This window comes from Ptychodera flava, chromosome 20 (assembly GCF_041260155.1).
Source record: "Ptychodera flava strain L36383 chromosome 20, AS_Pfla_20210202, whole genome shotgun sequence".
Taxonomy (NCBI): domain Eukaryota; kingdom Metazoa; phylum Hemichordata; class Enteropneusta; family Ptychoderidae; genus Ptychodera; species Ptychodera flava.
The window spans coordinates 16,980,282-17,124,460 of record NC_091947.1 but is presented as its reverse complement, the minus strand read 5'-3'; the positions used below and the strand labels follow the sequence as shown (position 1 = coordinate 17,124,460).

At 37.6% G+C, this 144,179-nt stretch overlaps 4 protein-coding genes and 3 long non-coding RNA genes across 10 annotated transcripts in view; 6 read left to right on the top strand and 1 right to left on the bottom strand.

The window, feature by feature from the left end:
• The window catches only part of LOC139120181 (cubilin-like), a 25,353-nt gene extending 6,334 nt beyond the window's left edge, over window positions 1-19,019 (top strand). The window contains exons 4-21 of the mRNA XM_070684341.1: window positions 274-446; window positions 783-1,007; window positions 1,206-1,349; window positions 2,275-2,485; window positions 3,051-3,232; window positions 3,857-4,033; window positions 4,856-5,002; window positions 5,437-5,611; window positions 6,213-6,379; window positions 7,156-7,395; window positions 9,194-9,313; window positions 10,170-10,383; window positions 11,218-11,390; window positions 11,836-12,069; window positions 12,591-12,734; window positions 13,305-13,518; window positions 14,068-14,237; window positions 17,402-19,019. Coding sequence (XP_070540442.1) covers window positions 274-446; window positions 783-1,007; window positions 1,206-1,349; window positions 2,275-2,485; window positions 3,051-3,232; window positions 3,857-4,033; window positions 4,856-5,002; window positions 5,437-5,611; window positions 6,213-6,379; window positions 7,156-7,395; window positions 9,194-9,313; window positions 10,170-10,383; window positions 11,218-11,390; window positions 11,836-12,069; window positions 12,591-12,734; window positions 13,305-13,518; window positions 14,068-14,237; window positions 17,402-18,180 — 3,889 coding nt within the window. The 3' untranslated portion in view covers window positions 18,181-19,019. The remainder of the gene's footprint in view (window positions 1-273; window positions 447-782; window positions 1,008-1,205; window positions 1,350-2,274; window positions 2,486-3,050; window positions 3,233-3,856; window positions 4,034-4,855; window positions 5,003-5,436; window positions 5,612-6,212; window positions 6,380-7,155; window positions 7,396-9,193; window positions 9,314-10,169; window positions 10,384-11,217; window positions 11,391-11,835; window positions 12,070-12,590; window positions 12,735-13,304; window positions 13,519-14,067; window positions 14,238-17,401) is intronic.
• Window positions 19,020-25,857: 6,838 nt separating this feature from the next.
• Window positions 25,858-41,721, top strand: LOC139120180 (tolloid-like protein 1). The gene is made up of 14 exons (XM_070684340.1): window positions 25,858-25,949; window positions 26,605-26,772; window positions 27,200-27,346; window positions 27,440-27,614; window positions 29,203-29,369; window positions 30,146-30,385; window positions 31,241-31,297; window positions 35,429-35,642; window positions 36,353-36,525; window positions 37,158-37,391; window positions 37,937-38,071; window positions 38,590-38,803; window positions 39,716-39,885; window positions 40,318-41,721. Exons 2-14 carry the CDS (start codon window positions 26,667-26,669, stop codon window positions 41,073-41,075), a joined length of 2,790 nt encoding a protein of 929 aa, XP_070540441.1. The 5' UTR covers window positions 25,858-25,949; window positions 26,605-26,666; the 3' UTR covers window positions 41,076-41,721.
• A 5,854-nt stretch (window positions 41,722-47,575) lies between these two features.
• On the top strand, window positions 47,576-104,421 carry LOC139120177 (cubilin-like). Of its 3 annotated transcripts, none has more exons than XM_070684338.1 (20): window positions 47,576-47,854; window positions 48,562-48,754; window positions 49,383-49,555; window positions 50,326-50,559; window positions 51,248-51,388; window positions 51,693-51,897; window positions 52,269-52,447; window positions 53,088-53,267; window positions 53,492-53,626; window positions 56,016-56,187; window positions 56,851-57,014; window positions 57,451-57,663; window positions 58,180-58,302; window positions 59,362-59,578; window positions 61,177-61,355; window positions 61,778-61,987; window positions 62,263-62,388; window positions 63,073-63,274; window positions 64,665-64,837; window positions 65,242-66,189. In XM_070684338.1, the coding sequence occupies exons 1-20, from the start codon at window positions 47,797-47,799 to the stop codon at window positions 66,045-66,047; spliced, it is 4,083 nt and encodes a 1,360-aa protein (XP_070540439.1). In that variant the 5' UTR covers window positions 47,576-47,796; the 3' UTR covers window positions 66,048-66,189. The 3 variants fall into 3 exon arrangements, with proteins under 3 accessions (XP_070540439.1, XP_070540438.1, XP_070540437.1); XM_070684337.1 differs by lacking the exons at window positions 64,665-64,837; window positions 65,242-66,189 and adding exons at window positions 102,498-102,670; window positions 103,074-104,421 and having other exon boundaries at window positions 47,583-47,854; window positions 59,359-59,578; XM_070684336.1 differs by having other exon boundaries at window positions 47,583-47,854; window positions 59,359-59,578.
• On the bottom strand, window positions 69,181-71,231 carry LOC139120179 (uncharacterized). The gene is made up of 2 exons (XR_011549057.1): window positions 71,191-71,231; window positions 69,181-69,600 (listed from the first exon to the last, which is right to left on the bottom strand). It is a non-coding gene; the product is annotated as an uncharacterized lncRNA (long non-coding RNA).
• Window positions 69,595-72,927, top strand: LOC139120178 (uncharacterized). 2 transcript variants are annotated; one of them, XR_011549055.1, is made up of 3 exons: window positions 69,595-69,887; window positions 70,312-72,088; window positions 72,617-72,899. It is a non-coding gene; the product is annotated as an uncharacterized lncRNA (long non-coding RNA). The 2 variants fall into 2 exon arrangements; XR_011549056.1 differs by lacking the exon at window positions 69,595-69,887 and having other exon boundaries at window positions 69,908-70,434; window positions 71,977-72,088; window positions 72,617-72,927.
• On the top strand, window positions 77,868-79,917 carry LOC139119631 (uncharacterized). Its single transcript, XR_011548960.1, has 3 exons — window positions 77,868-78,027; window positions 78,628-78,791; window positions 79,678-79,917. It is a non-coding gene; the product is annotated as an uncharacterized lncRNA (long non-coding RNA).
• Window positions 104,422-104,555: 134 nt separating the features above from the next.
• Window positions 104,556-133,889, top strand: LOC139120175 (cubilin-like). Its single transcript, XM_070684335.1, has 20 exons — window positions 104,556-105,602; window positions 107,465-107,684; window positions 108,423-108,595; window positions 108,876-109,085; window positions 109,557-109,706; window positions 110,521-110,731; window positions 111,227-111,408; window positions 112,062-112,238; window positions 119,105-119,251; window positions 119,498-119,672; window positions 120,345-120,511; window positions 121,490-121,735; window positions 122,639-122,758; window positions 123,582-123,795; window positions 124,532-124,704; window positions 125,519-125,752; window positions 126,434-126,571; window positions 128,279-128,492; window positions 128,996-129,165; window positions 129,472-133,889. The coding sequence occupies exons 1-20, from the start codon at window positions 105,548-105,550 to the stop codon at window positions 130,242-130,244; spliced, it is 4,149 nt and encodes a 1,382-aa protein (XP_070540436.1). The 5' UTR covers window positions 104,556-105,547; the 3' UTR covers window positions 130,245-133,889.
• The last annotated feature ends 10,290 nt before the right edge of the window (window positions 133,890-144,179 follow it).

The following is a 144,179-nucleotide window of genomic DNA, read 5'->3' as shown; positions in this document are numbered from 1 at the left end:
CCTCTTGTCGTCTCCAGTTATTTGACCACATAACTTTGTCTACCTTGGCAAAACAAAAGTAGAATTACTGTTGTCTATTTGTTTTTCTTTCGCCTGATTATAGAATAAAGATTTACGATATAGGATCACAGGTTGTTCATTTTAGGAAATGTCACACAATATAACAGAAAAGAAAATGTCCCATGGTGTGCATCATACACGTACATCTCATGCTGACAACGGCATACATCATTATGATCGCCATTCATCTCTTTTCTCCTCGAAACAATCTAGTGTCAGCTACCTTGAGATAAGACAGGGTAAACGGGAGACGTCCCCTCTCTATGGCCGATACTGTGGTACAGAAATTCCGAAAGTGATCACCAGATACGGACCATGGTTTCTTAGGCTCGTCATCGAAGACAGAAATGATGATTCTATATTCATGGCAAACTACAGAGTTGGAGGTAAGTTCTACACCAGCCTTGTTTTTAGTCAATTTTGTAATGTGTCACGTGACTCGGGGCATAATATGTAACGTCTTCTGATCATTGTAAACATATCGTATGAAATATTGTTGGATTAGTTTCCACTCATAAATGCTTTATAGGATGTTATAGGCAGGTCTCTCTACTTCGTTTAAATACTTTACAGCGATGTGAAAGCATATGTTAATGTGAAAAAATGATTCTCACACTAATTTTTAGGTTTAAATCGACTGCTATCAGATTTCGATAACATCTCGTCAGTACAAAATTGTTCAAGTGTTATATTAATTGTATGTTTCAAATTTTACATTCCAGACTGTTACTATTATTTGGAGGGTTTAGAGGGAAAGTTTGAGACTCTTGGATATCCCTCACCTTATCCTGGAGACAAGTATTGTGAATGGCGCATCGAGGTTCCGCCCGGGCATCGTGTTCGCTTAAAGTTTAACTTCATTGACGTCTATAGCCCAGGAGACTGTCACTTGAATTACTATGATGATGGATCCAATATGATAATTATACGTGACGGATTTTCTGATGGTTAGTATTGTTGAAAGAATCCCTCTCAAACTCCATTGTTATATTAAAACGTGTTAGGTTTTCAGGAAGAGCATCTGTGATCACTGCAACCATATCACTCTCTTGGAGTGTTCGAGCGTTTCAATATATGTGTCCCTTCATTTCTGTTACGATTAGTATGCAAACTGACTGAAGATATTGTGTTCTTCTTTGCTACAGATTCGCCTATTATCGCCCGTTACTGTGGAAGCTATGCACCTGATATCATATCTAAGGAAAGTCAACTAACAATTTCATTCAAAACAACAAATGCGAATGATGACGTCATGTCAAAGGGATTCAAAGCTTTCTACTTTGCCCTTGGTAAGCATTTACACAGTAAGCAACAGATTGTCTGCGAAACCAAAGTTTTCCCCGATTCCTTTCTTGACCTTCATATCACTGTTAGCGACTGAGCTGATAATTGAACTATGATTGGTGATCATGATCAGCTGTCAAAGAAGGAGAGTTTGATCATGTGCGCCCCTCTTACTTTTGTAGAGGGGTGGTGAGTAAGTGAGTGGTCGTGGAGCGGGGTTCAGAGATCGGAAGGGAGAGTAGGCGCTTGAGTGATACATTGGAAATGGGTATAGTTAGCACGGTGGATGGGATCGGAGTAATTAGATAATGAACGAGAGGAGAGAGAGTAGGTGAGTAAATAGAAAACACGATTTGAACTAATTTGGGATAATTGGATCTTCATATTTTTCCAAATTTCTCAAAAGTGTTAGGCGCCCTTTAACTGAATATTGCAATATTATAAATTACTCATAAAAACTTTTAAAAGAAAGGCAGATGAGCTTATATTTGTAGATTAAACTGACATTACTTCCCCATCGAATTATCCCAAAACTAGTTCCAATCGTGATAGATATAGGTAGGCGCCGAGTAGTCAAGCAGACATGAAGGAACTCAGGGAAGTAGACAAAGTGAGATAGATGAATCTGTGAGTGGGTAGGCGGATATTACAGTGAGACTATGAAAGATTGATCGGACGGGGTAGTTACATGTAGATGGGCTAGTGAGTGCTGGGTAATTTTTGAGCAACTGGCTGGCAGAGAATGTAAATATGACCCAGTGAGCATATTCACAGATGGACGGATTAGTAAATGAGTGAGGTATTCAAAAGCCTGAAGTTTTCAATTGCACTTCCCACGATATATGGTCAACTTATACCAATAAGTATGCATACTTGGATATATGGAGGTTAATTTTACCATTTAGTTAAAATGATTTCATTGTTTTCCAGATGCCTCTTCCTGCGACTTCACAATTTTTATCGGCATGCCACCAGCATTGTATAATTCATGGGACAAACACGACACAGGTAACGTGTCCAGCGTTGGATTTCCAGCTGCATATCAGAGCGAGAGGCAGTGCACGTGGACAATAAATTCGAGGTCAAATAGAATATTTTTGACCTTTCCAGAATTTGACATTGCCGAGTCTGCAGAGTGCAGGTAAACTTTAACACTACTTTGGAGCGCATGTAGTGAAAAATATTCCATTACATAATGCTGAGGCCGGAAGAATGTCATCTTTTTGAGGAATATTCCATAGTTTTTGCCTTCTAAAATTTAGAATATTGTATTTGATGTACGCAAGATTACGTATTTTTCCAGCATTGCATATTTTCTGGAATAGCAGCATTGAAATAATCTGATCTTAACTTTATTTATTGCACATTTTTTACTATCCCATCAAAGTGTCGTTGACTAGCCATTACCCTATTTCGTCTTGCTATTTTGTAAGCCCCCAGAAAACCCTTATTCATCATGATGTATTATTGGTCGGCAGTTACAATTACTGACAATTATCACACATACATAAACTATTGAAGAATGTCACTGAGAGACACAGAAGCAAAGTTTTACACAAAAGAGAAGTTTCTCCAAAAAGTTGAGTATGTACCCGGTCAGAAACACCGTGCCGCATACATATACATCGAATCAAAGATATATACGACCGACCACTCTTTGTCTTTTACTTTAAGTGTATGTACATATTGTTCGTTTTCTTTTACAGGGAAGATTACGTTGAAGTGTTTGATGGTGACAATGATGAGGCAGGAACCCCTAGTTTTGGACGTTACTGTGGTTCCATGTCTCCTCCTGGCATAGTATCTAACGGAAAGCATCTGTTCATAAAATTCAAAAGTGGTGAAAACCTTGGAGGACACAAGGGTTTTATCGCTACCTACAATGAAGGTGAGATATGATGTGTACAGAACCCGCCCGTAATCAAATTAATCAAATTGGTTCCTTTTCTGAGCTTGATTAAGCATTCATCCATAAATCATTCATTCATAAATCTCGAATTTGAAATGTTTTGTACACTGAACAAGAAGGCACGTACACATTTCTGCTACTGATACCAGTGATGAGACTTTGTAGGTCAGGAAAGTTAAGTATTATTTGGTCATGGTTTTGAGCTTCCCGACGGGAAGAGGAATAAGGCACAGTACTGTATAGGGACTTTTGTAGTGCGGATAGGGTGGTGGACTTTGCATGATGGGGAGGAGTAATAAGGGACATATAAATTATGGCTGGAAAAATTAAAAACAACAACTCATATCGACACGGCGGTTAAGAACAGGTATTATAGCCCTCTTTAATTTAATTTGTTGAAAATTTGCAGGGAGAGAATATTTTAGTACATATATCAAGTTACCGGAAGAGTTGATATTACAGCTGCTCCTGAAAGTGGCAACATAATTAGCTTGGTCCTCTCGCATAATCTTGCTCTTGTCGTTTTTTTCTTTGGCATGTTGTTACTTTAGAACTTACAAGTTTTATTAACCCCATATGCCATATTTTTGCTCCCGATGGCAGGACCTCACACTTACCTCAACGCTACAACTGGTGATATTATTGAATCGAAGCCAAACAAAGCCACGTATTTCATCCAAGCTCCCGAGAACCATCGCATTTACATGGAGTTTCCGGTTCTCAGTCTGACGGTTACTGACATCTATGGCAAAGTGATCATTTATGAAGGATTTACTGGAGGTACTCTAATATCATATTATTTTAATGTACATTAGTGTTTTTACTAAAATTACTTTTCAATCCGTGGCAGACTTTAATGTGTTCTCAGATCATCCACTTTCAGATAATTGGGAAGTTTGCTTACATGGTGGAACATTTCAAAGGGAAGAAAAGAGTTGTTTTCTGGAGCAATTTTCTCCTTCTATAAAGGTAGTATGCGCCTTGCAAGTGAAAGACTAAAAACTTTTGCTCGTACTTTCCTAAAAGAAATATTCACCCATTCTCTTACCAAATCAAAAATAAAAAATCGGAACCAGCGAAGCAAATTACCCAACATTTTGCGATATTTGAAAATCAAAATGGCCGCCATCCCTCTGTTAACTCTAATAGGGAAAAGTTTGGATTTTCGAAAAAGTAAAAGCATTTCTTTCTCCGGGAACTTTAAAATAAGCCACCACAAGTAGTAGATCAGAAAACAATTGTAGATATTTCAGAGTCCGAATATCTGTCCCCGAGGCGCGTTCTACCTCAAGGAGATTGTTTTTAATCTGTTTTAATATTTTGTGTGAACAAAATGTTGGGGTGCATGATCGGGGTAAATGTTGGGGTACATGATTATGTTTGATATGAAAGGATGATTGTCTTTGTTACTTGATAATGAAAACTAGTCACATCAAAGCGATAACGTCTAAGGAACACGGTTACACGAAAACAGGTTTGGTCTGTCTTGACGTTTCACTCAAATGTCCGTGCAATGTGTTTGCTTACATTTTTTTCACCACGCCTTTCCGTGACTGCCATGATTTACAAAGCTTTTTCCGTCCTACTTCCTTTGATTTGCAGTCGATACCATTGCTTATTTCTCGGACAAGGATGCTCACCCGATTCTGTCAAAGACAAATGCCGTCAGGCTGTACTTTGAGTTGAACTTAGAATATGAAGTGTACCCCGAGAAGTTTAAAGGCCTCCATGCCACGTATTCAATAGTGGGTGAGTGAAAAAAAAAATTGTGCTATCTACGGATAACTAACTGTATCTTTGTACTTCATACACGTAGTAATATATATATATATATATATATATATATATATATATATATATATATATATATATATATATATATATATATATATATATATATAAGATATTATATATATATATATATATATATATATATATATATATATATATATATATTGCATAATGAATATCATAAACAGTCAAACCGTTACTTCCTTGATAAAAAGTCCAGTGTCATGAATGAGAGAGAGAGAGAGAGAGAGAGAGAGAGAGAGAGAGAGAGAGAGAGAGAGAGAGAGAGAGAGAGAGAGAGAGAGAGTATGGGAGAATATGGGAGTGCCACGACAGGATGAAATTATTGAATAAGTACACGTCAACTTGAAAATGTGATTTGTTCTATTCAGAAACCGGGTTCAAGGAAATTTTAGAAGGTGACAGCTGGACAGTAAAACAAATCAACTCAGCAGAACTTGAAGAACATGATGTGTATGAGTGGATTATTTATCCACGTGAGAAAGTGCAAATCAATGCGGTGCTGGAATTCAGGCAATTTAATCTCTTCGACAGTGTTGACTGCAGGTAATATGCACCATAAGAAGGATTCGTACGAAGCGTAGAAGCAAATGCATGTTTCTGAAAAGCAAAAGTACATATAAGTATATAGGTGCACGCTAAATTGATCAAAATAAAATTTAATTCAAAAATGCACTTTTGAAACGGTTAGAACTTTAGTCTAAGTTCCTTTTTCCAGCATGGGCCTGTATGGTATGCAATTCCCTTTGCTATGAGGCTTATTTAGACCTGGTAAATTATTTATTACCCTTAAATGATACTGAATATCGGCCCTGTTATGTGAACGTTAATTACATTACAAAGTGACGACAAAGAAACTGTAAGACAGCTTTCAAAGATTGCAGTCGAGTCTCGTGTTAGTAACATTTTGACCATTTTAAACATCATGTTTATCAGAAAATAAACAATGTCGGTAGCATCAAGGTTTCATGATTCCCGATTGTTAATGTTTCCCAAACGTACAAACTCAAGCTTAGTTCCTAATACCGCAGAATTCCATCGCTTTTATGCTTACATCTTTCCAATTGCCCCATCATGTGCATGTATAGCCATCCTTATCTAGGAGACTTTTTTCGCACCTTACCGTTTCATGCATTTCGAATTTTAGGGAGGAATATATCGAAATCAGGAACGGCGCAGATAAAGATTCTCCACTGGTAACTCGTTTGTGCGGCAATCGTATACCCGGGGTGTTTACCCATGAGATTATTTACATCAAGTTTAAGACGAGAGACGATGGAGAAAGGGGCAGTTTCTTTGCAGAATATCGTGCAGGTTTGTTAGGTTTTACTCGTCTTGTGCTACACTGGTGGTGAATAATTTTCATTTTACCATGAAATCATAAGTCCATTATATAGAGAAGATTTCTGTACCGTTTTTGGAAGGGGAGACAACGTTTTATGGATAATATGTGATGACATAGAATGTGTAGATAAAATATATCGTCTTTGAAAATAGGGTTAGTGCGCCATGGTTTTCTTTGAGTAAACAACGACCTTGAATGTTTTTAAATATTGACAATTAGATGAACGATCTTTTTAACTCTTAATGTAAAACTGTATGTAGTATTTACCGGTGGTCTTCTTAAAAATTATCACACAAAAGGCTCTTCCAACCGGTCCTGAATTTATGGGTCGCAATGAAATTTTCTATACTGTGCCGTTAATGATTACGTAACTTAGGACGATATGACAGGGGCGGACATTTAATTCCAACTATAATACAAAGCTTGTGATTCAAAACTGATGGAATTGGTATAATATTACGTGAAAGAAAGACCAACAACAGCGTGGATAAAAAAATGAAGTTTTGAAATCATAAGATTTTATGGTTTTAATATAATTATGTTAAATCATTAGACTTTTCATGCATTTTGCATGGTGTTGGTTCATAACTTGAAAAGGAATGTCATATTTTGACATATCTATAATTTGCATGCGGTATAAAGCAGATAGACTTTGCTCAAAGGTTACGAAGAGGGGATCGTGCAAGACGTCATAGTTATGAACAAACTTTATTCATGTATCAAAACCGTTTTATTTTCTTTACAGCTTGCGAGTACAACATATTCTTGTCACTTCATGGCGTTATCAAAACGAACCCACGACACAAGACTCTCAGCTTTCGAGGTCCAACCTTTAGAAACGAGGATGGACTTCGTTACACGGGATGTTTGTACAACGTCACCGTTCCCGCGGGATACAGAGCCGTGCTTCGATTTGACAACATCACCAAGGCAGAAAGCTGGCAAAATAGAGGATATATGCAAGTGATAGATTTACTGACAGGAGGTAAATCAGTATTTTGATATAGTAATAAGGACATTTAACAATAAAACGAGTAACAATGTGAACGACGAAGTGAAACGACACGTTACGTACATAGTGCGACTCAGGAGACGTGGTGGCACACAGAAGGCATATCATAAAAGAATGAAAATATCACGCATCAAGAAGCACGCCCATTTTTAGGACCGTGACTGTGCACAATGTAGAGTTTAATTTGAAAGTGTGAAGGCTGCTTTTCGAAAACATCGTGCAAAACATATCTCAGAGTTTAATGTAAAATTGTGAAATCAAACGTTTGAATAAAATTGACACAAGTGTAAAACACTACATTGATCAGAAGGTGATCATAATCGGCTTACTCTGTAGGCTTCCTAGCTACACGCTAAAGGCGGGAGTCTACTCAGATTTAAAAGTATTATCGTCTGCAACATCAACAAAAACAGAATAGGTGGCTTCCGTTCTAATATAATACTTTTTAGGTAAGCTTCGATTCATAGTACCTCACTTCATGTTTCAACTACAAACGGGTCTTCATTCTTTATTGTCATTTTTTGCGATTATTTCAGCAAAGAGCAAGCCTCAAACTGTCAGGGCATATCGTCATATTTCTAATTTTGGATATTTGTTCTCTGATGATTAATGCCGACCAAAAAAGAGAAAAGGCGTTCCAACCCTACTTTTTGAGTAAGGCGGTCCTACAGTATCTCTACTCCACGACTTTTAAACTGCGGACCAGCCTTTTTTGTTACTGTTAATGATTCCAGCAAAGAGCATGGCTAAATTCTGTCAGGGAACATAGTCATTTTTCTGATTTTTGCATATGTTGTGCATCGATTCATCCTAACGATAAAATCACTAGACAGGGTGGATCCTATCGTACTTTTTGTATTAGAGGGTCCTGAAGTACTTCTACCCCACGCTTTGTTTTCTATAAATAGGCTCCTTTTGTCATTTTTGATAGTTCACGAAGACAGAATGACAGAATATTTAGCTTTTTCTGATTTTTGCATATATTGTGCTCCGATCATTTTAACAAAAATAAATAGAAAAGGGGAGTTCCTGAAGTTTCCCACCCCGTGCTTTTTCAACTGCAGACGAGCTTACTTTTCGCAAGACTGAGTGTCTTTATTAAAATTCGGCAAAACACACGGCTAAACGTTGTCAATAATGTCAACTTTCTGATTTTTGTATTATGCTATTAGTGTGCAGCTAACAGACAAGGAAAATGGTTTAAAAGAGTGGATATCAATCATGCTTTTTGAAATTCATTTGGTAGAAGTTTGCCATACCTTTTGACTAATGCAGTTTGACAGCTTTAGGACAAATTTTAGCCGTTAAACATGTAGGGAGCTGATAAAGACAAACCTTTACAAATAAGTGTAGATTGTAGGAGGTAAAATGAGTGTTGCTAATCAGTTGATGAATTTAATATTATACGGTAAAATTGCTGAGTCGGCATCTTTTGCTGCTCCTTTTGTATAGAAGGGAATATGTTTTGCATCTTATCTTACAATATGTCGAGATGACACCATTGTTTGGATATAATTTTCAAAATGACTTTTAATTCCCATTTTTTGTAAAAGTTTCAAGAAAATGTCAATATTGCAAATATGCTGTGCTCATTTCCACATGAACTAGGTATAAAGAAAAATAGGAATTATACTATACAGTGTTTAAGCGATTGAAATTAATGATGTAAATGAAGGAAGGATACATTAGAAACGGAAGTCTTAGAGGATAATACTTTAGACCGATACAAGACAGTTCAATAATGTCAAGAATGTTGTAATTTCCTTTTCAGAGCGTATTGGTCACTACGAAAGGGATATACCCACCGCTGTTAGAGCATCAGATAACCAAATACAACTTCGTGTTATCTTGTCGTCATTTCCGCTGTTGGTTCAGATACGATACATCGGAGGTAAAAAGATAAGTAATACAGAAGTGCTCTGATTTAGTTAATATCACACCAAAGTCGCCATCACTTGCCAATAATTGGCATATATTTCAGTGGTTCTGTGGTAGCAATCTTATTACTTGAATTAATGTATCTTGGGAACTATACGCGGCGATGTTAGTGTCTTGCCATGGCTCACAAGACACAAAGATGGGCTTTGATTCTAGCAATGCGCATTGTATTATAAAGTCTGTGGTTAGATTACTGAGACGTAATTTTGTTGCAACATTTGAGATTTGTAATTAATATTCAGGAAGTATCTCTCATTATTGACAGACAGCTGGTCAGATAGTGTAAGTAACAACAAATGCATCATAACGTTTGATAAAACTACACAGATGCTACAATGATTGGCATATTGTCGCGTTCTAGTTACAAACCGACTCGAAAATGGGATGTGAGAGCCCAGCCTGATCTTGTTTACGATATACGGCTAGTTTTCAATCGGGTTCGAATCCACAACATACGGCATCAGTCGCCTAGCGGAGAGGCCACAGAGAGAACCGCTTGGCTAAATCTCCACTCCTAAAAAGAGTGGTTCAATAGCCGGCTAAGTTGTTACATTTTTGTGACTGAGACCGCTCCACACGTTGTAGAGTTAATGGAGCACTCAACGTACGCATGCTAACGTTCTAAAAACGAGGTAACGAAACACTCAAGTGTCAAATGTCAAATATATGTCTGTCAGGATTTCAACTTATATTAGGAAAATTCGTAACTCAAATCATAAATCTGACCAGCTCAAATGCGTCCTGCAAATCTTACACAAAGGAGCTGATATATTCACAATTATCACAATTCCTTTATGTTTTGAATTCAGAACCAAAGGATGAACTCTTCGCCTGTGAAGTTCCCACTCGCGTCACCTTCAAAGAAAACAAAGGCAATATGACATCTCCTAATTATCCCGCTCTGTATCCCAGCAATCAGGATTGCGTGTGGTATATCATCACAGACAACCCGGACGCAAATATCGTTTTGACCTTCCAGGACTTTCAGTTAGAAAGGCGGCAATCCGATCAAGAACAATGCAGGTAGGAACATCGCCGTACTCAAGACAACTATTAGCTCGAGTGTATAAAAAATTTAACCTGGCTTTGTTAGACACCTTCAGTTTGTCGGGCTCTTTATGTAGTCATATCCGCTATACTTAAAGACACAATCGAGTTACAAAAAAATCAAATACAATAATTATGTTTTGGAGTTCGTGTCTGTCTGTTTGCATAATCACGAAACACTTAATAACCACGGATGTTTCACGTCATATTTTAAACATATATTTGAAAAGGGTTGCTGGTGGAGGGTGAAAAATGTGTACACTCGATATGAAACCACTCTAACAGTCTACGTGGTCCAAAGACCTTTGATGTAAACAGTGTAACTGAGCGATTTGGCCATTGTTACTTCTAACTTATATTTCATAAGGACTTCGTTAGATATAACAGGACACCTGTTATATCTCACTCTGTCCTCCTTCATATAAGTCTGATTTTATATCAGGCATTTCATGACCTTATGAAATCTTCAAACTTATTATTGAATGCCGCTGAAGTCATATTTCTCTTTCTACCTTGGTGTTTTGCGACAATAGAGTTTTTTCATTAGCCCTGATAGACCTCACATCCTGGCATGCATTGCATGGTGTGCCAAAAGAAACGTTATTTTTATTTGTTCACGCTAGAGTGTAACTTTCATTCTAGTACTTAATTTAATGAGCATAAAATGAGAGTGTGATGTGAATGAATTAAATCGAACTGGTTAACGCATACAAACTGTATTACCAGAATATAGGTATGAAAGGGGTCATGAAGATCGTCTGATGATTAAATTGTCTTCTCTATGTACCATTTCTTTTCTATTTATCTCAGTAAGGATTACCTTGAAGTGCGAGAAGGGCCATCAGTTGAGGATCCTCTGATAGGTATATTCTGTGGTAGAGATGTCCCAAGCATAATTGTCACACCAAGCAACGCTTTGTCTATTCGCTTTCGAACAGATGAAAGCGTGCAGGACAAAGGATTTTTGATGCAGTATAACGCTAGTAAGTGCGATATAAAACAATGTCACTACACTGAAAAAAACTTATAAAACGATTTTGCCGAAGATTACACCGTATTATCTGAAATGAATCATGTATATATTTACCTTCTCATATTACGCAGGAATTCATGTATCGATACATACAGTATGCTTTATCTATGTATCTATGTATGTACCAATGTATGTATCTATATATGTATCTATGTACCCATTTACGTACATACATAGGTTCACAGGGAAAGGAACCACACAAATGACAATTACACGTGCAAGCTACGTCCTTCTACTATCGTTACTCTTTAGCAATTACACGTACAATGTTATAGTTTTGGGGATCTTTGGAAAGCTTATAGAAATGCCATTGCATAGTCATTCGTTAAGTTTTCCATTTTGTGAATTTTTGACTGTTTTCATTTATACAGTAATTTGCAAATTTTATTTATTAGAATGCCACAAAGTGTACGAAGGTCCTGAAGGAATAGTTGAAGTCAAGAAGCGAACCCCAAGATCAATTATTTTGACTGGAGATTGTACTTTTGAAGTCAGGGGCTCCAAGGATTCAGCACTGATGCTAAATTTCACCGTTCTAGGCCTAGACTTTTTTGTGAATCTCAAGTATTCTTATTACAGCAGAGACGAGCCAGCCACGTATGTAGATATTCTTGCAGGAGAAGCCAAGGGTAAGAAAAAGTTGTGTCTGATAGGTTCACCAATGATTCTTTGTTCACAATTTACAGATGTCAACAAGGAAAGCCATGCAGATCCTTTAAATTTGAGCTCGTTCTTTCTACCTTCGAAGGGATCTTGGTCCACCACACTTCGTCACTGTACACTGTCAATATACGACACACTTGGCAAAGGCACCGGATCTGAGGTCTTCCGCCAAATAGAAGGCAGTTATTCATTGATTAACTGAAAATACCAGTAGGTTTTTGTCAGAAGAAACGACACTGAAAGCGTGTTTCTGTCTTTATAATTATTATGAAATACATTTGAGATATTTATTCTAAGAAGCATGCAGATCTTTGCACACAAAGATGCTTCTCCACACTTCTGTAAGTGTACCTAAACATAAATTATCGCCTGAACCAAACAACCACTGAACGTAACGCTCAGTAAGCCTCTGCCTAATTTTTCAATTCCTCCAAAGAAATGCACTTTTTAACAAGCCTGTATTATTGTAAATTTTTAAATATTCCAGAACATGTAGTTCGTTATTACGGAAAAGCACTGAGTCCAAATCTGATCGTGCCTTCGGACAAAGTCTATGTGATTTACCATATACCTCAATGGTCACAATACTACAGCTACCCTCGATTCTTCAACATTACTTACCAGGAGCAAGGTAAAGTAACTGTTACTGTTGGTTTTAGGCACGGACTGTGCGTTTCTCAGATGGAAATCTAAATTCACATTTTTCATGTGATTCCTGTGAGTTTTGTTCACCGAAAATGACAATTGTATTGTTTCCAGGTATGAATATTTTCAAGCGCTGGACATGTACGTGTTTGTACGTATTATATGAATGTACATTCCGGTTGAAAGCCACCTGTCAAGAATGACTTTGTTTTATTATAACAATCGATGCCGAATATTTTTAATTGGTATACTAATATTTGGAAATAACTATTGCAATATACACCAGCGAATGACATGCACGCGTTTTAGCCGCAAGTGATTTCATCCAACAATTTTATTATTGAAAAATAATTACCGTAAGCTTCAGCCAGAAACCTTTATGTACAAATTGTAGGAGCGATGCAATATTGTTTGATCGAACGATAATCGGCTCTCATGACTGAACTGTTGCTTTTTGTAGTCAAAGTCTCTTAGAAATTAATGGTTGGAAATGTGCATGTCAAATTATATAATTTCTTTATCAAAATACTGACATTTACATTCAATCATTTCACAGAAATTGAATGCCAATGGCCGTCCGGAGATCTGTATATCGAAGAATTTGGAAATCTTGTAAACCCATGGGGAAACAATGAATATCCAGGAGGCCAGACGTGTGAATGGCGGATTAAAAGTTTGGCTCGTTTACCCGTACGGGTGACTTTGCTGAACGTCACTCTTCATCCGAAGAATAGCGTCAAACCCTCTCTGGACGAAAACATGAGATGTGTGTAAGTAATATGTGTAATTACAGTCTGTTAATTACTCTTATTTTCCACAATGCCATACATTTGAAGTAAAATAAGAATAATTTGCCACTTTCTTAATTTTTACATTTTCTACCGTCTGGCTTTAAAACAAAGTATTTTGTCTGCTGCCTTGTTTTGTTCCCTAAGTGATATTAAAATCCGCAATGTTCATCCTTCCAATACAGTCTGTATTGTGTAATATCGAATGGCATTCAAAACTGGCTGTTTGTCAGTTGTTGGCGATATTATTGAATACCGTACCATATCAGACACGAGTGCTTTGGCATGGCTAATACTTTGTATCTCACCCTGCACTCTTGGAAGATAAGGTGGGAATCTTCTCGTTTTTCTGAAACAATTGATAATAAATATAAAGAGTTACACCCTTTGTCCGTTTAATGTAAACACGCCGGAGCCCAACACCTGTAAAGGGTCATAGTATAAAATCAACAGATAGTTAGACAAATATGCAGACAGGCTGACAAACAAGACTGTTTGCGTATCATAAATCTTCTTTATCGTTTCTTTCAGGGACTTTTTACAAATGTCAAGTGGAGACGATGATTTAGAATTGGGAGGACGAGTGTGTCAGGTGACCACACCAATGACCTTTATATCTCATAGTGATACTGTATCCTTGACGTTGAAAACTGAAAGTGGTGACGGTGGTAATGGTGGATTTCAAATTCGTTATGACCAAGGTTTGTAATAATGCCGTCAAATAAGTAGGGCTGTATGAAACAATTTGCACGGCCAAGTTAATGAAACTGTGCTATATATTTCTCTTTGAACAAAAATATGTAGCATTACGTTCCATGCTCTGTACGTATGTATGTAGATAAGTATGTAAGGATGTATGTCCGTCCACATCAAAATTTCAAAAACTGCAGCACCCATCATCTCAGTATTTGAAGTACAGGGGCACCGAGGGGCTCAGGTGTGAATTTGTTCAAATTAATATGTCAGTGTCAAAAATATGCAAATGAGGTAAAAAAGGAAAAGTCCTGCAAATTGCTTAACTCTGAACCACAGGCCGGATTTGGTTGAAACTTGGTAAGTAGGTTTTTAGCTCCCATGGCCATATGTATATATGGTAATGAAAGCTATTCTTATAGGCTAGGGAACTGTCTGTATGTATGTATGTCTGTATGTCTGTATGTCTGTATGTCTGTATGTCTGTCCGTCAACATAAAAAACTCCAAAACCGCTGCACATTTCATCTTGATATTTGGTGTGTACATGGATGATGGGCTGTAGATGAGATTTTGTTCAAATGAAGTTGTTATTGCCAAAAATATGCAAATTAAATGAAAAAATGTAAAACAGTCAAAATTGAAAAACTCAATAACCACTGAGCACATTACATGAAAAATTAGCATTTAAGTACTTTGGGCTGACTTGAATTGATTGTGCACATCTTGGGTCATTATCTTGGACTTGCTAATTTTAATGAATTTTTTTATAATTTTTCTCCCATTTTGGTCAAAAAATCTTCTTCTCTGAAACCACAAGTCCGATTGATTTGAAACTTGGTATGGAAGTGCATAGGAGTGACCTTTCCCAAATTTGGGCAAATCATGGTGAAATTTGCATATTTTTAGTTTACACGTCCATAGACTCCCATGTATAAGGCAGATCTCCATAGACTCCCATGTATAAGGCCATGAAAAATAAAAATTTAGTTTCTCATCGTATTCATATTGCAAGAAGGATGCAGTGACACAATTTTTAGTCCCCATGGATGAAGTCCAGTGGGCTTATAGATTGGGTCATGTCCGTCTGTTCGTCCATCCGTGAGTCCATCCGTTCACGCAGATATTTCGGATATTTTGACAAAATGTCATGTGACCTCGATGACCTTTGACCTCAAATATACATATTTGTCCATAACTCAGTAACCACAAGTGCTACCACCCTTCATATATGGTATGATGGGACACCTTATGACGCCACATATTGTACCTCATTAATTTTGCACATATCTAATTTTGAGCGAGCCAATAGAGCTAGAGGTCTGATTTTTGGTATATAGGGATAACTTAGCAATACAATTTTTTTGACAAAATGTCACGGGATCTCGATGACCTTTGACCTCAATATACATATTTGTCCATAACTTTGTAACCACCAAGTGCTACGCCCTTCATGTATTGTATGATGGGACACCTTATTATGCCACATATGCGCGCTGCCCATTCCGGACACCTGGTGCCACCACTACTTTGTGGTTCGGGATGACCCCATTGCCTTTGTCATTTTCAATGTGTTCCTTGGACCTGGTGACTTTCTTAGTTGCCTTGAATGATGGCGATTATTGGACCTGATTTGATGTCTATTGTACCTAATTAATTATGCACATATCTAATTTCGGGCGAGCCAATAGAGCTGGATGTCTGATTTTTGGTATATAGGGATAACTATAGGAGAGTAATTGTTTGGCCAATGTTATGTGACCTCGATGACCTTTTACCTACAATATATGTTTATGTCATAAAGAAGTAACCACAAGTGCTATGTCCTTTGTATTAGTAGGATAGGAGACCTTATGACAACACACGCTTAACCTCATTAATTATGCACACATCTAATTCAGGGCAAGCGAATAGAGCTAGAGGTCTGATTTTTTGGCATATAGGGATTAATTAGCAATATAATTTTTTTTTCAAAATGTCATGTGACCTCAATGACCTTTGACCTTGATTATACATACATATGCATATCTCAGTAACCACAAGTTCTATACCCTCCAATTTTGATAGGGTATTAGATCTTAAGATGTCACATCTTGTACCTCATTTATTATGCGCATATGTATTTCTTGGCTGGCCAATACTGATAGAGGTCTAATCTTTTTTCCCGATATAGAACCATAACTTAGATATGCCTCATGTGTTTCAAATTTGGAACAATGACATTGACCTATGTGCCCATAGATCTCAACATATACACTCCAGTGATACTTCTTAATGACCACATTTCCCTGCCCCATCAAGACTAATACTCCTATTGCATGTGGGGACTATGTCATTGTCAATGACTTGTTGAGTTAATGGTTGTATCACAGTATTCGATATTTCTAATTCGGTGTTTTTTTCCATTTTATATTCTGAATAAATACATTAAACATATTTCACTGTCTCCAGTACATTACATTTTAAGTATTTTCACTTCATGCACTTTATCCCTTTCACACATGTTCAAATATCTGACCAGAGAATAAACACTAAATAGTCCAGGATGGGAGCTACATTTTGGGGGCAATTTTTCCCGTTTTGGTCTAAAAATTTTCTTCTCTGAAAGCGCTCATCCCATTGCCTTGAAAGTTGATATGCAAGGTCCTAGTGTTGGCCTCTGTCAGATTTGTTCAAATTGTGTTAAGATTTTCATATTTGTTTTTTTGGGGCAATTTTTGTCATTTTTGATCAAAACATTTTCTCCCAAAGTTATTGTTGGATTGCTTTATAACTTCATAATCTTGATTCCAGGGTTGTCTTCTATTTGATTTCTAAAAATTGTGGTGAAATTTCCATATTTGTATTTTTGGGGAATTTTTCTGAATTTTTTGTCAAAAATTATTTTTTTTGAAATCGCTTGTCCAATTGCTTTAAAACTTGGTATGCATGTTCCAAGGGATATTTAGTGAACGCACTCTGGCCTGCCATATCGAACCAAATGTGAGCCAATTGTCATTGACGCTACGTTTAATCTTATACCATCATCAAAGAGGTTTGGGTTTTTGTTTAAAAAACAGGTGCTACTTGCATCGACGTCGACTTACAGTATTGTAATGTAGTTCTTGTAATATTGTTTTAACAAATAAGCTCAATTCTACGTTACAAATGATATAACTTTGTCGATCCTGCAGGTTGTGGCATTGTTGATCTTGACGATGAGCTTCCGCCAAGTAAGACTACTAATTTTGACATTTCACCCGGCGCGGCACCATGGATGGCCATGATATACTCTGGCAACGACACCGCAGACTTCTGTAGCGGCGCCCTTCTCAATGACCTCTGGGTCATCACGACAATTCCTTGCATTGCAAACAAATGGTACAAGCAGATGTATGTTAAACTAGGGAAAACGTTCAGTAATTTCACTGAAGATCACGAAGTTTCCTTCGCAGTCGTCCGTCACGAATGCTTTGGCTTCGATTACAATATTTGCATATTGAAATTAGATAGGAGGGTTTATTTTAGCTCCTACATTCGTCCAATATGCCTTCCCACTTTTGAGGCCATCAAACGAATTCGGGCAAGGGCGGGAACGATCGGTTATACGTTTGGTTGGGGCAATAACTATATAACCGGGACAAACAGAAGCGCCTTGCAGCGGATTCCGCTTGAAATCGTACATTGGGACGAGTGTACTTGTAACACACTCGACAACTTGCGTGTTGAAAGAAACTATCACTGTGCTCGTTACACCGATGGAAAACACCCAGGGGCCCGGGATCGTTGTTATGGACAAAACGGAGGCCCTTTCGCAAAGTACAGCGAAGGAAAATGGTATATGGTGGGTTTGGTTGCCAGCAACAAATTATGGACCGGCGGCGAAGACTGTCCTAGACGTGGTTTATATGGTTGGTTTTGGAGAACTGTTAAAATTGATGACTCCATCAAGAGCCTAATCGACGAAAGCTAAGGCACAATAGTGGAGTTCGCTGATTTTTGGTACAATTAGTTATATGTTTTGGCGCATTCATTATTCATTATTGCTATTGTTGTCAACGAGGCTTAGACGAAAGCTTAATTATAACTACAGAGTCATTTTCATCAACACATTATAATATTCATCATGATCGAGATTGTGCGTGTTTTCGTAGGTTTTTCATTTGGGCAAAATTATTTCATGTCGGTATGTACTCGCATTACTACTGTAGCAAACGTTTTGTTCTCTCGATCACATAGAATGAAAATTCACTTCGATAAGCATCCTCTTAAGTCATGCATTACTAACCATCGTAAAGGCGTGAATCAATGAAGTGATATCTGAAATGAAAAAAAAAAACAATGGCAATGTAAATATTATTTTATGCAGGACTCTATAATTACCAATTGTAGCAATATTGAATCGCTTTAGTCTTCACTATAGGGTCAATTTTATTGCTAAAATAGTCACGCACGACTTTTATTTTTCTTTGGAAATTTGTAGCTTGCCTTACTCTTATTCACTTCCTTAAAGCAATCCCAGACAAAAAAGTGCTGCTGTGTTTTCCCTCTCATAGTTATTCATATCGAATTCTGTAAATGCTTTCGTAGATGTATCGACATATATCACTGGTAAACTGATATGATAAACTGTTGTAAGTGAAAGTAAGGGAACAGATACTGTAAATCTCTATCTAAAAAAATAAATATCATTGTCATAAAAAGAAAACATGTCATTAAACAGTTAAGATACGTAATCTTATCAAATATTTGGACAGACGGTTGACTGTCTTCTCAGGATTAGGGATTAAAGAGAAAGTATTCTTTAAGATACCATTTGGTCTTATTGTTTAGTGTGGAAATTAATTTTCTACTGACTAAATGTGGTTAGTTATCATTCACTCAGGTTACTTTACTGAGAGACTGTCTTCGTTTGACGTACGGATTACGAAGATCGCCCAGGAGCGACTCATCTTTCATGTTTTTCAAGTGAGTTCGTGCAGTGGTATCTCTGGTCACAGACAAATAGAAAGACAGACTAGCAACGCAGCATTCCTTTTGTTTCATGGTCGTCTGGGAAGACTATGGCCTCTTCATACTAAAATGAGCTTCACAGGTGTTAGACTTTTTAGAGACTTTGTTCGTGGTTGATAATTGCACTAGATTATACAAAAAGTACGACGAGATGGCATTGTGCTGCCAGTCGCGTAGCAACCATGCTTACTTTATGAGCTCTCAGGACAGAAACACTGCTTCAAGCGAATCAAAAGATAACACGCCATCAGTTTCATAAACACGTCCTTCCATGACCAACTTGTAAAAGACGATATGACTGACCATAAACCATTGAGTAAAACCAGACAGTTTTGATAAAAGACTTTCAAATTTGGTTCAAAAACACACATTAGGCCTATATGTTCATAAAAATGTGAGAGGAATTTTTATAAATGGTAAATTTCACTTTCCCGCAGATCAAAACTGTCCCGTTTTCGCCATTAAGCCAATTCCGCTCAGCGCCATACGACAACAACAACAAAGTTTACTGAACATACTTTTGCTTAAAAATTGGCGAAAATCCGAAAACTACCGAAGGGTGCATGGTGGGCACTCTTCGAAAAAGAGAAGCGGGAGCTACCTTAGGCGAAGCGTACATGGAGGGCTTACGTAACCGCTTCACACCTTGAACAATACCCGTTGCCAGTCTGTTTCTCTATTTGTCTGGGCTCTTGTGAACATTACCACGTCCTACAACTATATCTATATAAGAGCTTGAAGATAAAGACCTGGCGTCAGATCTGTGAGAAGGGATGGTCGGAGCGATATAATGACTGTTGAAATAACGAATAACGTGAAATAGGTTCTCTATTTAAAATAACCAACTTGTTATGGTTATTTACATTGTGAAGTGTTACTTTAAATTAGCTAGGAAGAAACATTATCGGTCACACGATAACAAACATCTCTTGCCGACATGTTACCTTTGAAAAAGCACGAAGTCGACAACTATTGACGTTAGGGCGCCGCCTGTGTTCAAAAGATGTCAACTGAGTGTTGCTGCAGTAACTGTTTCTGGGGTATGACGCCATCCGTTGAATATATCCGTTGTAAACTTAGATCTACAGAGAGCTAATCCGTAATATCTCAATAACATCAGTGGCTTCTTTCAGCACTGCCGACGAAAAATCTGCAAAAAGAGAAATGTGCTGCTGGGGTACACATACATTTTCTTTCTTCGCTCCGTGACCAACACGACAGTGTATCAGCAAGTACTGAACGGCTAGGTTCAATAACGAGAGTGTCGATCAAAATAACACAGAGTTGAAAAGTTCATACCATTGACCATGGTAACACTGACCTGAGTGAGGAAAGTAAGTAATATGTTGATATCTGTGATATAATTTACCTGGTCTTCCGAGCCCCAATGATTTAGTTTTAATCCACAAGGTCTATCGTTCGCCCAGTTTAAAGTTCTCGATAAAGTTTATGTATGAGATGTATGATAGTAAGCGTGTGTGCGTGAGTGCTTCACGAACTCTACAACGTGTGGAGCGGTCTCAGTCAGAAAGATGTAACAACTTTATTGAACTACTCTGTTTTTGAGAGTGGAGATTTAGCCGAGCGGTTCTCTCTGTTGCCTCTCCTCTAGGCGACTGATGCCGTATGTGGTGGGTTCGAACCAGTTTGAAAACTAGCCGTATTTTCAATATTCCTGTGTGAAAGGCTACTTGATTCAGCTCGTTATTTAGGTCACAGAACAATGAAGACCCCGATACTGAGGTCGATAGGCTATACGGTGAGAACGACTTTTGCCGAAGTAAAGCATACAAACATTATTCGATAGGGACTGGAAATGCGCCAGCGAGAGCTTATCAGTGGTGTCGATTCGAGTAGCTTGTTTACATCTTGACTGACCTTTTAGCAAACATTCATCATTATACTTCACATCCGATTACTGAATGCACTGTCGCACAGTTGCAACCAATCTAATAAGGTCACCTAGCGATGTACCAGTCGCCGATTGCATGCATATGTTTGTTCTTCCTGCTCTCCGTTACAGGTAAGTGAACAAATCAAACCAAAAGTATTGAATCTCAAACCCCAACTACGGTATTATATCTGATAATTTGAGTCTGGCAACGATGTATGATTTGTGTATCGGAGATAAGCTAAAGGCAACCCAAGGTTCTTTACCAGTTCTTGACTGTGTGAAGGCCGTAGATTTTGTATTCGAGGGAACATGCAGCAGTGGTTAATCGGTGCTTCTAAAGAACATCAGTACCTCTTGATCTCGATTGTAAAGTCACGGAGTCCATCATCGATCTTTACAATTCGACAATATCGAACTGTAAACAATAGGAGGGCGTACTTTACAGCGATACAATGGATTTCTTATCGAAAGATTTTGATTTAATACAGTTTATCATTAATGAAACGTCAGTATTTCAGTTCTTAAACAATCAAAACTATTTTCAAACAGCTCTCCCACAATAGCCCTCTTGACAGAAATTATTGTACTGTTGTTAAGGAAAAGCAACTCATATTTTTGGTATTACTTTGATTAAATTTTCTATATATGTCATTATCCATCAAGCAGCTTTTCGCCCGATATCCATGTTCCTAGATATAGCTTTTAGCGTCGATGCTCACAAATTGGATTCGCTATTTTGTTGTACAATCGGTCTTCTGTCTGTCTGTGTTTTTTTTTTAAATCCAAAGACGGCTGTTTGGATTTCCTCAGATTTTCTTCAACAAAGCGACGCAGGCAGTGGCGAATTTTACGAATCAAAAGATGGAGCATTCTTAGACTAGTCATTGGAGAGAAACAAAATTAAGTTAACTGAGTTATTAATCAATCATTAACTTTGTTATAAAACAAGAACACAGTCGCTACTGTAGTGTCTGTTTCAATGGGGTTATTAGCCGCACATTCTGTTATTTTTTCAGCATATTTGTTCTGATTTCATGGTTTACATTTTCAACTCATTCAGTTTCATGGTTTGAATCCAACTCTATTAGTTTCCAATGCAGAGTTGGACCTGCACAGAGAGAAATGGTGCGAACGATTGCGCGTACACCGCACATGACTTTGAATTTTGACAACAAATGACGTCATGTCAGAAGCTTGCGACAGTGAAATTTATCACTATCTGCTGTGACAGAAACGTGATAATGAACTTTTCCAGGTATACAGTCAATAATTTCATGGGGACCATGTCTGAACGCCAATGAATGGCGAAGATTGTCGGGAACTCTAGCTATCTCGTCAAATGAGTCCCCTTTGGCCGAGTATACTGGAGATCAAACCTCGCAGAGGAGACGCAGCTACCATCGTCGTTGACCGGTTTAATCTAACGTCAGACGCAGAGTGCAGGTTTAAGATTAATTTTTAGATATCGCATGTGAGACAGATATGTATTGATAATTCGTACAGAACAAGAACTTGACTATTATGTGTATCACTCTCCTTAGTTGTATTTTTCCCGAAACTGGAGCAAAGTCCAAACAACTTAACTATAGCTAAGGCCTTATTAACACACATCTGTTGCTTATCTCACTCGATAATTCATGCCCAACCATGGTGTATCATACTCACTGTTGTTGAACCGCACAACTTTTTCAACCTTATTAAAGTAAAGTTAAATCACTGCTGTCTATTTGTTTTTCTTGCGCGTAAGAGAGTAATGGTTTCCGACATAGGACAATAGGAAATTTCAAACAATATAAAAGTAAAAAGCGACCCATGGTGTGTATCATACATGCACATCCTGACTACAGCATACACTAAGATCATGACAATCGCCATTCATCTCTTTCCTCCTAAAAAAAATCTAGTGTGAGCTACCTTGAGATAAGAAAGGGTAAACGAGAGACGTCCCCTCTCTATGGCCGATACTGTGGTACAGAAATTCCGAAAGTGATCACCAGATACGGACCGTGGTTTCTTAGGCTCGTCATCGAAGACAGAAACAGTGATTCTATATTCACGGCAAACTACAGAGTTGGAGGTGGGTTCTACATCAGCCATGATTTAAGTCAATTTTGATAATTGGTCACTAAGTGTCGGGTATGAGCCCCCAGTAGTAATAATATGTAACGTCCTCTGATATTGTAAACATAATTATCATGGAACATGCTTACCAGATGTGTCGGGCGGTTCTTGCCACTTCGTTTTAATACTTATTTCAAATCGATAGTTAAGTAAAGAAAAGCATATGTTGGTGTAAAATGATTAATACACTATTTTTCCTTAAAGTTTGCAAACGACTCCGGTAATCGTCCGGTTTGAATCGATTACGATCAGAGTTCGATCAATTCTCGTAAGTACAAATTGTTCATAATGTGGCATTATTGTATGTTTCAATTTCATATCCAGATTGTTACCATTATTTGGAGGGTTTAGAGGGAAAGATTGAGACTCTTGGATATCCCTCACCTTATCCTGGCGACACGTACTGTGAATGGCGCATCGAAGTTCCGTCCGGACATCGCATTCGCTTAAAGTTCAACTTCATGGACGTCTACAGCACAAGGAACTGTCACTTTGATTACGATGACGACGGATCTGATATGATAATTATACGTGACGGATTTTCTAATGGTTAGTACAGTTAGAAGAACCCCTCTTAAAGGTTTTTTGGGAACATCTTTTGTGATGAGTACAATTCCCTTGTGGTGTTCGAGCTATTCACCATATGTGTCCCTTCATTACTGTAACGCTCAATATGTTAATTGTGTTCTTCTTTGCTACAGAGTCCTCTATTATCGCCCGTTACTGTGGCAACTATGCACCTAATATCATCTCTAAGGAGTCTCGACTTACAATTTCATTCAAAACAACAAATACTAATGATGACGTCATGTCCAAAGGATTTCAAGCTTTCTACTTTGCCCTGGGTAAGCATCTTCACATTAAGCCCAATAATCTCGATATGGTTACAGGTTATTTTTAGAACTACCGTTTTTCCCATTTCTTTGCCCGACTTTCATTTTGCTTTCGGGCAGGTGTGCTGATAGCGACTGAGCTGATAACTAAACAATGAACTCGAGGGATTATGATTTAGGATCATCTGTCAAAAAAGAAGTTTGATCGATTGCGCCCTTTTATTTTTCTAGAAGGGTGGGTTGATGAGTAAGTGAGTGATAATTGGTCGAAATGAAGGTAAGGTCGTGGGAGGACTTGGCTATTTAGTGAGATATTGTTATTTGGTAGTTAGGTTTGTGGATGGGAGTAATAGATAATGAACAAGAAGAGAGATAGAGTAAGTGAGTAAGTGGATTTATGTGACACGACGAAAAGGTGATCGGACGGACAGCTAGGTGGGTTAGTGAGTGAAGGGTTATTTTAGAAGTGAGTGACTGGCTGAGAATGTAAATGAACATTTTCAGAGATGGATGGATGAATGATTGAATGAGTAATGTATTCCAAAAATCATTCAACCAGTCAGTATCTGTGTCCACGGCAGAGTGATCGACCGGCTGAATAGGTGCGTGAGTATCTTGGCAAATGAGGGTCAAATGGATAAAGTAGTATCTTTACAAGAGAGAATATTAAATAATGGTCTTAGAAAGAAGATAGATGGTTTAGATCGTGAATGAGCATTAAATATTCACATCGACATTTGGCAATTTTATCTTTGACCTTCTTACTCGTTTCATTTTATACACAGAAAGTATAATCTGAAATTTTAAATTGTAGTTCCTACCACATAAGTCAACAAATACAAATAAGTATGCACAATATCACAACGAAGGTGAATATCAGCGTTTAAGCACTGAGTTGAATTTATAATGGTTAAACTTTCCAGGTGCCAGCTCTTGTGACTTCACAATTTTTATCGGCATGCCACCAGCATTGTTTAATTCATGGGACAAACACGCCACAGGTAACGTGTCCAGCGTTGGATTTCCAGATGCGTATCAGAGTGAGAGGCAGTGCACGTGGACAATCAATTCAAGGTCACATAAAATACTTTTGATCTTTCAAGAATTTGACATTGCCGAATCTGCAGAGTGCAGGTAAACTTCAACACTACTTTGGTGCACATGTTTTGAAAAATATTCCATCACGTATAAAGGCGGAAGAATTGTACCTTTTTGAGGAATATACAATATGTTTTGCCTTCCAAAATTTAGAATATTGTATTTGAGGTACATTATGTGGTTTTCAAATTTTTCAACATTCCACATTTTCTGCAATAGGAGCATTAAAAGAATCTGGTTTTAACTTTATCTATTGCACATGATTGGTATCCCGTCAAATTTTGTTGTCTATCTGTTCTCTTGTTTCGTCTTGATAATTTGTAAGACCTAGAAATCCCTAAATCATCATGATCGATTATTGGGCGGCGGTTACACTCACTGACAACTACCACATATGCATAAACAAACTATTAAAGAAGGTCACTGAGAGACACAGAAACAAGTTTTACGCAAACGAGAAGTTTCTCCAAAAAAGTTGCATATATACTTGGTTAGAAACTCTAATACATGCATATACATCCACTCAATGAAATGCAAGACCGACCACCTTTATTTTTTTATTTTTCGTGCATCTACATATTTTTCATTTTCTCTTAAAGGGAACATTTTATTGAAGTGTTTGATGGTGACAATGATGAGGCAGGAACCCCTAGTTTTGGACGTTACTGTGGTTCCATGTCTCCTCCTGGCATATAGTATCAAGCGGAAAGCATCTGTTCATAAAATTCAAAAGTGGTGAAAACCTTGGAGGACACAAGGGTTTTATAGCTACCTACAACGAAGGTGAGATATGGCGTGCATAGAACTCGCCCTTCATCAATTAATCAATTTTGAGCTTGGCTGTGCATTCTTTCTCTGTACATCTCTAATTTGTAATATTTTGAAAACGTCAATGGAAAAGAAGGCACGTGCACATTTCTGATAATGATCCTACTGATGAAACCTTATATGCCGACGAGTAAAGTATTAGTTGGTCATGTTTTTGAGTTTGCCGGCGGAAAGAGGAAAGCAGATATTAGCAACATATAATAACACTGTAGGGACCTTTGCATAGGGGATAGGGTTGTAGTGAGATTTTCTGTTTGGAGAAGGGATATGGGGAGCTCTCCTGAAGGGAATTAGTAACCGATGAGTGACAGATAAATTATGGAAGGAGAAATTAAAAAAAAAACTATATCAACAAGGTAATAAAGAATAGGTATAATTCACTTCTGAACTTAATTTGTTCAAAATATCCTTCGAAAGAATGATTTACAACATATGTCATATCCGGTTACAATGTCGAAAAGTTGATATTTGTCCACCGCTGAAAGTGGCAGCATAATAAGCTTGGTCCTCTCGCATAATTTTGCGCTTGTCGTTTTTTCTTTGGCATGTTGTTGCTTTAGAAATTAAATCTCTTATTAACCCCATATGCCATATTTATGCTCCCGATCAGGACCCTACACTTACATCAATGCTACAACTGGTGATATTATTGAATCGAAGTCAAACAAAGCCATGTATTTCATTCAAGCACCCGAGAATCATCGCATTTACATGGAGTTTCCAGTTCTCAGTCTGACGGTTACTGGCATAGTGATAATTTTTGAAGGATTTACTGGAGGTATTGAATATCTTATTATTTTAATGCATAATAGTACCATTACTGAAATTTCTTTTCAATTCATGGCAGACTTTAAAATTGTTATCAGACTATCCTCTATCAGTAAATTTTGAAGCTAGCTTATATTCTAGAACTTTTCAAAAGAATAAGACAAGTTGTTTTTTGGGGCTGTTTTCTTCTATTATGGATATTGCACAATCTGTTTTAGTATTTTGTGTGACCAAGGTGCATATGGAAGGATGAGTGCCTTTGTGACTTGATATTCAAACCTAGTCACACGGTGGTGTCTTCTTCTGACTAACACGGCTACAATAAAACAGGTTTCATTCAATTTTCTGTTCAATGTTTGCTAACATTGTTTTCACAAAGCCTTACCCTGACTATCATGATTGAACAGTTTTTCCGTCATACGCCTTCTGGTTTTCAGACGACATCAATGCTTATTTCTCGGACAAGGACGCCCACCCGATTCTGTCAAAGACGAATGCGGTCAGGCTGTACTTTCAGTTGAACTTAGAATATGAACGGTATCCAGACAAGTTTAAAGGCCTCCATGCCACATATTCAGTAGTGGGTGAGTGGAAAAATATATAAAGGATGGATCACGGAGTGCCACGAGAGAATGATTTTTTTAAGTACACTTGAAAATGTGATTTGTACTATTCAGAAACCGGGTTCAAGGAAATTTTAGAAGGTGACAGCCGGACGGTAAAACATATCAACTCAGCAGAACTTGAGGAACAAGCCGTGTTTGTGTGGATTATTTATCCGCGCAAGAAAGTGCAAATCAATGTTGTGCTGGAATTCAGGCAATTTAATCTCTTCGACAGTGTTGACTGCAGGTAATATGCACGAGAAGAATGTTTTCATTTGTTCAATGCGATGCATACAGCAAGGGCAAATGCTCATCTCTCAAATACAAAACTCTATATAACGATCCCAGCTGAATTGATCAAAATGAAATTTAGTTCAAATATGCACTTTTGAAATGGCTAGATTTTCAGTTTTGAGGTTCTTTCCCAGCACGGGTCTGTATGCTGAGATATTCCCTTTACAACGAGACTTAGTTAGACCCGAGAAATAATGTATTGAGCTGAAATGATATTGAAAATTAACCCTGTTTTGAGGTCATCACAGAAAAGTAGAGGACAGACTAGCAACACAGCATGCCTTTTTTCATGGTCGTCTCGGTAGACTATGGCCTTTTCATATTGAAATGAGCTTCAGAGGTGTTAGACTTTTTGGAGACTTTGTTTGTGGTTAATACAGTGCGTTTCACCTAGGTTCCGCAACTCAGCGTTTGAGACGGACACATTTCACGTACAAAAAAACAATAAGCTTGGGTATCACGACACATTTCAAAGCCACCGACTTATTGATTAATTACACTAAACAAGCATGGGACTGCCGCTCTGTTTGGACTGAGAGATGCACTTGATCTACAATGTAACTTTCTTACTGTTTCGGCTTCAAGCTAAAAAGAATTTATTACCGCATATATATATATATATATATATATATATATATATATATATATATAATATATATATATATATATATATATATATATATACCACGTAGAACATTACGGAATATGGATTCTGTTTTGCTTACGCTAGTCCGTAATTCACATTTTATTTTTAGCTTTCATCCTCGTCCGCAGTGATATTTGAAGTAGACTTCGTGTCTTGCGTTGACAACAGACATTTGAGGTTCATGTTAGATCTCGAAGTAGACATATTCAGGCCCTGTGTATTTCATTCCTTTCCAGGTTAAAGTTTCATATTAACTTTTCATTTCACAGAGTTGAGAGCAGAAGCAAACGTAGCCCGTTGAATTATGATCACTTCATTTATGTTCAAAAATAAATTTTTAAGTATGTTACGGTGTGTGTGTTTTGTGTATTTCTGTAATGTTGAGGTGCATTGCAGCAAAATGTGTGGCTTTTTATATAGCTTCTTTTGAGAAAACCTTCAGCTCTTTATCTCTTACCTGAAATTATAAAAACAGTTACATTGTAGATCAGGTGTATCTCTCAGTCTAGACAGAGCGGCTTCCCATGCGGGTTGACTGTAATTAATCAATAAATCGGTGGCGTTGGAATGTGTCGTGATATTCAAGCTAATCGTTTGTTTTGTTCGTGAAATGTGTCCGTCTCATACGCTCAGTTTCGGTAACTAGGTGAAAGGCACTGGAATTACAAGAGATTATGCGTAAAGTACGACGAGATGGCATCGTGTCGCCAGTCGCGTAGCAACCATACTTACTTTAATTAGCTCTCAGAGTAGAAACACTGCTTCATGCGAATCAAAACATAACACGCCAGCAGTTTCATAAACACGTAACCCTAGCGTGTGCATGTTGGGTCATCCTTCTCTAGCAGACTAATATTTGTTTGCACGTTACCGCTTCATGCATTCCGATTTTAAGGGAGGAATATATCGAAATCAGGAGCGGCGCTGATGAAAATTCTCCGCTGGTGACTCGTTCATGCGGTAATCGTATACCCAGGGTATTTACCCATGAGATCATTTACATCAAGTTTAAGACGAAGGATGATGGAGAAAGGGGTAGTTTCTTTGCAGAATATCTTGCAGGTTTGATAGTTTTGACACTCTTTGTCCTATAGTGGTGGTGAGTATTTTTTTTACTTTACAATGAGATCATCATAGATCCGTCATATAGAAAAGATTTCTGTACCGCTTTCGGAAGGGCGAGACAAACGTATTATGTATAATAATTTTATATGAGAACATATAGATGATTTCGTCTTGAAAACAGGTTCAGTGTGCCATGGTTTCTCTGTTTTGAAAATAATTGTCTCGAATGTTTTGAATTTTGGCTAATGTAGCATCTTGACAATAAGATTAAGGAATATTGTAATTCTTAATGTAAAAAATGTAGTTTTTATCGGTTTTCTTCGCGACACTATTATCACAAAGAAAGGCTGTTTCAACGGGTCCTGTATTTATGACGCGAAATGAAAATTCTGTGTACTGTTGATGATTAAGTAACTTAGGACGACATGACAGAGGCTGACAATTTACTCCAACTATAATACAAAGCTTGTAGTTAAATCATTACTGTTTTATGTAGAAAAAAGAAAGACCAACACAGGCATGGACTATAGACTAAAGTTTTAAAATCATAAGATTTTATGATTTCCAATTTAATGATAGTAGATTATTAGACTTTTTGTGCATTTTTTCATGGTTCAAATACTTGAGGAGGAAAACATATCTTGATGTAGCTATAATTTGCGTGCAGTACAAAGCAGATAGAATTTCCACAAAGATTACGAAGAGGAAGTATAGATGTCATCGTTATGAACAAAATTTCTCTATGTATTAAAACCGTTTTGTATTCTGTACAGCTTGCGAGTTCAACATATTCTGGTCACTTCATGGCGTTATCAAAACGGACCCACGACACAAGACTCTCACCTATCGAGGTCCAACCTTTAGAAACGAGGGCGGACTTCGGTACACGGGATGTTTGTACAACGTCACCGTTCCCGCGGGATATATAGCCGTACTGCGATTTGACAATATCACCAGGGAAGAGAGTTGGCAAAATAGTGGATATATGCAAGTGATAGATTTACTGACAGGAGGTAAGTCAGTATTTTGATAGCATAGTGACTTTGATAGGTAACAATAAAAACGAGTAACACTATCAATGACGAAGTGAAACGATACGTTACGTACTGAGTCGTGCCACACCGATGTTTATCAAAAAGTATAATTAATAACGCATCAGAAGGAAGCGCGCCGGCTTACAGGAACAGTTTGTATTAATGAGAGTTTAAAATAAAATTGAAAAGCATCATGCGTAACGTATGACAGGGTTAAATGTTAGGGAAACAGTCCGATTTGTCGTCGGAACTGCGCCTGTGCGTGTTCCTTGTTCACAAAAAATGTGTTTATTGTACGATATTTAGAGGTACCTCATTATCATAGCTGCAACATTTAAATTATACGACGTAGATTATGACAGACATCTTTTAACTTTCATCAATCACCATCGTACCTTGGATAAAGTGTTTCCATTGGTCGTATGATGGGTTCCATACGACCTTTGAGCGCAGTTCCGACGACTGTGTCCCTTTAAAGTGTGACATCAAATGTTTCAAATAACTACTATGACACAAGAACGCTAGTACATCGACACATATCAGATGGTCATCACGATTCGGCTTACGCCATAGGCTTTCGGGCGATAAGCTTGAGGTGGGGGTCTACTCAAAATTAGAGTACTGTCGCTTTTTTTCTGATTTTTGCCGTCCTGCATTTCCCTGTGAGCCGTGTAAGAAGCGAAAGAGGAGTTATACAGTCTCAGAGCAATTATTCTTAATGAAGTATATTAAGAAAAGATATGTTAGAGAAGCAATGGGGTGTTAGTCAAATGTAATACATTTCAGATCGATACAAGACAGTTCAATACATGAATGTTGTTAATCTCTCTTCAGAACGTATTGGTCTCTACGAAAGGAATATACCAGTACCCTCCGCTGTAAGAGCATCAGGTAACCAAATACAACTTCGTGTTACCTTGTCGTTGTTTCCGCTGTTGGTTCAGATACGATACATCGGAGGTAAAAAGATAAGTAATACAGGAGTATTTTGATTTAACAAATGTTCACTCCAACCGTCTATCACTCGCCGAAGGTGGGCACACCTTTCACTTGTTCTGTTGAAACAATGTGCTTGAATTAATGTGTCTTGTGAACTGTTACCATACAGTGATGTCAGTGTCTCGCTCTGGTTCACACTAAAAATAGACGGACGCTAGACGCGTCTTTACGCGTTCAAAATGTACGTGTCGGTGTTCAAATTTGAACGGCTAGTGTTCATATTGTTAACACTAGTGTTCATATTATTAACAATGGTGTTCTTAACCTGAACACGTAGTGTTAACAACCATCTCCTTCAAGTGTTCAAAAACTCAGCATCACAGAAATTTTACAATACTGTGAAACAATTAACAATCTTTTGTTTTTTTTACTTTACAATGGCTATATTAAATTTACTACTGCCTCGCTGTCCGGCAAACGTACACGGATTTTGGTGTAACGAATTTCACACTAAGTGAAAAATATTTCCGGTCTACAATTGCTGAAAGCATGATTTTTCTAAAAAAGAAAGTATACAAAATAATTTTATACATTTATTACGTGTTGAAATTTTGAAAATTTGAAAAGAAAATCAGAAAACCATCATGAACGTTTTAATTTTAACATCGGCGTGCAAGAGGCGTTCTATTTCTACACACTTGGTGTTCAGTAAGTTTGGTGCTTTTTCCTATCCCATGATGCATCAAAACGGAAGTTGCGACATTTTTCTTGTAAGCGCACCCTGAAGTCGTGATCGTGCGGAAGCAAGACCAGAAAGGGTAAGTTTTCTCTCCAAAATAGTAAAAGGTATTAGATTTTGAAGCATCTGTATTAATATCCTTCGAAATTAATCGTATTGTACTTTGAAATAGCTTAACTACGTGAAGAAACCTTTTTTCTTTTAGTGGCTGGTATACCAACAACAAGCTGTGAATACGCAGTGGTACTTTGGCCATGGCCTATCGATCGATCTCACTCGGGTCAAGGGTCATTGCAACACAACTGTAGCGATAACCCTTGACCTGAGCGCGATCGATACGCCTTGCATAGTACCGCTGCGTAATCACAGCTAACACATGTCTTTTAGTAGAGACAATCGCATGTAAAAAATCAATTAAACATTGTAGAGTATACAATGTATTGTTTCAGCATAGGAGAGTTTGGCTTTTTTATTTTAATCAGTTGATGACAAGAAGAAGCCAATATTTTGTAACAGTATTGAAAAGAGGCACTGTATATGAAAGTCTCCCCTTTTCCTTAACCTAATCAGCTCCTTGTCTTTCATTTAAAGTCTCATCTCGCCATATTACCTATTGTTGCATTATTTTCAGGATGTAAAAAGTTGGATATAACTGAAAATCGAAGAGTTGTTACAGAAGCTGGTGGTACAGATAATGAAGAAGATGAGTGTACAGGTAGCTGTCTGGAAACAAGCTTGAGAACCTCAGTTCATCTCTAATTTAGATTTAAACTTCCGAGGGTCAGTAACTGAATTTTGATAAGTTTCTGTATTTTTTTCTGAATTAATCTAAGCTTTGGTAGCATGCTATGATCAACTAAATGTTGCCGGAGAATAAGCTTTCACAGACGTGTAGTCTCCTTTATCAGATGCAAGGGTGGAATGAAAAAAAAGAGCTGAAAGCGACGGAAAATTCAGAGTAAAATGTCCACTCTGAATTACTGAATTTTCTGAAATTTTCACTCTGAGTTTCTGTCACTTTCTGCTTCAATTTTTCATTCCCCCTTGCATCTGATAAAGGAGACTTCACGTCTTTGGAAGCTTATGCCCTTCTAACATTTAGTTGATCATAGCATGCTACCAAAACTAAGAGAAATTTATATTGTAGCTCAACACATCTCTTGTTCTTAGCAACTGGTTTTTAGCTTTGCCGTCAGCTAAATAGGTGGATGTGTAGCATTGCCCTCAAAATTGTACATCCCAGGTTTTTCTTCAAAACAGCCTGTACGAATCCTTTAATATTTGGATTACAGGTCCCCAGGGATTACTCTAATCACATATGTTCAAATTATGATGAACTATGCAAATTTACATTTTTGAGGCTAATTTTGCTAGTTTTTGCAAAAATCTTCTTCTCTTTTACTGACGTCTTCGATATTTGGTAAACATGTCCCAAGGAATGACCGTAGTCAAAATGTGCTAGTTGTGATGAAATATTCAAATGTTTATATTTCATGGCAATTTTCGTCATTTTTGGTCAACAAATCTTTATAAATCTTCTTCAAAATTGCTAATTGAACAGCTTTGATATTCAGGACATAGATCTCTACTGATAGCCTTTTTCAGATTGTTCAAATTATGCAGAAATTTGGAACTTTGTATTTTAAGAAATTAAAGACATTTCAGACATTTTTAAGATATGAGGGATTACCAGAATGTTATATATATACGTTATGATGAACTCCACATTTTTTATTTTAAGGATGATTTTACCATTTTTGGTACAAACATTTGTATAAAAATTAATAGCAAGGTACACCAGAATTTGAAAGGTCTTTATGAATATGTTTTTAATTTCTGAGTAGGTTTTGAAATGTCACCAATTATTTCATTGTTTATTTAAAGATATTACAAACAAACAAACTTTTTGTTTATGAAGGACTTTGTTGGACAAGGAAATAGGTTTTACCCTGCCAAGCACCAATTTTCCCCACTTTCTGCATGTTGTGCCTTACTGTGACACTTTGACAACTTGACATGTTGTGTTTACTTTAATGTGGACAACTATATACCATGTGCACTAGAGAAGCCTTGACTAACTTTTTTTTCTTCAAAATTTACAATTGTCTATACAAGAGGAAATGTCTTTAAGAAACCATCTTACAACAATGAAGTATGCATTATTCCATACATATATGTATTTTCAACATAATAAGTAAGCCAAATTTTGAGCTTTTTCAGATGATTTTTTGTACATTTTAAACAAGTTGAACCTTAAAACGTAATCCACAATATTTAAGTAAAACCTGTTTTGTCATTACTTTGTTCATATTTTTTAAAACGATCTACAGTGTTCATGGGGATTTTTATTGCTTATGTTATCATAGGGGGGTGTTATCACCGTTGGTATGTTCCTCTGAGAAACTTTACATACAAATTGGTAATGTTTATTTGCCCATTTTACAGTAAATTATTGTATTTTACTCTAGAAATGCTTTGTGTATTTTTAGAATAAAATAATTTTACTGAATATCAGTGGTCTGTAATTTTATTTCAAGGCTTGAACATCCCCTGAACGCCCAAATTAAAGGTGTTCAACAAGCGCGCATCATGTGTTCTAGCCTTTAACACACTTATCGTTGAACGGCGTCCATGCGTTCAAAAAGTGTTACAGCCCTTTGAACGCGTAAATGCGTTCAATTTTTTGAACACATTTCATGTGCAACGTGTGTTCAGATATGGAACACCATGGTGTTCAATATAATGTCTGATGAACACGTAGCGTTCAAAATCTGCACACGTGTGTTCAAAAATTGAACGTTGGTTGAACACGTAAGTGTTAAATTTCTGAACGTCTAGACGCGTTCAAAAAGTGTTACAAAAAGGCGTTTAATTGGTGTTCTATCTTTGAACACTTAACTTTACAGTGTTCACACTACAAAAAGACAGGTTCTTAACTTAGCAAAGCACAGTGTATGGAGGAAGTCTGCTGTCATATTACAAAGAAATCGTAACATTTGTTGCAACATCACATATTATCGGAGATCTGTAGTTAATATTTAGGATATTGTTTCTTAATACTTGAAAGATGCAGCTCAAATATCATGAGGAACAATGAATATATCATAACGTTTGCTCAAACTCAACAGACGCTACAATGATAGACGCATTTTTTGAGCTAGTTACAAACCAATTCATACACCGTATGCCAGAGCCACGTATATTGTACTACCCGCTCAATGCTTTCAACATATATGAGGAAAAACTCATAACTAGAATCATAAATCTAATCAAAATGATATCGTTCAAGGATAACTCGCAAATCTTACAAAAAACGGAATGATGTACACATATTGCCTTTTCAGAACTAAAGGATGAACTCTTCAACTGTGAAGTTCCCACCCTTGTCACCTTCAAAGAAAACCGAGGCAAAATGGCATCTCCTAATTATCCCGCTCTGTATCCCAACAATCAGGATTGCGTGTGGCATATCATCACAAACAACCCAGACGCAAATATCGTTTTGAGCTTCCAGGACTTTCAGTTGGAAAGACAACAACACAATCAAGAACAATGCAGGTAGGGAACTTGAAGTTACCGTGCTTTTACGTTAAACTTACTGCTGCAACTTGGCACTGTGTGCCACCTCCAGTTTATCCCACTCTTTCAGGGGTCGTCAGGTCTGCTTTGTGTTTGTAATAGAGACACAATTCAAATAAAAAATATCAATCACAATCATTCTGCTGTAGAGGTCTTATGTGGCTCTTTGTATAATCGTGAAACACCTAATAACTACAGATGTTTCACCTCGTGCTTAAAAATTTGAATTCTTGCGCTGCTTGTATGGAGTTAAAAATGCATTTATTGGACCTACTGTAACTTACTGTAACCGTCTCTGTGATGCAAAGACTGTAGCTTAAACTGTAATGGCGCTATTTAGTCAATATTGCTTCAAACATTCATCATTGAATATCGCTGAAGTAATATTTCAGCTTTTGTGATGGTGTTTTGCTACAAAAGAAATTTTTCATGACCCCTTGTTGATCTCACATCCTTGCATACTTTGTATGTTTTGCAAACGAAACGTAATTTTACAAACATTTCTTTACTCTCGAGTGCCATTTTCACTCTAGTACTAAATTCAATCAACGTAAGGAGAATCTGAAAGTTTGTTTTCCATCGAAGTGGTGAACGCATAGATACTGAATTGCCAGAATGAAGGCATGAAGGCTTCAGGACATGCCTATTGATTCAAGAGCTATGTATATCTTCTTTTCTACTTATCTCAGCAAGGATTACCTTGAAGTACGAGAAGGGTCATCATTCGAGGATCCCCTCATCGGTATTTTCTGCGGCAGAGATGTTCCGAGTATTATCATAACACCAAGGAATGCTTTGTCCATTCGCTTTCGAACAGATGAAAGTGTGCAGGACAAAGGATTTTTGATGCAGTATAACGCAAGTAAGACCGATATAAAACAGTTTCACTATACTAAATTACAAAAGAACGAGTTTGCCGAAGATTATTCCGTGTTATCTGAAAAGAATCGTTATTTATTTACCTGTATTGTGTTCATTGTATTCATGCATGCAGTTATACATTCATTTACGGATAAATACAATTATGCACCTGTGCAGATATGCATGCATGCATGCATACTTACATGCATGAATTTATGCTAGTAGTTATGCTTGTAGTTATGTTTGTAGGTATGTAGTTATGAAGTTATGAAGTTATGTAGTTATGTATGTATGTATGTATGTATGTATGTATGTATGTATGTATGTATGTATGTATGTATGTATGATGTATGTATGTACGAATCCACTCTATATAACTATGTATTATCTATGTATCTATGTGCTTATGTACGTACGTACATACGTTAAGCCATCGCACCAATAACATTTTAACATGAAAACCGTATAACATCCTACCATCGTTACTTGTTAGCAATTAAACGTACAATATAATATTTTTAAGGTCTTTGGACAGCTCATGAAAATTTCCTTGCATAGTCATTCATTATGGTTTCCATGCTGTGAATTTTTGCCTGTTTTTACTTACAGTAATTTGCAAATTTGATTTATTAGAATGCCACAAAGTGTACGATGGTCCAGGAGGAATAGTTGAAGTCAGGAAACGGACCCCAAGATCAAATATTTTGACTGGAGATTGTACTTTTGAAGTCAGGGGTTCCAAGGATTCAGCACTGATGCTAAATTTCACCGTCCTAGGCATAGACTTTATTGTGAATCTCAAGAATTCCTATTTTAGCAGAGAGGAGCCAATCACGTATGTTGATGTTCTTGCAGGAGAAGACAAAAGTAAGAACACGTTATGTCTGAAAGGTTCATCGATGATTCTTTCTTGACAAATCATAGATGTAAACGCCAAAAGACGTGCAACCCCTTTAAAACTGTGCTCGTTCTTTGTATCTTCGAAGGAATCTCTGCTCCACCATAATGCGCCACTGCACACAATAATATATGACTCAAGGCAGGCACAGGATCTGACGTTTTTAGCCAAATAGAAAGAAGGCAGTTAATCATCGGTCTCTATTAACCGGTAATACCAGGAGGTGTGTGTCAGAAGAGTCCTCCGGTTACCCCGTTCGACGAAACTGACGACGTGTTTCTGTCTTATAAATAAAAGCACTTAGACACTCATTCGATAAAATATACGGAGCTTTGCACACGAAAGATGCTTCTCCACACTACTCTATACGTGTACCTAATCATAAGTTGTCGACTGAACCAAACAACAACTGAATGTAACGTTTAGTAAGCCTCTTTCTAGGCGTTTCTAATTCCTCCAAAGAAATGCACTCTTTAACAAGCCCTAATATTGTACCTTTATAAAAATATTCCAGAACACGTGGTTCGTTATTACGGAAAAACATTGAGTCCAAATCTGATTGTGCCTTCGGACATGGTCTATGTGATTTACCATATACCTCAACATTTCTACCGCTACACTCGCTTCAACATTTCTTACCAGGAGAAAGGTAAAGTACGTGTAAAGTTATTCATTTTTTTTTATTGTGATGTCTTTGAGTAGCGAAAGTAACAAATGTATAATTGTTCAAAGCCCTGAGCAATTTTCAAGCGCAGAACATGTACTTGTTTGCGCCACATAAACTTACTTCCCGGTTGAATGTCTCGTGACAAGAATGACAGTGTATAATTATGTACATCAATTCCTAATACTTTTTAATTAGTGTAATTACTACCATTTGAAAATAACGATTGCAACATACAACACCAAAATGGCATACAAGCGTTTGAGCCCCAAGCGATTTAATTCATCAATTTTATGATTGAAATATGTAATTACCGTTCGCTTAAGCCAGAAAGCCTAATGTGCAAATGGTAGAAGTGAACGATAACTGTATCTTATGACTGTTTTTGTTGTGTGGGTGGTCACGCGTTAAACTCAGTGAGAATTTGTCGGAAATGTGTGTCACAAATAAAATAATTTCTCTGTCAAATTACGGAAAACTTTCTCCGTCCAATCATTTCACAGAAATTGAATGCCAATGGCCGTCCGGAGATCTGTATATCGAAGAATTTGGATATCTTGTAAACCCTTGGGGAAACAATGGATATCCTGGAGGCCAGACGTGTGAATGGCGGATTAAAAGTTTGGCTCGTTTACCTGTACGGGTGACTTTGCTCAACGTGTCTCTTCATCCGACGAATAGCGTCACACCCTCTCTGGACGAAAACTTGAGATGTGTGTAAGTTATATTTGTCATTATTGTCTGTGAATATTTATCCTTAAAATCCATGAATTACACTTCTGCAATGCCACAAATTTGATGAAAAATAAAAATAATTGGAGACTATCTTAATTTCTCCACTTTCTACCTTCCGGCTGTAAAATAAAGTATTTTCAAGTTATGTTGCTCCCTAAGTGACGTAAGAATCCAGAATGTTAGTCCTGTCAGCACAACCTGTATCGTGTATTTTATCATTGTAGTATATTGATGGCGTAAATTCAGCGACCTGACGTGAAAGGAACCGCGGTATGTTCGTGATATACTACGTTTGGAAGACGCGCGAGCTCTCGGCTTGAGCAGCAGTCCTTTTTTTGACGTCCAATGCCTGAATTCCAATATACCGTTATGATATAAATAGCAATAAATCACACCCAGCGAGGGAATACCACTCGGTTTTGACCAGTTCATATATGCACTCGCTATCGCTCGTGCATATATGAACTTGTCTAAATCTCGTGGTATACCATCGCTTGGACTGCTTTATCATTGCTTAAAAATCAAATGGCATTTACACTTGAATGTTTGTCAGTTGTCGGCGATTTTATTGAATACTGAATCAAAATACCAGAAACAAGACCGTCCATGATTGCATACACGGCTTTGGCATGGCTATTACTCTGTATCTCACCACTCTTGGGAGAAAAGGCGGGAATCTTCTCGTTTTCTAAAACAAATCGATGAAAATATCAAGAGCTATAACCATTGTCAGTTTAATGTAAACGCGCCTGCGCCCTACCCTGTATGTGTCATAGTATATGTATGTGTAAGTACGGGTAAAATTCACCAGACACTGTCAGGTAGACAAATATGCAGACAGGCTGACGGACAAGACTGTTTGTGTATTATCAATCTTCTTATCTATTCATTCAGAGACTTTTTACAAATGTCAAGTGGAGAAGATGGCTCAGAATTGGGAGGACGAGTGTGTCAGGTGACCACGCCAATGACCTATATATCTCATAGTGATACAGTATCCTTAACGTTGAAAACTGAAAATGGTGACGGTGGGAATGGTGGATATCAAATTCGTTTTGACCAAGGTTTGTCACAATGTACATGTCTTCAATCTAGTAGAGCTGTATGAAACAAAGAGTACGGCCAGGTTCATGAAAATGTGCAGTGTATTTTGTCTTAGAATAAAATAATGTTGCGTTACGTTCGTTACTCACGGTTACATCCGTTTCATAATCGCCTGCCATGTTAGCTTTATGTTGGCAGATATCCAACCAACGCGATAAATTACCGTGCGATCGTACGTAGAGCAAATTCTGTTAGTATGAACTAGACTTTGGTAAAGTGAATTTTTTTTATTATACCATCATCTAAAACGTTTAGGCTTTTGTCAACAAAACCAAAGCCTACTTGCATCAACATCGATTCAAAGTAATGTAAGTCTTGTAACATCATTTTAACAAATAAGCACAATTCCACGTAGATGACTGACAAATGATATAACTTTGTCGATTGTGCAGGTTGTGGCATTGTTGATTTTGAGGATGAGCTTCCGAACAGTAACACAACTAATTTTGACATTTCACCCGGTGTGGCACCATGGATGGCCATGATATACTCTGGCACCGACACCGCCGATTTCTCGAGCGGTGCCCTTCTCAATGACTTCTGGGTCATCACGACAATGAACAAATGGTACACCAAGCAGATGCATGTTAAACTTGGAAAAACATTTAGTAATTTTACTGAAGAACATGAAGTTTCTTATGTAGTCGTCCTTCAAGAGTGTTTTGGCTTCGATTACAATATTTGCATATTGAAATTAGATAGGAGAGTCCATTTTAACTCTTATGTTCGTCCAATATGCCTTCCCACTTTTGAGGCCATCAAACGAATCCGGGAAAAGGCGGGAACGATCGGTTACACGTTTGGTTGGGGCAAGAACTATAAAAACGGCACAGACAGCAGCGTCTTGCAGCGGATTCCGCTTGAAATCGTACATTGGGACGAGTGTACTCAAAGCACACTCGACAACTGGTTTGTTGAAAGAAACTATCACTGTGCTCGTTACACGGATGGAAATAACGGAGGGGATCGTTGTTATGGACATAACGGAGGCCCTTTCGCAAAGTACCACCAAGGAAAATGGTATATGGTTGGCTTGGTTGCCAGCGATAACTTATGGACCGGTGGCGAAGACTGTCCTAGACGTGGGTTGTATGGATGGTTTTGGAAAACTATTAAAATTGATTACGATATCAAGCGCAGACTCGGCTAAAACTAAGACAAGAGTTGTGGAGTTCGCTGATTTATAGAGCAATTAGTAAAATCTTTCGACGCATTTATTATCCAGTATTGCAAAGAAGAGTACGACGAAAGCAAACTTATGCGAACAGCGTCATTGTCATCGATTCATTTTAATATTCACCATGATCAAGATTATGCGTGTTTCCTTAGGCTTTTCAATGAGGTAAAACTATTTCGATGAATTAGCATTACTAAACGCCCTGTCTTGTCGATGACATAGAGTTCAAGTTTATCCTGATATTAAAGCATCCTCTCTTCAAGCATATATTACCTACCACCATGATATTAATAGGTCAAAGAAGTGCTATCTGGAATGAAAGGCAACCAAATCGCAATAATAGTTTCCTCTGATGTAGGACTTCAGATTTAAAAACTGTCGCAATAGGGAACCGTTTTAGCTTGCCTGACTTTTCTTCACTTCCTTCAAATAATCTTTTACCAAAAATATGCTTCCACTTTGTATTTCCGTCTCATTGTTATATTTTTCGATTTTTCAGATCGAATCTGTAAATGCCTTAGTCGATTTATCGACCTACATCCATTGGTAAACTGATACGATGAACTCCAGTTTTAAGTGAAATAAAGGAACAGCACTAAATATCCCCACCTAGAATAAACAAATGTCATTGATAAATAGAAAACATTAAATATGTACTTTTACAACATCTCCGTATCGTGGTGGTCAGACGTGTTCTACTGCTGCTCCTCGTTTAGTTTCGTCTAACGTCCTTTTTTGGCCGATTTTCGCCGTGTTTTCCCTACTAGGAGCTACTAACTGCTTCAAGCAACCGTCCTATTTATCTGTGGATGATTTAGCATCTCCTGAACGACTTCTGAGAACATTTTATCTTCACCTACTCGCAACGGAGAAGTTAACGCGGAACAACACGTGTTTCTGTGTCTGCCATTGTATTCACACTGCCACGCATTCAAACGGACCTTGAGCGAACTTGGTTGAAAATTAGTCTTCAGCGAATGGTCTGCTATACATACAAGGTACTCTCATATACTTTCATAGATAATGTCTACTGAGGAACTATTCTGTGACAATTGCCTGAAAAACATTTTGACGGATTCAACCATATTTCAGTGCACCGAGTGCATTGAATTTTACCTGTGCGAAAACTGTTTCTACTCTACAAATACAGTGCCAAGCAGCAGTCCGACTCAAGGCGGCTACGGAGGCAAGTTAGTTTCAACAACAAAAAGTGGTCATACTGGTCCAGAACATTACTTCAAAATAATTACAGTTTTAATCTATTCACCATCCAGCAAATTGCCTAAAAGGTTCCATTAACTTTCTTGTGACTTCGCATTCCTGCCGACGTTATTTCTCTACTGTTTCACGTTTGTTACGTCAAACTAATTTTTCATTCAACTAACGTCAAAATGGCTATACTCGGAGCAACGCTTACATTGTTGGCATTTTCTATCCTGAATATCGTGGTTGGCCAACATAGTCTATTTTCTCGTACTGATAGCGCAGGGCGGAAGAGCTACTAGCACCTGTTGATGTCTCGATGGTCGCACTATGCAAATCCATTGACATCAAATACCTATACCTGAACCACATGCATGTTTTCGTCATCTTAGCGAGCCTGCCAATTGTCAGAAAAATACTATTGCTTGCGGCCGCATAACTTCGTATCTTTATTGCTGTCAATCGTCATGAGTGGAGATGTACAACTTAACCCGGGCCCAATAAAATGTCCGTGTGGAGTGTGCGGGAAACCTGTCAAGTGTAACCAGCGTGGCATACAATGTGATGGTTGCGACATCTGGTATCACACTAAATGCATTGATATGCCTTTGTGTGAATACGACGATTTGTCAGTTTCATCTCAACAATGGTTCTGCCAATCATGTCAACTTCCACAGTTCAGTGATTCATACTTCAACGTCTCTACAGATAGCCGTGACACGGACAACAGTTCCATCTCCGATGACGGTGACTACCAATCATCTGCAAGTCATGTTAGTAATGTCAATAAACTGACTTTTCTTTACCTCAATGCCAGGAGTGTCAAAACTGTCCGTAGGAAAGACAGATTACATAAACTCAAAGACCTCGATGCCATACTAATCGGTGATCGGCACGATTGTATCTGTGTCACAGAAACATGGTTAAATGAATCAGTTAAGGATTCAGAGTTACAGGGGTCCGGTTATAATTTATTCCGTAAGGATAGAAAGCATGTTCACAAGGAAAAGGGGGGAGGCATTATGTGTTTGGTAAAATCATGTATTACTTCATTGCGTAGAACAGACCTTGAACCTGCCAGTGAAATTATGGTAATCGAAATTTCGCCAGCTAAAAGCCATAAATGGCAATTGTTTTGTGTTACCGTTCCCCTCAGAGTAATGCGGAGATTTTTGTTTCCGAGCTCAATGATACACTGCAGAAAGTTGTCAATTTTATAATCATTTTCAAGTTATTGGTGACTTCAATTTCCCTAACATCAAAGGTTGTCAGGAACCAGTACTGCACGGTGTTTCGAAACATGAACAAGCTTTCTGCAATGTTATTCAAAATTTTTCTTGGTGCAAATGAATAATATTCCATCACGCGAAAATTGCTTAAACATTCTTGATCTCATTTTCACTTCGATGCCCGACAAATTCGGAGATGCGGTAACCGTCTCTCCTGATTTTTTTCACACTGATCACAGACTATTGGAATTCCACGTACTTACCAAGTTTGATTATGTCAAACGCAAACCCTGTTTTATGTACAATTACAAAAAGGCGAATTTCGATCTTATTAGATCTACTTTGTCGAATACAAATTTTGATGATATTTTATCTTCAAATGATGTCAATTCAGCCTGGTCATTGTTAAAGAAACATATTTCTAAAGTTATGGATGCACATATTCCGAAAGTAAAGATCAAGGATATGTCTGCACCTGCTTGGATTGATGCTGATGTTAGGCATATGCAAAACAAAAAAACATCTGCCTGGAGACAAGCTAAGAAATCAAACTCTTCGAGTCACTGGGCAAAATTTCGCAAACTCCGTAATAAACTTAAAAACATGCTTACCTTGAAATTTCGCCTGTACATTGATGGACTTGGTAATACTATCAAGAAAATCCGAAGCGTTTTTGGTCCATTATTAGGCAAAAGACACGTTCTAAATCATTACCCAAGGTGCTTTTCGGTCAGAAGGGTTCAGTTACTACCGCTAAAGATAAGGCTACTCTTTCAATAATTACTTTTATTCTGTTTTCACAAAGCCCAATTCCAATGTCATTTTGCCTGACATCTCCACCTTCAAGCATGGCTCTTTAGGTATATTTCGGTCACTCAGGAGGAAATTTTGAATATTCTCATTGATCTCGACACTTCTAAAGCAATTGGCCCGGATGGTATTTCCCCACATTTTCTTAAACAATGTGCCAGGCAACTAGTTGAACCATTGTGTCATATCTTTAACTTATCACTTTCAACAGGTATATTGCCCGATGATTGGCTGACGGCAAATATAGTTCCGATACACAAGAAATCGGATAAACAACAAGTTGAAAACTACAGACCGGTTTCTCTGTTATGTGTTTGTAGTAAAGTATTAGAGAGGTCTATATTTAATGTTATCTTTCAGAATATAATAGACCGCATCCATCAATTGCAACACGGCTTTGTTAAAGGGCGTTCGTCGTTGACTCAACTTTTGCAAATTTTCCATGACGTTGGTTCCATTTTGGACAAAGCTGGTCAGGTTGATATGGTGTATTTGGATTTTTCCAAAGCTTTCGACAGTGTTCCCCATAATTTGTTAATTCATAAACTAAAATCCTTTGGCATCCATTCTCAGTTATTAACTTGGTTAGAGGCTTACCTGACTAGGAGAATGCAAAGAGTTGTTGTCGAAGGACTACACTCTGAGTGGCTCCCGGTAATTTCGGGGTTCCACAAGGTTCCATATTAGGACCGCTGCTATTTCTCTTGTACATCAATGACATGCCCAGCGTTGTCCAACACTCAACTGTTGCTTTATTTGCTGACGACTCAAAGTGTTACAAAATTATCAATAATATTGATGACTGTGAGTGTCTTCAGAATGATATCAATTCTTTGCTAAGGTGGAGTGAAGCATGGTATCTCCGTTTTCATCCAATTAAATGTCAAATTATTACAATTTCTCGCAGTAAACATCCACTTATCTATAATTACAACATGTCAAGCACGATCCTTGGTCGGGTTAATTCAATTACAGACCTAGGAGTGGATATTTCTTCCACTTTGGTTTGGAACAATCATATACAAAGACTTATAAAGAAGTCAAATATTAAACTTGGTTTGATTAAGCGGATTTTAGGTTTCGATGCTCCACAAAATGTAAGTAAGACCTTGTACACTGTCTTGGTTAGGAGTGGCTTGGAATATTGTTGTAGTTTGTGGGCGGGTACTACCAAACAAAACATTAAGGCTTTGGAAGGGGTGCAAAGAAGGGCCACACAGTTTATACTTCATTATCCCGATTCTGATTACAAAGAAAGGCTTACAGATCTTAATATTATGCCTCTCACATACAGAAGAGAAATGTCAGATTTGATATTTTTCATTAAGTGTATTCATGGATATTATGATGTAAATTTAAATGACTTTGTTCACTTTTACTCAGCCAATTCGAGTTATCCCAATACGAGATCAATTGATGACTATTTAAAACTTAAACCACAGTCTTGCCACACAGAATCATTTACACGTTTTTACTTTAATAGAATTGTACCACTATGGAATCATTTACACTCAGATATTAGAATGTCGGGGAGCGTCTCTCTTTTTAAATCAAGAGTAACTTCATTTTATCAGCAGAAATTTGTAAATATTTTCAATTGTACTGATACTTGTACATGGGTTTCAGCATGTCGCTGTCATAATTGTCGTCCAATTTAATTATTTCCGGTCTTTTCACTGTTCCACAGCTGCCGACTTTGTTTTTTACTGTATGTTAAATTGTTTTTTATTGTGCATTTTGTTATGTGCCTTGTTGTTTTTTTTTTCAATTTTTAATGTGTGGTGGGGCAGTTATAGAGGTGCTCGTCACCTGTTTGTCTCAACCTTTCACTGGTGAGCTAGTTGTTTGTCATTGTGTCTTCTTGTCTTGTATGCCAGTGATGAAGTTTGATAAATAGAAAACATTAAATATGTGTCATCTTATCAAATATTTGGACAGACGGTTGACTGTCTTTTCAAGATTAAGTATTAAAGGGAATGTAGTCTTTACTTTCTTAGTCTTTGGTTATTATTTTTTATGTTGAAAGTACTATTCTGCCAACTACAGATGGAATTATCATTCACCCAAGCCACTTTATTAGGAGATTGCACTCTCTTCGTTTAACGTGGGGATTTTGAAGATCGGCCGCGAGCGACGGACTGATCCTTCGGGTTGAACATGAGTAATCGTGTAATTTCTGATGAATGTGATAGCATATCCTAAAGCTATATCTATTTAAGAGCTTTGCGATAGAGAGTGACCTGCGATTGCGATCAGGGATGATGGGAATTATAAAATGACTGCTGGCTTATAAGATACCTGACATATCAAAATTAAAATATGGGTGCTTTCTTGAAAATAACCAACTTGCCATATGAATTGGCATTGTAAAGTGTAGTTTTGAATAAGTAAGGATCATGGCGCATTACATTTTAGATATAACTACTGGTATGTAGGTCATTGACGGTAACAAATAATACTCGATCTCACGCTACCAGACATCTCTTGCCGACATGTGATCCTCGACAAAGCAAGAAATCGACGACTATTGACGTGAGAGCGCCGCCTGTGTTCAAAATATGTTATCTGAAAAATCACCAATTGTTTCATATGTATGACACCGTCTGCACAAAAGAAGATAAGGGCTATGGAGAGCTTATCGGTAAAATTTCGACAGCAACCTACCAATGTCGGTCGTTCATATGCAGTTGCCATCAACTCCTCTTTACAAATGAAATATTGTGTTGTCACCTCTGAACGACCTTCTACATTTCTTATGGCCTTCACCAAAGACCTAAAACAGTATTGTTAACAGTAATCACGAATATGTCCGCCCTTTAAATATGTTATTCGAACTATGCTGAGCCAAGGTTCTGTCTGTCTGTCTGTTTGTCTGTCTTTGTTTCTCTGTCTATCTCTGTTATGTATAGTCTTTCTGTCTCTCTCTCTCTCTCTCTCTCTCTCTCTCCCCCTCTCTCTCTCTCTCTCTCTCTCTCAATAAAACTCTTTCAATTTGAACTAAGATGTCACTTTGGTCATCATAAATTGCATTTTTAAAGTTTACTTTCCCGCAAACTTCAAAGTAAAAGTATAGTTTTCTCGGTTAGGTAAGTCATAAAACCAAGTAAGACTTGTCAACAAAATATAAGCTTATCTGTCTTTATATCAATTCTAAATCTGGCAAGGTCATCAGATAGGATTATCATGAACAAATAAGACTAAAAGGTGAAAAGGGTAAGCATAGGGCAAGCATACCGATGTACAGCAAGGTGGACCTGCTGTCTCATTTCTGACACTCAAGGTGAATTTTTATCTATAGCCCTGCACGAACCACGGCGACCATACACCTAACGGACACCCCGTGTGACTTTATCGGCGTCGCTCTTGCCAAAGAAGGCGTTGGACTCGAGCTCAGCAAATGCAATAGTGCTCCGGTACCATCATACGACACCTGATGACTCTGTGAGCTCACAATGCACGTGAAGAGATACTTCATCCTTGTGGTATTTATCGCATGTTTCGGAGAGATCAGTAAGTTGGCTTGTCGGTGTCAGGATAGCCTGAGATCAGAATTGTTGTCAATGTATGAATGAGACCATCATATACAGTGGCATGTCAGTGAGTAAAGACTTGTAGCTATTGACGGTCAATGCAAAGAACGCCCGATAGCGGTATGAATACATCACCATCAGTCTTCGTTCACACAGTAAGACGCACTGACGGCAACATGTACAGCACTTTGTACCTTAAGCTTCGTTTGGACCTCGACCGAGTTATTAAACGTTCTGGAATGAGAGAGAGAGAGAGAGAGAGAGAGAGAGAGAGAGAGAGAGAGAGAGAGAGAGAGAGACAGACAGACAGACAGACAGAGAGTTTATAGACAGAGACAGGCAGACAGAGAGGGGATGGGCTTAGCGGTACGCCGTGACCGGGAGTGATTACTCACGCCTCTATAAAAGTCAAGTCATTTCTCGCTTGCACCTTACCTCTCTACAATACTGGTAACGCAGATGAACTTGCAACACTTCTATAAGAAACAGTGGACAATGACAATTTAAGAATCGCTTTAGAGTTATATACTGCACTTGCTCTTCAGTATTCGTAAGAGAATGGATTTACAGTTCCAATATCCACAGAGAAATTAAATAACGCTGTTTGTGTAGAAAGCTATTCGCAAAAACAGAACTACTCGTGGGGAGGCGGAGGAAATCTGCAAATGTTTTTTTTGTATTCTTCAGGTCCACGGGTGTTTTATTGTGGTGGAAGATATAGCCCCTCTCTAAATATGCTTTCTTTCGAAACTCCTTCCATCGGAAGTAGAGGATTATATCCACCGAGTGTCGTTTGTAAGTGGGTTTTCAAGCCGCCCTTGGGAGACAAAGGAAGCATAATCTTCGAATACTTCGACCTAGAACGGACTGAAAACTGCAAGTAATTATTCTAAGACTTTTTGATTCTTTTGATTCTCATTTTCTTCGTCTTCGTCGTCTAATTGTCATTACAGCTTCGGAATAACATGCGGAATAAGGAAATATGTTAAACTTACTGTTTTCACATGGTCATGAAACATGAGGTAACTCTTCAATCATTTGAACGACATCACAGTTACTTTACGAATATGTTATTCAAAATCACCTGTGGCGCAGTGCTATAATTGACGTTTTCTGAGTGGATGTGGGTATCCGTGCAAGAAGACTCAGCATAAGTCACCACCATCTATGTTTGGTAATTGCTATCGTCACTATTATTAGTCGTCTGATTTCTCAGAAGCAAAAAACAATGCGGTCTGAGAGAGAATCATCGGGTGTCCCAATAAGAGAGAGAGAGAGAGAGAGAGAGAGAGAGAGAGAGAGAGAGAGAGAGAGAGAGAGAGAGAGAGAGAGGAGAGAGAGAGAGGAGAGAGAGAGAGAGAGAGAGAGAGAGAGAGAGAGAGAGAGAGAGAGACAGAGACAGACAGACAGACAGACAGACAGACAGACAGACAAAGAGTAACATTCCGACTCTATGCATAATAATTATGTCTTAGCAACGACTCTATGCATTAATAATTATGTCTTAGCAACGATTATTTGGAAATCCGGAAAGGTCGGAGGGACGTGTCACCACTTTACGGCAAGTACTGCGGTACAGATATACCCGGAATGATAACCATTGATGGCGATATATACGTGAAGTTCAGTTCCAATGACGTGGATCAGAGGACTGGCTTCAGAGCACACTATAGGGTAGGAGGTAAGTTGAAGCAGTTGAAGAAATCCATGAAGGCGATACCTTTTTCTGACATTTTCATCTGGCAAGGGTGAATTCAAGTTTTGTCTCTGAGACACCCCACCCCGTGTATGTTCTTTCTCATTATTTAGTAAATGTTTCAAAAATTATCCGCAACAATATTCTCAATGCAAATTTCCACATGCTTAACCTGAGAACATGTTTCTGTTGTTTGAATTCAATATAAGAAAACATTACGATAGCTTTGTCCTACCTAATCATGATGTACAAATGCAACCACTGGAGGCATACATTGTTGTACAGTTATCGGGCAAATATACTAGTTATGTGGTCAGCAGAGAACGAATAATTGCTCACCAGCCATTATTTCCATACCAAGATTAACAAAATCCGTGAAAGAATATTTTTCTTGCAGAAAGATAATGTGATAGGCCAGAAAGAATAATTAAACTTTTGCTGGAGTCTTCTCTTCTACGTGAGCACAATTAAATTGATTTTTTTCTGCAGTGGTGGCAAATAATGTTTCCTCTTGATTAAGTTACCTTTAGGGCATTTTTGTTGTGCATATTTTCTTACTGTATCCGAAACAATGCAATACGTTCTCATGATACGCTAAGTCAAGACAAATTTGGAGGGAGACTTTTCTCCAAAAATGCATCCGAAGATAAGGCTGGTAAGCTCAATAGCGTGACTAAAATTAACTGTACCACTGGCACGGCAAGAAATGGCGCTGTTTGTCTGGTCAATAACGTATGAAAATGCCCCGTCTTCAGAGTGTTACCGCGATTTCAGCGCTCTGGAGGGTAGATTCGCCACACCTAACTTTCCGAACAAATACGTCGAAGCATTGTGTGAATGGAAGATCAGAGTGCCAAGTGGATTCAGAATACGACTTGAATTCAAAGAATTTCACATCGACGGTGACAACAGGTCATTATGCTGGTCAAGAGGTTACTACAGTCCAAACACTGGTATGGTGATCGTCCGGGAGGGGCTGACACGTGACGGTTTGTTACCATTAAGTCATTCAACCATCAACAAATTAAAGCTTCATTAAGTAATTGTGACTATTATACATTATTTTGTACTTTTTGTAGAATACATTTTCCTGTCTTACTTTCAGCGAAATCGTGCCGATATGTAGTGTTAAACTTGGCAACACAGCCTGTATATGTTTAGTGTCATGTACTGAATTTTAGTCAGAATTCTTGTTCCTTTGTCAACATTTTATTACATATTTATAAAATGCATATTGAAAGGGGCAATACCGCATATTTTAATACGCTTTTGGGTGATGAATAAATGTGAAAAAAATGAAAATATTATCAAAACTGACATTCATTGTCCCTTTAAGATATTAGAAGATTATGCACCACACTTAGTCTTCACATAAGTAATATCACACTAAATATCTGCAACCTCTTGTAAACTCTCTGTAATTTAAGAAAATTTTGAATGTTTAACTTATCATATGAAGTGCATCCTCTCCAATGAGCAGTATAGTATTTAATAATTATGGCAATTTTCCGAAGTGTGACGGTTCAAAGACTGCTTGCTACTCTCCTTTATTCTGTAGTTGCAATGAGAATGTCAAACTGTCATTAATGTACTTGCTATAGTTGCACAAAGGGTATATTTCAAAAGATATTGCGAAGCCATCCCCTTCGCAACTCCTTTCTTTCACTTTCACCTCAGACTCCCGAACACTCGCCCGTTATTGTGGGATGTATGCACCGCCAGTTCTGTCATCCGGCAATGAATTACTGGTGACTTTTGATGCACACGAGACGGCATGGGGAGGAGGTACTGGTTTCGAGGCCTTCTATTACGCCGAACGTAAGTCAGAGCTCGGAGGTACCGAATGTAAAGGTCGTTTATGGTTACTTCCTTGTTTTATTAGAACTGTCGTCTCCTTTAACAAACTGCATTGCTACTTATACTAAATGCAAGGGCGTCTCTCGATTCGGACTGAATACTTGTGTTGCCTTCATAGAATAGACATAGCTCAGTTTCTGCAGTAGATTGTTTACTCAGCCTGTCGGCACGGGCATCTTTAATGCGCATATTGATCAACTAGCTTTTTCGAAACTTTGTAGTGAAGTATGTTAATTGATTCAAACATTTGTTTTTCACTAAATAGGGCCTACATGTGAAGAAAGAATTAATATCGGGCAGCCTGCTCCAAGCCATAGTACCTTGTATCCAAAAATTGGTAACCTTACAACGCACAATTACCCTCATTCATACCCGGCAAACCAGGACTGTATCTGGGTGATAAACTCAAGAGAACGTCCACTATTGCTTAACTTCACGGACTTCGATATTGGCGGTGATGCGGCTTGCGAGTAAGTTGTCAGCGTGTGTAATGTATTTGTTTAATTCATGGTCACTTATCTGAAAATGTTTCATTTTTATTGCGTGTTGAGCATTTGTTTACCCGTAGACGAACCTACCATATTTTAATATGCATGTTGTTTCATGTGTTTTTTCTGTCAATAACATCGACTTACCTAGTGTACGTGAACCTCTGTATGAATACTTTAAAAATATGATAACTATAAACCAGAAATTTATTCGGCGAGTGCTTTTTAAATATTTGATATATAAAGCCACAGAATCAACAATCATCAAAATTTTACCATCCATGTACGTTCGATTTGTCGGGCAAATTTATGGCATTGGCACTTCCTTAGATAGCCTCATCACAATGTTTCAGGGATGAGTACGTTGAAGTCAGAGATGGAGATACCGAAAGAGCACCCGAATTCGGTCGTTATTGTGGCAGCAAGCATCCAGACCAACTGATGTTGAGCAGTGGGAGGCATTTATACATTCGGTTTAAAAGTGGCGGCGACGTTCAAGGTCATAGGGGATTCCAGGTGGAATATGAAGAAGGTATGTTCGATCCAATTAATAAGCTGTGGCCAATCAATGATAATTCAATGTTTCATTCATTTGTTCGTTCATCGTGCATTTGTTCGATGTTTCGCTGGTTCGATCGATCGTTCGTTCAGACAATTTTGAATCACACGGAAATTTTTCGTGACAGTGTTTCAAATTTACTTTCAGTCAACTCATGCAATAAAGATGTTAATCAAATGTGGTACCAATTTTGAATATCAATCAGTCTTAATTGTGTATGTGTACTACTAATGCTCACTGATTTTATTTATGTCCCCCGTGTGTGCCATGTGTAAAATGGTATGGCAAGTTTGATATAACCTGATTGTTTGCGACAAATTTGAGGTTGTTCAGATAAGGATTGTAATACTTGTAACCTCTACACATCTTACTAACACTGCAAGCACACATGAAAGTAATGACCTACTTCGAAATCATGTCATTGCCACACACTTACAAAGTTTGTAGGGAATGTCGACCAAGTCTTGAGTGCTCACTCAACTTTTTAATTTTGAATAGAATGTTGAAATTCCGAGCATCACATTAACCTTTTGTACTGAGGTTGTTTTTAAATACATTGAAAATAGACATTCGTCATCAAGTTTAAGTTTAAGCCATCTGATTTAAATCGTAGGGAGTTTTAAATACCTCAACGGTTCAAGGGGAACTATCAGTGAAATGAGAGAAGAGATTAAATGGAAAGGCTATATCCAAGTGCCATCTGGATACCAGGTGTATCTGAAATTTCCTTTCTTCGACATGGCGTATTACACAGTCGATGATCATTTCTATATTTACGATGGACCCTCCACGAGTAAGTTATCAAATAGTAATCTTTCTGAATAATCATAAATGTGAAACCATGTTTGAATGACCTGAAAATGTTTCATACAGACTGTGACTTTTTAAAAGTCCTGTTGTACGAAAGTCTCTAATCATTAATATAATTTCTTTTCATATCTATATATTTCTTCGATTAACAAGTTACGACTTTCAGAAGAGAAAGAACTTTTTTGTAAGTGACTGTTTCTTTTTTAGAATTTCCACTTATTGCGAATTATGAATCAACATATGCACCCCCTGTCTTAGCAAGCGGAAATAGTGTTACAATCCTGTATAGAAAGTATCGGACTGGTGAAGGAACCGGAGTTATTATTAAATACGAAGCTGTCGGTAAGTAATGAATATTAATGTCACCAAGATTTTTTTTATTCCGTTCGAGTACTCATGTCCATTTAATTGGATTCACATTATCCTCATGGATGTCAATGAATGGTGTGACACAATTACATAACTATACACATTGTCTTCTCTGAAAAGCGTTTGTCCAATTGGTTTCAAGTTTGATACACGGGTAGTTAGGGGTGATTTTAGACTTGCTTAAAATGTAGTGATATTTGCATATGTATATTATTTGATCAATTAATTTTTCCTGCTTTGGGTCAAAAAATCTTCTCTAAAGTAGCATTTCCGATTGATTTGAAACTTGGTACTTAAGTTCCTTGGACTGCCTAATTGTAATCATGCTGGAATTTGCATTATTTGTATCAACGGGAAATATTTTATTTCCTTCTTTTGTAAAAACAGTCTTTTTCTCTGAAAATGCTCTTTAGATTGTTTTGAAATTTGATATAAAGGTCTGTGAGGATGAGCTATATCAGTTTTTACAAAGCTTTAAATATTCTGCAAAAACTGTATTATTCAGGCATTTTCTGCTGTTTTTAGCTTAAAAGTTTCAAAATCTTCTAGAATATTTTTGTTTGATGGATTTTTATGCAGGTTTGTAGCAGTGAAATTATGATAAAACTTGCCTACTTCTATTTAAGGGGAACTGTTGCCGGTTTGGTGTTAGTGCCCAGGCAAAGTTCCCTTGCAGTCACAGCAAGCATCGATATACAGTGTATGCTAATGATCACAGGTGGAACTTTCGCATACAAAAAAAAATCTACCGCACATTCAGAAATTTGCTTCAGATATTCAAATATGTCACATGTTTATCAGTATTACCTTAATTGACAAACCAACCTCACTTATTATCTTAATCATCTTAAATATCACAGTGGAGTTATATCGGCAGCTAGGTCGCATGTATTAACACTGTGTGCATCAGACAATATTTTTATACGAGTTAGAAGATCCACCAGCTGTAATATTTGGTATACGTTCCTGTATTTTTGTTCCCTTTATAAGATGCAGTTTCGCGTTCTACACCGAAAAAAGATTGATATATACTGAGTGCTCAAACAGTCTGTATATGCGTAATATCGAATGTTATTGTAACACGATTGGAACTAATTTGGGATAATTGGATGGTGAAGTAATGTCGATTTAATGTACAAATGTTATCTCATCTGCTTTTCTTTTTATATGTGTTTTTATTAGTAATTTGCGATATTGCAACATTCAGCTATATGGCACCTAACACTTTTGAGAAATTTGCAAAATATCAAAACCCAATAAACTCCAATCATTGCCAATCGTGTTTTGTTTGTTATCGAATATTATATCATACCAGTATATTGATGGCGCTAATGCAGCGATTCGATTGGTCGACACGTGAAAGGAGCTACGGTATATTCGTGATATACCACGGCTAACACACGCGCGAGCTGTCGGCAAGAACAAAACTCCTTTTCTTACGTTCCAATACTGTTATGATAATAATAGCAATGACTCACACCAAGCGACTGTATGCCACTCGATTTTGACCAGGTCACTTCGTTTATGCACTCGCTATCGCTTGTGCATATATGTCGTGAACTGGTCAAAATCTCGAGGTATACCGTCGCTGGGTGTGCTTTATTGCCTGAATAGTATGGACTGCAAGTCATTAATCAACAATGACATTGCATATCTACAGACGGTGTTGTGTTGGCAAAGTCACAACTTTTTCACTTAATATATTCTAAGAACAAGCAGGAGTTTTAACGTATTCGTTATCTAAAACAAAATTGAAAGTATGATCAAAATAAGAACACGATTGGAACTAATTTGAGATAATTGGATCCTCATAATTTTCAAATTTCGCAAAAGTGTTAGGCGCCCTATAACCGTATGTTGCAATATTACTCATAAAAACAAGCGTGTATTTTGGTTATATTTGCAGATTAAATCGGCATTACTTCCCCATCCAATTATCCCAAATTAGTTCCAATCGTGTTTATATTTCCCCCAGAAACATAAATGAAACTTGAACATATTTACATCACAAAAAGAATACAATATATTCATATCAGTTACATTAACGTAGTTGATAAGGTATGATAACAGTCTGGTACGGACCGTTAAATAAGGGTAACGATAAAGTAATAACTGAAAAGTTCAACAGGACTATTCAAGTTCATGGTTTAGGATTACTTGTAACACTGCAATTTATATTCGAATATAATGAAAGATGGATGACAGTATACACTCCGTTCAAATATCATGAACAACTTCTTAGTTGTGACTTACAGCTGTCCTTGTTGTCATGATACTTGCTTAATGTCTAGGTACAGTTGTAGGCAAGAAAATTCCAATGCTTCAGCTTGTACATCTGTTTTCCGTTTTATGTACTGCATAGAACCAAGGTGCTTGGAAGTGCTAAGAGCTGAGTCGGGTAACATTACAAGTATTGATCCTGGTAGTGATAATGGAGATATCGACATGTGTGAGTGGAGGATATACTCGTACACAGCCCCTATGGTGGTTATTGAAGTCGTAGTACTTGATTTAATGGAGAGTGAAAACTGCAAGTAAGATAATCTAACATTCCCTGAGTTCATTTTGAGCAGATCTTCGCTCAGAAGTAAAATTGTACTAATAGGAAGCTCTTAGCGTCAATCTGGCCCATTGCTGTCACTCTGTCAGTATATTGCAATACTTAGCACTTAGCACGTTAACAGTTCAAAGTTCATGTAATTGCATCGCTGGTTTGTGCCTGTTCTGTGGCGCATAGAGCGCTGACTGTTAAACTAGTATGCTTAATGAGTTTATTTAAACATGTACACGACAAGCAAGTTTTATCCCCCAAAAATCACTCCGGAGTGATTTTTGGGGGATAAAACCTAACCATAATCATCATACCAATATTTCTTTCTAAGTGTAACTTCAAAGATGACATGTTGTCAAGTTGCTATGAAGAATCATCAGTAGAAGGAACTAAGTAAACACACACACAAAGAAACAAACAAACAAACAATAAACAAACAAACGTACACACAATCACAGTATAATTGAGTGGTATCAAATTAGTTCAAGTGACCACGGGTAATAATTGTAAAGCGCCTTGATCACAATTTGAGGATATGAGCGCTATCTAAGAACTCACCATTATTATATAATCTAAATTTTAAAAGCCCCTGTGGAAACATCTGAAGACGATATTCAATCCCCTGGAACCATTTCTCTTTTGTCAGCGACGAATACCTGGAAATCACTGGATCACGTTTGAATTCCTCGGTCGTCGATCGATTTTGCGGTACTGTGGCCCCTGCAGTCATGACGTTGGAAAATGTATTTCTGAAATTTCTACCCCGCTCTCAAGGACCAAGTGGCAGTTTCCGACTGACGTACAGACCAGGTAAGATGAAACGACGTGTAAAGCAGTACAGTAGAATAAGATTAAACTATGTGCACTTGAAAAGTCAGAAAAGTATGGAAAGATGAGTCTCTAGACTGAAATGTATTCAAATAATTTTACGAAAAATTGATGGCCGGTATCAAATTTCAATAATGGTAATACCAAAGTAACTCATACAGCCCGCATTATGAGTTACAACTACAGTTTTCACGTCTGTTGTGTCGTTTTATAAAGCGAACAGTCATTGCCAAAGATCTTTCATACCATTTGTTTTAAGGATGCTTAAATTATGTCATGAGATTTGTAACAGCTTTAGCAAAGCATTTGGTATCCTGTCCTGATAAAGATGGCTACACAGTGATAGCTTACGGATATTGTCATCACGTTGTGACGATACCTTGTCATGCGATATAATCTCTTTAATGTCCTACCATAGGTTGTGAATATATCTATGAGGGCAGCGACGAAGGCACTATTAGAATACCGACCCCTGAAATGCTGAGACATTTCTACCGACCCTGTCTGTTTAACATCACTGTAAGCGAGGGAAATCGCATATCTATGTATTTCACCAAGTTTGACATTGATATGCGCGAGTACGGTTTTCGGACCTGGAAAGTGGTGGAAATTTTCGACCGGCAGAGCATGGGTGAGTGTAACTAATTAAGTAACCAATATGCATGCATAATAGCAAAATAATAGACCATATCTGAAAACACTGCCGTTTCCTTGAGCGTCACACCCTTGAAGCAGAAACACAAGGAAGCACGGGTTATGCAATTTTAAATTGATAAAAATACACATACAACCGAGAGGGCAGTGACACTGACTTGTCGCTGATCATCCATCGAACTCCCTAAAAGTTTTCTTCATTTGTACATGTATATCTATGCAAATTTCCGCCTGTGACATATCTTTCACATTCTGCAGCGAGTAGAAGATCACAAAAGAATAAATATGTGTAGAGCAGACAACAATGGTCATAATTGTAGAAGAGAAATTTGTCATAACCTGCTAATTTTTGAACAATCAATAATGAAAGATTCCATTCATGGTATATTTAAATTTCGGATTACAGAGCGCTCACAATGTGGAAAATAATTGGAATACAATTAACGGTCACAACCATTTTAACTTGCTACGTAAATTTTCTTAAAACTTGCAGAACCGATAGCTGGTTTTTCTGCACGCGTACAGCCTAACACAATGGTTTCCACCGGCCCTATGGTGACAATAACTATAAATCTTCTGAACAACGACGCAGATATGGAACTTACTTATGAAGCAGGTAAGACGACGAATTTTTCAAGAGATGGGAATGGCTTTGTCGATTCCAGTATGACCGCCAAACTCCAAAACCTATTTGAACGCTTTTTGCAAACTTGCAAGTACTTTTACTTATACTTAGGATGGTATATAAAAATTTTCACCTCAAATCATTTTTGGCTCTGGAAAAGAAGGCTTTGTAAATTTCTTTCATGGTTATTGTCGGTTTTCTGCAAAAACCAATATGGCCGCCAAACCACGTGACCAATTGAAATGGCTTTCATAAACTTGCCAGCATTTGCACTAATGGTGGTATCGGAAATATTACGACTCAACTATCATAATTGCTGTGGAGAAGAATATTTTTCTAGAATTAAGATTTTTTTTTACAATTCCAATATGATGGCCGCAATATATATATTATCAAATTGTAGTGGTCTATATTCAAGCATAAATAATTGGAACTAATTCGGGATAATTGGATGGTGAAGATGTCGGTTTCATCTGCTTTTCTTTCTTAAAGGGACAAAGTCGGCCATTTTTCATGAATTTTGCTTGATACGAGATACTACTTATATTATTTGACATGTCGAAAGATACTGAGTGAATGTGTTACCATGCATATATTTGACCCCAGCTTAAGACACGATACGTCAAACCATGGCGAAAATTAATTAATGGTCATGACCATTAATTCATTTTCGCGATGCTTTCGTTTATCGCACAACTGCATGTCTAATCTTCAGCTGCGATGAGCAGTGCAAATGTTTGGAAACGTTTGGTTGCGATTTTAGCTCACTAATACAACGCCCAACGTACAGCGTCTCAAAGATGCATACACGGAAACATCAAAAGGTATTGGATTACACAGTTCGTAAGTGGAAAACTGCTGAGTCAATGTTTGGCTAACACCCTGTTTTTTGAAAAAAAAATTCCTAACGCTAAATTTCTCAGACATTGGCTTATCCGTCTGGTATTCACAAATTGTCGGTTTAATGCTCAAATCAGCGACGCCCTTATCTTTGACAAGATGGAAATTAAGTACAATTCAATTCGTCCCTTATTTTTGTCGCCCAAGCAGAGCCAAATTCGATACCCCCGAGGTGTTTGGTAGCGGACATGACCATCACTGATGACATTGAAGGGTACCTCACCAGTCCAAGGTACCCAGATCCATATCCCAGAAATCAGGATTGCGTTTGGACAGTCAAAGTAGCGGATACTCTTTCGCACCTATCGCAAGTTTTGAGATTTCAAGACTTTGATGTAGGGGAGAGAGATGAGGACAACGAATGTGGGTGAGTGACGGTGTAATTCTAAAACAATATAAGAACACACATTTGATTGAATTTTATCGACCTTCTAGACTCTGCCATTAGCAGTTTTGCGTTGCAATCCAATTGAACCAGGTATTATATAAGTGCTTTATGTATAACACTCCACATGCTCGTCCTTTTCCGTGTTTGTTATACTATCTAACGTGGGCGTTGCAAAAATAAACTTGAATTTTACCAGGCTAGTTCTCAAAACAGTTATAGTGCATGGTGCCAGTGTCTGCACAAAAAGGAGCGAAACTGCGATTAGCAAACCCAATGACACTCTCATTGAATATTTGTTGTGACTGAGCTCTTCGAGTTCCGTCGCTGTTAAGAGTGTGAAAATTCACCGTTTTCGTTAGAGACTTGTCGCTCATCACGTTCTGACCACCAACCATTATAAAAAGCTGTATGTATGCATTCTATGCATGATCCTGTGACGGGCTCTTTTCCCCTAAACTCTTTCCCTGGAGCAATTGACTTTGAAAAAATAACCTACAATGTCGCTTTTGATCGAGCCTTGGCCAATCGGCACTGTAAATACTTCCTTAGTATTTTGCCACGTGACTTGTTCGAGCGAACCATTGAATACAAGGAGCGTGTAGCATGTACTATTTTCACATCTACCGCCGCAATAGAGAACTCGTTCGAAGAACTTGGCTGGGGCCCCTTAAGTTATTGCTCGAAGTCTACTTCCCCTTCTTCTTTCTCCTCTTCTTCTCCTGCAGATTCTTTGTCGACATAAAACTCAAAAAATCGTTTCATGTAAACTTATACAACTTGCAGGATTTATAGGATCATATGAGTACCCATGCACCTTAACCTTGAAATTTCAACAAATATTCGGTAGCTCGGTAGTAACTTTGTGCCGCACGTTGCGGCGTTCGAATCCGATGGACAATGTACCCTATTTCATGCAAACTTTGGTAAATCAGATAATAAAGCATTTCTAATAATAAAATAAAGAATATAATTAACGGGAACTTTAGCCTTCTTGCCAAGGTTGCAAACCTGGTGGTGACAGTCAAATTCTGTAATATCAAATTCTGCCATCCTACACAAGAAGAATTTGATATACATCGGTTCCCTCCTTAATAGCTGCTTAATATGAGGAACTTTCTTGTCTGGCCTTAAAAAAGCAAATAGTTTCTTATCACAAAATGTCACCTGAAAAGTTCATTTTACAAAGCGGAATAATATGAAAACAAAGTTTCGGCCTTTTCGTAAGTGTATTCAAGTTTCGATTGTGCTAAAGAGAGTTCAATATAAACTTATAGGAAAAAAATCAAGAATTTACAGTTTTTTAGAAATGGATGTAGACCTACACCTGAAGAATTTGACATACATCAGTCATAACAATAAATAGCTTTTCATTTGGTCATTCCAATAAGTTGGTAAAGCATTTACCTTCCCCAAATTGTCCCGCCAAAACTCCTCATAATATCTGAAAGCTCTCTCAGTGTATAATTGGAAGTCACGTCATTGGATAGGAAATGTGGGCACAAGCTCAAAGTTTTGGCCACTAAACTCCCCAGAGTTGTACCTGGCACAGAATTATGGGTATACTGATCTATCTGCAGGGATGACTTTGTCGAGGTGTACGATGGACTTACGACTTCGTCTAGGCTTCTTGGGAGATTTTGTGGCTCAGCTGAAGATCTTCCAGAACTCTTAGTCTCTAGAGAGTCTGCTCTAACCATTCGGTTCCATTCTGGTGACACAGGTGGGGGAAGAGGATTCGAGATCAAACACAGCAGTGGTAAGTTTTTGATTTTTCTGAAGTTATAAAGTCATTTTCACTACCGCCCTATGTCACCGGCGTTGTTTTTGTGATTATAGGACTTGCTTTCCTCCTAGTCCGCTGCCCGACACCGACAAGTTACATCTGATAGCAGCCTAGCCGGACCAAAAACGCCACGTAAACAGAGCTACTAAGGTTGACTCGTAGAATGTGTAATATTTTTACACAATTTCATCCTAATTTTCAATTAACCATAACTATACACAGCGCTACAGGCACGTTCATGTAAACTCGGGTCAAAGAATACATTTTTACACTTCGACGCATGTGCACGACTGCAAGCGCAAGCACATATGAGGCTAGAAAATGTAATTCAATGCAATACGGATTGAGTAAAATATACACTTAAAATGTTCCATGTTTTTCTCTGTTTCCCCTAGATTGCCACAAGGTCTTCGAAGAATCAAAATCGGTAATACAAATAGATGCTTCGGGGAAATGGAGGGCTGATCTATGCACTTATGAAATAAATCTTGGCAAGCACAACGGCGTTGTCCTGGATTTCACAAATCTAAACATTGGCCGCGTTTCACATTACCCACTGAAGCGACAGCCTTTCTATTTAGCAGTGAAAGTTGGCAAGTCAAAAGGTTTGTCAATATATGTGATTGTGAACTAAGAACATTTTCCAATGGTATTGTTGACATCGCCGAATTGCATTTGAGACCATCGCCTCGTTCTTTTTACTGATAAATATTTCTAAAGGAGCTGAAAAGAACAATTTTTCGAGAGAGATAACTGTGTGACTCACTACGCCTACAATTTTAAGTGGAGAAAATTCAGGCAAAAACATGTTATTTTCATTCACACAATCTCGATAAACTTTTCTACTAGGTATACGGTTAGACTGTTTCTTTCTTCACAGATCTCGTCGCTACACTGTTTTATCACTATGCTCCCATTATGATGGTTCCAAATGACGTCATATATTTAGAACATCGCAGCTCCAGGCATCACAGAAGCTCCTTCAACGTCACCTATTACCGAACAAGTATGTTACTGAGCAAATATTAACTTTGTAGCTAAACGATGTGTACATTACGGAGCACTTTATGGTGAGATGACTTCTGAGTGAAAGTCGAAAATTTGCAGTTCTGGTAATACATGGGCAATAATATTACTTAGAGTAGATTACTTTTGAATTCATTTTTCCTTGCTATTTCCAAATATCTAACTATTGCGGGGTATACTTTTTACTATACGATATTTTTGGCAATGAGTGAAGGATCATTTGCCGGTTCAAGATGTCTGGGGAAATCTACTTGTCAAATAGATTGGCATAATTCTTATACCTGATTTTAAGTGACTAGGCAATATGACAACGAAGCTGACAATAGTGTTCTCATGCTGGAAATAACGGCCAGCAAAGATGAGCTTTTCTTAATGTATCACCAAAAGTGTTAGCGATTTAGTGCAATGTTCGTATCGTACGCTCAAATTCGCAACAAATGATTGTCCTACGTATTGTAAATACAGTTTCATAAGCCCAATGTAAACGCTGAAATTGACACAATGTTGTTCATGAAAGATTTTCCCTGAAAAATCGAAGTGTCAGAGATACAGTTTCATCTATTTCACATTCATCACATATGCAAATTAATACGTTTGAAGTGATATGATAATCAACTGAGTTTTTTTTGGCCGTCTTTCTCTTTCTAAACTTGACTACAAGCAGAAGTGAATTGCTCTAAGGCGATTGGAAATATTGAACTGAAGCGCGACCGAAACACGATACATGGTCGCGTTGTCAAAAGAATCGCTGTACCTGAACGATGTGAATGGGCAGTTGTGAACAAGTGTGGAGGACGAGTGCGACTGCTCGCCAAACATCATTACAGTCAATTTTTCAAACGTCGATTTCCGGAGGACGGCTGCAGGTAAAGCGTTTCCATGTCACAGTTTCGCGCTCTGCAAATATTTGCATATATCTTTGATTGATTACCATTATTTTGTTATGACTAATGTAGGACGACAAATAAAAACTATAATTATGACCAAAATACAAAACAAGTAGCCTTTAGCCCGTAAGTGCGCTTGTTCCGCTTTCCAAATAGCGCATGACTTTAGTGAGTGTTGTCTGGTGTACGGTTGAAATGAAAAAGTCCAAGGCGCCCGGATAAACTGGTTTTACCATTGAATTTTGTTGTGTCTGTTAGCCATTAATTGGTGAGTTAATTATTGATTCGTTTAGTTTGTCAATTTGACAACAAAGAGGTATTATAACATAAGAAAAATGAGACGACTAAAAAAAAGTAAACTGGAGACAAGTCTCAATTGTGTACTCTGATTACAAAATCTTAAGCCATGTGTTGACTAATAGAATTCAAAGGTAATCGCAAACATTGTGTATTAATTTGTGGGTGAAACTGTACGAGTAATTGAAGACACGTTTTACTTAGCTGACAAATACGATATCCCAGGTGATATTTTGTCCGTATATTTTGAATTAGCGTTAAATTGTATTATTATGGATTTCACACATCACTCATTTGAAAGATTTGGCCAAGAGTTTTAAAGTTGGTAAAAGTAATTTATTGTGATGTACAAAGTTGTACTGCTAATAATGGTTGGTTGCCGGTTTTGTTTTAATAACCAAAGGGGTACGCCGAGATTACCCATTAATGTGTTATTTTTTGTGAGGTTCGTGGACGCATTGGCATGTAAAACTCGTTCATTGCTACTTTAACCGCGTCATTGCGAAGACGTATGGGGAATGATAAAAAATGTAATACAGCGAATGTATGGTCCACACTTAACTTTAGATTGGCAAAATATAATCGAGATTGATGAAAAGTCGCCTGGTGACATGTTTCTCATTATCTTAATTGTTAAAAAGTCTGTACACAAATATACGGCTAGTTTTCAATCGGGTTCGAACCCGCAGCATACGGCATCAGTCGCCTAGCGGAGAGGCCACAGAGAGAACCGCTCGGCTAAATCTCCACTCCCAAAAAAGAATGGTTCAATAGCCAGCTAAGTTGTTACATTTTTCTGACTGAGACCGCTCCACACGTTGTAGAGTTCGTGAAGCACTCAACGCACGCATGCTCACTATCACACATCGCACATACAAACTTTATCGAAGCGAAGAACGATAACAAAATGAAATAGAATTAATTTCCATTTCATTTTATTTTTAAGTTACCTGTACGTGTTGAGGCAACAACTCATAGAGAGGGAAAATCATGGTATATTTTCGGATGAGAGTCATCTATAAAAGAGTTGTTTAAAAAATCAAGTATTTTTCCTTTTTATATCACTCTGCAGCGACTTCATTGAATCCCCTGATGGAATAGGTCAATACGGTGCTACTGGAAATAAACTCTGTCGGAGCCTTCAATCGAACATGGCAAGTATATCGACAAGTGATGTGTTGGCGGTGAAGTATGTGGCTGGAGCAAATCGGACTTTCACGTACTTTGATACTGAATATGCCATCTGTAAGTGGTGATGAACTTAGAAAGAAGTTCAAATTTTATTCTTGATTTTAAATTCAGCTTCTTTCTCTTAGGTCAAATCGGGGGAAATGTCGCCTTAGACAGCAGAGATGTTGAACGTTTCTAGCAAATACTCTGAATATCCCGAATTTTTAATCAATACGAGTATGTCATTATTTAGGATCTAAAGGAAAGCAAAATTATTGTCATGTACATCTGCAACGTTGTCAGGTGACAATGTCGCTCTTTAAAGTCTTGCTGGATGTTCTCAATGACAGGGAGCTAAGATTCAGTGGATATATATACCATATTACCCGATATGAGTTCGCAAATCGTGATACATAGAATTCACAGCGTCATTTCAAAGTTAAAGTTATCGAGCCATATATTCCATCTGTTTTCATCAGATTGTGGTGTTTCTCATCGTGGATACACCGAATTAACCGAAGTTTTAAATGAGTCATGGGACACCTATGGTATAACGTCAGATACGGCCTCATGGATGGCGGTACTATGGGACAACATTGAAAGGGAGCCGTTCTGCAGTGGAATACTCGTCAGCAAAAGATACATTATGACTTCGGCCACTTGTATCACTGAAGCAGGGCGAAGATCCGCTTCGGGCAATTTAACGCAGGTTATGGTCAAACTCGGCAAAACGAACCTAGAAACGGACGAGGAGCATGAACAAGTCTTCTTTATGAATAGCTCATCGTGTTTACCATCACTGAATGGCAAGGTCTGTCTGCTGAGACTCAGTAATGACGCTCACTTCAGCTATCATGTCAGCCCCGTGTGTCTTCCCCCGGATAAAGCCTTGAAACAGGTCAGGGCATCGGAAGGAACGTACGGATTTACGATGGGATGGCCTCGGCTGTACCGAAACAGCTCTTATCAAGCCACTCTTCAGCGTATTCCACTGCTCATCAAGAGTTGGGATGAATGCAAGGACAACGTACGAGACGAATGGGAATACAAAAAAGATTACTTCTGCGCAGGTCACGTGGATGGCGACAATGGTGAACCTCGTTGTTATGGTCACGACGGCGGTCCCTTTCTGAAGCTGTGGAGGGGACGCTGGTACCTATACGGGATTGTTGCAAACGAATGGGACACATGGGGTGAGGAAGGGTGCCCTAGGCGAGGCACATATGGTTGGTTCTGGAGATTTGTCAAAGCATTACAGGATGTAGAGTACATACTCTGCTCATGAAAATTACAGTTGATGTAAAGTCGATAAAGATTAAACCAGTGAAAAAATGGGTATTTTTGCTTCTTATTTTGATGTTCTGACAAGATGAATTTGGGGCAGATAGACAAAACATTAGCTTTATAAGTGAAGCTATGAGAGAGTTATTGCTTTGATCTGGTTGTAATTACATGCCGGAAAATGCCGAGAGAGTTTGACCGGTTAAGAAGGGCTTGACTACGCAGTTTCTGCGTAGTGAAGCTTCATTACGTATTCATGGTGACCCTGGCCAGCTGTCAATAACTTTGGGGGCTTTTGTCTTTTGGCCTGCTTTGCATATGCGTCGTTGGACACGACCTGCCAATCACCCAGGTAGTCAATTAAACTATTAATTGACTGTTTACCGACCCAATTAACACTATCCAGCAGTATCAGTCATATTTTAATCGCGTGGCCGGGTGGGCACAACGTAGGAACGCGTGTATTTCTGTGTGTACGTTTCACTTGTGGTGTTGTTTGTACCATCGTGTGTCCTTGTTTCACCTACAGCATTACCTTCAAGGTGACAGGCTTACTATTAATGTTCAGTATCATTGCACCGAGTTCTGCCCACGGTGAAAACCACCTGTTTTGCCTACTAATTACTGCCCGTCGCTGCCCGTCCTGAATGTAGCCTATCTATAGCTACAGTAATCACATAAATCATTTATCAGTTTTGATATATACTCCTAAATTGTAAGTTTGATCAAAATCGAGACCACATTCAAGGGCTATGCAGACTGTCCATGTAAGCACACACAGTGACAAGAAGGCGGCAAACACCTACTCACCAAGCACATCGAATCGGCGAAAAGAAGCATAAAAAGCTAGGCTTATCGCCAAAACAAACGCGCCAAGCGCTAACAAAAACCCATACCAAGCGGCCCTTTTCAGGGCCACCAAATACTCCAAAAAGGGAACTACCAAAAAATACGATAAGATGACATAGAACACACAAACACTTAAAAGAAATAACAAAAATCGTACACATAACAAACAACTGAAACACAACATTAAATACAAAATAAACAATCACAGTAACGTAACAGAAAACATGGCCGTGGAAATAAATCAGCTATTTCCAAAGAAAAGCTGACAACAACATGAAATTCAACAACAACCTATCATCGCTCAAACTATGAAACTCCGAAAAATAGTACTAGGCAAAAGCCTTAAAATTCATTCGGACACCAACAAAACCAAACAGAATAAAACCACCTCAGGATTTCAACAAATAAAGTCGTATAATGTGACTACGCTACATCGTGAGACACAAACAATCGCAACAACACCAATTCAAAGAAAAGTCAAATTGGACTCCACGAACAACAAAAAAACAAAAACTTGAAAGCTATCTGAAGCTGCTAAACTCGCACTTCTAGAGATACCCTTTCAAACAAGGTAACAAACATGTCGCGTGCCAAAAGAATCGCGATAAACCAGCTTGCAAACATTGGACAAATTTTGGGAAAATAACCCTTCGACAAGGGTCGGTTTTTCGTTATTGTCAACACAAAGATTACGTACTCGAATGCGAAAGGCAATTACGTAACACTCAGTATTATACACAACAAGCCAGAACAAACAGTAAACAAAGTAAATGAACTATTAATTAAAATGTACGAGAATAAGCACATCAACCAGGATACTTGTAAGTATCTTGATCCAATAAACATAAAATCCGTATCCGCAGTGGTACTTATTGCCTAAAAATTCACAAACCTCCGCAAAAATCTAAAAGACACACCAGTCAAAACAAAATTACCGAAGTAAAGAAATATAGAACAAACAAACCGAACCACCAAACGGACTCACAACGTGACCAAAATTAATATACTTGCCTCGCTAATCGGAAAGCAAGACCACTAAAATGCATTAAAATAAATTTTCACAAACACAAACTAAGGAAAGAATCTACACTGCGACTGATGAGAAACCACACTCGGGTTTCGAAACGCAAGCGTCAAAGAGCGACTCTATCAACTTTTGTAACAACATAGGTCCGGCTGCGTCTCGCCATAAGCTTTCCCCACACAAACAAAACATTACCGTACACACAGTCCTTTTGTGGAGGGACCGTGCCGTACACACTAATCCAACTTCTCTACAAATATCCAAAGCGAAACAAACATTTCATTAACACAAACAATCGGATAAGAATGTAGGAACACATTTTCGAAACGAATCAAACACAAACTCGACACAAAAACATTTAGGATAGTTAGGTGGGGAGCCTGTTTCACATTTTTTACATCTCGCTATACTGTCTATGATTCTAAAAATAAAGTCATCTGCCACTTTTTCTGTATACGCGGTTTGGCAAACTCATCTCTTCAATCGAAAGTCGGGCGATTTCATGGTTCTTTGGGGCACTTAAGTGTACGTCGAGCTTAAGGAATGTAGTTACATTCGCGATGTTTTATTCGAAAATTATTTATTCCTTCAAGGGCAAATGCACATAATTTATGCTGTTGGAAATACTGGCCGCTCATAAACAAGACAATAAACTCAATATATGTGCATTTTTACTTATATTGTCAAAGTACCACCGACACCCACAAAAACCAAATGGTTCAGTCCAGGTATTTGCAACTCTGCCATCCGACTGGTCAACAGGAAATCAACCATAGGTGTCTTTTGGCACGCGTATACGCCAGTCACCTAGGCGACGGTAATCTGCACCACTTATCACCATCGGGAAGGTACTCCTCCCCATATACCACTGGTGATCCCACCCTCAAGCACTGCGTCATTCGACCAAGCATTGTTATTGTAATTTCCTGCATAAAATTAACAGCGAGGTCAACCGGTCAAACTCTCTCGGCATTTTCTCTCATGTATACTTTTGATCCGATCCAGTTGGTTTCTCTACCAGGACAAAACAAAAGAAGATGATGGTGAGAGTATAACTGTTACATGAAAAATATCTCTCAGGAATAAAAGATTGACACAATAGCACGTGACTATGAGTGCAGTTCGGGATTCAGAAATAGAAAATTACGATCAGTTTCAATAAAAACACTTTTTGAAAAATGTGAACGCTAGTTCACAAAGCAGGTTATAGTAACCAATTGATTCCTGTAAAGCACCAACACTAGTTCTCTTTAGCGCTCATCAATAGAATATAACATGGAGGTTTATTTTCAACCTATTTAGTAAAATCAGTAACGTTGGTGACCATCACACATTTCTCATTTATTACCAAGAAGGATGCATCGTAAAATTAGTTTAATAACTCGATACACAAAGAACTTGTGCACCTCAAGTGTCTTTCGACAGGCATTTTTATCAAATTCTAGCAATCTGTCATTAAACTTACGCCCCTTCCCTTCCCAAAGAGAGAGTGTGGATGGTGAATCTTCTATGTAATTTCCCCGCGATTGTTTGACTACGGTGAACGAGGGCATTTTTGTCACACTTTCTGCATTGACATCTTACACACCGCCAATACAGTAAACATGAGTTTCTTCTCTCGAACATATTCTTGTCCTTGAGTGACAGCAAGCTGCAGCTGGTACAGATGTCAGTATGAACTTGCCTGTAAAGGAAGGCACACTTTTGAAATCAGTAAACTTGCTCTAGCAAACCTGTGTACTCAATGAAACCATCGGCAGGTTTTTGCTATTTTGCCAAAAATATTATGAATTATCTGGCCAAATTGGAAAAGCTTTATCGCATATGACAACCTGCAAACATGAAAAATAACTGCTTGAATACTTTTCTTCTTCCCCTGAGATTTACGTGACAGTGTATCTGCAAGTACGTCACCGACACTGTCGGATAATACATGGAAGAGCGTCAATCAAAATCTCAAAGAGTTGAAAGGTTCGTGCCATTAACTTCGATGACATTGACCTGTTGCCGGGAGCAAACTAAGTAATATCTTGATATCTTTGATAAATAAGGTCGTATGAAACCTACTGAGTTGATTTTAGTCCAATTGTGTCCAACCTCTTTTTCAGAGTTGTGTTTAGAGTATAAAAATAGACTAAGTTAAGAATGGTCCGCAGATTGATTATCTACGGATCGTGAAAATGTCGGCGCGTTTTCTGACAGAGTTGTCAAAGTAAAACAAACAAACGTCATTCGACACGGACTGGAAATGCGCCAGCGAGAGGTTATATGTGGACTCGGTTAGAGCGGTTTGTTTACACCATGATTGACCTTTTAGAGCAAACATATTCTTATCATCAGTGGCAGTATTTCCTACACATTTGGCCTAGCACGGAGGCCATTTATATCTTTACAGTGAATGAACACGCAGATGCAACCCTTGTTGGAGAGCGTAAAGTTTCAGCCCATCCAGGGGACCTAGTCATGTACGCACCACCGACTCCTATCATATGTTTGCTTTTCCGGCTCTTTCTTACAGGTGAGTGCACAAATCAAATGTAAGTCCTCGATCTCTAATTCATACCACAATAAACCATCTGACAAGTTGAGTTTGACAATATTGGAAGATTTGTGTATCAGATAAGGAAAGGCGACCCGAGGTCGTTTGGCAAAACTAGAATGTGTGAAGGCCGTAGTTTTTAGCTTATTCAAGATAGGGGAGCATAGAGCAGGGGTTCAATGTTGTTTTACATAACAATGGTAATAAGTATACAATGTTCCATCAGGTAGTTTTAAGTTCCTGTGTTTCTATACATATTTCATCAGCCGCTTTTCGTTCCAATGTTAACACAAAGGGGCTAATATTTTGTTGGACAATTGGCTGTCTTTATTTTTTTTTCAATTATTTATTATTTTCCGGGTTTTATGGTTTACTTTGCTAACCTTTCTATTACCATTACATAGTTAAAATATTCTTTTGTTAAATGTGATCAAGCCAGTGTTTTCAATGGTAGACATTTACAAGTGTCCCAGTTACTGAAAGCCTTGGCCCTAATGTTCAAGCTGTCACATGTTATTTTACAATGTATCCGCTTTTAATAGTTAATAACTCGATTACATAACGTCCGACAACTCTTTCAAATGTCGCAGAGACTTTATACAAGAAAGAAATATCGCGAAAAGCTGTTAAAATGGGACACCTTCTTCCAAGGCTAAAAAGCTTCCACTATAAAGGTATCGGACATATCAAGTAAATTCGAGCACACGGATTCGAACACAAAATAATTGTACTTACCCGCCTAACGGAGACATCGCGATCAAAAGATTCTGCAAAAACAAAAACGTGTCGCATTCTGCTTGCTTGACTTTGCGTAGTATGCATTATGGTGCTTGGACAACTCATTATTGGCGTGATTTTATTTGTGCGCTGAGCTCACTTCGGTGTATTACATCCTTTCCGCACACTCCAGTCTCCCTTTCCAGACCTTGTTCGCTTCGCTGACGGAATTTAAACCAATAAAGTGTGCTGCTGGCGGAAGCGACATGCTTCGCGACTCGACGCCAAGTCACACTCCCCAACGCTTGTGGCGCACTTTTCTATAATTTTTATGCAAGAGCGGAGTGAACAAAGTCTAGAAGTTGAGACTACGTACACTCCATCATGCACGTACATCGCACGCGACTTTGAATTTTGAAAGCAAATCACGACAATCGTGCACGTGTCAGTGGCAATGAACTCAGGTATACACTCAACAATTACATGGGGACTATGTCTGAATGCAGGTGAAAGGCGAAAACTGTCAAGTGATCTGGTTATTTCGTCAAATAAATCACCTTTGGCTGAGAACACTAAAGATCAGAACAGTAGTCTCAAATGTTCCTGGTTTCTTCGACCTTGGAGACGCAGCTACCATCGTTGTCGACAAGTTTAATCCAACATCTGATACCAGGTGCAGGTTTGCAGTTGATTTTAGATTATGAGAACTGTTGATGTTGATATTCAAAGCTTATGTGATTCGTAAAGTACTTGAACTTGCCTAACGTGTATTCAGTCACCTAAAATATTTGTCTTTATTTTCAGAAATGAGTGGCAAAGCTTTGTTAACATCCTGCAGATTTCTATGCGTGAAGTTTTGGCAATATTTGACATAGCTGATATTCACAAGACTACAAAACGCAATCTTCGGCAAAGGGTATGACTATGATGAGAAAAGTTTGGATTAGATGACAGTAGAGACTATCCTGTCTGAAAAAATAATATTGCATTCTGCAGAGGTTCTGACCTTTAGAACACAGGCTTTGATGTCTGCTCTCGCTTAGGGAAAAACCATTTGACTTAACTATACCAAAGTCCTTGCCACCTCACCTATTGGGTCCTCTACTTGAGAACACTTACCAGTCCAACAATTTTTGTATCACGCTGTCTACTCAGGATGGCCGAGATGTGTTTTTATGCAACGGCCTCTATACACCTACTTTATGTTTGGTTTACAAATCTTTTGCAAATTTTCGCAAATTGCCGGGTTATTTGTTTTTCTTATGTGTTACGGAGCAAAGATTTAAAATTATACAGGGTCACATGGTTGTATAGCCGAAATATTAGATAATGACTAACAGACAAAAAAGCGTTTCATCGTTTGCATCATACATGTACATCTCATTCTGACTACAGTACACAAATTGTGGTAGCTATTCTCCTCTTTCCTCCTCCAAAACTCCAGTGTCAGCTATCTTGAGATAAGACAGGGTAAACGGGAGACGTCACCTCTCTATGGCCGATACTGTGGTACAGAAATTCCGAAAGTGATCACCAGATACGGACCATGGTTTCTTAGGCTCGTCATCGAAGACATAAACAGTGATTCTATACTCATGGCAAACTACAGAGTTGGAGGTAAGTTCAACAATAGCCACGGTTTAAATTTATCTTTGTAATTAGTCACGTGTCACTGACTAGGGTATGAGCCAACAATACTGATGATATGTGAAGTCTTCTGATATTGCAAGCACATGTCAAGCAACATTGTCTGATTAAAGCCCATAAATATTTGCTAAGCTTAAAAAAGGTCTTGTTCTATTTTTTCCTTTGCAAATGACACTAAAAATATTCTATAGCCGAGAGTTTTGTCAAAACTCTTTAGTGCAAATGGCTCAAAAGTGGCGTTATTGTATGTTTCCATCTTACATTCCAGATTGTTACCATTATTTGGAGGGTTTGGAGGGAAAGTTTGAGACTCTTGGATATCCCTCACCTTATCCTGGAGACACGTATTGTGAATGGCGCATCGAGGTTCCGTCTGGACATCGCATTCGCTTAAAGTTCAACTTCATGGACGTCCACAACTCGGGATATTATGGCTATGGATCTGATATGATAATTATACGCGACGGATTTTAGGCTAATGGTTGGTTTTGTTAGAAGAATGCCTATCAAAATAATAACAATCATATCCGTTATCCATAACACTAGGTCAAAATTCATAATACAACAGATTCTAACTAGTATAGTTATAAACATATACACAAAACAGCACAGAAAAGACAGTAAAGCACCGGTACACACAACAAAGTCAAATTCATGAAAGAAAGATATATGGACCTCTTGCCAAAATGCCATGAAGAGATGTTAGGTGTTTCGAAAATAGTAAGCGCATCCTGTCCCACGTGTGGCACCCGCCATATATCAATCTCTAAGTCAAATAGGTAGTGGTCACCAACTAAGATTAAACTCCATGGTTATATTACAACACGAGAAAGGTTTTCTGGAAACTGATGTGTGACGCATGCTACCATTACATTCTCTTATGTGTTAATGCTTTTCAACATGTTTATCCCGTTATCTCAGCATGTAAGGTGACTAAAAAACACAGATTCTACAGATCTAGAATCGCCTATTATCGCCCGTTACCATGGAAACTATGCATCTGATATCATCTCTAAGGGGAACCGACTTAAAATTTCATTTAAAACAACAAATGCGAATGATGACGTCATGTCAAAGGGATTCCAAGCTTTCTACTTTGCCATCGGTAAGAATTTTCACATTGAGTCTGATATGACATTCGGGTCGATGTGACTGTAGCGATCGAGCTGATAATTGTATTATAAGCAAAAGGGCTAATGCTTGGTGATCATATTCATCTATCAAACAGAAAAGTGTCACTCTTTGAGTGATATCCTCAGTGATAGATTGTGCCCATCTTAAAATAGTAGAGAGATGGGTTGATGAGTGAATTAGGGATTGTCTGAGTGAGTGAGTTAATGAGTTAGTGAATGAGTAACCGAGTGAGAGAGTGAATAGTACTTGATCATGAGGTAAGGTATGTGGTAGGGTATTCTAGAGATCGAGAGGGAGAGCATGCGGATGAGTGAGACATTGTCGTCGGGTACAACTGTAATTTGTTTTGTGGATGGGCGTATTTAGTCAACGAAGGAGCGGAAAGCGAGTATTGAGGTGAATTAACACACATAAATAGATAGGGGCCAGACAAGTGAGCAGATGTACACAGACCTAAGGGAAGTAGGTTGGTGAAGGTAGATGGATGGTGAATGAATGAATAGGTGGTTATCTCAGAGAGAGAGAGAGAGAGAGAGAGAGAGAGAGAGAGAGAGAGAGAGAGAGAGAGAGGAGAGAGAGAGAGAGAGAGAGAGAGAGAGAGATGAGTGAGTTTAGGGTAGGTTTAAGGTTGACTGACTGGAAATGTTAGCCAGTGATCGTATGCATGCATTGTAGGTGGATGGATGGATGGATGGATGGATGCATGAGTAACGTGCAGTTTTGGATTCAGTTCCTGCTATGTTTGGACGAAAATTACCAATACGTATGCATACTTGGATATATATGAAGGTGAAGTTGACCGTGATGTAGTTAAAATTTACTTTATTGATTTTGAGATGCGTCTTCGTGCGACTTCACAATCGTCATCGGCATGCAAAGAGCATATTATAATTCATGGAACGAACGCTACACGGGCAACGTGTCCAGTATTGGATTTCCAGATCCCTATCAGGGAGAGAGGCAGTGTACGTGGACAATCAATGCGAGGGCGAACAAGATACTTTTGACTTTTCCAGAATTTGACATTGCCAAGTCAGAAGAGTGCAGGTACACATTCATACAACTTATTTATTCCCATATGGTGTGCAATACTTCATAACATAATGTGAAGGAACTGTCACAAAGAATTATGTCTTCTTAAGGATATTACAATAATTTTGTTTTTACTGTCCCGTCATAGTATAATTGTCCATCTCTTCTCTTGTGTTGCCAAAAAACAAAATACAACAACAATAACAACAACAAAATTACCAGAGTACATCAATTTCCTATTAGAGTTCGTTACGGTGTTAATCTGGATTAATATGCAAAATAGAGGGCGGCAGTAACATTTACAGACAATTGGCACACAAATAAACAAAAATACAACAATCACACAAACGAACGAACGCAAAGGAGAAGTTCCCCAAAAAACCCATGAAATATGTACTTGCCCAGGGAGAGGCAACCATACATACAAACTGAAATTAATATACGAACGGTTTCCTTTACTCATTTACTTTACGTATGTCTGCATATTTTTATTTCGCTCTAAGGGAAGATTACATTGAAGTGTTTTATGGTGACGCTGATGAGACAGGAACCCCAAGTTTTGGCCGTTACTGTAGTTCCATGTCTCCTCCTGGCATAGTATCAAGCGGAAAACATCTGTTCATAAAATTCAATAGTGGTGAAAACTATTGAGGGCACAAAGGTTTTATCGCTACCTACAACGAAGATGAGATATGACGTGTACAGAACTAATCAAAGTGCTTAGGATTCTTTTTGAGCTTGCTTGTGCATTTTTCCTATGTGCATCTAATGAAAATGGAAGCACGTGCACATTGATGCCATAATGCCAGTGATGGGATTTCAAATTGCGGGGACTAAAGTATTATTCAGTCACGTTTTCTGACTTTGCAGACAGGAAGAGGAAAGCAATGCAACATATACCAGTGCTATAGGGATGTTTGTAGTGGGAAGAGTTCCATATTGGAATTTTTCTGTCGGAAGAAGGGAAACCGGGAGCTTTCCTAAGGGGGATTAGGGATAAGGGAAGGCTACTTGGTGGCAGAAGAGATATTTTCTAGTTCATATTTGTACGGCAGTTGAGAACATGAATTATATCTCCTCTTCTTCTGTTCAGAATACGCTGGAATAGCATGTTTTAAAAACATAAATTCATAAATCACATTTGGTTCGAAGAGTGTATTTGTCTACTGCAGCCCCTGAAACGGCGGCAGCATTATGAGTTCACACTTGGTTCTCTTGTATTATCTTACTCTAGTTTTCATTTCTAAGGCTTGGTATTGTTTTTCAAATTTTCAATCTCTTGAAATACAATGAACATCTTATTCCATATTTTGCTCATGATCAGGACCCCACACTTACCTCAATGCTACAACTGGTGACATCGTTGAATAGAAGCCAAACAAAGCCACGTATTTCATCCAAGCTCCCGAGAACCATCACATTTACATGGAGTTTCCTGCCCTAAGTCTGACGGTTACTGACATCTATGGCAAAGTGATCGTTATGAAGGATTTACTGGAGGTACTCGAAAACATAAATTGTTTTGCATCTTTATCAATTTATATCTAGTGCTATTGCTGAATTGGCGCTTTTTTCAATCCACACTTAATCTTCATAGGCATGTATTAGATCATTCAGTATTGGAAAGCTCGCTGATATTGTGGACCCTTTCGGAAAAGAAGGAATGCAGAGAGTAATCTAAATTTCTCGAATGATGTAAATGTAAAGATCAACTAGATGATATGTCAAGCGTTTATATACACGGACATACATCCGCCGACGTGAAACAGTTCAAAAATACATGCAGAGACAATCTCTGAAATTTTCAGATAATATAAGCCTTATTTTTGAAGCAGTTTTCTTATTATGTTTTGAAAACTATTTAACCTATTTTAGTATGTGACAAGGGTAAACATTAGGGTAGATGATTACTGTAAAACATGTCTTTGTAGCTAGAACCTGTTTTAGCAAATTTAGCTAAGTCTAAATTCGCTAATTTAAAATGCCGATAATTTAAACTTTTCCTAATAGTTACCATGGCTTGGATGTCTTTTTAACTAATTTAAAATCTTTCTTTTTGCAACGGAAATCCAAGAACGCTTATAAAACATGCAGTAGCTCAAAACTGGGTTGGAAGCAGTGGCCGACTGGTTTTGTGTGAGGCCTAGCAGCAAGGCAATGTTGCCATGAGTGTGTGGGGGTTCAAATCCCGTGTGGGTTATAGTAAAATTTATATTTCTACATTATGTCAAATGTAAACACTGCATGAAAAGCCAATAATACTTACTGTATTTGCATGGATTATTGCCTGTATTTTAGCTGAAGAGTGCATATACAGGTGAATACAGTTATTAATCCATTGCTTGTATTCAGCAAGCCTGTATTCACGTGGATTCATGTGAATTCACGTGTATTATTCAATAATACAGTCAACTCATTAATGTGAATTTATCTGTATTATTGCGTTTTCATGCAGTGAAAACAAGTACCTCAGTGACTTGATAAAACATACACGTTTATCAAATAGATACGATTATTACGATATCTGCTGACGAATATGGCTAAACTAACACGGGTTCTCATTCTACCCCTTCTGGTTTACAGACGATATTATAGCTTACTTCTTGCACACCTATGCTCACCCGATTCTGTCAAAGACAAACGCCGTCAGGCTGTACTTTGAGTTGTAGTTAGATTTTGAACTGTACCCAGAGAAGTTTAAAGGGCTCCATGCTAGTTATAAAATAGAAGGTGAGTTAAGAATATCTTAAATTTATCACTACATCTTAATCAACCATCGATTAATGAACCATCGCAGAATGAAATTAGTGAGAAAAACGTACAAGTACTTCAGTCTTTTAATTTTTTTTATGAAAAATCGATTTCAGAAACCGGTTCAAGGAAATTTTAGAAGGTGACAGCTGGACGGAAAACAAATCAACTCAGCAGAACTTCAAGAACATGCCGTGTATGAGTGGATTATTTATACACGCAAGAAAGTGCAAATCAATGTGGTGCTGGAATTCAGGCAATTTTATATCTCTTCGACAGTGTTGACTGCAGGTAATGCGCACCAAAACGTTGCATATCTCTGAAATGCAAAAAAAATTCTGAATCCGACGGAACTGAAATTTAGTTGAAATATGGACAATTGCAAAGGCCAGAACTTCAGTTTCTGTGAAACGAATATGTGATACATCTTTCCGGATGTGCTGATGCATCCTCTGCCATTTTCTCTGCAGTGAGGGTTTATTTTGACCTGCTAAAGAACTTGTTTACGTTGAATGATACTGTGTATTGGACCTATCTTCGTGTCTTACAGTGAACGTAACTATACTACCAACCGACGACAGGTTTCTGAGGGTGAAACGTTGAGACGCCTTCCAAAAACTGCAGCTGCACTCACATTTGAAAACTTTTTAACCGACTGAGACAGAACGTTTACGAAAAAATACACGATGTCGGAAGCAGTGCCGTTTCACGATGTACGGACTTGATAAATGGTTAAATGCTTGCCACACTACAAAGTTACGCAAAATTTCCCACTACCACAGATCTCCACACTTCTTTGATTTACACATCTTCTCGTAACAATACCGTAAGGTTTGTGGTCAGCCTCATAGGTGCCTTTTTATCTGCTGTTTCATACTTTTCGATTTTAAGGGAGGAATATATCGAAATCCGGAGCGGCGCAGATGAAGATTCTCCGTTGGTGACTCGTTTGTGCGGCAATCGTATACCCTGGGTGTTTCCCGTGAGATAATTTACATCAAGTGTTAGACGAGACGATGGAGAAAGGGGCAGCTTCATGTCAGAATATCGTTCAGGTTTGCCCGTTTCTACCAATCTCGCAAGATATTTATTGCAAATAATCTTTTACCGATTATTTAGGACATGTTCAGGTGATAGAATGATCAAACATGTCAGTCCCTCTACAGAGAAGATTTTATACGATTGTGCGTAACAGAAAACGTACTGTAATGATATTCAACATAGCTAGACTCTAAAAAAATGACATAGTTTTTATAAAAGAAGGTCACTGTGTCATGAAGTTTCTATTTTTTTTGGAAAAAAAATATGCATCGAATATATTTTTCATAGACATTGATAGACTATTGTGTGATGTAGCCATCCCGACAGTTAGATAAACTGACTTTCTCACTCTCTATGTAAACTATTTAATCACGTAAAGATGTTCTTGTGAACAATATATTCACAAACAACGATTATTCTAATCACTCTTGTATTTGTCGGCCGCAATTTCTTTATTTATGCCGTTGAGCAAATGATGATTATGTATCTTGTCAAATTTAGCATGACATGGCAGCGAACTACATTTTACTCCAGCTATACAAAAAGTTCATAATTCAAGACAATTGACTTTTGAACATGGAACGAGGAGCAAAGCGTTCGAAAACGAAGTTGACAGATTGTAGTTTTGATTAGATTTTAGTAAATTTAACATGAATTTGCTTCAAATGCTTGGGAAGGAGAGTCCTATTTTGATGTTATTATAATTAGAGTGTTATACAATGCAGACATAATTTGCTAAAATATTACGGAGATGTAATCTTGTCACACTATATATATATATATATATATATATATATATATATATATATATTTGCATATGTAAATTAAAGTCGTTAACGTCCAGTGATAAGCGACCGACATGTGAAGTTATTGTCTTTTTCTCTTTTTGTTTCTGCACAGCCTGCGAATACAACATTTTCTGGTCACTCAATGGTGTTATTAAAACGGATCCAAGACATAAGACCCTCCGATATACATTTCTAAGTCCATCTTTCAGAAACGAGGGCGGGCTTCGTTACAGGGGATGTTTGTACAACGTCACCGTTCCCGAGGGATATAGAGCCGTGCTTCGATTTGACAACATCACTAAGGAAGAAAGCTGGCAAAATAGAGGGTATATTCAAGTGATAGATTTGCTGACGGGAGGTAAGTCGGTTTTTAATGGTATAGTAATTGTAACAGGGTAACAATAAAACAAGTAACACTATGAACGATGAAGTTGAACGACACGTTACGTACATAATGCCACTCAATAGACGTCATGGCATACAGAGGGATAATCATCAAACAATTGCACCCGTTTTGATGACAGTGTATAAAGCTCTGTAAAGGGTTAAAGTTAAACACTGAAAAACCTAGGGTTGGGTATCATCATGAAAGTATTGCAGGGTTAAATATGGAATTTTAACATCAAACGTTTAAATTAATAGAGGTACTTAGGTGTGATATAACGTCTGGAATTATAAGATGATGATGATGATGATGATGATGATGATGATGATGATGATTTGGAGTAGGTCGGAGGCTTCCTGACGGATGAACAGGATGAACATGATAGTGATTTAAAGAATTCTGTTTTACGAAAGAAGTAAGTATTAATCAATCCAAAACAACCTCTGCGTGACACTTCTTGTATCAGGTCGTGATCTCAAGATGGACGTAGCTGGGAGACTTTTACATATAACGGAGTAAATTCAACACTCCGAGAGTCGATCGTATTTTCGTCTTTCGTGAACGAAAGTAATAAAAATTCAGAACAAGGGATATAACGTTTAGAATAGGAGTATAAAATATAGGGCCGTTTTGTGTATCTAGGGTGAACCAGGCGATGAATAGCTCGCTACTCTTGTTTACTGTCGTTATACACTTTGGCACTGTTATGTAAGCTTGATAGGAAGCAAAAGAGGAAATAGAAATATACATCGTTTTCTTTATAGCAAACCAACTTTAAGATATTTAAGGGCGTTACTTTAGGGTATTTCGTAAAGGCAATACATTTTAGACAGATACAAGAAAATATAAAACATCTAATGAATGACATTATTTTCTTTTCAGAGCGTATTGGCCACTACGATAGGGATATACACACCACTGTTAGAGCATCGGATAACCAAATACAACTTCGTTTTATCTTGTCGTCAATCCCACTATTGGTTCAGATACGATACATTGGAGGTAAGAAGAATTATAGGAAATAATACATTAGCGGATTTCTTTAATCAATATTACTCCACATCATTGATCACTCACAAAAAGATGGTTCAGTGTCAAACATTGCTTGAAATAATACATCGTTTGGCCCGTCACAATATGGCAATTTCAGTGTCTCGATTGGCTCACTTCACACAAAGCTAGATTCTAAACAATGCAGCCTGGCAGGGTAATTATGTACAAAGTCTGCTGTCTTTTCGGCAATCGTTAATTTCACTACCCATTTTAAGATTAGTAAATAGCCTTCCGTGGATAATTTTATGAACCGTTTAGGAAACCGATTCTTTCTAAAGGACAAACAGCGAATCAGATAGTGTTGAGAACAACGCATAAGTAATTAAGTTTGCTAAAATTACAGGGCAGGGATACAACAATTATTTACACTTTTTGTGAGTTTGTTGCAAACCGTGTGGTGCATTAAATGCCAGAATTTTGCATGATCTTGTGATGCACAGAATGTTATATCAATGAGTAACGAAAGACATTATGTCATAAAAACTTTGTAACATTAGCATTTTACTGCCCGCTCAATAATTACAACTGATTTTATATTGACAAAAGCTCATATATACTAAATTGTAGACCTACATATATGTATGCTTTGAGCCCCCATCTTCCGAATTCAAATACTACATGCAGTGTAAGTTGTAGATGTACTTTTTACAAGTCAGAACCAAAGGATAAACTCTTTCTCGTAAAGTTCCCACTATCGTCACTTTCCAAAGAAAACAAAATTAACGCAACATCACTGGCTGTTCCTCTGCTGTTTAAATCTCAGAACCAAAGGACAAATTCCCTGCCTGTGCAGTTCCCACTCACGTTACTTTCTAAGAATGGCATCTCCCCATTATCCGGCTATGTACCCCTACAATCAGGATTGCGTGTGGCATATCATCACAGAAAACCCGGATGCAAACATCATTTTAACCCTCCACGACTTTCAGTGGAAAGACGGCAGCCGAATCAAGAACAATGCATGTAGAAAAGTTGTCGTGCTTCGGACAACCCATTAGTTTGTGTGACTCGAAATTTTCGGGACACAATCGAATAAAAATATCGATTACAATCCTTTAAGGTTTTGAGATCATACCTGAGTATTTACATAACACAAAAAAGTAATCACTAAAGATGTTTCATTCTTACACAAAAATTGGTCTCGTGCCCCTTTCTTCTTTCAGGTCGTATTTTTTACTTTGAATTTCAGCATTGACTGGGGTAGAGTAAACAAATATATACACTCGATATGAAATCTGCTCTAGCGGTCAAAACTCTGGCTAATGTTGCTCTATACATTTAATATTGAATGCTGCTGACTTAAGTTTTCTTCTTCTTTCTGGGTGCTTGCTACAGTAAACATTTCCATGACTTTCAATTTCAATTTGATAAAATAATGATAAAAAAAATTGATAAAAAAATTGGAATTGAAAATTGATTTTTCAATGACCCCTGCTTGACCACAGCTCCTGGCATGTTTGTGGTATATGTTGTGCAAACTACACATTATGTTACGCACATATCTTCACCTTCAGTGTGTATTTCATATTAATTCTTAATGTACTAAACATAGTGAGAGCTTGAATGGGTTTTAAATAGGACTGGTGCACGCATACCGACCAAAATACCAGAATGAAGGTATGAAGGAGTCGTGAACATTGCCCATTGATTCGATGACTTTTCTTTATGTATAACATCTTTTTCTATTTATCTCAGCAAGGATTACCTTGAAGTGCGAGAAGGGGCATCATTGGAGGATCCCTTAATAGGTACATTTTGTGGCAGAGATGTCGAATATTATAGTGGCATCTGCTAATGCTTTGTACATTCGCTTTCGAACGATGAAAGTGGTCAGGACAAAGGTTTTATGCCGCAGTATGATGCTAGTAAGTGCGGCGATATAAACCATTTTACAGCTCTACAGTATGTACATGGGAAGATTGCGTACTCGTAAGTCAGTGAGTAAATAGTAAAGCTGTTCCAGTGACATTAAATGCAAGTATTGATGATGCGCTACAAGTGTCTATGCGTCATTAAATGTTGTGAAGCGCCAAAATAACCACAGATAGTAGAACGGAAGCATATCTATAATTGTACTATATTCATGATTATTTGTTTATATTTGTATGTATCTGCATTTTGTATGTATGTATGTATGTATGTATGTATGTATGTATGTATGTATGTATGTATGTATGTATGTATGTATGTATGTATGTATGTATGTATGTATGTATGTATGTATGTATGTATGTATGTATGTATGTATGTATTTTTGTATGTATGTATGTATGTATGTATGTATGTATGTATGTATGTATGTATGTATGTTTGTATGTATGTATGTATGTATGTATGTATGTATTTTTGTATGTATGTATGTATGTATGTATGTATGTATGTATGTATGTATGTATGTATCTATCTATCTATCTATTTATCTATCTATCTATCTATCTCTCTATCCCTCTATCTATCGTATTTATATGCCTCACGTCATGTACCTGATTTGTACCTGTCAGTGAGATTCACAGGTCATGATAATGTCTGGTGGCACCGGTCCTGTGCGGGTTTCAGATACAATGTAAGATCTAAAGGGAAAGTCAAACTTTCACGCAGGGATGAGGTTATGTAGTGAAACACGAAAACACACCAATTTTACACACTCCAGCCACCGTCATTTTAAACCAAAAAAATAAATCTTCTTCATTGTGAAAACCTGTGTTATGATATGGGTGCTCTCTTGAAAACAACCAACTTGCCACATGAATTGGCATTGTAAAGTGTCGTTTTAAATAAGTTAGATTCATGGGGGATTACATTAAGATATACTTACAGGTATTTCGGTCATTGACATACTCGATCTCACGCTACCAGATATCTCTTGCCGACACGTGATCCTCGACAAAGCAAGAAATCGACGACTATTGTCGTGAGAGCGCCGCCTGTGTTCAAAATATGCTATCTGAATGTCACTTATTGTTTGTTATATATGACGCTGTCGTCATAAAAGAAGATAAGAGCTACGGAGAGCTTATCGGTAAAATTTCGACAACAACCTCTAAATGTCGGTCGTTAGATGCAGTTGCCCTCAACCTTCTTTACAAGAGAAATATGGTGTTCCAACCTCTGAACGATCTTCTACATATCTCATGGGCTGCACTAAGACCTAACACAGTATTGTTAACAGTGATCACGAATATGTCCGCACTTTAAATATGTTATTCGAATTATGCCGAGCCAAGGGTCTGTCTGTCTGTCTGTTTGTCTGTCTTTGTTTGTCTGTCTATCTCTGTTATGTATAAGTCTGTCTGTCTCTGTCTGTCTGTCTGTCCCAGTCTCTCTCTCTCTCTCTCTCTCTCTCTCTCAATCAATCAAACTCTTTCAATTCGAACTAATTTATCGGTTTGGTCAAACTTCAAAGTAACAGTATAGTTTTCTCGGTTAGGTAAGTTCTAAAAGCAAGTAAGGCTTGTCAACAAAATATAGGCTTATCTGTCTTTATAACAATTCTAAATCTGGCAAGGTCATCAGATAGGATTATCATGAACAAATAAGACTAGTGGTCCTAATCTCGAATGGAAAACAGGCTTAAAAGGTGAAAAGGATAAGCATACCGATGTACAGCAAGGTGGACCTGCTGTCTTACTTCTGACACTCAAGGTGAATTTTTATCTATAACCCTGCACGAACCACGGCGACCATACACCTACCCCGTGCGACTTTATCGCCGTCACTCTTGCCAAAGAAGGCGTTGGACTCGAGCTCGCCAAATACAATAGTACGCCGGCACCATCATACGACATCTGATCACTCTGTGAGCTCACAATGCACGTGAAGAGATACGTCATCCTTTTGGTATTTGTTGCATGTTTGGGAGAGAACAGTAAGTTGACTTGTCAGTGTCAGGATAGCCTGAGATCAGAATTATTTTTTGTCGATGTACGAATGAAAGCATCATATACAGTAGCTTATCAGTCAGTAAAGACATGCGTGGCTAGTGACGGTCAATGCAAAGAACGCCCCGTAGCGGGACGAATACATTTAATTACCCTCAGTCTTCGTTCACACACTAAGACGCACTGACGGCAACATGTACAGCATTTTGTACCGTGTTTGCCCTCGGGCGATTTATTAAGCGTCTGAAATAAGAGACAGAAATAGACAGAGACATGGAGACAGACAGGCAGACAGAGACAGTCAGACAGCCAGCCAGACAGACAGAGAGGGGGTTGGTTAACGGTAGGCCATGTCCGGGAGTAATTACTCATGCCTCGTTACTGTAGCTATGACATTTCTCGCTCGCGCCTTACCTCTCTACGATTCTGATAACGCAGATGAACTTGAAACACTTCTATAAGAAACAGTGGACAATGACAACTTAAGAATCGCTTTAGAATTATAAACAGCATTTGCTCTTCAGTATTCGTAAGAGAATGGATTTACAGTTCCATTCCAATATCTACAGAATAAAGTAAACAAAGCTGTTTGTGTAGAAAGCTATTCGCAAAAACAGAACTACTCGTGGGAAGGCGGGGGAAACTGTGCAAATGTTTGTATTCTTCAGGTCCACTGGTGTTTTACTGTGGTGGAAGATATCGCCGCTCTCTAAGTATGCTTTCTTTCGAAACTCCTACCATCGGAAGCAGAGGATTATATCCACCGAGTATCGTTTGTGAGTGGGTTTTTAAGCCGCCCTTGGGAGGCAAAGGAAGCATAATCTTCGAATACTTCGACCTAGAACAGACTGAAAACTGCAAGTAATTATTCTAAGACTTGTTGATTCATTTGATTCTCATTTTCTTCTCCGTCGTCGTCAATGTGTCATTACAGCTTCGGAATAACATGCGGAATAAGGAAATATGTTACTGTTTTCACATGGTCGCGCAACATGAGGTAGGTCTTCAATCATTTGAGCGACATCACAGTTACCTTACGAATATGTTATTCAAAATCACCTGTGGCGCAGTGCTATCATTGACATTTTCTGAGTGGATGAAGGTATCCGTGCAAGAAGACTCAGCATAAGTCACCATCATCTACGTTTGGGTAATTTCTATCGTCACTTTTATTTGTCGTCTGATCTCTCAGAAGCAAAAAATAATGCAGTCAGAGAGAGAATCATTGGTTGTCTCAATGAGAGAGAGAGAGAGAGAGAGAGAGAGAGAGAGAGAGAGAGAGAGAGAGAGAGAGAGAGAGAGAGAGAGAGAGAGAGAGAGAGAGAGACAGACAGACAGACAGACAGACAGACAGACAGACAGAAACAGAGAGAGAGAGAGAGAGAGAGTAAAATTCCGACTCTATGCATTAATAATTCTGTCTTAGCAACGATTATTTGGAAATCCGGAAAGGTCGGAGGGACGTGTCACCACTTTACGGCAAGTATTGCGGTACAGCTATACCTGGAATGATAACCATCGATGGCGATATATACATTAAGTTCAGTTCCAACGAAGTGGATCAGAGGACTGGCTTCAGAGCACACTATAGGGCAGGAGGTAAGTTGCCGTAAGTTGCAATGCCAGGGTGAATTTGAGTTTTGTCCCTTGGACTCCCCGACGTGTATTTTCTTACTGAACTTTAAATTGTTGAAGAAATGTTTCGAAATCATCCGCAAATATTTTCTCAATAAAAATATCCCTATGCTTCACCAGAGACCATTGTTCCTGTTGTTTGAATTATTTAATTATAAGAAAACAATAGGTTTGTTTACACCTGATCATGATGTACAAGTGCAGCCAGCGGATACATACATTGTTATACGGTTATCGTGAAAACATACCAGTTATAGTGATAAGTGAAATATTTTAAGGTATTTCTTACCAGCCATTATTTTCTTGCAAAGAAAATGCGTTATCACCATGATGGCTTTATGGCAACCTCTGAACTTCGGCACAGAGCGTACGTATATACACACACACACACACACACATATATATATATATATATATATATATATATATATATATATATATATATATATATATATATATATATATATATATATATATATATACCTCGATGGTTGTACACAGTTTGTTAAATGACAGTTTATAAATAACACTGCCTATATATATATATATATATATATATATATATATATATATATATATATATATATATAATGCCTCGATGGTTGTACACAGTTTGATAAATGACAGTATATAAAATGAAGTCATCAGTAACAATGGCCCGAGTTAAAGATTTCCCTGGTTCTTAAAAAATTTGCTACTCTCCCTCTGTGCCTTTGCCAAACAAATCCGAGGAACGACACTTTTCCCCTTCTGGCCACAATTAAATCCGAACCGATGTAATACATACTCATGATACGCTCAGTCAAGATAAATTTGGATGGAGACTTTCCGCCAAAAATTCAACCGAAGATAAAGCTGGTAAGCTCAATCGCGTGACCAGAATTACGTGTACCACTGGCACGACAAGGAATGGTGCTATTTGTCTGGTCAATAACGTATGAAAATGCCTCGTCTTCAGATTGCTACGGCGATTTCAGCGCTCTGGAGGGTAGATTCGCCACACCTAACTTCCCGAACAAATATGTCGAAGCAATGTGTGAATGGAAGATCAGAGTGCCAAGTGGATTCAGAATACGACTTGAATTCAAAGAATTTCACATCGACGGTGACGACAGGTCATTTTGCTGGTCAAGAGGTTACTACAGTTCAAACACTGGTATGGTGATCGTCCGGGAGGGGCTGATACGTGACGGTTTGTTACCATTAAGTCATTCAGTCATTAACAAATGAAAGCTTCATTAATTAATTGTGACAATTACATATTATACAATTACATATTATTTTGTAGGGTACATTTTCCTATCTTACTTTCAGCGAAATCGTGCCGATATGTAGTGTTAAACTCGGCAACACAGCCTGTATATGTTTAGTGTCATACACTGAATTTAAGTCAGAATTCTTGTTCATTTGTCAACATTTACATTACATATCTATACAATGCATATTGAAAGGGGTTATACCGTATATTTTAATACGCTTTTGGGTGATGAATAAATGTGAAAAAAGTGAAAATATTATCAAAAGTGACAGTCATTGTCCCTTTAAGATATTAGAAGATTATGCACCACACTTCGGCTTCACATAAAGGCTTAACATAAGAAATATTATACTAAATATCTACAACCTCTTGTAAACTCTTTGTAATTGTAAGAAGATAATTATGAATGTTTAAATTATCATATAAAGTGCATCTTCTCCAATCAACAGTATAGTATTCGGTAATTATGGCAATTTCCGAAGTGTGACGATTGTAATATGCACATGATCATAAAATGGACCGGTTCAAAGACTGCTTGCTACTCTCCTCTATTCTGTAGTTGCAATGAGAATGTCAAACTGTCATTAATTTACTTGCTATTGTTGCACAAATGGTATTTCAAAAGATATTGCGAAGCTATTTCCTTCGCACCTGCTTTCTTTCACTTTCACCTCAGACTCCCGAACACTCGCCCGTTATTGTGGGATGTATGCACCGCCAGTTCTGTCCTCCGGCAATGAATTACTGGTGACTTTTGATGCACACGAGACGGCATGGAGAGCAGGTACTGGTTTCGAAGCCTTCTATTACGCCGAACGTAAGTCAGGGTTCGGAGGTACCGACTCTAAATGTCGTTCATGGTTACTACCTTGTTTTATTATAACTGTTGTCTCCTTTAACAAACTGCGTTGCTACTTATACGAACGGTAAGGGCGTCTCTCGATTTAGAATGAATACTTGTGTTGCCTTCATAGCAAAGACATAGCTCAGTTTCTGCAGCAGATTGTTTACTTAGCCTGTCGGCACGGGCATATCTTTAGGGCGCATATTGATCAACTACTTGTTCCCAAACTTTGTAGTGAAGTATGTAAATTGTATTCAACCGTATTTTTCATTAAATAGGGCCTACATGTGAGGAACGAATTAATATTGGACAACCCGCCCCAAGTTATAGGAGCTTCTATCCAAAAGTTGGTAACCTTACAACGCACAATTACCCTCATTCATCCCCGGCAAACCAGGACTGTATCTGGGTGATCAACTCACGAGAACATCCACTATTGCTTAACTTCACAGACTTCGATATTGGCGGTGATGCTGCTTGCCAGTAAGTTAATTGCGTGATTTATGGTCACTTGTTTGAAAATGTTTCATTTCCATTGCTTGTTAAGCAGTTGTTTACCTGTAGACGATCCTAACATATTTTAATGTGTATGTTGATTTATGTGGGTTTTTTTCAATAATATCGATTTGTTTACTTATCTAGTTGAAGTAAACCTCTAAATGGTGAGAAAACTTTAACAATGTGATAACTATAGACAAAAAAATTACTCGAGCGCTTTTTCAATATTTGATAGGTTTTACTTTTATGATAGATTATATTGAAGCCACAGAATGGCGTTGACACTTCCTTAGATAGCGTCATTCGAATGTTTCAGGGATGAGTACGTTGAAGTCAGAGATGGGGATACCGAAAGAGCACCCGAATTCGGTCGTTACTGTGGCAGCAAGCATCCAGACCAACTGATGTTGAGCAGTGGGAGGCATTTATACATTCGGTTTAAAAGTGGCGGCGACGTTCAAGGTCACAGGGGGTTCCAGGTGGAATATGAAGAAGGTATGGTCGATCCTGCCCGTGTGGATAGTTTTTCATACTTTCTAAGCGTACAGAAGTCAACGTTTCAGCCAACCAATCAATCAACCAATCAATAAATCAATACATCAGCTGTGGCCAATCAATGATAATTCGATGTTTCATTCATTTGTTCATTCATCGTGCATTTTTTCGATCGATCTTCGTTCTTTCAGACAATTTTGAATCATACGGATATTTTTCGTGACATTGTTTAAGATTTACTTTCACTCAACTCGTGCAATAAAGGTACCCATTTAGAATATCAATCAGTCAAAATTTTGTATGTGTACTACTAATGCTTCCTAATGTAATTTATGTTCTCTGTAGCGTGTGTAAAATGGTATGGCAAGTTTGATATAACCTTTGTGTTTGCGACAAATTTGGGGTTATTCAGATAAGGATTGTAATACTAATAATCTCTACACATCTTACTGTATACTTCAAGCACACATGAAAGTAATGTCCTACCTCAAAATCATGCCATTGCAACACACTTACAAAGTTTGTAAGGAATGTCGACCAAGTCTTGAGTGTTCATTCAAACTTTTTAATTTTGAATAGAATGTTGAAATTCAGAGCATTACATTTACCTTTTGTGCAGAGGTTGTTTTTAAATACATTGAAAATACACATCTTACTGTATACTTCAAGCACACATGAAAGTAATGTCCTACCTCAAAATCATGCCATTGCAACACACTTACAAAGTTTGTAAGGAATGTCGACCAAGTCTTGAGTGTTCATTCAAACTTTTTAATTTTGAATAGAATGTTGAAATTCAGAGCATTACATTTACCTTTTGTGCAGAGGTTGTTTTTAAATACATTGAAAATAGACATTCGTTATCAAGTTTAAGTTTAAGTCATCTGATTTAAATCGTAGGGCGTTTTAAACACTTCAACGGTTCAAGTGGAACCATCAGAGAAATGAGAGAAGAGGTAAAATGGAAAGGCTATATCCAAGTGCCCTCTGGATACCAGGTGTATCTGAAATTTCCTTTCTTCGACATGGCGTATTACACAGTCGATGATCATTTCTATATTTACGATGGACCCTCCACGAGTAAGTTATCAAATAGTAATCCTTCTGAATAATCATAAATGTGAAATCATGTTTGAATGACCTGAAAATGTTCCATACAGACTGTGACTTTTTAAAAGTCCCGTTGTACGAAAGTCTCTAATCATTAATATAATTTCATACCTTACTAATTTCTTTTCATGTCTATATATTATTATTTTTTTACAAGAAACGACTTTTAGAACTTTTTGTAATTGAATGTTTCTTTTTTAGAATTTCCACTTATTGCGAATTATGAATCAACATATGCACCCCCTGTCTTAGCAAGCGGAAATAGTGTTACAATCCTGTATAGAAAGTATCGGACTGGTGAAGGAACCGGAGTTATTATTAATTACGAAGCTGTCGGTAAGAAATAAATATTAATGTCATCAAGATTTTTTTAATTCCGTTAGTGTACTCATGTCCATTTGATTGGATTCACAGATCCTCAGGATGTCACTGAATGGTGTACCACAATTACATCACTACACCTTGTCTTCTCTGAAAAGTGTTTGTCCGATTGGTTTCAAGTTATACACGGGTCGCAAGAGGTGATCTTAGACTTGCTCAAATTGTAGTGATATTTGCATATTTGTATTATTTGGTCAATTATTTTTTCCTGGTTTGGGTCAAACAATCTTCTCTAAAGTCGCATTTCCGATTGATTTGAAACTTGTATTTAAGTTCCTTGGACTGCCTAGTTGTAATCATATTGGAATTTGCATTATTTGTATTTAGGGGCAATGTTTTATTATTTTTCTCTAAAAATGCTCTTTAGATTGTTTTGAAATTTGATATAAAGGTCTGTGAGGATGAGCTTTATTAGTTTTTACAAAGCTTTAAAAAATCTGCAAAAACTGTATTTTTAGGCATTTTCTGCTGTTTTAGCTTAAAAGTTTCTAAATCTTCTAGAATATTTTTGTTTGATGGCTTTTTATGCAGGTTTGTAGCAATGACCCGACTCAGATTTGTTGACATTATGATAAAACCTGCATACTTCTATTTAAGGGGAATTTTTGCCGGTTTGGTGACAGACAAAACGTTTGTCTGGACTGTTAAGCTACGGTATAAATGTTAGTGCTCAGGCAAAGTTCCCTTGCAGTCACAGCCAGTACCGATATACAGTGTATGCTAATGATCACAGGTCGGACTTTCGCACCAAAAACAAATAATCTACCGCACATTCAGAAATTTGCTTCAGATATTCAAATATGTCACATGTTTATCGGTATTACCTTAACTGACAAACCAGCCACACTTATAATCTTAATCATCTTAAATATCATAGTGGCGTTATATCGGCAGCCTGGTCGCATGTATTAACACTGTCTACCTGAGCCAATATTTTCATACGTGTTAAAGATCCACCGGCTGTAATATTTGGTATACATTCCTGTGTTTCTGTTCCGTTTATAGGATGCAATTTCGCGTTCTACATCCAAAAAAAATTGCTATTGTAACACGATTGGAACTAATTTGGGATAATTTGATTGTGAAGTGATGTCGAATTAATCTACAAATTTTATCTCACCTTTTTTTTCTTTTTATATTACGCACTTATTTTTTATGAGTAATTTACGATATTGCAACATTCAGCTATATGGCACCTAACACGTTTAAGAAATTTGCAAAATATGAAAATCCAATTCTCCAATTAGTTCCAATCGTGTTTTGTTTATTATCGAATATTACATCATACCAGTATATTGATGGCGCAAATGCAGCGATCCGATTGGTCGAAACGTGAAAGGAACTGTGGTATATTCGTGATATACCACGGTTAGAACACACGCGAGCTGTCGGCAAGAGCAAACCTCCTTTTCTTACGTTCCAATACTGTTATGATAATAATAGCAATAACTCACACCCAGCGACTGTATGCCACTCGATTTTAACCAGGTCACTTCATTTATCGCTATCGCTCGTGCAAATATGTCGTGAACTGGTCAAAATCTCGTGGTATACCGTCGCTAGGTGTGCTTTATTGCTTGAATAGTATGGACTACAATCATTCATCAACAATGACATTGCATATCTACAGACTGTGTTGTGTTGGCAAATAAAAACTTTTTCACTTCAATATATTTTAAGAACAAACAGAAATTTTAATGTACTCGTTATCTAAAACAAAATTGAAAGTATCATCAAAATAAGAACACGATTGGAACTAATTTGAGATAATTGCATCCTCATAATTTTTAAATTTCTCAAAAGTGTTAGGTGCCCTATAGCTGAATGTTGCAATATTACTCATTAAAAACAAGCGTGTATTTAAATAGAAAAGTAGATGGTTATATTTGCAGATTAAATCGGCATTACGTTCCCATCCAATTATTCCATATTAGTTCCAATCGTGTTTATATTTCCTTCAGAAACATAAATTTAACTAGAACATATTTACATCACAAATACAATACAATGTATTCATATCAGTCACATTAATGTAGTTGATAAGGTATGATAACAGTCTGGTACGGACCCTTAAAATAAGGGTAATAATAAAGTAATAACTGAAAAGTTCAACAGGACTATTCAAGTTCATGGTCCAGGATTATTTGTAACACTGCAATATATATTCAAATATAATGAAAGATGGATCGCAGTATACACTCCGTTCAAATATAATGAACAACTTCTTAGTTGCGACTTACAGCTGTCCTTATTGCAGTTATTGTCATGATACTTGCTCAATGTCTAGGTACAGTTGTAGGCAAGAAAATTCCAATGCTTCAGCCGGTACATCTGTTTTCGAATTCCGTTTTATGTACTGCATAGAACCAAGGTGCTTGGAAGTGCTAAGAGCTGAGTCGGGTAACATTACAAGTTTGGATCCTGGTAGTGATAATGGAGATATCGACATGTGTGAGTGGAGGATATACTCGTATAAGGCCCCTATGGTGGTCATTGAAGTGGTAGTACTTGATTTAATGGAGAGTGAAAACTGCAAGTAAGATAATCTAACATTCTCTGAGTTCATTTTGAACAGATCTTCGCTCAGAAGTAAAATTGTACTAATAGGAAGCTCTTAGCGTCATTCTGGCCCATTGCTGTCACTCTGTCAGTATATTGCAATACTTGGCACTTAGCACGTTAACAGTTCAAAGGTCATGTCATTGCATCGCTGCTTTGTGCCTGTTCTCTGGCGCATAGAGCACTGACTGTTAAACTATATGAGTTTATTTAAACGTGTACACGTCAAGCAAGGGAGTGATTTTTGGGGATAAAACTTAACCATAATCACCATACCAATATTTCTTTCTAAGTGTAACTTCAAAGATGACATGTTGTCTAGTTGCTGCGAAGAATCATTAGTAGAAGCAATTCAGCAATCAAACAAACAAACAAACAAACAACAAACAAACATACACAGTCACAGTACAATAAAATTACATATACTACGATGGAGCTTCTCAACTTTTAATAATGCTTTTACCCATGCATGTATCGATCATACATGCATATTTTAAATCAATGTCTAATGTAGTGGCTTCATCTTCACTTACGGTTTTTTTTCTTACAGTGTATCTTAAACGAAACACTGTACTGACTGCAAAAAACAGTCAAGTAATAAAGTTCATATGGTTGTGGCTTTTTTATCATTTTCCAGGATACAATCTTTTGTGCTGTCTTTGGAATAGGTCAGGAATATTCTTTATCAAATCTGATCCGCAAGAATATATGAGCTGTTATTTGCTCTCCAGGAGGTTGAGTGGTATCAAATTAGATCAAGTGACCACGGGTAATAATTGCAAAGCGCCTTGATCACAATTTGTGGATATGTGCTCTATCTAAGAACTCATCATTATCATATAATCTAAATTTTAAAGGCCCCTGTTGAAACATATAAGTGCGAAATTCAATCCCTGGAACCATTTCTCTTTTGTCAGCGACGAATACCTGGAAATCACCGGATCACGTTTAAATTCCTCGTTCGTCGATCGATTTTGCGGTACTGTGGCCCCTGCAGTCATGACGTTGGAAAATGTATTTCTGAAATTCCTACCCCGCTCTCTAGGACCAAGTGGCACTTTCCGACTTACGTATAGACCAGGTAAGATATGACATTAAACTGTTCCAATAATCATTTTCATTCAAGGTAATACATTACCAGGTCCATGGGACATTTGAGATTTACAAATTTAAGTAGGACCATCCTGAACCACTGATAGTATGAAACGACGTGTACAGCAGTACAGTAGAATAAGATTAAACTATGTGCACTTGAAAAGTCAGAAAAGTATGGAAAGGTGAGTCTCTAGACTGAGATACATTCAAATAATTTTACGAAAAATGGATGGCCGATATCAAATTTCAATAATGGCAATACCAAAGTAACTCATACAACCCGCATTAAAGTTACAATTTCAGTTTTCACGTCTGTTGTGTCGTTGTATAAAGCGAACAGTCATTGCCAACGATCTTTCATACCAATTGTTTTTAAGCTGGTTAAATTATGTCATGAGATTTGTAACAGCTCAGCAAGGCAATTTGGTATCCTGTCCTGATAATGATGGTTACACAGTGATAACTTACGCATATTGTCATCATGTTGTGACGATACCTTGTCATGCGATATAATCTCTTTAATGTCTTACCTTAGGTTGTGAATATATCTATGAAGGCAGCGACGAAGGCACTATTAGAATACCGACCCCTGAAATGTTGAGACATTTCTACCGACCCTGTCTGTTTAACATCACTGTAAGCGAGGGAAATCGCATATCAATGAATTTCACCAAGTTTGACATTGATATGCGCGAGTACGGTTTTCGGACCTGGAAAGTGGTGGAAATTTTCGACCGGCAGAGCACGGGTGAGTGTCACTAATTGAGTAACCAATATGCATGCATAATCGCCAAAAAATAGACCCTATCTGAAGATACTGCGGTTTCCTTGAGCGTCACATTTTTGAAGCAGAAACACAAGGAAGTACGGGTTATACAATTTTAAATTGATAAAAATGCTCATTGTACAACCGGGATGGCAGTGACACTGACTTGGTGCTGATCATCCATCGGACTCCCTAAAAGTTTACTTCATATGTACATGTATATCTATGCAAATTTCCGCCTGTGACACATCTTTCATATTCTCCAGCTAGTAGAAGATCACAAAAGAATAAATATATGTAGAGTAGACAACAATGGTCATAATTGTGGAAAAGAAATCTGTCATAACCTGGTAATTTTTGAATAATAAATAGTGCAAGATTTCATTCATGGTCGGATTACAGAACGTTCACAATGTGGAATAATTTGAATAATTAAAGGTCACAACAATTTTCACTTGTACGTAAATTTTCTTAAAACTTGCAGAATCGATAGTTGGTTTTTCAGCACGCGTACAGCCTAATACAATGGTTTCCACCGGCCATATGGTGACAATAAGTATAAATCTTCTGAACAACGACGCAGATATGGAACTAACTTATAAAGCAGGTAACACGACGAATTTTTCAAGAGATGGGAATGGCTTCGTCGATTCCAGTATGATCGCCAAACTCCAAAACCTATTTAAACGCTTTTTGCAAACTTGCAAGTACTTATAATTAGGATGGTATATAAAAATTTACACCTCAAATCACTTTTGGCTCTGGAAAAGAAGACTTTGTAAATTTCTTTCATGGTTATTGTCGGTTTTCTGCAAAAACCAATATGGCCGCCAAACCACGTGACCAATTGAAATGGCTTTCATAAACTTGCAAGCATTTGCACTAATGGTGGTATCGGAAATATTACGACTCAACTTTTATAATTGCTGTGGAGAAGAATATTTATCTAGAATTAATAGGATTTTTTTCACAATTCCAATATGATTGCCGCAATATATATATTATCAAATTGTAGTGGTCTATATTCAAGCATATATAATTGGAACTAATTTGGGATAATTGGATGGTGAAGTAATGTCGGTTTGATATGCAAACGTAAGCTCATTTGCTTTTCCTCGTTAAAGGGACAAAGTCGGCCATTTTTGATGAATTTTGTTTGCGAATGTTTGGAAACGTTTGGTTGAGATGTTAGTTAACTAATACAACGCCAAACGTACAGTGTCGCAAAGATGCATACACGGAAATATCAAAAGGCATTGGATTACACAGTTCGTAAGTGGAAAACTGCTGAGTCAATGTTTGGCTAACACCCTGTTTATTGATAAAAAAAATTTGCTAACGCTAATTTTCTCCGACATTGTCTTTTCCGTCTGGTATTCACAAATTGTCGGTTTATTGCTCAAATCAGCGACGCCCTTATCTTTGACAAGATGGAAATTAAGTACAATTCAATTCGTCCCTTATTTTTGTCGCCCAAGCAGAGCCAAATTCGATACCCCCGAGGTGTTTGACAGCGGACATGACCATCACTGATGACATTGAAGGGTACCTCACCAGTCCAAGGTACCCAGATCCATATCCCAGTAATCAAGATTGCGTTTGGACTGTCAAAGTAGCGGATACCCTTTCGCACCTATCGCAGGTTTGAGATTTCAAGACTTTGATGTAGGGGAGAGAGATGAGGACAACGAATGTGGGTGAGTACGGTGTAATTCTAAAACAATATAAGAACACACATTTGATTGAATATTGTCGACCTTTCTAGACTCTGGCACTAGCAGCTTGGCGTTACAATCCAAATGAACCAGGTATTATATAGGCGCTTTATGTATTACACTCCACATGCTCGTCCTTTTCCGTGTTCGTTATACTATCTAACGTGGGCGTTGCAAAAATAAACTTGAATTTTACCAGGCTAGTTCTCAAAACAGTTATAGTGGTGCCAGTTTCTTCACAAAAAGGAGCGAAACTGCGATTAGCAAACCCAATGACACTTTCATTGAATATTTATTGTGACTGAGCTCTTCGAGTTCCGTCGCTGTTAAGAGAGTGAAAATTCACTGTTTGCGTCAGAGACTTCGTTCATCACGTTCTGACCACCAACCATTATGAAAGCTGTATGTATACATTCTATGCATGATCCTGTGACGGGCACTTTTCCCCTAAACTCTTTCCCTGGAGCAATTGACTATGAAAAAATAACCTCCAATGTCGCTTTTGATCGAGCCTTGGCCAATCGGCACTGTAAATACTTCCTTAGTAATTTTGCCACGTGACTTGTTCTAGCGAACCATTGAATACAAGGAGCGTGTGACATGTACTGTTTTCATATCTACCGCCGCCATAGAGAACTCGTTCGACGAACTTGGCTGGGACCACTTAAGTTGTTGCTCGAAGTCTACTTCCCCTTCTTCTTTCTCCTTTTCTTCTCTTGCAGATTCTTTGTCGACATAAAACTCAAAAAAAAGGTTTAATGTAAACTTATAAAACTTGCAGGATTTACAGGGTCATATGAGTACCCATGCACCTTAACCCTTGAAATTTCGACAAATCTTTGGTAGCTGAGTTTGTGCCGCACGTTGCGGCGTTCGAATCCGATCGACAATTTACCCTATTTCATGCAAACTTTCGGTAAAGCGGATAATAAAGGATGTCTAATAATAAAATAAAGAATATAATTAACGGGTACTTTAGCCTTCATGCCAAGGTTGCAAACCTGGTGGTGACAGTCAAATTCTGTAATATCAAATTCTGCCATCCTACACAAGAAGAATTTGATATACATCGGTTCCCTCCTTAATAGCTGCTTAATATGAGGAACTTTCTTGTCTGGCGTTAACAAAAGCAAATAGTTTCTCATCACAAAATGTCACCTGAAAAGTTCATTTTACAAAGCGGAATAATATGAAAACAAAGTTTCGGCCTTTTCGTAAGTGTATTCAAGTTTCGATTGTGCTAAAGAGAGTTCAATATAAACTTATAGGGAAAAAATCAACAATTTACAGTTTTTTAGAAATGGATGTAGGCCTACACCTGAAGTATTTGACATACATCAGTCATAACTATAAATAGCTTTTCATTTGGTCATTTCAATAAGTTGGTAAAGCATTTACCTTCCCCAAATCGTCCCGCCAAAACTCATCATAATATCTGAAAGCTCTCTCAGTGTATAATTGGAAGTCACGTCATTGGATAGGAAATTGGGCACAAGCTCAAAGTTTTGGCCACTAAACTCCCCAGAGTTGTACCTGGCACAGAATTATGGGTATGCTGATCTATCTGCAGGGATGACTTTGTCGAGGTGTACGATGGACTTACGACTTCATCTAGGCTTCTTGGGAGATTTTGTGGCTCAGCTGAAGATCTTCCAGAACTCTTAGTCTCTAGAGAGTCTGCTCTAACCATTCGGTTCCATTCTGGTGACACGGGCGGGGGAAGAGGATTCGAGATCAAACACAGCAGTGGTAAGTTTTTGATTTTTCTGAAGTTATAAAGTCATTTTCAACACCGCCCTATGTTACCGGCGTTGTTTTTGTGATTATAGGTGAGAACGGTTGCACTTGCTTTCCTCCCAGTCCACTGCCCGACACCGACAAGTTACATCTGATCGCAGCCTAGCCGGACCAACAACGTCACGTAAACAGAGCTACTAAGGTCGACTCGTAGAATGTGTAATATTGTTACACAATTTCATCCTAATTCTCTATCAACCATGACTACACAGCGCAACAGGCACGTTCATGGAAACTCGGGTCAAAGAATACATTTTTATACCCGACGCATGTGCACGACTGCAAATGCAAACACATATGTGCGAGGCTAGAAAATGAAATTCAATGCAATACTGATTGAGTAAAATATACACTTAAAATGTTCCATGTTTTTCTCACTTTCCCCTAGATTGCCACAAGGTCTTCGAAGAATCAAGATCAGAAATACAAATAGATGCTTCGGGGAAATGGAGGGCTGATCTATGCACTTATGAAATCAATCTTGGCAAGCACAATGGCGTTGTCCTGGATATCACCAATCTCAACATTGGCCGCCTTTCACATTACCCACTGAAGCGACAGCCTTTCTATTTAGCGGTGAAAGTTGGGAAGTCAAAAGGTTTGTCGATAAATGTAATTGTGAACTGAGAACATTTTCCAATGGTATTGTTCACATGGCCGAATTGCATTTGAGACCATCGCCTCGTTCTTTTTACTGATAAGTGTTTCTAAGCAGCTGAAAGAACAATTTTTCGAGAGAGATGACTGTGTGACTCACTACGCCTACAATTTTAAGTGGAGAAAATTCAGGCAAAAACATGTTATTTTCATTCACGCAATCTCGATAAACTTTACTACTAGGTATACGGTTAGACTGTTTCTTTCTTCATAGATCTCCTCGCTACACTGTTTTATGACTCTGCTCCCGTTATGATGGTTCCAAATGACGTCATATATTTAGAACATCGCAGCTCCTGGCATCACAGAAGCTCCTTCAACGTCACCTATTACCGAACAAGTATGTTACTAAGCAAATATTAACGTTGTAGCTAAACGATGTGTACATTACGGAGCACTTTATGGTGAGATGACTTCTAAGTGAAAGTCGAAAATTCACAGTTCTGGTACTACATGGTAATAATACAAAGTTGGCCAATTTGAAATTCACTTTTTCCGTACCATTTGCGAATATCTAACTATAACTGGGTATACGTTTTTCTACACATCATTTTTGACAACGGGTGAAGGATCATTGACGGTTTCAGATGTCTGGGGAAATCTACTTGTCAAATAGATGGGCATAATTCTTATACCTGATTTTAAATGACTAAGCAATATGACAACGAAGCTGACAATAGTGTTCTCATGCTGGAAATAACGATCAGCAAAGATTAGCTTTTCTGAATGTATCACCAAAAGTGTTAGCGATTTAGTGCAATTTTCGTACCGTACGCTCAAATTCGCAACAATTGATTGTCTTTTAGCTGTGTATTGTAAATACAGTTTCATAAGCCCATGTTAAAACTGAAATTGACACAATGTTGTTCATGAAAAATTTTCCCTGGAAAATCGAACTGAGAGATACATTTACATCTATTTCACATTTATAACATATGCAAATTAATACGTTTGAAGTGATATGATAAAATCAACTGATTTTTTTTGCCGTTTCTCTCTTTGTAAATTTGACTACAAGCAGAAGTGAATTGCTCACAGGCGATTGGAAATATTGAACTGAAGCGCGACCCAAACACGATACATGGTCGCGTTGTCAAAAGAATCGCTGTACCTGAACGATGTGAATGGGCAGTTGTGAGCAAGTGTGGAGGACGAGTGCGCCTGCTCGCCAAAAATCATTACAGTCAATTTTTCAAACGTCGATTTCCGGAGGATAGCTGCAGGTAAGGGCGACATTTTTTATTTTTGTGTTTCTCATCTCCCGACCGACCGTAAATTTCAGCTCCGACATGAAAATAAAAAGAAAACACTTTTTTATTTGCGCCGCCTCTGAGGCGCGGCGATCATCCTAGCAACAGCACCACCATTATCAAATTGTGTGATTGCAGCGACTCAAACTGAAAGGACAGAGAGCACAGAACACTGAACTGAAAGACAAGAAATTGCAGTGACTGAATGGACGGAACATTGAACTAAAACAAGTACACGTTTTTCTGTATTTAAAAATTGTACAGACTAAATGGAGAGAACATTGAACTGAAAAACATTCAGATTTTTTTTGTACTTGTTTTTTTTTTTATTTCGACCGCCCGCCCTGCCCTAGTATTCCTCTGGAGATGAGAAACAAAAAAATAAAAGGGTCACCCTAAAGCGTTTCCATGTCACAGTTTCGCGCTCTGCAAATATTTTGCATATATCTTAAATTGATTACCATTATTTTGTTATGACAATGTAGGACGACATATAAATACTATAATTATGACCTTAATACAAAACAAGCAGCCTTTATCCCGTAAGTGCTGTTATTCCGCTTTCCAAATAGCGCATGACTTTAGTGAATGTTGTCTGGTGTACGGTTGAAATGAAAAAGTCCAAGGCGCCCGGCTAAACTGGTTTTACCATTGAATTTTGTTGTGTCTATTAGCCATTAATTGGTGAGCTGATTATTGATTCGTTTAGTTTGTCAATTTCACAACAAAGAGGTATTATGACATAAAAAATGAGACCGAATTTTTAAAAAATAAACGGGAGGCAAGTCTCATTAGTGTACTCTGATTACAAAATCTTAAGCCATGTGTTGGCTAATAGAATTTCAAATGTAATCGCAAACATTGTGTATAAATTTGTTGGTGAAACTACGAGTAATTGAAGACATATTTCACTTAGCTGACAAATACAATATCCCAAATGATATTTTGTCCGTATATTTTGAATTAGCGTTAAATTGTATTATTATGGATTTCACACATCACTGATTGGAAAGATTTGGCCAAGAGTTTTAAAGTTGGTAAAAGTAATTTATTGTGGTGTACAAAGTTGTACTGCTAATAATGGTTGGTTTCCGGTATTATTTTTAATAACCAAAAGGGAACGCCGAGGTTACCCCTTAATGTGTTACTTTTTGTGATGTTCGTGGACGTATTGGCATGTAAAACTCGTTCATTGCTATTTCAACAGTGTCATTGCGAAGAAGTATGGGGAATGATAGAAAATGTAATACAGCGAATGTATGGTCCACACTTAACTTTAGCTCGGCAAAATATAATCGAGATTGATGAAAAGTCGCCTGGTGAGATGTCTCTCATTATCTTAATTGTTAAAAAGTCTGTCCACAAATATCATTGTGTAGGATTACAAAATGAACTAGAATTAATTTCCATTTCACTTTGGGTTTTTTTTAAATTATCTGTACGTGTTGAGGCAGGCACTCATAGAGAGGGAAAATCATTGTGTATTTTCGGATGTGAGTCATCTATAAAAGAGTTATGTTTAAAAAATCAAGTATTTTTCCTTTTTATCTCTGCAGCGACTTCATCGAATCCCCTGATGGAATAGGTCAATACGGTGCTAATGAAAATAAACTCTGTCGGAGCCTTCAAGCGAACATGGCAAGTATATCGACAAGTGATGTGTTGGCGGTGAAGTATGTGGCTGGAGCAAATCGGACTTTCACGTACTTTGATACTGAATATGACATCTGTAAGTGGTGATGAACTTAGAAAGAAGTTCAAATTTTAATCTTAATTTTAAATTCAGCTTGTTTATTCTAGGTCAGATCGGGGAAATGCCGCCTTAGACTGCCGAGATGTTGAACGTTTCTCGCAAATGCTTTGAATATCCCGATTTTTTAATCAATACGACAATGTCATTATTTAGGATCTAAAGGAAAGCAAAATTATTGTCATTTACATGTGCAACATTGTCAGGTGACAAGGTCGCTCTTTTAAGTCTTGCTGGATATTCTCAATGACAGGGAGCTGGGATTAAGTGGATATATACAATATTATGCGATGTGAGTTGGCAAATCGTGATTCATAGAATTCACAGCGTCATTGCAAAGTTAAAGTTTTATCGAGTCATATATTCCATCTGTTTCCATCAGATTGTGGTGTTTCTCATCGTGGATATACCGAATTGACCGAAGTTTTGAATGAGTCATGGGACACGTATGGTATAACGTCCGATATGGCCTCATGGATGGCGGTACTGTGGGACAACATTGAAAGGGAACCGTTCTGCAGTGGAATACTCGTAAGCAAAAGATACATTTTGACTTCGGCCATTTGTATCGCGGAAGCAGGGCGAAGATCCGCTTCGGGCAATTTAACGCAGGTTATGGTCAAACTCGGCAAAACGAACCTAGAAACGGACGAGGAGCACGAACAAGTGTTCTTTATGAATAGCTCATCGTGTTTACCATCACTCAATGGCAAGGTCTGTCTGCTCCGACTCAGTAATGACGCTCACTTCAGTTATCATGTCAGCCCCGTGTGTCTTCCCCCGGATAAAGTCCTGAGACAGGTCAGGGCATCGGAAGGAACGTACGGATTTACGATGGGATGGCCTCGGCTGTACCGAAACAGCTCTTATCAAACCACTCTTCAGCGAATTCCACTGCTCATCAAGAGTTGGGATGAATGCAAGGACAACGTACAAGACGAATGGGAGTACAATAAAGATTACTTCTGCGCAGGTCACGTGGATGGCGACAACAGTGAACCTCGTTGTTATGGTCACGACGGCGGTCCCTTTCTGAAGCTGTGGAGGGGACGCTGGTATCTATACGGGATTGTTGCCAACGAATGGGACAAATGGGGAGAGGAAGGGTGCCCTAGACGAGGCACATATGGCTGGTTCTGGAGATTTGTCAAAACATTACAGGATGTAGAGTCCATACTCTGCTCATGAAAATTACAGTTGATGTAAAGGCGATAAAGATTAAACCAGTTAAAAAGGGGGTATTTTTGCTTCTTATTTTGATGTTCTGAAATTCCTAGCATAAGATGAATTTGTGACAGATAGACAAAACATTAGCTTTATCAGTGGACGCTTCCCGTGAAAGGTATGAAAGAGTTCAAATCGCATTGATCTGGCTGTAATTATACTTTTGAACCGATTCAGTTGGTTTCTCTACCAGGACAAAACAAAAGAAAATGATGGTGAGAGTATAATTGTTACATGACATATATCACTCTCTGCCAGGAAAAAAAGATTGACACAATAGCACGTAACTATGCGTGCCGTTCGGGATTCAGAAAATAGAAAATTACGATCAGTTTCAATAAAAACACTTTTTTTAAAATGTCAGCGCCAGTTCACAAAGCAGGTTATAGTAACCAATTAATTCCTGTTAAGCACCAACACTAGTTCTCTAGGGCTCATCAATAGAATATGACATGGAGGTTTATTTTCACGCTAATAAGTAAAAACAGTAACGTTGGTGACCATCACACATTTGTTATTTATTATCAAGAAGGATGCCACGTAAAAATTAGATTAATAATAAGTCGATACACAAAGAACTTGTGCACCTCAAGTGTCTTTCGACAGGCATTTTTATCGAATTCTAGCAATCTGTCATTAAACTTACGCCCCTTCCCTTCCAAAAGAGAGAGTGTGGACGGTGAATTTTCTCTGTAATTTTCCCGCGATTGTTTGACTACGGTGAATAAGGGCATTTTTGTCATACTTTCTGCATTGACATCTTGCACACTGCCAATACAGTAAACATGAGTTTCTCCTCTCGAACATATTCTTGCCCTTGAGTGACAGCAAGCTGCAGCTGGTACAGATATCAGTATGAACTTGCCTGAAAAGGAAGGCTAACGTTTGAAATCAGTAAACTTGCTCTAGCAAACCTGTGTACTCAATGAAACAATCGGCAGGTTTTTTGCTTGTTTGCCAAAAATATCTTGAAATATCTGGCGAAATTGGAAAAGCTTTATCGCATATGAAAACCTGCAAACACAGAAAAGAACTGCTTCAATGCTTTCCTTCTTTCCCTGAAATTTACGTGACAATGTATCTGCAAGTACGTCACCCACACTGTTGTCAATCAAAATCTCAAAGAGTTGAAAGGTTCGTGCCATTAACCTCGATGACTTTGACCTGTTGCCGGGAGCAAATTGAGCAATATCTTGATATTTTTGACAAACCTGGTCGTATGAAACCTACTGATTTGATTTTAGTCCAAAGGTGTCCAACCTCTTTTTCAGAGTTTTGTTTAGAGTATAAAAATAGACTAAGTTAAGAATGGTCCGCAGATCGATTATCTACGGATCGTGAAAATGTTGGCGCGTTTTCTGACAGAGTTGTCAAAGTAAAACAAACAAATATCATTCGACACAGACTGGAAATGCGCCAGCGAGAGGTTATCTGTGGACTCGGTTAGAGCGGTTTGTTTACACCATGATTGACCTTTTGGAGCAAACATATTCTTATCATCAGTGGTAGTATTTGCTACACATTTGGTCTAGCAGGGAGGCCATTTATATCTCTAAAGTGAATGCACACGCAGATGCAACCCTTGTTTGAGAGGCTCAGCGTACAGTTTCAGCCCACCCAGAAGACCTAGCGATGTACGCATCACCGACTCCTATCATATGTTTGCTGTTCCAGCTATTTCTTACAGGTGAGTGTACAAATCAAACGTAAGTCTTCAATCACTAACCCATACTACAATAAACTGTCTAACAAGTTGAGTTTGACAACATTGGAAGATTTGTGTATCAGATAAGGAAAGGCAACCCGAGGTCGTTTGGCAAAACTAGAATGTGCGAAGGCCGTAGTTTTTTTATTCAAGATAGGGGGGCACACAGCCGGGGTTCAATGTTGTTTTACATCGGTACCTCGTGATCTCAATTGTAAAGTCACAGTGTCCTAATCGATATATACTCTAATTCGAAAACGTCGCACGGTAAACAAGAGGAGGGCTTACTGTAACAGCGGTATAATGAAATCCTTATCGAAAATAGTTTCAATTATCATTGTTGACACATTTACATTTTAATTGAACAATCAAAACTTGGAATACTTTCGAATAGATCTTTACACAAAAACTATGGTACCGGTAGAAAAGATGCACTAGCAACTCTGAATTTTGTTACTTATTTTACTACAATGGTTATAAGTATATAATGTTCCATCAGGTAGTTTTAAGTTCCTGTGTTTCTATACATATTTCATCAGCCGCTTTTCGTTCCAATGTTAACACAAAGGGGCTAATATTTTGTTGGACAATTGACTGTCTGTCTGTGTTTGTCCTTGTCTTTTTGTCTGTCTGTCTATCTGTCTGTTGGTTTGATAACCAACGGCAGGGTATTGGAATTGAGGCCAGACAAAAATATTCTGGGATTTTTCTGGAAAAATAACATAAGTGGTAATTGCAGTTATCATGAGTCACATCATAGACAATTCTAAGATACATGTATGTGTTATACCCAATATTTTATAATAATGAATGGTGATTTATTAATTATCAAATGGAGGAAAACGAAATTAGTAGAGACGTTTTTAATCAATGTCACTTTGTTATTACACAAGAAGTTCACACAGTTGTAGCTGTTAGAAGTGTTTGATTCAAAACTGTGATTAGCTGCACTACTTTAATTTTTCAATTATTGATTATTTTCCGGGTTTTATGGTTTACTTTGCTATCCTTTCTATTACCATTACATAGTTTAAATGTACTTTTTTATTGTGATCAAGCCAGTGTTTTCAATGGTAGACATCTACAAGTGTCCCAGTTACTGAAAGCCGTGGCCCTAATGTTTAAGCTGTCACATGCTATCTTGCATTGTATCCGCTTCTTAATGGTGCCCTAACTCGATTACATACTGTCTGACAACTCTTTCAAATGTCTCAGAGACTTTATATAAGAAAGAAATATCGCGAAAAACTGTTAAAATTGAGACGCCTTCTGCCTAGGCTAAAAAACTTCCACTATAAATCTATGGGACATATCAAGTAAATTCGAACACCCGGATTCGAACACACAATGTACGGTACTTAACCACCTAATGGAGACATCGCGATCAAAAGATTCTGCTAAAGAACGTATCGTATTCTGCTGGCTTGACCTTGCCTAATATATGCATTATGGTGCTTGAACAACTCACGATCGGCGTGAGTTTACTTATGCGCTGAGCTCAGTTTGGTGTATTTCACCCTTTCCGTACACTCCAGTCTCGCTTTCCAGACCTTGTTCGCTTCGCTGACGCGACTTCGTGCGCTGCTGGCGAAGCGACAGGCTTCGCGGACTCGACGCCAAGTCACACTCCCCAACGCTTGTGGCGCACTTTTCTATAATTTTTATGCAAGAGCTAAGTGAGCAAAGTCTGGAAGTCGAGTCGTACACTCCATCATGCACGTACACCGCACGCGACTTTGAATTTTTGAAAGCAAACGACGACAATCGTGCGTATGTCAGAAGCCTTTGGTAGTGAATCTTATGGCCATCTGTCGTAACTCAAAAGTAATAAAGAACCTTTTCAGGTATAAACTCAACAATTACATGGGGACCATGTCTGAATGCTGGTGAAAGGCGAAAACTGTCAAGTGATCTGGTTATTTCGTCAACTAAATCACCTTGGGCTGAGAACATTAAAGATCAGAACAGCATTCTCGAATGTTCCTGGGTTCTTCGACCGCGCAGTGGAGACGCAGCTACCATCGTTGTCGACCAGTTTAATCTAACATCTGATATCGATTGCAGGTTTGCCGCTAATTTTAGATACAATATGAGAACTGTTGATGTTTACTTACAAAGCTAATATGATTCGTAAAGTACACGAACTTTCATTTCGTACATTCAGTCACCTAAAATATTTGTCTTCTTTCTGAAACGATTTGTTAACATTCGGCAATATTTGACGTGACTGATATTCATGAGACAACAAAACGCCATTTTCGGCGAAGAGTTTGGCTATGATGAGAAAAAGTGTGGATAAGATATCAAAAGAGACTATACTGTCTGAAAAAATAATAGTTGCATCCTGCAAAGGTTCTGACCTTTAAATCACTGGCTTTGATGTCAGCTCTCGCGTAGGGAAAATCCACTTGATTTAACCATACCAAAGTCCTTGCCAACTCACCTATTGGGTCCTCTACATGAGAACACTTACCAGTCCAACAATTTTGTATTACGCTGTCTACTCAGGGTGGCCGATATGTTTTTTTTGTGCAACGGCCTCCATACACCTACTTTATTTTGGTTTACAAATCTTTTGCAAATTTTCGCAAATTGCCGGGTTATTTTTTGTTCTTATGTGTTACAGAGCAAAGATTTAAAATTATACAGGGTCACATCGTTGTATTGACGAAACATTACATATAGACTAACAGACAAAAAAGCGTTTCTGATCATCGTCTGCATCATACATGTACATCTCATTCTGACTACAGCACACAAATTGTGGTAGCTATTCTCCTCTTTCCTCATTCAAAACTCCAGTGTCAGCTACCTTGAGATAAGACAGGGTAAACGGGAGACGTCCCCTCTCTATGGCCGATACTGTGGTACAGAAATTCCGAAAGTGATCACCAGATACGGACCATGGTTTCTTAGGCTCGTCATCGAAGACAGAAACAGTGGTTCTATATTCACGGCAAACTACAGAGTTGGAGGTAAGTTCTACATCAGCCACGGTTTAAATCAATCTTGGTAATTAGTCACGTGACTAGGGTATGAGCCGACAGTAGTAATGATATTGCAAGCACATGTCATACAACATTGTCTGATTAAAGTCCACTAAAAAATGTTTGCTTAGCTTAAAAATAGGTCTTGTTCTATTTTTTCCTTTGCAAATGACACTAAAAATATTCTATAGCCGAGAGTTTTGTCAAAACTCTTTAGTGCAAAAGGCTCAAAAGTGGCGTTATTGTATGTTTCCATCTTACATTCCAGATTGTTACCATTATTTGGAGGGTTTGGAGGGAAAGTTTGAGACTCTTGGATATCCCTCACCTTATCCTGGAGACAAGTATTGTGAATGGCGCATCGAGGTTCCGTCAGGGCATCGTATTCGCTTAAAGTTTAACTTCATGGACGTCCACAACTCGGGATATTATGGCTATGGATCTGATATGATAGTTATACGCGACAGATTTTCTAATGGTTGGTATTGTTAGAAGAATGCCTATCAAAATAATAGCAATCATACCATCCGTTAGCCATAACACTAGATCGAAATTCATAATACACTAGTTATAAACATATACACAAAACAGCACAGAAAAGACAGTAAAGCACCGGTACACACAACAAAGTCAAATTCATGAAAGAAAGATATATGGACCTCTGGCCAAAAGGCCAAGAAGAGATGTCAGGTGTTTCGAAAATAGTAAGCGCATCCTGCCCCACATGTGGCACCCGCCATATATCAATCTCTAAGTCAAATAGGTAGTGGTCACCAACTAAGATTAAACTCCATGGTTATATTACAACATGAGAAAGGTTTTCTGGAAACATCATGTGTGACGCGTGCTACCATTACATTCTCTTATGTGTTAAAGCTTTTCAACATGTTTATCCCGTTATCTTAGTATGTAAGGTGACCGAAAAACACTGTGTTCTTCTTTTCTATAGATCTAGAATCGCCTATTATCGCCCGTTACCATGGAAACTATGCACCTGATATCATCTCTAAGGGGAATCGACTTAAACTTTCATTTAAAACAACAAATGCGAATGATGACGTCATGTCAAAGGGATTCCAAGCTTTCTACTTTGCCATCGGTAAGAATTTTCACATTGAGTCTGATATGACATTCGGGTCGATGTGACTGTAGCGATCGAGCTGATAATTGTATTATAAGCAAAAGGGCTAATGCTTGGTGATCATATTCATCTATCAAACAGAAAAGTGTCACTCTTTGAGTGATATCCTCAGTGATAGATTGTGCCCATCTTAAAATAGTAGAGAGATGGGTTGATGAGTGAATTAGGGATTGTCTGAGTGAGTGAGTTAATGAGTTAGTGAATGAGTAACCGAGTGAGAGAGTGAATAGTACTTGATCATGAGGTAAGGTATGTGGTAGGGTATTCTAGAGATCGAGAGGGAGAGCATGCGTCGGGTACAACTGTAATTTGTTTTGTGGATGGGCGTATTTAGTCAACGAAGGAGCGGAAAGCGAGTATTGAGGTGAATTAACACACATAAATAGATAGGGGCCAGACAAGTGAGCAGATGTACACAGACCTAAGGGAAGTAGGTTGGTGAAGGTAGATGGATGGTGAATGAATGAATAGGTGGTTATCTCAGAGAGAGAGAGAGAGAGAGAGAGAGAGAGAGAGAGAGAGAGAGAGAGAGAGAGAGAGAGAGAGAGAGAGAGATGAGTGAGTTTAGGGTAGGTTTGAGAGTGACTTACTGAAAATGTTAGCCAGTGATCGTATGCATGCATTGTAGGTGGATGGATGGATGAGCAACCTGAAGTTTTGGATTGCAGTTCCTGCTATGTTTGGACGACAAGTACCAATACGTATGCATACTAGGACATATATGAAGGTGAAGTTGACCATGTAGTTAAATTTTACTTTATTGATTTTTCAGATTCCTCTTCCTGCGACTTCACAATCGTTATCGGCATGCAAAGAGCATATTATAATACATGGGACAAACGCGACACGGGCAACGTGTCCAGTGTTGGATTTCCAGATCCCTATCAGGGAGAGGGGCAGTGTACGTGGACAATCAATGCGAGGGCGAATAAAATACTTTTGACTTTTCCAGAATTTGACATTGCCGAGTCAGAAGAGTGCAGGTACACGTTCATACAACGTATTTATTCCCATATGGTGTGCAATACTTCATAACACAATGTGAAGGAACTGTCACAAAGAATTGTGTCTTTTTAAGGATATTACAATAATTTTGTTTTTACTGGCCTGTCATAGTATAATTGTCAATCTCTTCTCTTGTGTTGCAAAAAAACAACAAAAAACAACAACAACAACACCAAAAAAATACCAGAGTAGATCAATTTCCTATTAGAGTTCGTTACGGTGTTAATCAGGATTTATGTCAACAAATGCAAAATAGAGGGCGGCAGTTACATTTACAGACAATGGGCACATCAATAAACAAAAATACAACAAGCACACGAACAAACGCAAAAGAGAAGTTCCTCAAAGAAACCGTGAAATATGTACTTGCCAAGGGAGAGGCAACCATACATAAAGACTGAAATTAATATACGAACGATTTCTCTTACTCATTTACTTTACGTATGTCTGCATATTTTTTATTTCGCTCTAAGGGAAGATTACATTGAAGTGTTTGATGGTGACGATGATGAGGCAGGAACCCCTAGTTTTGGCCGTTACTGTGGTTCAGTGTCTCCTCCTGGCATAGTATCTAGCGGAAAACATCTGTTTATAAAATTCAAAAGTGGCGCAAACCTTGGAGGGCACAAAGGTTTTATCGCTACCTACAACGAAGGTGAGATATAGCGTGTATAGAACTCGCCCTCTGCTATATTAATCAAAGCGCTTTTGATTATTTTTGGAGCTTGATTGTGCATTCTTCCTCTGTGCATCTAATGAAACTGGAAGCACGTGCACATTGCTGCCATAATGACAGTGATGATATTTCAAATTGCGAGGACTAAAGTATTATTCAGTCACGTTTTCTGACTTTGCGGAAGGGAAGAGGAAAGCAATGCAACATATAACAGTGGTGTAGGGTTGTTTGTAGTGGGAAGAGTTCCGTATCGGAATTTTTCTGTCGGAAGAAGGGAAACCGGGAGCTTTCCTGAGGGGGATTAGGGATAAGGGAAGGCTAATTGGTTGCAGAAGAGATATTTTCTAGTTCCTACTTGTACGGCAGTTGAGAACGTGCATTATATCTCCTCTTCTTCTGTTCAGAATACGCTGGAATAGCATGTTTTAAAAACATAAATTCATAAATCACATTTGGTTCGAAGAGTCTATTCGTCTACTGCAGCCTCTGAAATGGCAGCAGCATTATGAGTTCACACTTGGTTCTCTTGTATTATCTTACTCCCCTTTTCATTTCTTAGGCATGATATTGTTTTTCAAATTTTCAATCTCGTTTGCAATGAATCTCTTGTTCCATATTTTGCTCACAATCAGGACCCTACACTTACCTCAATGCTACAACTGGTGACATCGTTGAATCGAAGCCAAACAAAGCCACGTATTTCATCCAAGCTCCTGAGAACCATCGCATTTACATGGAGTTTCCTGTCCTCAGTCTGACGGTTACTGACATTTATGGCAAAGTGATCATTTATGAAGGATTTACTGGAGGTACTCGAAAACATAAATTGTATTGCATCTTTATCATTTTATATCTAGTGCTATTGCTGAATTGGCGTTTTATTTTCAATCCACACTTAATCTTCATAAGCATGTATTAGATCATCCAGTATTGGAAAGCTCGCTGATATTGTGGACCCTTTCGGAGAAGTAGGAAAGAGTTTTCTAAATTTCTCGGATGATATATATGTAAAGATCAGCGAGATGATATGTCATGGTCATGATGATATTTACACGGACAGACATCCGCCGACGTGAAAACAGTTCAAAAATACATGCAGAGACAATCTCTGAAATTTTTAGATCATATAAGCGTTATTTCTGAAGCAGTTGTCTTATTATGTTTTGAAAACTGTTTAACTTATTTTAGTATGTGATCAGGGTAAACGTTAGGGTAGATGATTACTGTAAAACATGTCTTCGTAGCTAGCATCTGTTTTAGCAAAATTAGGTACGTCTAACTAAGCTAATTTAAAATGCCGACAATATAAACTTTTCCTAATAGTTATCATGGCTTGGATGTCTTTTTTACTAACTTAAAATATTTCAGTGTAGCATATAGTCCGTGGGCTAGGGGGGTCTACGTGCATCCCCCCCACAGGATAACAAACCTGTATTTTCAGAACCCTTGGGATCCCTAGAATACGAAATGGAATTTTAACAGAAAAATATAGGGACGCAATAGCTGTTATGGTCATGTTTTGAAGGGTACCGCAAAAAATCACGATTTTCCAAGCCAAATGCATTTTCGTCAAATCTGTCTTCTTGTAAGTCATGTGCTGAGCTCATTTTTGAACATAACCTGGCTTGTTTGGTATCATTAGAAAGGGAATTTATTCTTCTTTAAGATGACATATTGCATTATGCAATATCTTCTACAGTTTTTGTCAAATATGATCAAAATTTACCCCTTACCCCAAAATTTAACATTACAAATTACAGAAAATCTCAAATTCTACCAATTTTTTAGCTAGGCATAATAAAAATGCAATGCTTTGTCTGAAATCTATTTTATTTAGTACAGGGACATGTCAGAATTGTGAAATAGACTTTTTACAGAAAAAATATTGGAATCTACATCTGTAACAGTCATATTTTGAAGGGTACCGCAAAATAATAGTGTTGCAGATTTGCATGCACTTTTGTTAAATCTGTCTTTTTATAAGTTATCTGCTGAGCTTGTTTTTGAATATAACCTGGCTTGTTAGGTATCATTAGAAAGATAATTTACTAATCTTTAGAATGACATATTGTAACATGCAATATGTTATATAGTTTTCATGATATATAACCAAAACTTACCCCATACCCCAAAGTTTACATTGAAAATTTCAGTCATAGCTAAAACCAAATTCTACCATTTTTTTTTACCTAGACATATAAAATCTGACCGTTTTTGCTATTAAATCTATTTCATTTGGTACAGGGACATGTCAGAATTATGAAATAGACTTTAAAAAGAAAAATATTAGGAATCTACAGCTGTAACAGTCATATTTTTCAAGGGTACCGCAAAATCACAGTGAAGCAGATTTGCATGCATTTTTGTTAAAATTGTCTTGTTATAAGTTATCTACTGAGCTTGTTTTTGAATATAACCAGGCTTGTTAGGTATCATTAGAAAGATAATTCACTAATCTTTAGAATGACATATTGTAACATGCAATATGTTATATAGTTTTCATGATATATAACCAAAACTTACCCCATACCCCAAAGTTTACATTGAAAATTTCAGTCATAGTTAAAATCGAATTCTACCAATGTTTTAGCTAGAAACAAAAAATCTGGCCGTTTTTGCTATCAAATCTGTTTTATTTGGTACAGAAACATGTCAGAAATATGAAATAGACTTTTAATAGAAAAAATATTAGGACTCTACAGCTGTAACAGTCATATTTTCAAGGGTACCGCAAAATCACAGTGTAGCAGATTTGCATGCATTTTTGTTAAAATTGTCTTGTTATAAGTTATCTACTGAGCTTGTTTTTGAATATAACCTGGCTTGTTAGGTATCATTAGAAAGATAATTTACTAATCTTTAGAATGACATATTGTAACATGCAATATGTTATATAGTTTTCATGATATATAACCAAAACTTACCCCATACCCCAAAGTTTACATTGAAAATTTCAGTCATAGTTAAAACCGAATTCTACCAATGTTTTAGCTAGAAACAAAAAATCTGGCCGTTTTTGCTATCAAATCTGTTTTATTTGGTACAGAAACATGTCAGAATATGAAATAGACTTTTAACAGAAAAAATATTAGGACTCTACAGCTGTAGCGGTCATATTTTGAAGGGTACTGCAAAATATCAGTGTAGCAGATTTGCATGCATTTTTGTTAAATCTGTCTTTTTATAAGTTATCTGCTGAGCTTGTTTTGGAATATAACCTGGCTTATTAGGTATCATTGGAAATATAATTTACTAATCTTTGAAATGACATATTGTAACATGCAATATGTTATATAGTTTACATGAAATATGACCCAAACTTATCCCATACCCCAAAATTTACATTGAAAATTGCAGTCATAGCCAAAATCAAATTCTACCATTTTCTTTACCTAGACATATAAATTCCGGCATTTATTTGTATGAAATCTATTTCATTCGGTAATGGGTCATGTCAAAAATATAAAATAGACTTTTAACAGAAAAAAGATTGGAATTCTGTAGTTGTAACAGTCAGATTTTGAAGGGTACAGCAAAATCTCAGTATTCCTGACTTGCGTGCATTTTTGTTGAATCTATTGTCTTTTAAGTCATCTGCTGAGCTTTTTATAGAATATAATGTAAGTTGTTAGGTATCATTGGTAAGATTATTTACTAGTCTTTAAAGAAACATATTGTAACATGCAATATCTTGTACAGATTTTTATGAAATATGACCAAAACTTACCCCATACCCCAAAATTTACATCGAAAGCTACTGTCATAGCTAATGTCAAATTCAAGCAATTTTTTACGCAGACATAAAAAATTAGGCAATTTTTTGCATGAAATCTGTTTTATTTTGTACTTGGCCATATCAGAAATATGAAATGAACTTTTAACAGAAAAAATATTGGGATTCTATAGCTGTAACAGCTGTATTTTGAAGGGTACAGCAAAATCTCAGTATTCCTGATTTGCATGCGTTTTTGTTAAATCTGTCATCTTATAAGTCGTCTAATGAGCTTGTTATTGATTATAACCGGGTTGTTTTAGTATCATTGAAAAGGTAATTGAATAATTTTTACAATGACATATTGTAACAGGCAATATCTTGTACAGTTTTCATGGAATATGACCAAAACGTACCCCATACCCCAAGGTTTATATTGAAAGTACTGTCATAGATGACGTGATCAAATTCCGTGAATTTTTAGCTAGACATGATAAAAATATCTCTGTTTCGGTATTAAATCTGTTGTATATGGTACTGGGTCATGTCAGAAATGTGAAATAGACTTTTAACAAAATATTTGGACTGTATAGTTGTAACAGCCATATTTTGAAGGGAAATGCAAAATCGCAGTACCGCAAACTGGCACCTTTTTTGTTAAATCCTTCTTCTTGTAAGTCATCTGCTGAACTTATTTTGTGACACAACCTGGCTTTTGAGGTATCATTAGTAGGGAAATTTATTATTCTTTAAGATGACATATTGTAATATACAATATCATTCATAGTTTTCCTAGAATATGGTCAAACTTTACCCCATACCCAAAAATTCAAATCGCAAATAACAGCGTACCTTAAATTCTACCATTTTTTGCTGCACATAATACAAAAGGCAATTCTTGTTTAAAATCTGATTTATTTGTTACAAAGCATGTCACAAGTATAAAATTAACTTTTAACGGGAAGATGATACAATTTAGTAGCCATTTGGATCATTTTTGGAGGGGGAACCCATATATTGCAAATGTATGTGTTTCGGCAAATTTGCCCTGATACCTAAGTACCTTTCCAAATATATCAAAAAGGCTACAAAATCATATTATGTTCCTGTTAAAAGTTAATTTCATATTTGTAACATACTTTTTAACAAAACACATATTTCATAGATTGCATACAAGCATTGCCTTTGGTATATAAAGTTATAAATTTTAAAAAATGGTAGAGTTTCAGATTTGCAGTAATTTGCTGTGTAAACCTTGGGGTATGGGGTAAGCTTTGGTCCTATTTCATGAAACCTAAACAAGACATTGCATATTACAATATGTTATTTTAAAGACTAGTTAATTACCTTTCTATTGATACATAACAAGCCAGGTTATGTCAAATCAAGCTCAGAAGACAGATTTTAACAAAAAAGCAAGCGAGTTGGCAATACTGTGATTTTGCGAGACCATTCAAAATATGACTGTTACAGCTATAGAGTCCAATATATTTTCTGTTAAAAGTCTATTTCATATTTCTGACATTCACCCGTACCAAATAAAAGATTTCATATAAAGCATTGCCTTATTTGTTATGTCTAACTAGAAACTGGTAGAATTTGACGATAGCTACAAAAGTAATTTTCGATATAAACTTTGTGGTATGGGGTAAGTTTTCGTCATATTCTATGAAAACTATATATGATATGGCATATAAACAATATGTCATTTTAAAGATTAGTGAATTATCTTTTCAATGGTACCAAATAAACATGTTTATGTATTAAAATAAGCGCAACAGATGACCTACAATGGGACAAAGTTAACAAAACACATATGAGTCTGCACTGCAGTGATTTTGCAGTACTCCACAGAATATGACTGTTACAGCCATAGAATCCAATATTCTTTCTGTTAAAAGTCTATTTCATAATTCTGACATGTCTCTGTACCAAAAAAACTATATTTAATTGCAAAAACGGCCAGATTTTATATGTCTAGGTAAAAAAATGGTAGAATTTGGTTTTAGCTATGACTGAAATTTTCAATGTAAACTTTGGGGTATGGGGTAAGTTTGGGATATATATCATGAAAACTATATAACATATTGCATGTTACAATATGTCATTCTAAAGATTAGTAAATTATCTTTCTAATGATACCTAACAAGCCAGGTTATATTCAAAAACAAGCTCAGTAGATAACTTATAACAAGACAATTTTAACAAAAATGCATGCAAATCTGCTACACTGTGATTTTGCGGTACCCTTCAAAATATGACTGTTACAGATGTAGATTCCTAATATTTTTTCTGTAAAAAGTCTATTTCATAATTCTTACATGTCCCTGTACCAAATAAAATAGATTTAATAGCAAAAACGGCCAGATTTTTGGTGTCAAGCTTAAAAATTGTAGAATTTGGTTTAGCTATGACTGAAATTTTCAATGTAAACTTTGGGGTATGGGGTAAGTTTTGGTTATATATCATGAAAACTATATAACATATTGCATGTTACAATATGTCATTCTAAAGATTAGTGAATTATCTTTCTAATGATATCTGACAAGCCAGGTTATATTCAAAAACAAGCTCAGTAGATAACTTATAACAAGACAGATTTAACAAAAATGCATGCAAATCTGCTACACTGTGATTTTGCGGTACCCTTCAAAATATGACTGTTACAGATGTAGATTCCCAATATTTTTTCTATTAAAAGTCTATTTCATAATTCTGACATGTCCCTGTACCAAATAAAATAGATTTAATAGCAAAAACGGCCAGATTTTTGGTGTCAAGCTAAAAAAATTGTAGAATTTGGTTTTAGCTATGACTGAAATTTTCAATGTAAACTTTGGGGTATGGGGTAAGTTTTGGTTATATATCATGAAAACTATATAACATATTGCATGTTACAATATGTCATTCTAAAGATTAGTAAATTATCTTTCTAATGATATCTGACAAGCCAGGTTATATTCAAAAACAAGCTCAGTAGATAACTTATAGGAAGACAGATTTAACAAAAATGCATGCAAATCTGCTACACTGTGATTTTGCAGTACCCTTCAAAATATGACTGTTACAGATGTAGATTCCTAATATTTTTTCTATTAAAAGTCTATTCATAATTCTTACATGTCCCTGTATCAAATAAAACAGATTTCAGACAAAGCATTGCATTTTTTATTTTGCCTAGCTAAAAATTGGTAGAATTTGAGATTTTTCTGTAATTTGTAATGTTAAATTTTGGGGTAAGGGTAAGTTTTGGTTATATTTGACAAAAACTGTAGAAGATATTGCATAATGCAATATGTCATCTTAAAGAAGAATAAATTCCCTTTCTAATGATACCAAACAAGCCAGGTTATGTTCAAAAATGAGCTCAGCACATGACTTACAAGAAGACAGATTTGACGAAAATGCATTTGGCTTGGAAAATCGTGATTTTGCGGTACCCTTCAAAACATGACCATAACAGCTATTGCGTCCCTATATTTTTCTGTTAAAATTCCATTTCGTATTCTAGGGATCCCAAGGGTTCTGAAAAATACAGGTTTGTTATCCTGTGGGGGGGATGCACGTAGACCCCCTCTAGCCCACGGACTAATAGGTTTTATTTGCATTCCAAGGCCACCGGCCCATATACAAAGGGGATAAATTAAGTATTAAAATACAAATAAATGTAAGCTACAAAGATGTGATAAGTACAGGAATAACATGTCAGTATATACTTTTATACTTTGTATATACAAAGTATATACAAAGTATAAAATATTTCTGTTTGCAACGGGAATTCAAGAACGCTTATAAAACATGCAGGTAGCTCAAAACTTTCTACATTATGTCAAATGTAAAACAAGTACCTCAGTGACTTGATAAAACATACACGTTTATCAAATAGATACGATTATTACGATATCTGCTGACGAATACGGCTACATTAACACGGGTTATCATTCTACCCCTTCTGATTTGCAGACGATATTATAGCTTACTTTTCGCACACCGACGCTCACCCAATTCTGTCACAGACAAACGCCGTCAGGCTGTACTATGAGTTGAAATTAGAATATGAAGTGTATCCAGAGAAATTTAAAGGACTCCATGCCAGGTATAAAATAGTAGGTGAGTGAAGAATATCTCAAATTTATCACTACATCTTAATCGATGAATCGATGAACGAGCAAATGCCACTTTGTTATTTACGAATATATATGTATGTATGTATATATATATATATATATATATATATATATATATATATATATATATATATACACGAGTGACTGAGTACCATTGGAGAATGAAATTGGTGAGAAAGAAAGAACAAGTCGTCAGTCTTCTAATTTTTGTATAAAAACGCGATTTCAGAAACTGGGTTCAAGGAAATTTTAGAAGGTGACAGCTGGACGGTAAAACACATCAACTCAGCAGAACTCGAAGAACAAGCCGTGTATGAGTGGATTATTTATCCATACAGGAAAGCACAAATCAATGTGGTGCTGGAATTCAGGCAATTTAATCTCTTCGACAGTGTTGACTGCAGGTAATATGCACCAAAAAACGTTGCCGATCTCTGAAATGCAAAACTACATATCAAAGAGGCTAAGCATGGCTGAATTGATCTAAGTGAAATGTAGTTGAAATATGCACCATTGCAAAGGCCAGAACTTCAGTTTCTGTGAAACGAATAATATGATACCATTTTCCGGGTGTGCTGATGTATGCTATGTCATACTCTTTGCAATGAGGGTTATTTTGACCCCGTAAATTACTTGTTTGAGTTGAATGATTCTGATTATTTGACCTGTCTTCGTGTCTTATTGTGAACTTAACTACGCTACCCACTGACGACAGGTTTCTGAGAATGACACTTTGAGACACCTTTCAAAAATTGCAGACGACAGGTTTCTGAGAATGACACTTTGATGCACCTTTCAAAAATTGCAGCTATACTCACATTTGCAAAAGTTTTGACCGACTGAAACATAATGGTTACGAGAAAATACACGATGTCGGAAGCAGTGCCGTTTCACGATGTACGAACCTGATAAACGGTTCAATGCTTGCTACACGTACAAAGTCACGGACTATTTTCCAATGCCACAGAAGTCCACACGACTCTAATTCACACATCTTCTCATAACAATACCGTAAGGCATGCGATCGGCCTCATAGGAGCCTTTTTATCTCCTGTTTCATACTTTTCGATTTTTAGGGAGGAACATATCGAAATCAGGAGCGGCGCAGATGAAAATTCCCCGCTGGTAACTCGTTTGTGCGGCAATCGTATACCCAGGGTGTTTACTCATGAGGTCATTTACATCAAGTTTAAGACGAGAGACGATGGAGAAAGGGGCAGCTTCATGGCAGAATATCGTTCAGGTTTGCCCGTTCTTACCAATCTCGCGCGATATTTATTGCAAATAATCTTTATACTGACTATTTATGGAATGTTAAGGTGACAGAACAATGAAAACACATCAGTCCCTCTACAGAAAAGATTTTGTACGATTGCGCGTAGCGGAACACGTACTGTAATGATATTCAACATAGATAGACTCTAAAAAATGATAGTTTGAATAAAAAGAAGGTCACTGTGTTATGAAGTTTCTATTTTTTGAAAAATTAAGCCTCAAATATATTTTTCATAAACATTGATACACTCTTTCGTGATGTAGCCATCTCGACATTAGATAAACTGACTTTCTCACTCTCTCTGTAAACCATTTAGTCACGTAAAGGTGTTCTTGGGAATAATATATTCACAAACAAGGATTATTCTAATCGGTCTTGTATTTGTCGACCGCAATTTCTTTTTATTTATGTCGTTGAGCAAATGATGATTATGTATCTTGTCAAATTTAGCATGACATGGCAGCGAACTGCATTTTACTCCAGCTATACACCAAGTTCATAATACAATACAATTGACTTCTGGGCATGGAACAAGGAGAAAAAGTGTTCTAAAATGAATTTGACAGATTGCAGTTTTGATTAGACTTTAAGTAAATTTAACATGACTTTGCTTCAAATGGTTGTGAAGGAGCGCCTAATATTGATGTAATTATAATGAGTGAGTGATACAATGCAGACATAATTTGCTAAAAAGATTATGGAGATGGAATCTTGTCAAATTATATATATATATATATATATATATATATATATATATATATATATATATATATATAAATTATATATAATTATATATAATATATATATATATATATATATATATATATATATATATATATATATATATATATATATATATATATATATATAGTTGCATATGTAAAATTAAAGTCGACCGACACCGACACGTGAAGTTATTGTCCTTCTCTCTTTTTTTCTGTACAGCTTGCGAATACAACATTTTCTTGTCACTCAATGGTGTTATTAAAACGGATCCAAGACATAAGACCCTCCGATATACATTTCTAAGTCCATCTTTCAGAAACGAGGGCGGGCTTCGTTACAGGGGATGTTTGTACAACGTCACCGTTCCCGAGGGATATAGAGCCGTGCTTCGATTTGACAACATCACTAAGGAAGAAAGCTGGCAAAATAGAGGGTATATTCAAGTGATAGATTTGCTGACGGGAGGTAAGTCGGTTTTTAATGGTATAGTAATTGTAACAGGGTAACAATAAAACAAGTAACACTATGAACGATGAAGTTGAACGACACGTTACGTACATAATGCCACTCAATAGACGTCATGGCATACAGAGGGATAATCATAAATTTTGGAGTACAACGCATCAAAAAGCGCACCCGTTTTGATGACAGTGTGTATAAAGCACTGTAGGGTTAAATTAAACACTGGAAATCTACGGTTAGTTATCATCAGGAAAATATTACAGAGTTAAATATGAACTGTAACATCAAACGTTTGAAAAAATAGAGGTACGCAGGTGTGATGTAACATCTGCAATTATCGGATGATGATGATGATGATGATTATCGGATGATGATGATGATGATGATTCGGAGTAGGTCGTAGGCTTCCTGGCGGATAGAGGAACAAAACAGTGATTTAAATCAATATGTTTTACGAAATGAAGTAAGTATTACTGAAACCCAAACAACCTCTGCGTAACTTCTTGTATCAAGTCATGATCTCAAGATGAATGTACCCCGGAGAATTTTCAGCGGTTGTACATATGGCGGAGTAAATTCAACACTCCGTGAGTTGATTGTATGTTCGCCTTTCGTGAACGAGTGCAATAAAATCAGAACAAGGGTTATACCGTTTGGAATAGGAGTATAAAATATAGGGCCGTTTGGTGTATGTAGTGTGAACTAGGCGATGAATAGCTCGCCACTTTTGCTTACTGTCGTTCCACATTTTAGCACTATCATCATATATTGTTAGGGATCAAAAGAGGAAATATACATTGTTTTCTTTATAGCAAACTAACTTTAAGATATGACATAAGGCAATAAATTTCAGACAGATACAAGAAAATATAAAACATCTAATGAATGACATTATTTTCTTTTCAGAGCGTATTGGCCACTACGATAGGGATATACCCACCGCTGTTAGAGCATCAGATAACCAAATACAACTCCGTGTTATCTTGTCGTCAATTCCACTATTGGTTCAGATACGATATATCGGAGGTAAAAAAGAATTATAGTAAATAATACTTTGGCGCATTTATTTAATCAATATTACTCCACACCATTGATCACTTGCCAAAGGCTGGCACACCTTCCGATGGTTCAGTGTTAACCATTGCTTGAAATAATACATCCTTTGGTCTGTCACAATACGGCAACTTAAGTGTCTCGATTAGCTAACTTCGCACAAAGCTAGATTCTAAACAATGCAGCCCGGCAGGGTAATTATATACGAAGTCCGCTGTCTTTTCGGCAATCGTTAATTTCACTACCCCTTTTACGATGAGTAAATAGCCTTCCGTGGATATTTTTATGAACCGTTTAGGAAATCGACTCTTTCTACAGGACAAACAGCGAATCAGATAGTGTTGAGAACAACGCATAAGTCATTAAGTTTGCTAAAACTACACGGATATCACAATTAGTTACATTTTTTGAGTTGGTTGCAAATCGTGTGGTACATAAAATGCCAGAATCTCGCGTGATCTTTTGATGTACGGAATGTTTTATCAATGATTAACGAAAGACATAATGTCGTCCACTTTGTATGGTACAATTGTACTGCCCGCTCAACTCATATATACAAAACTGTACTCCTATATACATGTATGCTTTGAGCTCACATCTTCCGAATTCAAATCCTATATATGCAGTGTAAGTTGTATAGATGTACTGTTTTGCAAGTCAGGGCCAAAATATAAACTCTTTCTCGTAAAGTTCCCACTATCGTCACTTTCAAAGAAAGCAAAGTCAACACAACATGGCATCTTCGAATTATCCCCTCTATACATCACTGGCTATTTCTTCGCTGTTTAAATCTCAGAACCAAAGGACAAATTCCCTGCCTGTGCAGTTTCAACTCACGTTACTTTCAAAGAAAACCAAGGCAATATGGCTTCTCCCAATTATCCAGCTATGTATCCCAACAATCAGGATTGCGCGTGGCATATCATCACAGATAACCCGGATGCAAACATCGTTTTAACCTTCCACGACTTTCAGTTGGAAAGAAGGCATCCGAATCAGGAACAATGCAGGTAGGAAAGTAACCGTGCTTCAGACAACCATTAGTTCGTGTGTCCCGAAATTTTCTACCTTGCTTTGTCCGACACCATCAGTTACTCCCATCTTTACAAAGGTCGTCATGTCCGTAATGTCTGCATATAATAAAGACACAATTCGAATAAAAATATCGATTACAATCCATTAAGTTTTTAAAGATCGTACCTGTTTATCAACATAACAAAGAAATACGTGATCACTAAAGATGTTTCATCATTTCACAAAAAGTGTGAGATCATGCCCTTTTCTGTTTTCACGTAATATTCTATACTTCAGCATTGGCTGGTGTAGAGTAAACAGAATACATACACTCGATATGAAACCTGGTTTAGCGGTCAAAACCTCAAACTTTGGTTATTGTTGCTCGTTATATTTAATATTGAATGCTGCTGACATCCGTTTTCTTCTTCTTTTTGGTTGTTTTGCTACAGGAAACATTTCCATGACCCTGCTTGACCTCACATCCTTGCATACTTTGTGGTATATATTGTGCACACTACACATTATGTTACGCACATTTCTTCACCTTCAGTGTGTATTTCACACTTATTCTAAATGTACTTAACATAGGAGAGCTTGAAAGGGTTTTAAATCGGACTGGTGAACGCATACCAACCGGAATGCCAGAATGAAGGTATGAAGGAGTCGTGAACATGGCCTACTGATTCAATGGCTTTTCTATATGTATCACTTCTTTTCTATTTATCTCAGCAAGGATTACCTTGAAGTGCGAGAAGGGTCATCGTTGGAGGATCCGCTAATCGGTACATTCTGTGGAAGAGATGTCCCGAGTATCATTGTGGCATCTGCTAATGCTTTGTCCATTCGCTTTCGAACAGATGAAAGTGGTCAGGACAAAGGTTTTATGCTGCAGTATGATGCTAGTAAGTGAGACGATATAAATCATTTTACAGCACTACAATAAGTACATGGCAAGATTACGTATTTGTGAACAGAGAATGAAGCTGTTCCAGTGACATTAAATGTAAATATGGATGATGAGCTGCAAGTGTCTATGAAAGCGTTATTAAATGCTGTGAAGCGCCAATGTAACCACAGATAGAAGAACGAAAGCCTATCTATAATTATACTATGTTCATGTTTATTTGTTTGTATTTGTATGTATGTGTGTATGTATTTATGTGTGTATCAATGTATGTATGTATGTATGTATGTATGTATGTATGTATGTATGTATGTATGTATGTATGTATGTATGTATGTATGTATGTATGTATGTATGTGTCTATCTACCTATCTACCTATCTACCTATCTATCTATCTATCTATCTATCTATCTATCTATCTATTATCTATCTATCTATCTATCTATCTATCTATCTATCTATCTATCTATCTATCTATCTATCTATCTATCTATCTATCTATCTATCTATCTATCTATCTATCTATCTATCTATCTATCTATCTATCTATCTATCTATCTATCTACGTACGTACGTACGTACGTACGTATGTATATACCTCTGGTCATCACACAAATAACAAGAACATATGAAAACCACACAAACCTGCCACTACTTTCTGAACTTTTGCTCTTTATTCTCGAGGTTTAGATGTACAATTTGGAGGTTTTGGAAAACTTTGTGGAAATGCCGTTGCATTAGATGTTCGGTATGGTTTCCACGGTGTCAATTTGTAACTCTTTTCAATAATTTTCAAATTCTGATTTATTAGAATGCCACAAAGTGTACGAAGGTCCTGAAGGAATAATTGAAGTCAAGAAGCGAACCCCAAGATCGATTATTTTGACTGGAGGTTGTACTTTTGAAGTCAGGGGCTCCAAGGATTCAGCACTGAATCTAAATTTTACTGTTCTGGGCCTAGACTTTATCGTGAATCTCAAGTATTCTTATTACAGAAGAGAGGAGCCAGCCACGTATGTAGATGTTCTTGCAGGAGAAGCTAAAGGTAAATGCTGAGATGGGCTCACCGATGATTAATTCGTGACTCAAATTTATTTATGTAATGTTAAGGAACCATTGCCCTAGGTTTTACCGTACATAATCCCAGATTTTGCCTGAGTGTTCGAGACTTCAGTATAAAGTAAGATGTACAGACAGGTGTGCAATTTCTTTCAAGTTTTGTACGCTCTTTCAATCGTTTAAGGGGGGATATTTGCAATAACTCGTCACTATACATTGAAGATGTCACAAGATCACGATATATTAGGTATTTAGCCAAACTGTCGGCAGTTATTTATGGGTCTCTATTACCTGGTGATATCGAGGGGTTTGTGTCGGAATAAGCTTCATTCCGTAACCCTAGCTGCTCAACGAAACTGAAAACGTGATTCTCTTATTCTTAATAATTCTTAGTTCTTAATCCTCCAATATTTAAAAATGTGGCTCCACTCTATACATAAGGTATAGTCAGTAAGTTTATAACATAATGTAAGTTTATAATATATGATTTTATATACAATTCGTGTACTCAATAATTTTATAAGTTGTCTGTAGCTAAACAGTTATTGAATCAAGTGTCACACTATATAAAGCCCCTTCAAAAGCGTTTGAAATTCCTTCAAACTACATGTACTTTGTTATGCAAGCCTATTCAATCGGCAACTGTACACTTCTTAATATTTTCCAGAACATGTGGTTCGTTATTACGGAAAAACATTGAGTCCAAATCTGATCGTGCCTTCGGACATAGTCTATGTGATTTATCATATACCTCAACATTACTACGGCTACTCTCGATTCTTCAACATTTCGTACCGGGAGCAAGGTAGGATAGATTTTATGCACAGACTATCTTGGAGAAAAACATTTTTCTTATATTTTCTCAGGTGATTTCCGTGAATTTTTGTCAAGAGAAAAAGTACAAAGGTATTGTTTTAAGCTATGGCAGTTTTTAAGTGCCAAACATGTACTATTTTTTTGTTAAATGGATGTATATCTTGATTGAACGTCACATGACCAGAATGACAGTGTTGGTATTTGAAAATCAATTATGCTTTCAACGGGTGCCGAAACTTTTAAAACCGTTTGGAGATCACAGTTGCAATATGTACTAAAATATATGTACTAAAAATAAACCACCCAATGGATTCAATGTAAAAAATCATAACGTGTGCAAATAAGTAATTAGCCTCAATGAAACATGTTAAATTCCCTTCCCTGCTTCCATATCATTAAATCAACATTTTATGTAGCAACTTTGCTTGCTTTGCGTCAACTATTTCAAGTTGCATATGCTAAATTGGGGAAGTATATTTAAAATGCAAAATATGAATTAGCTGACGTGGAAATGCAAAAAATATGTCTCTACGACTGCCTCATCAATATACATAGTAAATTTCTTCCATTTTTGTCAAGTCCTACAAATTAATTATTTAATTTGTAAATGTAATTAAATATGCAAATTAGGAATTAGCTGGTTAAAAATACTAAATGAGTTTCATTAATGTTATATCATTGTGTTTTCAATGTACAAATCGACTTTCGTCAACTTTTGTAAAGTTTACCCAAATATTCATATGCCTTGTCGGCCAACTTTATTAAATATACAAATTTGTAATTAGCTATCTGAAGTGCTGAACGACTTTCACAAATGTTATGTCATAGTGTTTTCAATGTACATAGCAAGTTTTGTCAACTTTAGTCATGTTAATCCGGATATATCCCGAAAGAGGAAAGTTTTGATATGCAAATTAGTAATTAGCTGATCTAAAAATGCATAATAACTTTCATATTATGTTATACCATCCTCTGTGTAGACAGCAAGTTTCATCAACTTTGGTCAAGACTTTCCAGACATATATCCCTAATTACGAAAGTTCGTTAAATATTCACATTAATTCTCAGATGATGTAAATATGCCAAACGACTTTCATCAATGTTAGTATCTTTGTAATTTGACAGTACATTGCAAATTTCATCAACGTTAGTCTGGTCGTTGCAAATACATATCCCTAATTAGGAAAGTTTGTTTATTTACAAATAAGCAGTGCCATCGTCATAAACTTCTGCGTGACCTTGAAATCCGTCGTATTAGTCATTTATCATGATACTAACATTTTGTAAAATCTAATTCATCGTCATAAACTTCTGCGTGACCTTGAAATCCGTCGTATTAGTCATTTATCATGATACTAACATTTTGTAAAATCTAATTCCTGAAGAACTATGCAAATTAGTATCATTTATGCAAGTCACACTCACCAAAATTTAATCAGTGTTTACCGTTCCCAACAAAATTTATGTACCAGATTTGATTCTGATCCGATGAGCCGTTTTTGACTCTTTGCCCAGAGACAGACAGACAGTCAGACAGACATTAGCTCAAGTGTTTGAATACGTGAGATAAAATGGCGGGAGCGATGCAACATATTCACGATAAAGCGGCTCTTACGACATGATTGTTTGCGGTCACGTGTTAAAATCAATCAATCGTTGGAAATGCGCGTTACTGAACCATCCAATCATTTCACAGAAATCCAATGCCAATGGCCGTCTGGAGATCTGTATCTTGAAGACTTTGGGAATCTTGGGAACCCATGGGGAAACCATGAATATCCAGGACACCAGACGTGTGAATGGCGGATTAAAAGTTTGGCTCGTTTACCTATACGCGTGACTTTGCTCAACGTTTCTCTACAACCGAAGGATAGCAATGCATCCTCTCTGGACGAAAACTTGAGATGCATGTAAGTAATATGTGTCGTATAAGCGGTACATTACACTGCTAAAATTCAATAAATTCGATGAAAACATGTAGCACTACCAAAAGCTGTCTTGCCAGAATAATTTGTCAGTTTCCTAATTTCCCTGTGTTCAATCATCTGGAAGTGATGTTGAAATTAAGCAATAACCCCCGCCGCAGGCGTGGATACACGAAATTTTGCGACAGTGTGCAACAGAACAGACAGTGAAAGTATCAGACAGTGGGGCGATTTCACCATACTGTCAACGGCCAACTTCTCAGTATAGCCCGTATGATGTGATATGATTTTTTTGTTACAGATAGTTTTGCATACTGTTACACACCAAAAGTGATATAAGCGTCAAATGTAATGTTTTGGCAGGCTGAACATAGACAGATAGACACACAGGCACACAGGCAGACAGACAGACAGACACATACATGTATGCAGACAGACTGACAGAAAGAGTGTTACCACATGAAAATTTATAATATCCTTTCATTCAGGGACTTTTTACAAATGTCAAGTGGAGACGATGGTACAGAATTGGGAGGACGAGTGTGTCAGGTGACCACGCCAATGACCTTTATATCTCATAGTGATACAGTATCCTTGACGTTGAAAACTGAAAGTGGTGACGGTGGCAATGGTGGATATCAAATTCATTTTGACCAAGGTTTGTTACCATGTACATGTCTTCAAACTTGTGGAGCTGTGCGAAACAATGAGTACAGCCAGGTTAATGTACATGTACAGAGTATTTTATCTTTGAACAAATTATGTCGTTTAACAATCCGTTGCTCACATTTTTGGTCAGTTCACCATTGCTTAGTATCATGTTAGCCTTATGTGGGTAAAGATCCAATCAACACTACAGAAAGCAGTTCAACCGGACGAACGAGCAAATTCTATTTACATACAGTGTATACCAAAATCTGGAAATATCTACAAAAGATTAACTTTGTGCAATTTGATCTCGTAGGTTGTGGCATTGTTGATGTTGACGATGAGCATCCGCCGAGTAACACAACTAATTTTGACATTTCACCCGGTGTGGCACCATGGATGGCCATGATATACTCCGGCAACGACACAGCAGACTTCTGTAGCGGTGTCCTTCTCAATGACCTCTGGGTCATCACAACAATTTCTTGCATAGCGAACAAATTGTACAAGCAGATGCATGTTAAACTAGGAAAAACGTTCAGTAATTTTACTGAAGATCACGAACTTTCCTTCGCAGTCGTCCATCAAGAGTGTTTTGGCTTCGACTACAAAATTTGCATATTGAAATTAGATAGGAGGGTTTATTTTAACTCTTACGTTCGTCCAATATGCCTTCCCACTTTTGAGGCCATCAAGCGAATTCGGGCAAGGGCAGGAACAATCGGTTACACGTTTGGGTGGAGCAAGAACTATAAAAACGCCACGAACAACATTATTTTGCAAAGGATCCCGCTTGAAAGCGTACTGTGGGACGAATGTGCTCAGAGCACGCTAGACAACTGGTATTTTGAAAGAAACTATCACTGCGCTCGTTACACCGATGGAAATAACGGAGGAGATCGTTGTTATGGACATATCGGAGGCCCTTTCGCAAAGTACCACCAAGGAAAATGGTATATGGTTGGCTTGGTTGCCAGCGACAAATTATGGACCGGCGGCGAAGACTGTCCTAGACGTGGCTTGTATGGATGGTTTTGGAGAACTGTTAAAATTGATGACTCCATTAAGAGCCGAATAGACGAAAACTGAGACAAAGTAGTGATGTTCGTCCGTTGATACTCTGGTAAAACGTTTCGACTCGTGTGTTCATTATCCATCTATGTCAACCAACGATAAATGCGGCGAAAGCAAAAGCTGTATCATTATCCTCGATTTCTAAGTTAAAATGCTTACGCTCCAGAGATAGACAGACAAACGGACTCTCAAATTGTATAATACCGTTCTAATTTACCACATGCGGTGGCTCATTTGAACCTCACGGAAAGTTTTCATCGGCTCATTTTTGTGAAAGTCAAAAATTAGATTTTCCCCATAGCGTTAACACACTGGTGGGTGGAGGCCATTTTGTGTTCTGTAAGTCCGTTAATATTGCGTAACTTGTTTCTCTAGCTTCAAATTTTGCACAATCACCAACAATTTTTATCCTTAATTTTTTTTAGAGAATGGTTGAAAGTTTCATCGATGTAAGTTCGGCCAAAAATTCAAGTCTTTCGCGTTCATTTCATATTATGGTAATATACACTACGATCAAGATTGCAAGTGTTTTCGTTGGTGCTTAATTTAGACAGAATAGTTTGATGAAAACGGACATATTATATTCACAGTTAAACACTCTTATCTGATCACATAGACTTCAAGTTACCTCGAATGAGTATTGCCACAGTGTTTATTACCAACTACCATAATGCCAATACATCAATGGAGTGCTCTTCAAAATGAAAGGTAATTAAAAGTCACATATTTCTGTATGTAAGGCTCAAGACTTACGGATTGTCGTAATCTGAAATTGTTTTTTCACCCAGGATTTTTATTTTCTGTCTTGTTTAACTCTTTTCCCCGCTTGCTAAAATCTACCTAAGATAAAATAGGCATCCGTGGCGTATATACCTCTCGTAGTTGTATTTTTTTCATTTCTTTCAAGACTTGAAAAGCCTTCATCGATGTCACACCAAAATGTAGTTTTGAGTTAACACTAAGATATTTAAGATATGATTTTTTTGGTCATATCAAGAATTTTCTGACAATAGGCTTTTACTGAATCATTTTGCAAAATGTTGGAGGCATAGACATACTGAATTTCATAACCAGCAATAATTTTCAGGCATTTTATCGATTACTGCGGGTATTTGTTATCCTATAAAAGTCATTTATCTGATTCTTTTAGGCATGTGACGATAACCTTTTTGGCATTGAGTAAACGGTATGGAATTGCATTTATATCATATTGGCATTAACATTAACGTTGCAAGCATTTTCATCGATGTTTAAGGCAATTTAGCTAACGTTTCAGGGCATTTAGTTAGCATTGTAGATATTTGCAATAGGCATTTTTAATTGTCCTTAGAAATTTGTTGTAATATCCATGGCATCAAAGGTAGTCAATGACATTAGCGTTTTAGGCATTGTGTTAGTCAATCAGTGCGAGGCATTTGCAATAAAATGCTGGCAATTTTGGCATATCGATCGCTTGAGGCATTTTATTGATGATTCTAAGCATTTGCAGTTTACTTATTTTATTGATCATCTCGTGTTGAGCAATATTGTTATTGAAGTGATGTCTTATCATCTTAGGCATTTACAATAGTAATTTACAATAGTATTACAGGCACTTAGTAAATTATCTTACTATATAGGCATTTGCAAAGACGTTAGATACAATAAACAGACACGTACAAATACAATGGCATTATTTTAAGAGTGAAATGTTATAACAAATGTATATGCCTAAATTCGTATAACAAATGTCAAGCCAACTATTATCAATAACTAGTTCACATGAAGAATAGAATTAAATGTCGTAATGTTTGTCTAAATTGATACAATACACCAAGAATACTACACAACATATTAGCCAAATGTGAGTAAAGACTTGTATATGAAGATGAATGCCTGTTACGATGCCTATAGTGGTCTGATATACACTGAATTGACTTATGCATTATTGGAAGTATTTCACATAATCGTCCAAATACTATGGTGGAGTTGCAAATACCTTTATTATTTAATTATCCTCTAACGGTATTGCAAATGCCTAAAGTGCCAACTAGGTGCATTACGCAATTGCCTATTACATTGTTCGAAATGCCTAACATGATCAATTGAACGCCCGTGACGTTATTTCACATGCTTAGAGTGACCATCTCACATGCTTAGAGTGACCATCTCAGCTCAATGACGTGAGAGTAATGCCGGGCATGTTTAAAAATGTAAAACATCTTCTGAAAATGAAAAAGACAATACACGCAATATCCATTTTCACAGCTACTGCATTCCATGCGTATAACGTTCATGAGAAGTTGAATCGTTCTCCACAAAACGGGGAGCGCCCATTATTTCCTTTCCATAGCATGTTTACTCTTAACATCCGCCTAAACTTTAGCCCATGTACACATCCTTTAAAGCGTTAAAAGGGCTATTAACTTAGCATTGAATTTATTCCCATTAAACTTTCACCACACCTCTCCCATGAAGTTATGTACATGTATATATCCAAGCTGTAGAATAACGTTGATAAGTGATACCGTCGCCATCATTCGTTTTGCGACCAACAACGTATGGATATATCAGGGTGCAAGCAAGGTCGTTTTCTATTGATTTCGCCTGATCTTTCGGAACGCCCTTAGCAAAAACAAGTCATCACCATATGTTCCGCAGAAACCAACAAAATGACTTATAAATAATCATTTGTAATCGCAAATAGTGTTCAAATCGGGCGATTAACATTTTGGGCCATTCCTTAGGCACTCGTGGGATTGTTACGTTAACACGATTGGAACTAATTTGGGATATTTGAATCGTGAAGTAATGTCGATTTAATCTACAAATGTTATCTCATCTGCTTTTCTTTCTATATTACACACTTGTTTTTATGAGTAATTTGCGATATTGCAACATTCAGCTATATGACACCTAACACGTGCACTTTTGAGAAATTTGCAAAATATGAAAATCCCAAATTAGTTCCAATCGTGTTTGTTATGCCTCAGACAACTACCACATTGGAATTGTTGTCTGACAGTAGGGTAAGCTGTTTGAGCTGAAGGCCGGCCGATTGGCGAGTATTCTGAAGGGGTTCCCTTCTACACCTGCGTCCCTTTTCAAACTGTCTCTTCCACCACGTTTGCTCTTCAAATTGTCGGCAAAAGAGGGCGCTTTATGCAGGCGCACATGAAATTGTTGCCCAAGCCAAGGAGTTGAAGGGGTCTCCGCAATATTTTTGAAGCCCGGCAAGTAATTTATTACGAAAGGTGTTAAATTTTGTGGATGATTTTGTGTAATGAATAAGGTCATATCCTTCGCGAATAATAGTAACTCTTAAAAGTCAAAGTACTAATATACGAGATCAAAATTAATTACAAACCTGCAATCTTTGTCAACCGTTCAATTGAACTGATCGACAATGATGGTGGCTGCGTCGCGCGATCGAAGAACCAAGGTGCAATGGAGACTACTGATTGAGTGCTCGTCTTTCAACGGTGAAATGCTTGATGAAATGAGAAGATCACCATTCAGCCTTCGCCGTTCACCAGCATTCAGACGTGGCGCCCTTGTAATGTTTAAATGTACACCTGGAAAATTCCACTGTTACTGATTCGTCACAGTGGGTGGTGAGTTTCATTTGCACTACAACAGACCACTAACGTTATAGAAATGTAAAGTTATTATCATTGAAGAATTAGCAATAAAAATCTATTTATAATCATGTACAGTAGTTTCTGTTTGTTGTCGATCGATCAGTGTTACACAAACATACTATGCCCAAATTTTGCAATGTAAGGCTTACCAGTTCCTTATGACATCGATTGCAAACAACATACGCATGCACAAGAGATGTGCATTTCTCATCTACTAAGCTTTCTTCCGTTTTTCAATTAAAAAGTTTTGTTCTGGCCATAGAAAGTTGTTCTGTTGGATAACGTGAGATTTTTTTTTATATTTTATAATCACAGTTTTAAGGAGAAGCATAAGCAGGATAATAGCTGCAGCAATTGCACTATTTTTAACATTTTTGTTTCATCGACATATTTCCTAAATTAAGTTGAAATAAAAAGTCTTAGTCTTGCCGACTCAACGGGCCGTGCACAATTTGCAGTATTATCGTTGAAAAATGGGTTCAAGTCCTGGCTAGAATTCAGTCAGCAACGATTACATATTGAGCACAGTACAACATGTATGGCCAAGTTGACAAGCTGAATACTGCACAGTGTCAGGGTTGGTACAGTAGAGCGAGGTTCTGTATTCTACAAACAGAACAAAAACAATGAAAAATACATCACGGTTACAATATGATGCTTTAAGGGCCTCTACCAAAGAGGGAATGTATGGATGGTTTTGGATAAGTGTGAGACTTGGTGGCGCTATCAAAAGCTGAATCTTGCTGTCTACAACCATACAACAGACAAAGTTCTTAATTAGCCCCCAGTGTTACATTCGGAAAATCTTTCGATTTGTGCGTCCGCGATTCCTTTACAACTGTACTTGAAAACTACACGGTTTGCAAACACTCTCGTTGGCGCGATTATTGACGATCATTGTTTTAAAATTCTCGCAGAAGTGTCCCAATTTTCTTAACTCTCATAACAGACGCAAAATAACCTTGATTGCGGATGCTCAAAGACAGGAGAGAGGAAATAATACCCTCTGAATGCATTGTGTAAGTACATTTGCTTTTCAAGTTCACTGAAAACGGTGTTTAGCAGATATAACTTTTTGGTGTAGGGTAGGGTATATGCGTATGTAATGTTTTTGATATCGAATGGTCAAAAGTACAATTCGTATGACTAGAGCGTTTCGATATATGTATATATATATATATATATATATATATATATATATATATATATATATATATATATATATATATATACAGACAGTATAAGGATACGATAAAAAGAAAGTATTTAGTACCCCCTTAAAAGAAGTGTTTACCTGTTCCAGAGCCAAAGTCTGTCTTAGGGAAAATGCCGTCTTGTCCATCAGGTGAAGGAAAATTTAAGTGTCGAGTCAAAAGTACGACATAGAACCAACACTATGTGCGTTGTCAACTATCCCCGATTCGCCGTTTGCCCTCTATTTGACATTCAACTCTTTCGTTTGAAACACATCCACTCGTCAAACTTTCTGCTTTGTTTACATTCCGTCCTTTATCTTCTTATGAGTGAGTTAGACTGACAATATCCAACTCAAAAGAACAAAACACTGCGCCGATATACATGAGGTTTGAACTGCGAAGTTTGCACAAAATGTACATCATAGCGCCATTTTATGAAAGATTTGCAGCTCTACCGCCATTCTTATACCTTCAAATAATTTCGTTTTACGTATGAAAAATTATATTCCGCTGACTTCAAGTTAAATTCTTACAACATACTTACGTGCGCAGAGACTCAGCCTATGCATAGGGAAGGATTGTGACAAAGGTTATGCCAAGTTGAACTGAGACCAGTCTGGTCACTGGAAGATTGAATCAAGCTGTAGTGCGAACACGTTCATGCTCAGAAGGTGAGATTGTCTCTATTCTTACAAGATTTTGTACCGACAAAATGTCCTTTGTGCTTTAAAATAATTTTTGAAAACGAGAACGTGTCACCCTGCACCCAAGTAAACAGCATCCCCCGGTTAGTATGACGCCCTCTATATACTCATTGATTGTTACCCTGTGAGGTATTGCCGCTCAAATATACGGACAGTGTTTACAAGCATACTACTGTTCGAACAACAAATGCGCGAATGAAAATCGACTAGTTCAGAGGAAAGGAAAGCGTTATCTAAGTTATTACTTATCTAAATTGATTTATAAACGTCAGACATGATGGATTAACTTGATAAAAAAGTGAATAAGAACACAAAAATTATCAAATAGAACCCTATCCCGCCATAGAGATTACCTAAAGTGAAATAGTATCTTGCTGTTTTGGCGGGAATAATTCACGCGTAAAGATAAGTTAAGAAGTGGGTTGTGTTTCGGCTGTAAATTCTCAAAACATTACAGGTCGACATGCGAAGACCGCAAACCCTGATAGTTTAACCAAATTAGTTTGTCGAAATCATACTGCGTTGAGATCTAATAAATAAATTAAGTACTCTCTTTTTGTCGTTTCCGCGGTAAAGTCGAGGCGGGAAATTCCTCGAAAAAAATCAAGCGTAGCTAAACAGGCGAGAAGTCTCGTACTGTGAAAGTCCTTTTCAATTCCTGAATCCCATCTCGAGAAGTAATATCGGCAATTATCGAGGTGACATTTTTCTTATCATTCTGCTGAAAGTCAAAGTGTCCAGAAAAAAAGAAGAGCTCGATAGGAAATATGACTATGGCACAGGTCAGAACATAGCCTATTCAAAAATGTGCTCAAGGTATAATGCGGAGAGGGTGAGTGTCTTATTTCACAGTGTCTGCGTTTCAACACTGTACACAATCTGTTTATGATAAAAGAGCTGTCAGGCTGACTGCCGCACTTCAATCAGTAGATAAAACAGAATAAATGCACCTATAATAGCCTCTGAGTTGAGCACTTGTAATAGCTGGAATCCCTCTGAGTGACTGTTACCCTGATCGTCATCAACTAAATGCAAAACCTCTTCCTTTTCACTCAGAGTTGACGACTACAAGCACCGGCTTAAGTCGTCACCTGTCGCCACTGGTTTTTTTCCCGCCTTCTGAGCAACTTTCATTTCCCCCACCTGCATGTTGTATTTTCCATTTCCCGCCCGTTCCTGGAGATTAACTCTTCTTTATTTAACTCGAACTCTGACAAGCTGTCAGTGGGCGAAATAAATATTGATTATACCTCGGGCTTCATACACTGCCAGTGTACTTAAACGCGTAGATTTATGGTAAATTTACGGGGGTTGAGGTTAGCGTCGAGCTATTTTTCAACATCACATATCAATCTAACAACATCAGCTGAACGGTCGATAAGATAGTGTAATAATATATCGATTTATTGTTCCGTTCCTCTCGGCGTTTGATATATCAGCCTCGTGTCGCGAGAGGGCCGGTCATTGGTACTTCAAGGGTTCATTAATATCCCTAAAAAAGTCTTGGCCTGGGAATATTGATATATTCATCCACATGCAATTAGACTCCAACCTTTCTGTCAAAACGTCTGTCCTTATCAGCATTGACATGCCTATCAATCTACCTCACACATTAAATACATACAAACAAACCATATACAAACAAAGCACAAACAAATACCCACGCTCTCTCTAGGTTTGTTGAATTAACGCGTGTGTTCCCTAAGCCGTACGGCAAGACCTCGACGTGAAACCTTCCAGAGCACAAGACGACGCACATACTTCGCTTGCAGACCCTATTAGTCACTTTAGAAGATTGAAAGTTATTACCAACGAGGTTAAAGCTATTTGTGATATATTTTGCTCGGAGCTCCGATCGAAGGAGTCATGATTTTACGAGTGTCATCGAAACAAAGCGGGGATTTGCACATACCGCGACAGATGAGTTCATTATCAATTCGAAAACGTTGCCGAGTGGAGAATATAAATATGCTATTTTGGCGGGATTCTGCCTCTCATCTCTCATGCATACAATCACAGCCCAGACAAACCCATTGGCTGCTCTTTTATAGGCCTCGCCACGGCAGCTTCATTCCGTTAATTAATGGCGCGGAGGTCGCCGTTCCTGAAGTCGGCATTTCGCTCTGCTTGTTTTTGAGGTCATCTGGATTAGTTTAAGCAGTAAAACACATCGACAGCTGGGATGATGATCAGTTCGTGGCAGAGCGTTTAAATCCGTGCTGCTAATGTATGCATGTCGCGTCCATATGCCAGAAAATATGAGAGTAACTGCGACGATAGAAATCTATTCAGTGTTAACGCTATATCGTGGCAATCAGGTGTCCCACGGGGGCGCGCTCACCACCGCTCCTCAATAATCGTTTAACCTCTATGCCTTCAAGAACTCGAACTGTTCGGGAGCGTGATATTAATGTTGTTAATTAGCCCAGAGGGGGAGCGGTTTTTTGAGGAAAGAATATCAACAAACAATCATTAGAGTTATGATTTCGATGCTGAGTACATGGTTTACTGTGACATTCTCTAATGATATTATCAAAATCAAAAGATCTTCTACACAACGACCAACGAGATATAATATACTATGGCTTTTCAAAAAAAATTATCAAAATGTTCGTAATTCCTGTTTGTGTTAGTTCGCGTGTGTTTACTTTCCTCTCACAATCTGATACAAAACTGTCGTTAATGGATAAGTCTTTTTGTGAATTGAATCAGACGAGAAGAGTGGCTTGAGGAATAGAATCCATTATGTCAACTTGATGTAATATCGTAAGGGGTAAAAGTGAATAGTCTTCATTACATCGAAGCCGTTTGACGTATGTGTAAATACTAACTGCCGTCGGAGTGCAATGGCGTCCGTCTTTTCAAATGTGTACGCATCTCTCCGGCGTCAAATTATTTTTTTTTTCGACTAGACTATTTTTGTTTCATACGGACTGGCGGTGAGTCCTTCCTTCACGCTGAAAAATATGGCACCTTATAAAAAATTACGATATTAAATCATTTCGTTGCAAAATTTCTAGAAATTCATATTCGCCGTGTCTTTTTTCCTGTCTTGCAGATGGTAAATTAAATTATTTCTCGGGCGAGCACTTTCGGGTTAAGCTTAATTCCAGGCGATTGGATTCCTGATAACGGAAACTGGAAGCCTTCTATTGCATTTTGGAGAGAGTCTCATTAAAATGTGGTTTGGGCTAGTCAACAGCGTTAGCATTGATAATCACATCTCTATACAATTGACTTCACGGGGGTCGGACCTGGCGATCCAATTTCATTCGAGCGTTGGTTTTGCAAATGCAGCCGACCGAATAAGTGGATGCCGAACGTTGTCGTGGCCGTGCGATGGGAGGTAGCGCCCTACAGTAAATACATCGCAACGGCAGTCTGGAGATTCAAATTGACTCAGTATTGGTTTCTGGTCTCTGAAAAACCCCACTGGGAAGATTCGCAATTAACCAAAGTCTCTGACATTTACCGATTCCCTGGTCATTCAAATTTTTTGTTGAGATATTTTTTTTTGCTGAAGTGCATGGCGCGCCCACGCTAAGCAAAGTGCGTAACCGAACTTGTGGAAATTAATCTACATGCATTTGAACTACCGCAAAATTACCATTTCCCGCCAATAATTAATACGAAGTATCTTGTGCTGACCTTTTTTCCGACGATTTGTTCAGCAATTCTGATATAACATATTTCTGATGTAATTAATATATGCAATCGAAGAAATTCGCCGCGGGGCAGATTTACACGACTGCGCCGTGTCATTCTCATTCCCCGTCCAATTCGGCAAACTTCGTGAAATGGTGCTACGGTCTCCGCCCTCCACGGCACGGCGTGCACTCTGTAAGATAACAAGGTGCGTAATTGCATTGGTCATACATGTATGTCGTTAGAAACCTTGAGACATTATGAGAATAAAATGCTGTGAAACTAGAACCGTCATAAACGTTGATACAATTTTTGGTAAACATTCCATTTAGATTTATAAAATGGATATAATTTGAAACTGAATTTGCATTACTTGCATCCAACTTGCTTTGAAACATTTGAGTCGCAATGACGAGATCGAATTTAAAATTCACAACTTGTCACATTCTTCTTGTATAGCTTTCCCATTAATTCATTGTGAGGGGAAAAAAAACAGTATTTATTGCACTAAATTTGATAGATACATCTGCTAATGTGTCTCCATGGCAACAAGAACGTCTAGAAAGAACTCCACAGCGTATGGGTCTGTATTGTCTTGCAGTGCAGACATCTGCCACTATTTGGCAGCCGACACTTTGTACAGATTGCTGGATGATGTCTTGATGAAGTGAAGTAGCTTTAAACCATTTTTTAGCCATTTCAGCTAAGATAACACTGGTCAACTGCCCGCAATTCATTACTTAAAAAACGCTATGTGCTCACAATTCCCTCCTCCGAGGCGTTCAGTTTACATTTTCTAATGACAGCCGTTTGAAATCGACGAACATTTTCTTGAGAAGTGTTGGATGGCCGCCTCGGTATTCCAAAGTGAGACAGTTTTGAAAGATATCAATCCACTCGATCTCAATGAAATTAAAACCCTATTTCAAGGAATTCAATGGTCCGTTTATATCAGTTAGGTGAAACAAGATCACAGACCAGATAATGTATCCTTAGTCTTCGGGGCACCGCCGTCACATATGAGTAAGGAGTAGATAGCGTTGAGTGCAGTGTCTAGTGACATTTGTCTCAATCCAATTTCAGTGATACACAGATATTGTATTACATATGTTGTATATTTATTTTTACATTTTTGTTTTCTCAGCAGATAATAAATTGCATTTTCCAAAAGCAGCGATATATGTTAGAGTGGATATGTCACAGACGTTTGCTACAGAGCACATAAAATACAATAAAAAAGATACTTACATACTCTGATATAAAGTATTTGAAGAGTTTAATGTTATCATTGATCGTACATTATGGTAGCGTTTTCTTTAGATGAAATGAAAGAAGTAACAACGGTAGTTGCCTCAAATTCTGTGTCGGGTTTTTTGTTAGTCTTCGCTCAAGAATATAGCCATCTTTTTAACAGAAAGATAAAATTTAAGTGATGCGGCGATTGATTGTACATTGACCGAATTAATCCTGCTTGACGCTTCAAATTATTTTTTCTCAAGAGAATCGTGTTTTAACATACAGGAAATTTATCACATCAAAACCTAGTTGGTTCACATCTATCTTTCCTGCGTCTGATTTGAAATGATGCATCTGTGTCAATTGGCAGTGAATCAGTGGGAGACCTCAATAGTCTTTCGATAGTCTCCCTTTTTTCACATGTCAGGGAAATTCTTCAATCCTGTTCAAAATTAAGGAACTTTCCTTAAACTTTTACGATTTTCAAATAAAGGCATTGAAACACCTGATAAATGCAATTTAAAAATAAAGGGAAAAAATACACTATGATGGAACAAGAATTTGAAAAGTAGAAAAGAATCGTTGTTGAAGATTGCAAGAAAGCGATTGGAACAATTTTAAACTTATTGATTCCGAAGTATTAAAACTTCTTCTCTTCAGCTCATCATACCTTCCCATCAAACGCTCTTCTTAACACAAAGCAGAGTTTCGGGTGTCCGGTGTTCTGTCACGCCGTTGCGGAATTTACACACGATACTATATTTTGTGGGGAAAACACAACTTCCTTGCAGCGAATTCGAGAGTAATCATTCAAACAAAAAATAAAGACTTCTCGACTAGTATTATGGCCTCAGAGGTCGTCGATCACAAAAGCTGACGCTCTAGAAACGCAATTCAGTAGTTTTGGAGTCAATCCCACCCCCTCCTCAAAACGAAACTCCTTCATGCGAAATTCGTTTCAGAAAAACTGTGTCGTTTACTACGTAAGCTTATGGATAATACAAACCTGTCTTTCGTTATGCAAAACCTTAACAGGAATATAGAAAAAAAACCCAAACATTGCGTTTAAACTTTTTCATCAGAGTTTCAATTATGTTTTTTGTAGGTTGTCCGTTGTTTTTGTTGTGTCCCATTTTTTCTCAATGAACGCCGAAATAGTACTGCGTCGAGGCCGTATAATCTAATTTAGTTGAGTCCATACTTTAAAACCGCAAACAAATACGTGTTCCGTATGTGTGTTGTCATCTTTACTCTTCTGTTATGGTTTCACGGACTGCTTATTTTATTTCATTGCATTTTTCATTATAGCAGAATCCTTGTAGCGATTTTGACGCACGCAAAATGAATTAGGGTCTTACCCCCTCCTCCCTAAACTAAGGAATTACGTTTCTAGTGCGTCAGTTTTCATGATCAACGGCCCCTTACGGAAAGAAAATAAGGATAGGCTCGATAATAGCAGATGATCTACAAAGACGGCATGAATTAAACTCTCATCAGTGACAAATGATAAGAAAATGGGTATCCGTACGTTTCCCAAAAATCATAGAGAAGCCGATGTTTTCGGTTTCCGAAACCAAGAAAAACGGATATTATTTCCGATAGCCTTGCCCATGAAATGATACCTAACTGATACTCCAAATTAACAAAAAAGTAAAGTTTTAGTCTTTAATCTCAACAAGTTCAAATCGGTGGTTCAAAATGTAGTAAGCTTCTGAAAACAGCAAAAATAGATCACAGCGGTTTTTTGACATTGAAACTAAATCTGTTTTCTACATTCAGCAACTGATAGTATATCTCCCGCTCCTAGATTTTGTATATTGAAGGTGTATTCTGGTCTAAGTTTTCCCATTTTCCTGAAAATAGGGGTTCCTTTTGTTGAAAAGTACCAGGGGAAAGGGTATCTTGAAATTTAACGAGCATGAATACCCAGCGATCATGGGAGTGCCATCACCGGTGTTAAACAGCCGTGAGAAATATCTGCCAGTTGATGACGGCGTTTTTATCCTCGTTTATCCCGAACTAACGACACCTATCAACTCACACACGACACTTCTCGTGTCTGTGGAACGAAAGAGACTCTTAATAACAGCGAGGAAATTATTAAGCAACGGTTCTCTTGATATAATAATAACTGACAAACTTTTGTGGGTGTTTTAGCCTCCGGTAACACGTTATCCGTTCGGATGCAATAGTGTTGCCACGAAGAGCGGAAATAGACTACAACTATGTCCATCAAGGAAGGGCTAAACCGACGACGCTGAGAAACAATTCCAGTTATTTAAATGTTGATGAAATGTGAAACATTCCTTCGATCGATGCCGACCAAAATGACAACAAATGGTATTTAACAGGAACGGTGATGTTACTCTTTTAGGTTTCACTTCATACGGATGTCGAGGCGAACCGACCGGTCGATTGCAGGCTGAAGCCGCCCCACAGGAACAAAACGTGGCCGAGCTTCGGGCCGGGAGATCAGTAAGTGCGCGAACTATGTGCAAACAAAGAACGCGGTGAAATGGACAACTACAAGTGCGATCAAGTGCAAGACAAAATAATCGACGATCTAACAGAGTCTATATGTGTTAGAAGGTGGTTCAAGGTCTAGGTAACGAGTACCTAAGCAAATTAAACGTGCCAGTTTCCAAGTTACAATGGCGCACCCTCAAACTTATAACCTTTGGGTGTTCAGAACAAAACCATACACTTACCGCGACTCAGACAGCCAACTACATGGGCGACCAATCTCCAAACAAGGGCGCGTTTTCTATGGGGATGGGATTAATATATTTCAAAAATCGTCGATTTTGAAAGCTTGAGATCAAAAGCCGATAGCAAACCGAATACCTCGCCTGGAAGAGAACGTGTGAATTAAATTCAGAGCATGCGCGCGCAGTTCGCAAGCGACAATAGAGGGTGAGATGACCACAATTTAATTTGTACAATCATGATCATCCTTCGATCAAAGAATTTATTTTTTGCAAGAATTCTCAGCGCTCGTGATAAAGGGATTTGATGTCTAGCGATGAAGACAAGCGTCGCATTTGACAGCTTCAGAGAAACAGCAAACAGCTAAAACCGCCGACGTTGTTGGTTTATGACTGCGTAGGGTGACCAGGTGAACTTATATGGTACCTGGCGCTTAAGCTTTGCCACTTATTTCCAGCCACGCTAACACCGGCTGTCAGTCAAAGCTGGTATGTGAATTTTCCGCTGTCATTCAATGTTCTAACTGTGATTATTTGTCGGCAGATATTCTACGAATCAGATGACACTTTGTAATAAATTTTCGCGCAGGGTGGGGGCTTTATTTCTGGTAAGGTTGGGCTAACATTTTTGTCTTGACTTTTTTTTTTCGCGCTCATTAAATTTCCTCTTCGCTCATCGTCCGTCAATTTACCATTGGGTGTATTGTAACTGCATGTGCTCAGGCATTGTCTGCAATTCTCGAACACAGAAAGCGTACACCTCTTTAAGCGGTGAACTCGACGGATCAATTGAGCCTTAAAAATTCGAGTCGGTCAACGAGAGGTATTTTTTTGTAAAGAGGTT

Bases quoted from the DNA above. Each gene is read 5' to 3' on its own strand.
- LOC139120180 (XM_070684340.1), top strand. From the start codon at position 26,667: ATGTATTTCATTCAAGCACCCGAGAATCATCGCATTTACATGGAGTTT. The intron at 35,643-36,352 runs GTAGGGAACTTG...TACTTATCTCAG, and splicing joins CACAATCAAGAACAATGCAG to CAAGGATTACCTTGAAGTAC. The intron at 38,072-38,589 runs GTAAAGTACGTG...ATCATTTCACAG, and splicing joins CATTTCTTACCAGGAGAAAG to AAATTGAATGCCAATGGCCG.
- LOC139120177 (XM_070684337.1), top strand. From the start codon at position 47,797: ATGCACGTGAAGAGATACTTCATCCTTGTGGTATTTATCGCATGTTTC. The intron at 50,560-51,247 runs GTTTGTTACCAT...CTTTCACCTCAG, and splicing joins GGAGGGGCTGACACGTGACG to ACTCCCGAACACTCGCCCGT. The intron at 63,275-102,497 runs GTAAAGCGTTTC...TTATCTCTGCAG, and splicing joins TTTCCGGAGGACGGCTGCAG to CGACTTCATCGAATCCCCTG.
- LOC139120175 (XM_070684335.1), top strand. From the start codon at position 105,548: ATGTACGCATCACCGACTCCTATCATATGTTTGCTGTTCCAGCTATTT. The intron at 111,409-112,061 runs GTGAGATATAGC...GCTCACAATCAG, and splicing joins TATCGCTACCTACAACGAAG to GACCCTACACTTACCTCAAT. The intron at 121,736-122,638 runs GTAAGTCGGTTT...TTTTCTTTTCAG, and splicing joins GATAGATTTGCTGACGGGAG to AGCGTATTGGCCACTACGAT.